The 126,186-nt window shown below is 48.4% G+C and overlaps 3 protein-coding genes and 1 long non-coding RNA gene across 8 annotated transcripts in view; 2 read left to right on the plus strand and 2 right to left on the minus strand.

Moving 5' to 3' along the window:
- Exosc2 (exosome component 2) overlaps positions 1 to 7,289 on the plus strand; it is a 10,297-nt gene extending 3,008 nt beyond the window's left edge. Inside the window, exons 3-9 of one of the 3 annotated variants that reach the window (NM_001108952.1) lie at positions 478 to 523; positions 649 to 738; positions 1,721 to 1,786; positions 2,523 to 2,591; positions 4,196 to 4,372; positions 5,387 to 5,515; positions 6,632 to 7,270. In NM_001108952.1, the coding sequence (NP_001102422.1) occupies positions 478 to 523; positions 649 to 738; positions 1,721 to 1,786; positions 2,523 to 2,591; positions 4,196 to 4,372; positions 5,387 to 5,515; positions 6,632 to 6,712 (658 nt within the window). In that variant the 3' untranslated portion in view covers positions 6,713 to 7,270. Of the gene's footprint in view, positions 1 to 477; positions 524 to 648; positions 739 to 1,720; positions 1,787 to 2,522; positions 2,592 to 4,195; positions 4,373 to 5,386; positions 6,232 to 6,631 lie in introns of those variants that run through there. The other 2 variants (XM_039105586.2, XM_063284261.1) reach the window with 2 other exon arrangements.
- A 6,638-nt stretch (positions 7,290 to 13,927) lies between these two features.
- Abl1 (ABL proto-oncogene 1, non-receptor tyrosine kinase) lies at positions 13,928 to 117,184 on the plus strand. Of its 2 annotated transcripts, none has more exons than NM_001100850.1 (11): positions 13,928 to 15,321; positions 91,799 to 91,972; positions 92,388 to 92,683; positions 98,331 to 98,603; positions 104,168 to 104,252; positions 104,527 to 104,704; positions 106,178 to 106,362; positions 108,761 to 108,913; positions 110,447 to 110,536; positions 111,032 to 111,196; positions 114,020 to 117,184. In NM_001100850.1, exons 1-11 carry the CDS (start codon positions 15,186 to 15,188, stop codon positions 115,714 to 115,716), a joined length of 3,432 nt encoding a protein of 1,143 aa, NP_001094320.1. In that variant the 5' UTR covers positions 13,928 to 15,185; the 3' UTR covers positions 115,717 to 117,184. The 2 variants fall into 2 exon arrangements, with proteins under 2 accessions (NP_001094320.1, XP_006233980.1); XM_006233918.5 differs by lacking the exon at positions 13,928 to 15,321 and adding an exon at positions 78,105 to 78,288 and having other exon boundaries at positions 114,020 to 117,178.
- LOC134486069 (uncharacterized) lies at positions 73,706 to 78,122 on the minus strand. Its single transcript, XR_010064749.1, has 2 exons — positions 77,885 to 78,122; positions 73,706 to 76,714 (listed from the first exon to the last, which is right to left on the minus strand). It is a non-coding gene; the product is annotated as an uncharacterized LOC134486069 (long non-coding RNA).
- A 4,735-nt stretch (positions 117,185 to 121,919) lies between the features above and the next one.
- Positions 121,920 to 124,243, minus strand: Qrfp (pyroglutamylated RFamide peptide). 2 transcript variants are annotated; one of them, XM_063284298.1, is made up of 2 exons: positions 124,005 to 124,243; positions 121,920 to 122,537 (listed from the first exon to the last, which is right to left on the minus strand). In XM_063284298.1, exons 1-2 carry the CDS (start codon positions 124,089 to 124,091, stop codon positions 122,163 to 122,165), a joined length of 462 nt encoding a protein of 153 aa, XP_063140368.1. In that variant the 5' UTR covers positions 124,092 to 124,243; the 3' UTR covers positions 121,920 to 122,162. The 2 variants fall into 2 exon arrangements, with proteins under 2 accessions (XP_063140368.1, NP_937843.1); NM_198200.1 differs by lacking the exon at positions 124,005 to 124,243 and having other exon boundaries at positions 122,163 to 122,537.
- Between the last annotated feature and the right edge of the window lie 1,943 nt (positions 124,244 to 126,186).

Below are 126,186 nucleotides of genomic sequence, written 5' to 3' on the forward strand. Positions count from 1 at the left end.
AATCCCCAGCCCCCGAATTTGATATTTTTACAAGTGTTCATGAGCCTTTTGTGTGGCTAATCTGTATCGGATAGCTTGGTGACTCCACCTCCCAAGCGCTGGGATTATGGGTAATTCCCCACCATGCCTACCTCTCACCATTAAAACTCGTTGAGCTCGCTGTAATTGAGGGAGCTATGAGCAGAAAAGAGACATAGTCTGATGCCTGGACCTTAACAAAGAGCATTTCACCCAGGGTGAGGGTCCAGCCAAGTGCCTGAGCAGGCAAGCAGTGTGGAGATGTAACAGCTTGCAATGAGCAATTGCCTTAGGGATAGCTAATGGAATATACGTGGAGAGATTCTGAAGTTCCAGGTCTGAACAGTAATTACACACATTTACCAAAAATGATGAAGTCCCTCTGTTTGTTCAGCGTCAGACACTGCTTGTTCTGGTCAGCCAGCTGGCTACTGAGTAAGCTTCTGTTTTCTCTTGCAGATACAATGGAGAAGTCGGAGACATTGTGGTGGGGAGGATTACTGAGGTAAAGTCAACGTTCCCAAAGTGAAGGAGACTCAGGGAGGAGCCTTCATTCTGTGAAAGTGTGAAGAAGGGACCCTTTGTTTCTGGGGTGACTGAGATGCTACCCTATGTTTATTTCCCTCCCAGGTCCAACAGAAGAGGTGGAAGGTGGAGACCAACTCCAGGCTGGACTCCGTCCTGCTCCTCTCATCCATGAACCTACCTGGGGGAGAGCTGGTGAGTGTTCGCCTGCCCTGGACCTGTTCCTGTGAGCTGTGGTGCCTTTGCTCCACCTGAGAAGTCGCCTCTACACGAGGTCATTACTGTTTTGTCATGGAGTCTGCTATTTTGATGAACACGGGTTTTTCTCCTGGCCCTGTGCTCTCAACACGGGCAGCAGCTAGTGTTCATCAGTGTTCAGCTAGGGTTCAGTGAGTCCAGAAGCACCCACCGGGCAGGCTCCCAGGAGGGAGCTGGGAGGAGGCTCCTGCATCTTAGATCTTAGTGCTGATTTCTTTTTTTGGTGCTCCAGCCTTGCAGAGGGAAGGTGTCCCTCGAAGGGTTCGCCTTAGCAGGCTTGCTTTTTTTTTTTTTTTTTTTGGAGTGTGGGGGTTGGTGGGGTTGAGCCAGGGTCTGGAACTCTCACTATGAAATGAAGACCAGGCTGGCCTGGAATTCAGAGATGTCTGCTTGCCTTGACCTCCCAAATGCTGGAATTAAAGGTGTGTGCCACCATGCCACTATGCCCTGCTTGTCCTTAGTTTTCAGTGACTTGAATGGCACTTGGTCATTGCAGGGAGTGACAGCCTTTTGCCCATGCCATGGTTCAGCCTGTCATATATGTTGGAGAGGCTCCCTGAGCTGGGTCCCACGGAGAGTGCCAGATTAAAGGATGGACAGCTGAGTCCCTCAGGGACCTTATGGATGGGTGGAGGCTAGGAGATAAGGGACCTGTAGGGCAGCAGGAGAACGAGGAAACACAGAGGACAGTTGTTCCTAGTGGGCCTTGGAGTGAGGTTGGGGACTCTGAGGTGAAGGGAGATATGAGAGACAGCCTGGTGCGGTGGGTAAGTGGGGAGACAGGCTCAGTCAGGTGCACAGGGTCTGACAACTTGGAGGAGGGTCCCAGTGAGGAGAGCCACTGTCCTTCCCCTCGCTCCCAGCAGCAGTTCTGGCTGAGAGGGGCTGTGTCATGTGCTTGTGCTTCTGTGTGTTTCAGAGGAGAAGGTCGGCGGAGGATGAGCTGGCCATGAGAGGCTTCTTACAAGAAGGCGACCTCATCAGTGTATCCTGCACCTTCCTTCTGTCCTACAGGGCTAGGAGTGTGCTTGCACTCTTGTCTGACTGGGGAACAGCCTTGCAGGGACTGAGTCGGGGGTAACATGCTCGGGGCTCTGCTGCCGCTGTGTTCGTTCTCCTTCGCTCAGAACGATGCCTTGGGTTTTGTAACTTGTGATTCATGGTGAAGACCCAGTGATCGTTCCTTTCTTTTTAAAAAGGGTAGCCCAGGCTGGCTTAGAACTCACTGTGTACCCCAGGCTAGCCTCAAATTTCCTGAGTTCTGAGATCCAAGTATAGACTATCATTCCTGCCTGTGTCCAAATTGAGGGAATTTGGATGCAATTAAGAAAATTTAGACCCACATTTTCTTTCTTTATTTAAAAAAATATTTGATCATATTTGTGTGTGATCACTGTGTGGAGGTCAGAGGACAACGTATAGGGACTGGTTCTCTTCTCTTACCGTGTGATCTGAGGGACAGAACTCACCTAGTCAGGCTTGATGACAGCTATCTACTCAGCCACCTCACCACATCTAAATGATGTGAACATACAGCGATGCAAAGATTGTTTGTATCAAGATACTCTTGCCAACCAGGGGGAAGCTGAGGTCATAGTGTTGTCCTTTATAGAGGCCCATAAAAGATGGCCAGAGTGACCTGCTGGTGGGGGGGGGGCTGCAGGCAGGTGGCACAGGTGTGGGTTTCCAAGGCTACCGTTGTTCCTTCATCACATGAGTAGGCGGAAGTCCAGGCTGTGTTCTCCGATGGAGCTGTTTCTCTGCACACGAGGAGCCTGAAGTACGGAAAGGTAAGTTGGGCTTTGAGGCTTCAAGTTCAGTCTGAATCCTGTGGCTCCCTGGCATGCTGGCCTAATGACCTGGTATTAGCTGGGTGTGGTGCCATGGGCCTGTAATCCCAGCGCCCTGGAGGCTCAAGTAGGTGAATTAAAACTGGAAGCCAGTGTGGATTACACAGAGAGACTACCTTCCTGCACAACACAGAACCCAGTTATTTAGGACTAGTGGCCTGCTGGGCTAGGAGACTTGTGCTGCCAGTAGAAGGGCAGGGTGATTGGTATCCTAAATTCCTCTCCTTCTGAGGAGCCTGTTCTGGCAGAGCCCCACTGCTGCTTGGGGCTCTGAGACTGTTCTTTCTGGGAGATGCTCAGCCCAGCATTGAGAGACTGGATACATGTCCGAAGAAACCACGTCTATAGTGCAGTCAACATAGGGCCAGCGAGATGGATTTCCCATCTGAGCCTCTAGATGAATTTTGCCTGCTTCCGTGAGGTTCCATTATTGAGGTTTATTTTAAAGATAGCTTGCTTCCGAGGACACATTTGTTTCTTGACTCATCGTTTTCTGAGAAGAATAGAAAAGCAGTGTCCTTTAATGAAGTGGCAGCTGTCACCATGTTCCTGAACATGTTCCTAAACATGTATGTACTTGACGTAGGTAGGAGGTGGTGTGTGTGCTGACCTTCAGCCTGGTGCTGTAGACACTTTCTTATTGTATGTGGACTTAAACTGACCTGTCAAGACCTGGCAGGGTTTTGCCAATCCAGTGGACCACATTTTGTGGGTGGCATGGGAAATTGAAGTTAAGATCTACACTAGAGTCATGGAGTGAAACTGCTATATGGCCAATGGGAAACTCCTCATCGCCTCTAGTTTCTGTAACGGCCAGCACACCTACCTGCTCTGGATAGAAGGCAAAGGGAAGTGAGGAGTATTGACAGCTGCCTTTTAATTAAAAGAAGCTGCCTGGCAATGGTGGTACAGGCCTTTAATCCCAGTGCTCAGGAGGCGGAGGCAGGAGGATTTCTGAGTTCAGCCAGCCTGGTCTACAGAGTGAGTTCTAGGACAGTCAGGGCTACACAGAGAAACCCTGCCTTGGAAAACAATAGATAGATGACAGACAGACAGACATGTGCCAGAGGACATCTTGCAGGAGGTGGCCATCCCTCACCATGTGAGTTCTGGGTATGAACTCGGCTTGGCAGGCTTGGCAGCATGCGCCTTTACCACCATCTTACTAACCTGATTGCCTCCTTCCCTGGGATGAGTAAATAGCTATGGGCCAGAAATGTTTTCTGCAAAGTGCATGCCGTCCGTGCACTGGGTGACTGCAGCGCCCATAGGAAGGACAGTGGTGGGGCACGCCAGGTTGTGTATTATGGAGCCTGTTTGCATTCATCTCACTGTTTCTTGCTAGCTCAGCCGGCTGGGTATTACTGAGTCTCTTGCCCCAGCCTCTCAGAAGCTGTGCTCCCCCTACCTGGTTCCTGATCCGTTTCTTTTGTTGTTGTTTTGGGACGGGGTTTCATGTAGCCCAGGCTGGCCTTAACCTCCCAAGTGCTGGAGTTATATGCATGAGTCACTCTGCCTGCCTGTCTGATGGTCTGTCTCTTTAGCTAGGTCAGGGGGCTTTAGTCCAGGTCTCTCCTGCCCTGGTGAAAAGACAGAAGACCCATTTCCATGACTTGCCATGCGGTGCCTCAGTGATTCTGGGTAACAATGGTTTCATCTGGATCTACCCGACACCCGAGCACAAGGACGAGGAGGCAGGGGGCTTCATTGCCAACCTGGAGGTGAGCGGACATCCTTTGGGCATTTAGCAAGTCAATAGTCTTGTGCCACCTAGGATGCTTTCTAAGAAGTGCAGTGTTAGGCGAGTCTGTCATCGTAGAGCATTATGAGTGAACTCACAAAGGTGTTGCAGCATCTCAGCAGTGGTGACTTTGGAGGACACCTGTCTGCCTGAGCTGCAGATGCCTGCAGTGTGGCTTGTGGTTTGCTCACTGTCTAGTACGCTGCCTGCAGAAACTGCTGTGCTTTGAAAGGTCTGAGCTAGAGGGTATTCATGAACACCTGAGTCTCCTCTTCCCTAAAGAGACAGACTTGGTGGCTTTGAACTTGAGCTTTGCTGGTGAATGTCGCAAAGTTTCAGGGTAACGACCACTGCAGAAGTAACAGGGGACTGTGGGGATGGCTTAGTTGGTAAAGCACTTACATTGTGAGCTGAGGACTTGATTCAAACTCTAGAAACCAGGTGACAACGTCAGGTGTACTGGTGTACATGTAATCCCAGTGCTGGGGAGGTGGGGTGGGAGGACCCCTGAGGCTTGCTGATAAGACCCTGTTTCAGAGGAGGTGGATGGCTTTCTTGGGATGGTACTCGAGGTTGGCCCCTGACTTCCACGTGCATTTGAATTCATGAGCATAAGTATACATGAAGTTGTACATACACACATTTAAAAAGTAAACAATTGGGGCTGGAGAGATGGCTCAGTGGTTAAGAGCACCGACTGTTTTTCCCGAGGTCCTGAGTTCAAATCCCAGCAACCACATGGTGGCTCACAACCATCTGTAATGAGATCTGATGCCCTCTTCTGGTGTGTCTGAAGACAGCTACAGTGTACTCATATATAATAAAAAAATAAAATATTAAAAAAAAAGTAAACAATTCCACAGTTGGTTGTTTGGGGGACATGGGGTTCCGTGGTGGAAATGTGACTTCTCTCTTCTGTGGCTCCTGGGACTGTTTGCCTATTTGGATCCTGTTTATATTGTTTTTTTTCCTTTCTCTTTGTGTCCCTGTATAGCCGGTATCCCTTAGTGATCGAGAGGTGATCTCCCGGCTCCGGAACTGTATAGTCTTGCTGGTAACTCAGAGAATGATGCTGTACGACACCAGCATCCTGTACTGCTACGAGGCCTCCCTTGCACATCAGGTACTCCACCCAGACTCCTCCCTGCATGTGAGCCGCTTCTGTGTTTCTTCAGTGTTCCACTTTCCTTCCCATACCCAGTGGCTGGAACTGACCTGGAGACGACCTTAACGAGTCTTGCCACCTTCCTGAGATATTTCCAGTATTTTCAGTGTCTAGTCTCATTCCAGGAATTTAATTTATCATAGGATGCCAGATAGGATATTTTTTAAAAACATAATAGCTTTCTACTCTTATCATCCCTGTCCCAAAATTCAGCCATCTTCTTCTTCTTGATTTTTTTTTTTTTAAGTTCACAGAAGGATTTTTCTTAAAAAAAAAAAAAATTATGTGGGGGCTGGAGAGATGGCTCAGCAGTTAAGAGCACCCGACTGCTCTTCCAGAGGTCATGAGTTCAATTCCCAGCAACCACATGGTGGCTCACAACCATCTGTAAAGAGATCCGATGCCCTCTTCTGGTGTATCTGAAGACAGCTACAGTGTACTTATATATAATAAATAAATAAATCTTGGGCTGGAGAGATGGCTCAGCGGTTAAGAGCACCCGACTGCTCTTCCAGAGGTCCTGAGTTCAATTCCCAGCAACCACATGGTGGCTCACAACCATCTGTAAGGAGACCCGATGCCCTCTTCTGGTGTGTCTGAAGACAGCTACAGTGTACTTATATATAATAAATGAATAAATAAAAAAAAAATAAATAAATCTTAAAAAAAAATTATGTTTTACCTTCATGTGTGGATGGATGTCTGTGCACAGTGTATATGCCTGGTGCCTGTGGAAGCCAGAAGAGAGCATCAGATCCCCTGGAACTGAAGTTACTAGCAGTTGTGAGCTGCCATGGGGGTCCTGGGAATTGAACTCAGTGTCCTTTGGAAGAACAATCAGTGCTCTTGATCTCTAAGCCACCTTCCAGCCCTCAGGTGTCATCCGTTGTCAGCTCTCCCAGAGCACCTTGCTGGCTGGTTTTCTAAGCTAGGTCTGGAGCTGGGCCCAGCACTTGCTCGGTCTTTGATGGAGTGCAGAATGCAGAAGGTGTGTGCTAGCCAGGCTTCATCCTTCATTCCAGCTGACTTGATGGATGTTTCTGAATGAACACATTGCTTTCTGTTTTTCTTCAGATCAAAGATATCTTAAAACCAGAAGTAATGGAGGAGATCATGCTAGAAACACGCCAGAGGCTTTTGGAGCAGGAGGGATGAGGACGAGAGCTGAAGGATGGGACTGTGCACCTCTCTGGACCAGTTTTGGGAATGAAAAGTCTGCCATGTGGTCCCCAGGGAGGATCTGACAAATAGTTACTCACCTGCAGCGGTCTACAGAGCCAGCCCTGTCCACTCCTGTTCTGAGACAGAGCTGGGGGAAGTAAATGATGTGTTTGGGCGCTTGGGTCCCAGTACAAGGGGGAGTTTTAGGTCTTTCAGAGCACAGTGTCCCAACCTGATGACTTACCTTGGACTAACTTGGAGAGTTTGTCATCCAATCACACCACACAATGGCCCCATGAAACTGTCCTGGTGAAAAATATGGTAGGTGGGGATCTATCTCAGGGGTGGATCACTTCCTAACATGTGCAAGTCCCCAGGTTCAATTTCCGGCACTACCCCAACCCAGAACACAGAAAACCAAGACAAAAAGGCCTGCAGCGCCAGCGCGGATGGAGTCTCTCCACTTCCACTGCCTTCCTTAACGCACAAGTGTGCGGCTGGAGAAGGTGGTAGAGTAGGGCCAGGAGCAAATGGATCTGAGAATAAAGGGAGCCTGCAGCCTCTGTTGGAATCTGAGTCCCACCGTGTGTTCCTTCTGCTGGCAGGTTTGAGGGGTCAGATCCTCTCTGCCTGGGCCTCCTTCCCAAGGGAGCTGTTACTTCTCTTCCTTCAGCATGTCCACTGGCAGGAGCTGTTCTGAGACATCCTGAGGAGCGCCTGAGCTCCTGCCTGTGAGAGTGTGTACCGTCACTGATAACAGGGAATGAGTATTCTGGGCCAGTAGTAGTTTTGGTGCTCTGACAAAGAAACAGAAAAACAATTGGAAAAAGCCAAGGTGTGGGTTGGAGAGATGACTCAGTGGTTAAAAGCACTGACTGCTCTTCTAGAGGACCTGAGTTCAAACCCCAGCTCACAACCATCTGTAATGGGATCTAATGCCCTCTTCTGGTGTGTCTGAAGACAACAGTGTACTTATATATAATAAATCTTTTTTTTAAAAAAGCCAAGTTGCTTCCATGTATAATTGGCATGGTGTATTAACTTTTTAGTAATAATTTAAAAGAGACAGGATACCAATCCTTGGCATAGAGTGCCAGTTTCTATGCTTTGTGTCCTTCTGACGGTTTAAAAATGGCTTGGCTGGCATGGTGGCAGGGGCCTGTGATTCCACTTGAAGGCAGAAGCAGGAGTCGATGCCAAGCTGGGTTACACAGAGCATCTCACTAAACATTACCAAAAATGGTGTCCTGATTTATGCTTACGCTTTTTCAGTTAACATTACTGTTTTTTTTTTTTCTTTCACGCTTATTTATCTGCATTGGTGTGTGTGTGGAAGTCAGGACCACTTGGAGGAGTCAGTTCTCGCCTGCCATATGGGTCCCAGGGGCTTCAGGCTTGTCAGTAATCACTCTTGCCTATTAAGCCATTTATTTAGCTGGCCCAAAACATTTGCTTTTCCCAGGGATAGGGATGGAACCTAGGGTTTTGGTTATACTATTAGACAAGGGTCTCACTGAGCAATGGCCCGGTTAGTGAACATTTTAGAAGTTTGTTTGGGGGTTGGGGATTTAGCTCAGCAGTAGAGCGCTTGCCTAGCAAGCACAAGGCCCTGGGTTCAGTCCCCAGCTCCGAAAAAAAGAAAAAAAAAGTTTGTTTGGACTCTGGGTATGGTGGGTCTCGAGTTCAAGTCCAATCTAGTTTACATGGCCAAGGTTACATAGAGATGCTGTCTCAAAAGTCTGAAACAGCTAGGCAGTGGTAACACCTTTAATCTCAGCACTTAGGAGGTAGAAGTTTGAGTCCAGTGTGATCTACAGAGCAGGTTTCAAGACAGCCAGGGCTACACAGAAACCTTATTTCAAAAAACCAAAGATAAGTAAAACCCACAAACGAAAAATCATTTCATATATGTATATGGTATATTTTGATCACGTCCATCCTCCACTTTTCCAGGCCAAACTCCTGGACCTCCAATAAATCCCCCTTCTAACCTCATTTCTTTCTATCTTTATTTTATTTTATTTCTTTTTCTTGGAGATGGGCTATATCTGTGTAGCTCTGGCTGTCTTGAAACTGTGTTAACCAAGCTAGCCTCAAACTCACAAGAGATTTACCTTTCTCCTGCCTCTCAGTGCTAGAATTAAAATTTGCCTGGCTGTTTTTTTGTTTTTGTTTTTACAATTTTCAATCAGCTACGGAGTCTATAGTTAGTGCTGCCCCCATGCCCAGGGTTCGGTCCGTCATGGTGGCAGGAGCTTGAAGTAGCTGGTCACATTGTAGTCAGGAAACTGGAATGCTTGTGCTTGGCTTTCTCTTATATACTCAGCCCAAAGTCTAGCCAGTGAAATGATGCTGCCCAGTTAGGGTGGTTCTTCCCACCTCAACCCAGCTTGACAGTACAAGTCTGGAGATCTGTTTCCAGGGTGATTCCAAACCCTAACACGTTTACAATCCAGATTATCGTACCAGTCTGTAGACAGCTTTGTGCATGTGTGTTTGAGACAGGGTCATGGATGACAACTTTTAATTTTATCCTATGTTTGAGGGAGCTATAGATAACTGAATTCCCTAAATCTGTGCTGCAACTTCAGGTGGGCTTGCCTGTCTCAAATCTCACAAGTTTCCAGGTTGTCCACCTCTTAAGGGGCTGGGAATGGGGGCCCGAGTGCCACTCAAGCTCCTTGGTCCTCACCAGTTTCTCACAAGTTCCTGGCAAGGCACTGAAGTTGGCTTCAGGGCAGCTCTGCAGAGAGAGAGAGAGAGAGAGAGAGAGAGAGAGAGAGAGATCCAAAAGCATCGTCCCTCCATCTATGCTTTCATAGCCCACCAGAGGGCACCGTTGGTAAGTGAAAGAGTAAGTTACAGCTGAGCTATATTAAAGGCAAAGATAGATTGAATTGAACCCCTTGTAATGGAAGTTATATGAGCTGTACAAAGATGCATCGAACATTGTTTTACAGCCAGGCTGTGGTGACATATGCTTTTAATTCTGGCACTTGGTAGGCAGAGACAGATGGATCTCGGTGAGTTCCAGGACAGCCAGGGTTGTTACACAGAGAAACCCTGTCTCAAAGAAACCAAACCAAACCAACCAACCAACCAACCAACCAACCAACCAACCAACCAACAACCATTGGTTTAACATTCTATCAGATACTTGCTGTGCTCTGCCTTCTGCAGTTTGAACCCTTAAAGGTTTTCCAGTATTAAGTGTATTTTGCTTGTTTTTCATCCTGCCTCCTGGCAGTCAGCTGGGTCAAGATGGCTGACTATCTCCTTCCCAGCCAGCAGTCATTAGAAACTCATTGAAGTGGATGACAAACACAAGCTTCCTACTTTTTAAAAATTATTTATTTTATGTATGTGAGTACACTTACTGTCTTCATATATACCAGAAGAGGGCATCACATCCCATTACAGATGTTTGTGAGCCACCATGTGGTTGCTGGGAATTGAACTCAGGACCTGTGGAAGAACAGACCGTGCCCTTAACCCCTGAGCCAACTCTCCAGCCCAAGTGTCATACTTTCTATGAGAAGTGCATGGCCACAGAAGTAGCTGATGCTCTGGGTGAGGAGTGGAGGGTTTTGTGGCCAGAATTAGTGGTGAGAGCAACAGACGAGGTTTTGCCATGAAGCAAGATGTCTAGACCCACAGCGCACCTGCTGTAGAGTGAGGGGCGCTCCTGTTAGAGACCAGAGAGAGCTGGAGAGGAGAAGTGCAAGTCTGCTTGTGGATGCCAATCGGAGTGTTTTCAACTCGTGTTTGTAAGAAAAAAAGAAATGAGGAATATTCATGGGCTGGGTCAAAAGAACTAGCAGAATCTGAAAGCTCTTTAGTCTCAAAAGAACAAGACTCCCACCGTCGTTAGGAAGCCCGTGAAGAAGGAACAGCTTGGAACCAGAGCACCCAAGACTCAGTGTCCAATCCTTCACTACCCTGCAGCATAAGCAACCTGCACTGGCCTGAGGAAACAGTCCACTAAGGAACATGAGGACTTCAGCTGCAGAATATGCTAAACTTTTGGCCAAGAGGATGAAGGAGACCAAAGAAAAAAATCCCAGGAGCAGATTTCCAGATGTAAGCTGTCTTCACTGAAAGCTTCTGAAGTCAGCCCAAACTAAGCCTTTACGAGGGACAGATAAGCTGATGGTGGTGGCATGCACCTTTGATCCCATCCCCAGGGAGGCAGGCATGTGGATCTCTGTGAGTTCCAGGCCAGCCTGGTCTACAGAGTAAGTTCCAGGATGGCCAGGGCTACACAGAGAAACCCTGTCTCAAACAAACAAGAAGAACAAGTGATCAAAACAAGTAGTACATCTCTTGAAGAAAATTGCAAATGGGGCTTGGAGCTCATCTGAAAGAAAAGTGGGGGCAAACATATGAGATATGGCTACCGCACAACCCTGCAGTGAGGACAGAGAGGCAGATCTGAGACTGGGGAAACCAAGGGCAAATTCCAGCTCAAGACTATCAGACAGTGAGTAGCGATGTCCCTTGCTTTTAGGTGAGGAGACCAATTTAGAGGAAAAAAATGACACGAGTCCCAGGCAACTGAATGAAGCTTTAAGGGGGTGCCAGGTGTGAATACAGGTTGAAGGCTGTGGACCCAGGAGTGGAGCTTGCTGCGTTGAGACTGATCGCATTTCTAAAGGTGTATGGGTGTTTTGTCTGCTTGTATGTCTGTACCACGAGGTGTGTCAGGTCCCCTCCAAGTCCAGGAAAGACATCAGATCTCTTGGAATTGGAGTTACATGGGGTTGTAAACTGCCACGTGGGTGCTGGTAATTAAAACCTGGGTCCTCTCGGAGAGCAGCCAGTGCATTTAACAGCTGAGCATCTGTGCAGCGCCCAAACTGATCTTTGGGTCACTGCTGGTTTTGCCAACTGACTGCCTGTGCTTTTGTATTCCCCGAGAGTAAGAAGCAGTGTTCAGTGCTGTGTGCCAGCAGCAGGCATGGGTGCTTAGGAAATGGCTGCTCATTGGCAGGACTAGTGGTGTAGCTGCTTTGATAGGTACTGGCCTATCACTCTTGAGGCTCTAGGTTCTATCCCTAGCACGGTTTAAGCCAGGTTTAGTAAAACATACCTGTAACCCTGACCCTTGTGAGATGGTTGCAAGAGATTAAGGGCACCCAAACCTGACTTATGTTAGTTCAAGAACTATTTATTGAAGAGCTGCAGTTCGGGGTGCTGAAGGGATGGTTCAATTAAGAACACTTACTACTTTTGCAGACATTCTGGGTTTGGTGTCCAGCTCATATACATGTCTGATCGGGTCTTCTGATGCCCCTTAGTGTCTGTTAGCAACAGACATGATAGTGATGCACATAAGCTCAGTCAAGCACACATACATGCATGCAAATAAAAAAAAGCTTTTTAAAAAGTTGCAGTTCGATTGTTCACTTAGAGTTTAATCAGAGGATGAAGAATGTGGGTAAGGAAAGGAAATGGTTAAAGCAGGGACAGGAATTAAAAAATAGACTCTTCAGGGGCTGGAGAGATGGCTCAGTGGTTAAGAGCACTGACTGCTCTTCCAGAGGTCCTGAGTTCAATTCCCAGCAACCACATGGTGGTTCACAACCATCTGTAATGGGATCTGATGCTCTCTTCTGGTGTGTCTGAAGACAGCTGCAATGTACTTATATATAGTAAATAGATCTTTAAAAAAATAGACTCTTCAAATAAAAAAGCACGGATAAATAATCAGAGGGGAACAGGGGCACCCATTTGAAGACTGGTGGTACAAGTTAAGAGAAAGCTGGACAGCCAAACTGCAATTCAAATAACATGACAACCAGATTATTCTGTGAGTGAATTTAAGTTCCAGTTCTGAATCTGGGCACAAATTTTCAGTTGCTTCACAGTATTTCAAGTGACTTTTTGTTTCTGTTTTCTTTGTTTGTTTGTTTTGTTTTGTTTCAATACAGGATCTCTCTGTGTTGCCCAGGCTGTCCTGGAACTCACTCTGTAGACCAGGCTGGCCTTGAACTCCATCTGCCTCTGCCTCCCAAGTGCTGGCATTAAAGGCGTGGGCCACTATCACCCAGCCAGGTGACTGTTCTTTAATAATCGGAATGCCATTTTCTTTCTTTGTTTAACAGTTATTTGGAACTGAATGCTTCAGTAGAAAAGCCATGTTTTTGAGCAAGTAGTAGCGACTCTTAAATGACACTTCAACCATAGCTATGAATGCTTTTCCATCTGTGCTATGGGAACAGCACTGCATACGATAAAGCGATAAAGCATTTTATGTAAAAGTGCAGGCAGTGTGAGTGCTGTGATGAGTGGGTCCCTTTAGAAATGGGTCCCGGTAATAGGGACAATGAAGACTAGGAGACCAGAGGATGAACTTTCACAGGTGTGGGATAGTTTCTCAGACTTTTGAGGTCTAATAACCTCGACAAATTTCGCCTAACTTCGACTTTTAGGAGGACATGTGTCTCACCTGTGAAAGGATTCATACTAGTGCAAGCATACACGAAAGCAGGATCTCGCCTGGCATACTCTGAACTGACGCTGTTTCTTCAACCTCCTATCCCAAAGGATGCTTGCTTTCTCAATACTTCTTCCCAGGTTCCCATATTTGGGCCTTTCCCAAGTGATGAGGATGCAACGCACCGGTCATCTTAATTTCTAGGAGCCAAAGTTTCTCCCCAGCGAGGCTCAAAGAAGGAATCTAACTCCGGTTCTGGAAAACTCCAATCCGTAGTTTTCCCCTATCTCTGAATCTCCTGCGATCTTACTAAAGCGGTGAAGAAGTGCGCTGACCGGAGTCCACCGGCTTCCAGGAGGCGGGGCCGGCTCTCTGTAGCTATGGGAGCTGGAGGCTTGGGCCTCCGAGAGCAGCCTATGGGCGCCGGGACTACAAGTCCCAGTATTCCTCCTGGCAGCACCGCTCGCAGCTAGCTGTGGGCTCTCGCGCTCACTGGCCAATTGGACGGTGGTGAGGGACACACTGGTTATCGAAGACCAATGATAAAGCAGGTGGGGCGGGCGCTTCCTCATCGCTCACCTTGAGCTCTGAAAAGCTACCTTTAAAAGGTCGTGAGGAGCCGGGCTGTCGCAGGCAGTGAGGCTGGAAACCCGAAGGTGCGGCAGCGTGTAGGAGAGCGGCACCGGTGGCCTATTGGACTTCGCTCGGGAGATTCCGGCGTCGCTGGGGGCGGGACCGGGGGCGGGGCCTGGCCTCGTTGTGGCGCGGCTCGTAATCCATCATGGCGGCCTCGGGGGTTGGTGTCTATCCCTGAGAGGCGCCGGAGCTGGAACCGGGTGTCGGGTCCTGCGGCTGAGGAACCCTTCCGCGGCACACACCACCACTGGCTGGAGAAGCCGGGTTCTTCGGCAGAGCGGGGCATGCGACTGCTCGGCGGCGGCTGCAGAGTCTGGGGCCGGGGGAGGGGTCTCTAGGGTAGAGACCCCTCCGCTCGGGGCAGCTGAGGCGCGGGGCCTCCTCCCCTGTGACTGACTCCTGGTTCGGGACCGCGGGAGTCCATCGTCCCTCATAGCCCTGCTCTGGCTCTGGAACACCAGAGTGGTCTCAGTTTCTCCCTACCTGGGACACCCTGTTTCCTGAGAAGAAGCGTCGCCCCAGAGTAAGCCGCCCGCGCCCTGTCTGGGGAAGTCTCTTTCTCACCCCCAGGTCGCTCTTCTCTCGATTTCAACCCAAGTTTGGCCACGGAGCCCCTTATTCAAATCATCTCCTTGCTGTCAAGAGATCTCCGGGGGTCCTCCCAGATTGCATCCGCCGGGTCTCCGATGTCCTGACTTCTTCCAATGTCACCTACAGCCCCATTGGTCTCAGTGCAGCCCAAAACTTTAATGCAAAGGAAAAGTCTGGATTGGTTTCACAGGCCTTTTAAAAAGCGGACTTAAAAGTTGCTGGTCATGCATTCCTTCTCGGCAGAGTGGAGAGCAAGCTCTCGTTGAGATCTGTGTGACCCGTGTCATTTTCCGGAGACCAGGGCAGGGAAGTGAGGGCGGCAGGAAATTTGTTACAAGATGGAGAGACAAAGATAGGGGATTGGTTGACTTCCAAAGGAAAGATTGCAGAGAATATAAAAGAAGCTCAATGTTTCCATCGCGCTAGGGAGTTGAAATGACTTTCGGTACTGCTGGCACTTTTTTGACTTCTCTGTGATTATTTTTATCTATAGTTTTACTCTTGCAAAGAAAGGGTTCCTCAGCCTGCAACATAGACTTAGATTCAAGAAACTTTGGGTAGCATTGTGGTTACATGACTTCAAACTAATTACCTTGGAAAAGAATTCCGGATTCCTGTTTACATGTGTGAACCTCAAAACCAGCTTCCTTTGCTCCTGGAAGTTGTCTGTCTGTGATTGACCCAAGTTACTGACCCAGGTCGGTGGTGTGAACTTCTGGGTATATACTGTTGCCTGCTAACCCCCACGGACCATTCTGGAAGATCTTGAACCCTCTTCTGGAAAGGGGCGCCTGTCATTGCTTTATGGGGCAGCAGCCTGGAAAAGTACTTGGGGACCAAAGAAGGCCTAGTTTGCCCGCCCTACATTTTATCAAAGGGGCAGGGAAGAGGGACTCATCGAGACATGGGGGCCCACACTGCAATGTCTTTGTGGAACATGGTGAGTGCTTTCCAGGTTTCAGATCATTGTTTTTCCTTAAGCATCAAAGAAGTTTCTGTAACAAAACTTGTGTCAGTTCCTTGTATAAGAAAATTGTGGGTTCATTCAGTCTGCTTGAGTTGCTGGCTCTTGCCTGAGTCCACTTCTGGTTCACTGTAGACACAGGACAAGCCCTCTAACTGTTTTGGGTGGGGGGCAGCATTTCGTGGGGGAGGGGTTGATTTAAGTGACTCTGCAGCATCCACAGCTTCCTGTCTGCTCCCACTTTAGGCTGGGATTCTACAGCCTGTGCACGGATGTCTTTTATGGCTTTGTCTATGGAACGCTTGGATCATATCTTCAAAGCGGTTTGTGCACACAAAGGTTAAGGGCAGAACCTAGTCGACATGCTGTCTTTTGACCTTCTCAATAATGAGCTGCACTTGAAACTCTTTGGAGCTAAGTGGGAAAAGTGGAGTGTGGGGAAAAAAAAGCAGTGTGCCTCCTGAACCGATACCCGCTGCGTTGCTTTCTCTAAGGTACAGCCCCATCCTTGCCGATGGCGCTCATCACCTCTTCTCCTTCTCTAGTTGTCTTTGCTGTTTCTTATGAACCTATTTGGTTCATAATGCCGACAGCACTAGTTGTGTTGTTGACTAACAGTTAAAGGCTGGTTAGACTAATGTAGCAGACACCAGCCAGGAGCCAGTTAGCTTGGGTCCTGGTTGTACTGATGTTTCTCAAACTTAATATTTAAATAGCAGTTGAGCACAGTAACCATACATAAGCAAATAGAGCTTATGCAAGGGTCTTGTCTGCTTTCAAATTCAGTCATAAGTATTTAACATCAAGTGGTTGCTATAAACTGTGGCTGCTTTTGGGTGAGCTTATATTTGATAATTGAGGTTTTCTTTTTGTAAGGTTTATTTTGTTTTATATGTATGCGTGTTTTGCGTGTGTGTGTGTGTGTGTGTGTGTGTGTGTGTGTGTGTGGTGGCACGCACATGTCTGGTACTCATGAAGTCAGAAGAGGGTGTTGGATCCCTGGAACTGGAGTTACAAATAGTCAGAAGCCCCTTGTGTGGATGCTGGGTTGACCCTGGGTCCTCTGTAAGAACAACATATGTTCTTTTTTTTTTTTTTTTTTAAAGATTTATTATTTATTATATATGAGTACACTGTAGCTGTCTTCAGATACACCAGAAGAGGGCATCGGATCTCTTTACAGATGGTTGTGAGCCACCATGTGGTTGCTGGGAATTGAACTCATGACCTCTGGAAGAGCAGTCGGGTGCTCCTTTTTTTTTTTTTTTTTTTTTAAGATTTTTTTATTTATTATATATGAGTACACTGTAGCTGTCTTCAGACACACCAGAGGAGGGCATCGGATCCCATTACAGATGGTTGTGAGCCACCATGTGGTTGCTGGGATTTGAACTCAGGACCTCTGGAAGAGCAGCCAGTGCTCTTAACCGCTGAGCCATCTCTCCAGCCCACAACATATGTTCTTAACTACACAACTCTCTCTCCAGTACCTCATTTTGTTGATGATGCTAGTTTTTCCTTTTATCTATTTATTTTCTTTAACTTGTTAATTATTAAGACTTTTTTATGTGTATGTATTTTGTCTGCATGTAGGTCTGTGCACCACATGTGTGCAAGCACCTGCAGAGGCCAGAAGAGGGCCCTGGAAACCCTGAGTTACAGGTGGTTGTTAGCTGCCATGTGGGTCGCTGGGAATCAAACCCTGGTCCTTTAGATGAGCATGAGCAACCAGTGCCCTCAATCAATAAGCCGTCTCTCTACCTCCTTTTCTTTTCTTTTAGTTATTTTTAATTATGTGTATGTGCAGGTATGTGCACGTGAGTGCAGGTGCCTATGGAGGCCAGAGACATCAGCTCCTCCCTGAGGCTGCAAGTGCTCTTTCTTGACCTCTGAGCCCTCTCTCTAGTGGGCACCTTGGTTTTTTCCTCCACTTCAAGTCAGTTCTTTTTAGCATTGTGTGAGGTGACAACAGTGTCAATTTGTTAAGCCCCTTCAGATTCACAATTGAGAACATTGTTCTCTGCTGAATCTGATGTAACTTTAGATAGTGAAAGTCTGTGGAGTTCTGGCTAAACTTAAATACAGCTAGCTACCAGTGACCTAGGGAAGTCACAGCTAGGAATCCTGGCCTAGGTGTCTCTGATACTGTTCAGGGCTGAAGAGGAGAAACAGGGTCTTGTGTAGCTTAGGCAGCCCTCTAACTTATTGTGTAGCAGAGACTGGCCCTGAACTGTCTGATCCTCTTGTCTCCCTCCCAAGTGTTGAAATTGTAGGTACTTCCAACATGCCTTTGTCCTTTTGTGTATGTGTATAAAAGATAAACTACTGTTATTGTTGTCGGGGGAATGTGTGTCTGGTGTGTGTGTGTGTGTGTGTGTGTGTGTGTGTCTGGTGTAGGTAGGTCAGAGGACAGACGACTATGGGAGTCTGTTGTCCCCTCTACCTGTGCTTGGGTTCCAGGAACACTAGGTTTGTTAGATTTGTAATCTGAATGGTGACCGAAAGAGGTACTTCCTTGCCGACACTTTTTGTGGAACCGCTTAAGTCTTGTTTTAAGATCAGTCATTTTCCTTAGACTCTGAGGGTTTTTTATCTCAAAGACTGGATTTTAGTTCCAAACTGCTCTTCATCTTCCATAGACTGTTTTTTTTCTAGAGTTTATTTATGTCCCAGGCCTAACACATGGTGTTGGGCCAGATGGGAGTTAGAAACCAAGGATAATGTGTGGTAATGGGTTTTGTTGGTGGTAAGCGATGTGGTTGTAATGGCAGCAGTGATTGTGATGATGAGGAATTGTGTTTATGATGATGGTGGTGGTGGTGGTCATGCTGATGGTGGTAGTTGGTAATGAATTTTCAAGGGGTAGGGAAGCAGATGGTAACATTTGCCAGGATCATTCAGGGTGAAAAGGGTTTACTCATATGTAAGAGAGGGAAGAAATGGAATGTTTTTTGTTTTTTGGTTTTTTTTTTTTTTTTTTTTTGTGTGTTCCATACATTCTTTTAACATTTTAATGGCTTGCCTAAGAAAATTCACTGTTAGGATTATTGAAACTACTCAGAAGTAAACTTTTCCTCAGTGTTTCCCTCAGAAAAGTAAACTTTTCTTCTACAAATGTTGTTGAGCACACATAGGCTAGGTAGTATTTTAATGAGAGAATTGAATGAAGCTCTCGCCCTCCTAGAACTTTTGTTTTAGAGACAGAGGCGGACCATCCGGAACTCTAGCTCAGGAGATACAGATAGACTACATTGTAGCTCAGGAGATAACGATAGCTACATTGTAGCTGGTGCTGAGAGAAAGTAACAGTGATGTGTGATATGCTTGGGCTTTTTTTTTTTTTAATCTTCTCAGGGTCTGGAGAGATGGCTCAGTAGCTAGGAGAGCTTATTGTTCTTCCAGAGGATGAGAATTCAGTTCCCAGCACCCACACTGTGGCGCGCGTGCGCGCGCACACACACACACACACACACACACACACACACACACACACACACACTTTAAAAAAAACAATCTTGGGACTGAGGACTGAGGAGATAGCTAAATCAGTAAAGTTTGCCTTGCACGCAGTGAGGACCTAAGTTTGATGCCTAATACCATGTAAAAAGCCAGGTGGCATCACTTGTTTGTAATCCCAGCCTTGGAGGCAGAAACAAGAGGATCTCAGGAGCTTGCTGGCCAGAAGTCTCTCCTAATCTGTGAACCCCAAGTCCTACTTAGAGACCTTGTCTCAAAAAATAAGATGGAGGCTGGGAGGAGGTGGCGCACACCTTTAACCCCAGCACTCAGGGGGCAGAGGCGGGTGGCTCTCCACACATCTAGAGTGAGCTCTAGGACACCCAGGGCTACACAGAGAAACCCTGTCTCAAACAACAAAGACGGTGGCACTGAAAAGTGACACCCAAGGTTGTCCTCCAGCCTCTACATGCCATGTGCCCTCCTGCACATGTGCCGCCCCCCAACATAGACATATAATTTTCCTTAAAATGGTTTTCTTTCATTTTTCTTTCTTTCTTTTTTTTTTTTTTTTTTGGTTCTTTTTTTCGGAGCTGGGGACCGAACCCAGGGCCTTGCGCTTCCTAGGTAAGCGCTCTACCACTGAGCTAAATCCCCAGCCCCTCATTTTTCTTTCTTAATTAATAATTTATTAATGCTTAGTGCCTGAGGAGGTCAGAAGAGGGCATTGGAAGTGGAATTATGAACAGTTATGAAGCACTGTGTGGTGCTGGGAGTCAGACGTGGCCCTCTGTGGGAACAAGTGCTCAGCCCCTGAGCTCTTTCTCCAGACTTCACGTCTTGTTTAATAAGAACCCCATTACATGGACTGAACAAGCCACGTCTGCTCATGAGGCGTTGGAGTGATTTTTCGGGAAGATTGTTTCTTCTTTTTCTCTGGATCCTGGGATTTCATACAACTAGCAACAATCTGTGGTGTTTTTTTTTTTTTCCAGTGAGTATACTTCTGTTTCTTTCTTTTTTAATTTATTATGGCAAAATACTCATAAAAAGAACCAATTTAATTGTACAGTTGAGCGAAATTACCTATTCACAACACTGCCATTACTATTATGCATTCTAGAGCTTTTTTTTTTTTTCTATCTTGAATATGGAACCACATACTCATTAAAGAATACCAGGGCCGGGAAAGATGCTCAGAGCATTTGGATTTGATTCCCAGCACCCACACTGTGGCCCCACATTGTGACTCACAGCCATCCGTAGCTCCAGTTCCTGGGTCCAGTGCCTTTGTATAGTCTCTCAGAGCGCCAGGCATGCGGTACAGACAGACACGCAGGAAGGACAGCACACACAGAAGGATTCCCATCCCCTCCTCTGTCGCTGTCCTTCTGTCTTCCTGAATTTGCCCATTTCATGGATCTCATAAAAGGTAGTGGTAAAACCCATACTTCTGTGCCTGGCGCGTTCCAGTTCGTCTAGGGTGGTCAAGGTCATCCCTGCCATGACAAGGATCAGGCTTTCCTTTAAACATTTGGTAATATTTCAAGGCACAAATGAATGAATATACTGTATTTTTAGTTCATGTAACTTGTACACAACTGTTGTTGTAAAAATATAAAATATAAAAAAAGGTATCATTTTCTTTTATCCTCACTAGATCCGGCACCTCAGTGCCCCAAGATATCTGCTAGATATCTCGGAAACACATCCCAACTCCGAGGCGGCCCAGTGTCTCCTGCCGCCACACACTTTCCTACACTCAAACCGTCACATAAAAGAACACACAACACAAAAATCTTTGACCCAATTGGTAAGATATAATTGCCCACCTAAACATACAAAGCCCAGTACCATCCATCCCTTAACAACATTAATAACAACCTGTAAACACGCAGAGCGGAATCTTAACGTCACCTGCCATGGCTTCTCTCCCTCTCTCTCCCGGCTCTCTTCCTTTCTGTCCCAGTCTCTTCCTCTTCCTTCAACCTTCTGCCCATTCTTCCTCTCATCCAATGACAGGCCGCCTTCTATCCTGTACCTGCCCCTCACTTGTATTTTACAAATTCAATGGGGAGAAAGTTCTGGTGAAGTCACCTGAGTCCTGAGCATGTAACTAGGCTGCAGTCCTTGGGACAGTGGAATTAGCATCAAAATACAGATAACTCCAGGGCAAACCACAACACACGACTTTTAAAATTAGGTTATACTGTGGATAAAGAGGCTGTGACTATTGGAGTCTATGGAGTCACTACCTCTGAAATGCTGAGCCCACTGTGCGGCCTCTCCTGCTAGCACCTTCCTACTGCTTGGAGAAACCTCAGCCTCCTGTAGAGGCTTAGAGCATCCTGGAGTACTCCCCTTGTAATGCCCCCTTGTCACCTTCGCTCTGTCCTGTTGTGTTCTGTTTATTTGTTTTTGAGACAGGAGCCCAGACCTTGGACTTCTGATCCTTTTGCCTCCATTTCCCTGATGCTGGGATTACAGATGTTCACCATCATGCCTGGTTTATGCTGTGCTGGGGATGGAACCCAGGCTTCATGAATGCTAGGCGAACACTGCCACATGATCCACATTCCTAGTCTTTCTTGGGATCCTCATAATGTCTGTAGTGTATTCCTGATATTGAGAAGATGTGTGTTCATCCTGTCTCTTTCCCCTTCCCCTCCCTTCTAGTCTGTTCCTTCCTTCACCTTTACTAATCTTAAAAAGAGACAAACCAACACTTTCCCCCCATGTAGTCAAGATTTATTTTGAGATCTAAAAACATTAAGGCTAATTAAAGCAAAACTACTATTATTGCCTTAAAGGGCAAACAAACAAACAAACCAACCAACCACTTTTCCTCTTTATATGAGTGCTTTGCCCGCATGTATGTCGGTGTACCATATGTGTGCAGTGCCTTTGGAGGCCAAAAGAGGGTGTCCGAGCCTCTGAGGCTGTCACATGGGTGCTTGGACCGAACTGGAGTCCTCGGAAAGAGCAGCCGGGACCTGAAGCTGCTGAGCCACCTCTGCAGGGTCTGGCTGCGGTCTCTGAAACAATGCGTTCGTTAGCATACAAAGGGTGTGTTTATGATGCTCTCCCCGTTCACCAGCATCTGCTGCTCCCTGACACATCATCTTTATTTTAATGTAGTCTTATTTAGTGATTTTTTATTTTTTTTATTTTTTGGGGGAGTCTGCATGAAAAACAGTGTTTACCAAAAGGTCACAAGGAGATTTTGACACTTTACCTTATTTTTTACAGTTTGCCTAGAATGAGTTTTGATCTTTATTGGTGAAGGGTTTTGGGTGGGTTTTTTTTTGTTTTTGTTTTTGTTTTTCTCCTTACGTGTTGACCTCACACTTTCATTGGAAAGAGCCTTACCAGGGCTTGAGGGGTGGCTCAGTGGGCACAGCAGTTTGTGCTCAATTGTGAGGACACGAATCCATATACTCATCTGGCCTGTAAGTGCCAGATAGGAGTGGAAGCCCACCCGTGACCCCGGCACTCGGGAGGCAGAGATAGGGCAGGCATCCCTGGGCCATGGCTAGCCAGACCAGCTGAGACCTGGAGTTCAGAGTTCAAGGGAGAGACCCTGCCTCAGTGCCTATAGCAGAGAGAGCCAAAGACACCTGGTGCCAATGTCTGACCTCTACAGGCACACTGCACACGCATACACATGCAGAGAGCGTCCTTGCCTTGTGAGTCTGGTATCTGTGTTTGTAGGGCCGTCTGGGAACTCTGTGTTTTGTTACTTCACTACAGAGTTTGTCCCTTTATGCCATCTACAGTACCTGTGTATCCCCACAGCTTTAAAACAAATCTTGGTGTCTGATAGAATGAGGCATCCAGCCTTGTTCTACAGCGTTGGCTTGGCTTCCTCTTTTTTCTTTCCATACACATTTTAGAATCAGAGCTTTTCTCTGAGGATTGCATTGCGTGTATTCATTACTTTGATCCCGGGTAGACACAGACACACAGACTGGAGGAGGCCGCCCATGTGGAAAGCTCAGCGCCCTGCATGCTGTTAGCTCTCAGCTGCTCCTTCAATGCCCACCTTTCCCTGACCCTGGGCTTTAAAGCATCCCAGTTTTCTTTGCACTCAATCCTTGGTCTTGCTGATAAAATTCCCATTCCTACAGTTTCATGTGTCAAGAAATCTGACCTGCCTGCCTGCCTGCCTTTCTTTCGTTCTTTTTTTTGGCAGATTAGGTGTTGAGTACAAGTGGAGTGACAGTTTACTTTGTGTTGAGCAGGGGACACAGGCATCAGCTAGTGATGGCTCTTTGTGACCAGCCTGGGAACTCCCATCGGTCCCCTGCTTGGGAAAGGAGTTATTGCCTCCGCCTTGTGGGCTGTGTCCCTGAGGTAGGGTCATTGATAAGCAGAGCACACTCCCGCTTGGTTCAGCAGTGCCTTTATCTTGGTCTTTTGGTGACCACTGAGTGCTAGTGGCTTAGTCAGACAGCTCCCAGGTTTGCCCTGATTGGTAGCTCCTCTGACCTTGAAGAACTCTTTCCTGATCTTCCTGCCTCAACTGCCCAGTGCTGGCCTTGCTGCTCACAGCATGCTCTTTAAGGATGAGTGAGGACTTTTGAGAATGTCTGTAACAGTGAAATGAGAGGGATTGTTATTTAATGAAAGACTTTGTATTGTAATGTTTTGTGGTGTTTGGTTTTGGTTGGACTTTGGGTATTCTAACTCTCTGGTGATTAGTTATGTGATGTGAAACAAATATATCCTATTTATGCTCCTCCTCTTCCTCTTCCTCCTCTTCCTCTTCCTCCTCCTCTTCTTCTTCTTCTTTTTAAAGATTTATTTATTTATTGCATGAGTACACTGAGCTGTCTTCAGACACACCGGAAGAGGGCATCAGATCCCATCACAGATGGTTGTGAGCCACCATGTGGTTGCTGGGACTTGAACACGGGACCTCTGGAAGAGCAGTCAGTGCTCTTAACCTCTGAGCTATCTCTCCAGCCCTATGCTCTTCTGATGTCTAATTTCATGTGCTTACCAAAATTTATAACTGTAAGATCATGATTTGTAATTAAAAAGATTATATTGTTTTACAAGATTTATGGCAGTTTGAAATTTTATTTTAAAACTAAATTGAAGTGTTTTGAATAGTTTTTGACTGTTTTTGAATAGTTTATTTTATGAGGTACAGAATACAGTACAAATGTTTATTCTGAGGTGCTTGTTTCTACCTCTATCACCAGCCTTTTGTCCCACTTCTCTGCAAAACTATCTCTGTAGTTCTCTTTAAAAATGTCGTTTATTGTATGTGTGCACACATTGGCCTCTACTGTAGCACACGTGTGGAGATGAGAGAACAGCCTATGAGAGTTGGCCCTCTTCTCTCTGTTATTTGGGTTCCAAGTCCAGGTAGCAAGCACAGTTACCCCTGAGCCCACCTTCCTTATTTATTTATATTTAAACTTTTCGTTCATTTTTATTTTATGTGTGGGGTGTTTTGCTTGTATCCTTGTGCACTACGTGTGTGCAGTACTGATGGAGGCCAGCAGAGGGCATCAGATTCCCTGGAACTGGAGTTACATTGTGTGGGTGCTGGTTCCTGAAAGAGCAGTCAGTGCTTTAACTGCTCAGCTCTCTCTTCATTCAGCTCCTGTTTTCCTTTTTTTTTTTTTTTTTTTTTTTTTTTTGGTTCTTTTTTTCGGAGCTGGGGATCAAACCCAGGGCCTTGCGCTTCCTAGGCAAGCGCTCTACCACTGAGCTAAATCCCCAACCCCTGTTTTCCTTTTTCTAATGGCTTCTTGTATCCCATCACCTGGAAGTGACCTCTTTTCTGCACACCATGCTGCAAGTATAACCTTACATGTAATGTTTTACAGCTGTGCACTGCATCTGTGGGAGACAGTGCGGGAAGGGGGCTTGCCGGACTAAGGAGCAGTGCCTTTATGTCTATAGCAGTGGGTGGCTACTGATGCCCAGGTAGATACTAATGTCGAATGCTTGCTGTACTGCTAGATACTGTCCTCAGATTTTCATCCATGAAAGTTCTTGTTTAGACTCCAGCACCACGGGGACAGGGAGGTGGAAGTAGGGGCCAGAGTCTGTTGCCAAAGCTTGGCACTAGGCTGCTGTCAGGCTGTGTACTTTAAGTCATTGTGCAGGAGATAGTGTCTGATGTGCATTTAGCCAGCAGCTCCCTCTCTGTGCACCTTACAGGCCTCTGCATGGCAGATGTTTGAGCAGGAGCCTGTGCTTCTGGTTGTCTTTGCCTCTCTGCTGTCTCACATTCCTTACTCCAAGGAGTTCCCCATGTCTAGGTCCAGGGTACCCTGGATGGACCCTCAACCCTGGCTGTCTGTGAGGATCCTCTCGGAGCTAGGAAGACTTGCCTTTAGATTCTATGCCAGGGGCTGGCTTAGTTTGGACAGAGACTCAAGTTTCTCCCAATTTGTGTTTTAAAGCGAAGAGACTCTAGTGTCAAAGCTTCTTGAACAGGGAAAGGCTGTTGCAGTGAGAGGTGCTCTGGCAAAGGCCTGCAAGCCTTCTCTTGTTTCTGAACACTCCAGGGGAATCTGGCTTAGCCAGCAGGGGAATCCCTTCACCCTGGGAATGGCTCTGGCTAGAGTGAGCCTGCATCCTACATTGATCAAGTCTGTCTGAAAGCAAGGTCTTTTATTTCTTTTTTTTTTTTTTTTTTTTTGGTTCTTTTTTTTTTTTCGGAGCTGGGGACCGAACCCAGGGCCTTGCGCTTCCTAGGTAAGCGCTCTACCACTGAGCTAAATCCCCAGCCCCAGGTCTTTTATTTCTTTGTGTTGAGGTTAGCCAGCCTCAGATGGAACGGGAACCCTGGGGAGGGTAAGGAAGGGTGGATGGGCAGTGCCCAGTTGCTGAGTCCACTCCTTCTGGACTCGGTACACGGCTTCTGAAGCCATTGACTTTAGTTCACCTGACTGCTCACCAGGTTCCAGAAAGGCAGCACATGCTGGCTAATCAGCTTCTTCTCACAAGTGATCAAATGATGCAGATAGACTAGCAATGTACACGGATTGCTATTTATAAAAAAATCAATGTCCTTCATATGTATAAACACATAAGCATAAATATACTCATAATATTATTTACATTTATACTGGTCTCATTCTCACTTGTTTTCATGCCTCAGTCACACATTTCTGTTTTGGAAAGGTGACAAGTTCTATTTCATGTAGCTACGCTTAGCTGTCTCTACCCCACTGTCCTAGCTATACCCCAGCCTGTAGAGTTGTCCTTTTGTTAAAGGTTATATGTTACTGACTCTGCCTTTTTAAATTAGTTTTCTTTATTTTTGAGACTTTCATACAAGTATATTGTGAAACATTAAATCCCTGACCACATTTCTCTGGCCTCTAAGATCGTTCTGTAATGTGTTACTGGTATAAATATTCTGTTTCTCAAAACCATTAGCGTGAAAGTCACCAGACCCAACATGCTCACCATTTGTCCCTCCCTCCCCCTCTCTCTCTCTCTCTCTCTCTCTCTCTCTCTCTCTCTCTCTTTCTTTCTCACCATATGTCTTAGTTTTCTTTCTATTGTAGTGAAAAACACCATGACTGAAAGCAGCTTGTAGAGGAAAAAATTATTTTATTATTTTATTTTTTTAAATCTTACAGATTGTAGTTCATCATGCAGGGAAGTCAGGCTGGAACTTGGAGGCAGGAGCTGATGCAGAGGCCATGGAGGGGTGCTGCTTGCTTCCCATGGCTTGCTCAGCCTGCTTTCTTATGGAACCCAGAACCAACCTAGGGATGTGGTCTATGGTAATCTGTGCCCTTCCACATTGAATCATCAATTAAGAAAATGTGCTGCAGGCCTTCCCACAGGTCACACTTGGGGGGCACTTTCTTAATTAGGTTCTCTCTTCCACAATGTCTCTGGCCTGTGTCACGTTCACAAAAAACTAGACAGAACACCACGTCTCTGGCTGGTCTGGAACTCTGTGTAAACCAGACTGGCCTCAAACTCAGAGATCTGAGTGCTCAGTGCTGGGGTTAAATTCGTGCACTACTTGAAGTGTACCTTTACCCACTGAGCATCTCACCAGCCCTAATTTTTGTATATATGTACATCCATCTGTCTATCTATCTGTCCATCTATCTATCTATCAATCATCTATTGATCATCTATCGATCTATCATCTATCGATCATCTATTGATCTATCATCTATCTATCATCTATCTATCATCTATACATCATTCTTTGAAAGTACAATAATATAATACAATATTTAATTGTGTTTAAATATTTAAAATACAATAACATTTTATTCTATTTTGAGACAGGGTTTCTCTGTGTAGCCTTGGCTGTCCTAAAATTAATTCACCAGTAGACAGTGAATTGGCTGTTCGGAGTCTGTAGATGGCCCAAGAAAATGTGTCTGTGGACCGACACCATTTCAGTTCTCCATAGCTAAAGTCCTAATCAGTGGGCTTGTACAGAATTCAGGGTGTCTGCACCCCAGGAGCTGCTCTGTCACTTGGCAGGTGCTGCTGTGTCTCCCTCCCTGCCATGGGGAAGCTAGATCGTGAAGTCTGGCATCCTCTAAACTCCTGCTGGCCACCTAGGAGCAGAGTGACTGACTGCAGACTCTAGGGACATGAGTCAGTGAGTGGGGCACATCTGTGCTGCATTTCTTTGCCAGGTGGAAGGGAACAAGGCAAGGTGGGGTCTGTGGCTCTATCCACATGGAGTGCGGAGGAAGAGAGAAGCTGTAACATTGGTGAGCCTGAGACCAGATTGTGTGCTTGTGGTGACTCAGGGTTGTTTATAACCCTGCAGGTTATGGATGGGCCCGAGGTAACATGGCAGTTGCTCCTCCTGGAAACTTGACAGAGATAGCTTTGCCATGTAGACCCTGCTGGGGAGGGCATGAGCCATAGAACCCTTCTTCTGTCTTGGCATGAAGTTAGGGATTCTGGAGATTTCCCCCAGGATGTCCTCATGGGGTCTGTGGGCCTGGCTAGCTGGCAGAGGCCGGCGTATCCTCTGACGAGAGAGCGGCTTTGCTTTCCCTCCAGGAGTGCGCTGCTTCTTTAGGATAGCGCTATCTCGTCTGTAGCTCTTGTTTACCACATTTCATTGTCTTCTGGCTTTTTCTCAGTCTCCAAAGGTCTTAATATGAGCCTGTGTGGAAGTTGAATTTGTGAAGCCCACATTGGGCTCTGATGCATTGTGGGTAGCTTTGCTCCAGGTGATTTCTGGGTTCTATGAGCTTGTGTGGCTGTCAGCCCAACTCAAAATTGCACAGTGAAGCAAACCTTTAATTTACTGGGTCAGAAGAATTCAACAACAAATTAAGTGTCTGCTCCAACATGGGCCTTTTTTTTCTGTGTTGAAAGGGGTGGGTAATTCACCTGGTATCTTCTGGAAATCCATTGATTTAAATGCATTTCAAGGGGCTAGCGATACAGCTTGCATAGTAGAGTGAGTATTTTCCTACCTTGAAGCTTTTGGTTCAGTCCTCAGCACCCCATAAATTGGGCACTCCTGTAACCAGAAATTCAAGGTCATCTTTGGTTATATAGCCAAGTTCAGAGGCAGCATGGGACGTGAGACCCCAGCTGTTTTATTTTTAAGCTATTTTTAGGAATCAGGAGAAATCCCTGCCCTGTGCTGCTTTGGAGGTATTCTCTGTTTCCTTGCTCTCTGCCTATATCAAAGTTACAAAACCTCACTAGTGTCTGAGGCTTGTGTCCTCACTAACGTGATAAACAGGACAGGTGATTTCTCTGAGACTCACTGGGGAGCAGTTTAGACACCACAGCTCCTGAGTTGGTGTTTGATTATATGGACGAGACTGGCCAGATACCTTTGGAGAAGTCTCTTAGCTCCCAAGTTCTCATTCGTTCATTGCTCGCTCTAATGCGGTAGGGGTGATGGGGAATAAAGCACATACGCTTTCTGTGTGCGCTGGGAATGATGGAGTGGTGGCTCCATGGTTAAGAGCATTTGCTGGTCTTGCAGAGGACCTGGCTGTAGTCTCCAGAGCCCACATAGCAGCTCACAGCCACCAGGAACTGAAGTTACAGGAGATCTAACTCCCTCTTTTGGCCTTCAAGGGCACCAGGCACACATGTGATGCAAAAACATTCATATAGGCAAAGTACACAAACAGAACCTTTGTGGGGTGCGGTTGGTGCTAAGCCGTAAGTGAAATCTTGAGTTTTGACCGAGATCCCCAGTGCGTGCAGAGAGAAGCAGGCTTGTTTGGATGAGCCTTTCTCACTGCAGCATAGCCCTGGCTGTTTGTGGATTATGCAAACTCTTTATTATTCCTAAGGAATCTAAACCCTGTTTTTGGTGGGGGTTGGGGTGGGGAGAATGTAAGTTTTCCTAGTTAACATTTTTTTCCTTTCAAAAAAGCATACTTTTAAAAGCAACAATCAAGAAAATTGTGTTTTTGATGAATAAGCCGTGTCTTGAGTGCTAACACATTTGTGGCCCTGTGTAATAATCACTCTGCTGGGTTCCATGGGTTCTCATAGTTCTGGGCCTTGGAGACAGCTCCAGGTAATTGGCTTGCTCTGCAAGTGTGAGGACCTGAGTTTAGACTCCGGACTTTGCTGGTAACCCCAGTGCTACAGGGTGGGGGTGGAGACAAGAGGAAGGCTGTGGTCTGCTGACTGCCAGCCCAGTTCAGTGAGTGTCACTGTCTAAAGGGAATAAGGCAGAGTGTGATAGAACAAGACACTTAATGTTCTCCACATGTACACAGAAGTGTGCACACCTGTAGGTGTGTGCACACCCTCACATTCAAATTTTGTTACCTTTTAAGGCTGGCTTTTGAGTTTGTCGCATGTAACAACAGTTTTCTCCTTTTAGGTACTGAGTAAGATTCTGTTGTAGAAATGTTTTTTCTTTTATCTATTGTGGGCAGTGGGTTAGGTTAGTTGCTGGGACCCTAATGGCTATAAATATAACCATTGTAAACCTTTTTTTTTTTTTTTAAAGATTTATTTATTTATTTTGTATACAAGTACACTGTAGCTGTTTTCAGACACACCAGAAGAGGGCATCGGATCCCATTACAGATGGTTGTGAGCCACCATGTGGTTGCTGGGATTTGAACTCAGGACCTCTGGAAGAGCAGTCGGTGCTCTTAACCACTGAGCCATCTCTCCAGCCCCATTGTAAACCTTTTATGTGAAAGGAAGACACTTCACGCCTTCTCTCTCCAAGTTAGCCCTGGCTGTCCTGGAGCTCCCTCTGTGGACTCTACCTCTCCAGTGCTGGGCTCACAGCTGCACTCCTTCTTGTAATGTTTCTTTAAGAGCTTTTTTGAGTTGATAGACTTAGGTCCTAAGATAAGACCTGAGGGACATACAGCCCTTCAGTGAGTGACAAAAAAGCCCACATTATCACAGGAACTACATTGACGAGAGGAGGTAGAGTTAGAGGACTTAGCAGGCCAGAGTGGATAGAGGGACACAGCACTGGTGAGTCCTTCCAGATGAGTCACTTGGCTCACAGTGGTTAGGAAGTGGGTGTTGTTGTGGTAAATACTCCAACCCAAATGTGCCCGTGCAATGAAAACACAACTCAGTTAATATGAATTCAAGCTGCGCTCCTAGACTGGGCAGATGCACCACTGCACTACCCTTCCCCAGCTAGGAGATCCCTTAGAACTCGTGGTTTCTCCAGGCCACGTGCTTCAGTTCCATCTCCTTCCACCTGACTTCCTCCATGGTTCCCTTCTCTCGCCTCCTTCCTTCTTCCTCAAACTCTTCAGCTCCACCTTCTTTCCCCTGCCCAATCACCAGCTGTAGCCTTTATTTGGTTCCGATGAAGTCACCTGAATATGTGATTCACTTCTCCTCCTAGGCAGCCCTTCTTGGGGAATCAGAATTAGCAAAATACAGACGCGATCCACAGCAGGTGTGGCCACTTGGGTTCTAGCACTTGGGAGGTGGAGCAGGAGAAACAGAAAATTAAGGTCTTCCTCGGATACACTGTTTCAGACAGCCCTGGGCTGTTTGAACAGTGTCTCCAAATAAAACAACAACAACGCCGACACGACTAAGACTGCAACGACAGCAACAACTCAACAAAATAGTCTTTTGTGCCATTTGTATGGGATTTCTATCTGGGTAAATAAGTGGGCATCCGTTCTTAAAACTGGCCCTTTGGGGTCAGGGCATGAGTCATTTAAGAGTTAGCTCTGAGCAGTGATGGGTACACCTTAATCCCAGCACTCAGGAGGCAGAGGCAGGCAGATCTCTGAGTTAGTTCAATGCCAGCCTGCTCTACAGAGCTAGTTCCAGGCCAGCCAGGGCTACACAGAGAAACCCTGTCTTGAAAAACAAAACAAAAAGAGTTAATTTTGCCTATCTTGGTAAGATGTCACAAGACATGGGTCAGGCTCCAGGTGGTCAGTGTCTGATTGTTGAGTGTGAGAATTGCCACATGTGTTTTGGTCTTTTTTTTCTTTTTCTTTCTTTCTTTCTTTTTTTTTTTTTTTGGAGCCGGGGACCGAACCCAGGGCCTTGCATTTGCTAGGCAAGCGCTCTACCACTGAGCTAAATCCCCAACCCCGTGTTTTGGTCTTTTTTGTCTTTGCTTTAACCACACGGACTCTCTCTTTCTACCAGACTGTCTTTTTAGTGCAGTGTCCTGGGCACCAGCATGGAGGCCCAGGTATGGGACAACCTTAGCTTTTGCTACTGCAGTCAGACCGGTGTGCACAATGGCTGATTAATATTTAATTTCTTTACAAGAAACAACTTGGGGGGTTGGCGGTGGAGAGATGGCTCAGTGGCTAAGAGCACTGACTGTCCTTTCAAAGGTCCTGAGTTCAACAACCATCTATGACTGGGATTTGATGTCCTCTTCTGGACATAGGCATATACTTAGGCAGAATACTACATAGATAATAAATAAATTAAAACAAACAAACTTGGGGTGCTGGAGAGATGCTAAATGGTTAAGAGCACTGGCTGCTCTTACAGAGGACCCAGGCTGAGCTCCCAGCACCCACATGGCAGCTCATAATTATCTGAAATTCTAATTCTAGGGAATCCAGCACCTCTTCTTACTTCCATGGACCCCTGTACACATGGTGCACAGACACGCATTTGGGCACCCAAATATTCACATAGATAAATATTTAAAAAAAAGAACAACTTGTAAGTCCAGTAGATGCTGACTGAATTCTGAACATAACAAAGTATTTTTTAGGAAGCAAGCCTCTGGGAAAAAGGCGCTTTTTCACAACTAAGAGTGGGTTTGTAAATGAAGATGGACAGACACTGGTCTCCTGCCTCTGCTGCTGTGCTATTTGCTGTGTGTGCTGTTTCCTCCCTTCTCTTCCTCCTTGGCAGACCTGGTCAGCAGTGAGGCCACCTGCGGTGCTGAGAGCCGCTTCTCGGACTGCCTGCCCGTGTCTGGGCATGGTCAGTGGCCCTTTCTCAGGCGAGGCTAGCCCTTATCAGTCTTCCCACCCACTGCTGCCGCTAGTCCCACCGCCAGCTGTGAAGACAGTTTTATATCCAGCTTTCGATCTGCATCTCACTCCGCCGTTCTCTCTTCACCCTGGGGACTGTCTGGCATGCTCTACACAATCTAATGGTGTGCTGCCAAAGTGGAGAACTTAGGGCTGTTGGGGGAGCTTTTGTTACTTGTGGGATTAACTTTGGATGTCTACAGCAAACGTTGGTGCCCACGGGTCCAGCCTGCTTTTGGACTCTGCCTCAGTACTGACCAGGTTCTAGCATAACAGAACATATCTGTGTGCACTTCAACTCAGCTGCAGGAGGGTTTGGGTGTCTTGAGTTTAGGGTGGGGAGATGTTTTAAAAGAAAATGAAACAGCTCCTTGCTTTCTTCTCATGGCTCTGGAATTTGGGCAGAGGGGACTTTCCCTGTGGCTGGCTGTCTACTACCAGGAGGCCGTGCTGTGGAGAGAAGTTCGCACTCTGGTTCTGTAGCATCCTCTGTATCAACTTTGAGGAGGCCATTTGATCCCTACTAGAAGAAAACTGAGGGAGCTGGAGAGATGGCTCAGCACTTGGGTTCAATCCCCAACACCCACATGACAGCTTACGACCATCAGTAACTAGTCTCAGGGAATCTAACACCCTTGTCTGGCCTCCTCAGGCACTATACAAAAGCTATATGCAGATAGAACATTCACACACATAAAAATAGATTGTTAGGAAGAGGAAGACAAAGAAGAAAATTCAGTCTTGTTGGCTGATGTCAGGACTGACAGAGAGCAAACTGTTCTAAGATGGGCCCAGAGCTTAGCCCCATCAGCCTGGAAAACACCTAGAGAAGGCTGTTCAAAGCCCAGGGTTTCATAACAGGAGGTTATGGAAGGTTGGATGGAGGGGAGGAGGTTGATGGAAGTTTGTGGAGAAGTTGAGAAGTAGCGACCTCAAAGGGAAGACTCATCTCTCTTGGGAGTTTTACTTCAGTCTCTTGGCTATGAGAAGGGGCTGACTGATGCCTTTCCTTAAGTGGGCATTGTAAATATACGTGTGAGTGGTAACTTATGGAGTCTGTATACTGAGCTAGACAGTACAGGGTGCTTACAGGTTCCTTATCTGTTAGTGCTGCCAGGGGAGCGAAGAAAGGGCCTGAAATAGGGCTGGTGACTCCAGCGACAGTTCCGTCCACTGAGTAGGGAGGCTAGGGAAGGGTAGATCTCATTTATCATCGCAGAGATGCCTGAGGAGTTGCCGTCCAAAGTATCTCTAGGCCACATGTTTGTGTGCAGTGACCCCCAGGACAGTAGCGCTTACTATAGCAGTTGATGACACACACAGAGCTAGACATTCTCTAAGCCATGTCAGCAGGGACAGGAAGGGCTGCCCACTACTTAACTAGGGATACCAGACAGCTTGTCCCAGTGGCAGAGCCAGAATTGGATTGGAACCTGTGCTTTCTTGTCACAGACAGGTTCATATTCCTTCCTCAGATCACAAGCTACTTGAAGTTTGTCATTGTCTTTTCCCAGGATCAAGCTGCTTTTGGGATGTCACTTTTGTTGTAGGGTTTAATCTCGTGGCAGGCCTCCCTACAAAGTACTGGACTGCTCCCTGGTTCTGTATGCCTGTGACGGAAGCTGCATTCACCTTGATGCTTACCCTCATCAGAGGCTGAGTTGTGGATTCTCCTTATCTCTTCACTCAGGCCCTTGGCTGAGGTGTACAGGGCATTGGAAATGAACTGGCCCTGATCTTTTCCACTGTCAGTGTTACTGAGCCTGCTGCAGAGCCCCAGCGGACCAGGAGGCACCTGCTCTGCTCAGGGACTGGACAGAGCATCCTGAGCTTGCTGCTGCCCTGCTTTTTGCAGGAGGGCACTTCCTGTGCACACCTGGAGGTCTGTTTTCTTTTCCTCTTTTTGTACCTATTCACAGCTTTTGATGGACCAGTCAAATTGAGATCATTGTCATTGGGCTGGAAAGCCCGTTCTCTTCTCCTCAAATTCAGGACGTGGTTTGTCAGTCCTTTCTCCTCAGAGCCTCCCCAGCCTGTTCTCCTGTCCTTGGGAAGGAAGGTCTTGATTTAGAGGTACTGTTAGAATGAAATAGAAAATAAAACCATCTCAACTAAAATCACTGTGTGTGTGTGTGTGTGTGTGTGTGTGTGTGTGTGTGTGTGTGTGTGTTTGAGAGAGACAGACAGACAGACAGACACAGACAGAGAGAATGTGTACGTATATATCAATATGTATGTATGGAGGTCAGAGGAGAGAGCCTGCAGGAATAGGACTGTCTTAGTTAGGGTTTTACTGCTGTGAACAGACACCTTGACCAAGGCAACTCTTATAAGGACAACATTTAATTGGGCTGGCTCACAGGTTCAGAGATTCATTTTCATCAAGGCAGGAACATGGCAGCATCCAGGCTTGCATGGTGCAGTAGGAGCTGAGAGTTCTACGTCTTCATCTGAAGGCTGCTAGTGGAACACTGGCTTCCAGACAGCTAGGACTAGGGTCTTAAAGCCCACAGGCACAATGACACACCTACTCCAATAAGGTCACACCTCATAATAGTGCCTGGGCCACTATATAGAGTCACTCCCTGGGCCAAGCTTGTACAAACCCTCACAAGGACCATATGTGTTATCAGGCTTGGTGGTAAGTGCCTTTAACATGGCCAGCCAGTCCATTCTTGAACTCAGGATTCTCCCGCTCAGCCTTCAGAGTGCTGGGACTATAAATTTAGGCCACCCTATTCAAGTTCAGGGTGATTCTTGTATTTTCAGTATGATGAACCATGGCATTTTTTCTGAACTTGAAAGTTTTCCAAGATGCTCTGAGGGTAGCTCTGTATTTAGGAGCTGTGCTTTTGGGGGGCTTGCTCCCTTGTTTTGAGGAGGAGGCCCATGACTTCTAGCTCAGCAGCTTCTCAGTAGGCTTTGATATGGACACACATACCTTGGAGTTATGCTCCAGTCAACACTGGGGCAGCCTAGGGCCCGCTGCTGCTGTTCAACCCTTCCGTGTAGACTGCTCTAAGGAGCTGGGATCACAGTTTGCAACTCCAGGAGTGTGTGGCAGAGCTGTGTGGCTGGCTCTCCTGAGTAGCACTCGTAGTGAGACAGCCATTTGCCATCTTTCTCTCAGAACCTTCTCTGTGATCGTGTTGTTTGTTATTTTGGTTTTTGGTTTTTTGTTTGTTTGTTTGTTTTTTACTATGTAGCCCTGGCTGTCCTGGAACTTGGTGTGTAGAACATGCTGGCCTTGTACTCAAAGAGATCCATCTGCGTCTGCCTCCTCAGTGCCTGGATTTAAACTATGATTAACTTATTTTCTGGGTATGAGTGTTTTGCCTGCAAGTGTATGTGTGCATCTGTATATACCTGGTTCCTGCAGAGGCCAGAAGAGGGTGTTGATCTCCTGCAAGAACAGCAAGGGCTCTTTTTTTTTTTTTTTAAAGATTTATTTTATTTATATGAGTAAGTACACTGTTGCTGTCTTCAGACACACCAGATCCCATTACAGATGGTTGTGAGCCACCATGTGGTTGCTGGAATTGAATTCAGGACCTTTGGAAGAGCAGTCAGTGCTCTCAACCACTGAGCCATCTCCCCAGCCCACAGCAAGGGCTCTTAACAGCTGGGTCATCTTTCCAACCCGCCACCATCTACTTTTGGACATTTCTACTTTTAAACCGTAAGTTTGTGGGTGTGTATTAAAAGGATCTGTTTTTACAGGTTTTTGATCTGTTTTACTAACTATTCCTCTGATATCTGTGGTAACAGTGACAGATTGGGAATTACTTCTTAATAGAAGGAGGAACTGAAGGTCATTCTGGTGGCACAGAGTTACCACTGGACGTGACAGAGTATTTCTGGACTGTTCCTTGAACTCCTCACTCTGTACTCTCCTTTTTATGTCACAGGATTAATAATTTAATACATGTTCTGGTGGGTTCTCCTAGTCTACCAGGTTTCCCAACCTTGACCTTAGTCGTCCTGATTGCTAAGTGCCTGTGCAGCTTGGTAGAGGAGCTCCTGTCATCAGAACTGGGCAAAGAACCAGTTTCGAGGGGACAACAAAGCCAAAAGCTGGGGAAATCCAGCAATTTTGGGGTGGAGACAAGTGGGTGCAGGTCGCTGCCCGCCCACGGCTAGTTTCCCAGGCCTCTGGAAGCTTGCGCTTGTGAGGGCCTGGGCAGTGATGTGCGTTGGTGCATGGGGAAGAATGTGGCCATTGCATTCCCCGACACATACCAAGAACACTTGCTACCCCTCTCCACAGCAGTTCACAGCTATGCTGACCGATGTCAGCTTGTGAGGGCAGCATGGGAAGCGCCCCATTGTGGGCCTTGGTTGAGAAGGACACTCACAGATAGCTTCAGAGAGAAGAATGCCAAGCATGCAGTGCCTTTGGCCAGGATAGCTATGGCAGGCAGCAGTGGGCCATGGAGGTGGACATCCAGGTCCCTAGGGTGTGACTCCTTGAAAGAGTGTGCCCTGTGGAGCGAAGTGCAGCACCGCAGGCTCCCAGGCTTTCCTTTCCCAGATGAGAGTTTCCACTACATCTGCGCAGCACATTCTGGTGCTAGTGTGCCTGTGATGGCTTAGGATCTAGGAAAGGGTGGTAGCCAGTGCTCAGGGCTTCCAGCCGCCGCCTCTGGCCTTCATGCCTATGCCTGTGTGCAAGTGAGTCCTGTAGAGGAAACCCCACAGCTCAGGCTGCCCGCAGGGTGTCATGGCTGCTCCCCTGCTACCCTCTTGAGTCAGCTCTTTCCTCTGCAGCCACCTGATCTCTGTAGATGTTATCGATGTCCTCTTCTCCAGGTTTCTTCCTGTCAGTGCTGATCTGAGTCATGAGTGGAGTTCCAGTCCCTCTGCAGCCCTGGCTGTCCTGTTTGCTGCAACCATTCTTCCCTGGTAGCATAGCCTTGTGTCTGCCTTCTGCTCTGTCCCAGACATCACAGCAGTCCTGCTGTCACTGATTCAAGTGACACTTTTCCCAAAAGACCGATGTTGCTGCAGTCACAGGCCACAGCATCCTTCAGGTGTGGAGTGTGGCACTGTACTCTTGTCTTCTTCCTTTGCGGCGCTGGCATGTGATTTCAGTCTGACTGTGCTCAGCTCTAGGCTTTTCATTCTGGAAGAGCTGCAGGTTGCATGAGTCCTCAAACCAGCCACAGTTCAGCTCTCCAAGATCCAGTAACGTGCACGGACGTGTGTCCACTTTCTCAGTTGAGCATCACTTCTGAGCAGGAATTACCACCTGCTTTGGCCAGGCAGTGGTGATGCACACCTATAATCCCAGCACTAGAAGGCAGAGGCGGTGGATCTCTGAGTTTAAGGACGGTCTGGTCTACAGAGCGAGTTCTAGTACAGCCATGGCTACTCAGGGCTTGTTTTGTTTTGTCTCAAAAACAAAAACAACAGCAGCAAAAATTGCCACTTGCTTTGGAGCAGAGATAGTTTTTATATAGAAGAAAACATTAAAACACACTTCTAACAGATTAAATTCAGTCACCAAAATGTATACTAAGGAGATCTGTCTAGAACAAATGATTTGGCTGAATTAACTAGTAGCTGGCAAGACCCCATCTTTTAAAAGGGGGAAAAACAAGTAAACTTAAAAAAACTTCAAAATATTCAAAATAATTTTATTTTCTTGTTGAATTATCAACAAGGGGATTTGAGACAAGCTTTCACTGAAGCTCAGGCTGCCCCCTATTGGGCTCAAATGATCCTCTTGCCTCAAACTCCGAGTGTGGGGATTATGAACACACAACAACCACATCCTCTTCCCTGTCATCTTCCTTTTTCCATGAAGTTGTTCATTTGGCAAAATACCAGTTATTTCACAGGTTCTCCAACGGCCAGGTGAATCCTCCCCTCCTTGCCCATCAAAAGTCAGCATCAGTCTTTTGGAAAAAGTGTCACTTGGACCAGTGACATTTTTCTGGTAGTGCTGGGGATGGAACCAAGGTTTTGTACATTCAAATTAACAGTGTGTTACTACTAAGTGACCTGTATCCTGACCGCTCAGAATGCTCCTCTTCACTTGATTTTCTCCCTGACAGCCAGCTCTGCTCTTCTCCCAAGCTTGTCTTCTAACACAGGAGAGTGTACCTTGGACACCCATCAATAGAAATGTCTGGTTCCTACAAGCAGGAGAGCTTAGAGGGCCCTCCTCAAAGCTGTAGCTTCCTTGTCCTTATTTATGTGTGTGCTTGCTTGTCTGTGTCTGTGCCATGTGTGGGCAGTGCTCACGAAGCCAGAGGAATGCATCGGATCCTCTGGACCTGGAGTTGCAGATGCTGTGAGTGCCTGACGTGGAGCTGGGAACTGAACCCAGTCCTCCCATCACACTTTTAACCACTGGGCATCTTTCCACTCCCAGCCCCCCACCCCTTCCCCTTTGACTTTTGATGGGCAGGGAGGGGAGGGGTCACTTAGTTGTTGGAGAATCTGTGAGATAATTGGTATTTTGTTAAATGAACAACTTCATGGAAAGCAAGGAGCAGACTGCCCTGTCAGTAGTACAGAGCTTATTAGGAGAGTTTGCTTGGTGAGAGACCCTCCCCACAGCCCAGACAGGGATAACCCATTGTGTGTTCTGTCTCATCAAGCTCCTACCATAGTCTCATCCAGAGGCCCTTGGAACCCTCGAATCAGCCAAGCCACAGTGGTCAGGAAGGGTGTTGGATCTAGCTAGAGGAACAGTAGTAAGTTAGGTGCTGGCCAGGATGGTCAGATGTGGAGGATTGAGGAGTCTCTGTGCTTCATTCTGAAAATGTGGATTAGCATGCTTGTGTTGGAAGCTATACCCGAGCCTGTCTCCAGAGTCCTTTTGAGAATTAAATTAAAACCTCAGGAGAAGCTCATGCGGAACAAGAGCATTGAACAAATGAAGTCTGTGAGGGTTGGTGCTGTCACCCTCAGCCCTGCCTGTACAGCAGTTGATGGGATGTGGCTTTATGGGAGTGGCTTGGAAAGGTGTTGCCAGTGCTCATGGAGCCTGCCTACTCGAGGTAGAGAGGCCTGGGGACATAGATGTGTAGATAAGGTCTGTGAAGCACAGTTCATTGAGATGGGGATGTGTATAGCAGAGAGGCCAGGGTCAGCAGCAGATATAAAGAGACAGACAGTGCTTAGTGTGTGGCCAGATCAGTAAGCTGGAGCATGATGGGGAATTACAAAGTTCATAAAGACCAAAGGCCAACTAGAGTAGGTTGCTCCGTGAGCCGCCCAACCAGTTGTTGTTTAACTTTTATAGCATGTAACTTCCTTCCTTGTGAAAGCACAGTAGACATTCAGTTTGGAAACCTGAACTGTCCCCGGTCTTTACTTACTGCATTTCCTTTCAAGGTTTTAGGGTTATTGAGATACAGTCTCAAACACACACACACACACACACACACACACACACACACACCCATGCTGCTCTATATAGTTGACAGATGCAGACAGCATGAAATTGCTATACATTCTGGACACAGGACAGTCCTATTAGTCACCCTAAAAATTCCTTTGTATGGCCTTCTGTGCCTCCCTTTCTCCGCCGATCTGTTCCTGTAGCTCTGCCTTCCCCAGAATGGGAAATCACGTGGCTTTTGAGCCTTGCATATTTAACTCAGCAGAATGAGCCCTGTTCTGGTTGAGCTGTGTGTCTCAGGGTGAGCGTGGCAGGGTGTGAGCACCCTGGGGTGGGTATGACCCTGTGCAAGCTGTACTTACAGGTGCATGGGTATAGCACAGGCATCCACCTACAGCTGCAGGGTGGTGCTCCAGGGTCTCAGCTCAAGGATAGACCAGCAGCTTTTGCTGCTCCATTCCTAACAGTTGTGCCTCTTTATTTCTTTAACCCTGGATCATTAAGACAAATAATGTGTGCCAGGCAGTGGTAGCACACCCTTTAACTCCAGCACCTGGGAGGCAGTGGCAAGTGGACCTCTCTGAGTTTGAGGCCAGCCTGGCATACAAGGAGAGTTCCGGGACAGCTAGGGGTACACAGAGAAACCCTGTCAATTTTTTTTTCTTTTTGCATTTTTATAGACGGGAAGGGCAGACGCCCAGGCTTCCAGACCTTGAAACATTAACCCCTCTCCCCCACTCTTCCTCTGCTACAGTTCCATGCTGCACCCCTTTGGGCAGTTCACTGGCTTTGTAGCCCAAGCTGACACAGGGCATGAGGAGCACAGGGTGAGTCTTCCAGATGGGGATACATATCTCTCTAATTGGAACCTGAAATTTTGGTTATTAAAGCAGGAGTCCTTGGCATTGAGATAGTTCAGCTGGTTGAGGCACTTACCACTAAGCCTGACAACCTGAATCCTACACTCATTAAAAACAACAAAACAAAACACTCGTTCAAGAGGTTACCTGTTGCCAGGTTTTCTATAAGACATGGCCAGGTGACATTTCTGCACCATGCTAGGGTCATACCAGACCTCCCACTTGCTTACGCAGGTACCTGCTGCTGTGCTACACCCCAACTGCGACTGCAGATTGTGCCAGGCTGTGCACCTAGCTTTGTCATCTTTTCAAGTATGACACAGCCTCTTAACTGTGGAGCATGCACTAAAACCATTCACCACATGGTGGCATTTTCTTAAAATACAAAATTAGATGTTAGCATTGGACGTTAGGAATAGAGCTGATTAGGAGCAGCTTGTTTTCCGTACGCTTAAAGTGCAAGCTTTTGGGTTTTGTTTGCTTTGTTTTCTTGGCTCAGTGAGCTACTGAGCTGTCAGAATATAGACATACTTGTTCTTTCAGGCAGCTAACACACTCGGGTGCACTAACTGGTGCTGGGCTTCTCAGCACTAACTCCCAGTGTCTACACGCAGAAGTCTGCTTAACAGGAAGACAAATGTGTCCAGAAAGGAAACACGGAGTGCTTCTTCAGAACCTGGTGTGTGGGGAGAGCAGAGAACACACTAGTCATCCTAGGCAACGGGTGTGTATTTGGACTGTTGTCTGTTACCTGCACACATCTGTGATCCCAGAGTCATCCTAGTTCCCTGCTGTCACCCAGCACCTCACATGTCATCATCACACTCCAGCTTCTGCAGAGTTGACGCCCTCACCACCCTGCCGCCCCTCCTCCCAGATGTCTGCTTGGGATCCCTCTGTGCTAACTGTGAGCAGTGCTCATCTCTCCACCTTCAGATCCCAGCTTTGCTCGACTCTCTGGGTGGTGGCGGCCACTTCCTGCCTGTTTAGTTTAAGGCTCATAAGCTGGGCACCTGTCTCAGTCCCCCATCTTGACCCAGAATCCTGCTCGTCCTTTCATGCCACAGGCCGGGTGGGAGGCCAGGGCATGGAAATCCCTGGAGGAACCACCAACTTATTTAGAACTATTTCAGATCCCTTGTGTTTTGCAAACTTGTCATTTCCTCTTTGAAATTTTAAAAGAAAAGGTCCATGATAAGTAAGAAAGAAACATTATCTAGCAGACAATTATGATTGGGACTTAACTAGCTTGCTGGGAAGCATGCTGTTGTAAACCAAGGTCCCATCTTAGGATCTCTCCTTGTTCACCAGACAGCCCCACTGTCCTGAGGGGATCACAGCTGCCAGGGAAAGGATGGCCATCTGCAGTTGCAGTGACCCAGCAGAGATGTGTGGACAGCTTTAAGATGACTAAATGGTAGTTATGGCAACAGTGGTCAACACAGGGAGGAAGGAGGAGATCCTGGAAATGGAGCTGCTGCATTTCAGAGTAGTCATTCATGATGGCAGAACTGTGTGCTGTGAAAACTTCATCCATCTCTGCCTCCCTGCTGCCCTGTCTCCGCCAGCTCCTGATTCAGAGCTGCTGATGTGTAGGTGATGAGGTACCAACCCCACCTCTAAAACCAGCCTGTGAGCCTAGAGTTGAAGGCAAGACACGAGTCCCCAGCCACAAAATGTAAGGGGCCTGAGCCTGTTTACCCAGCAATGCTAGCCCCCTATGGAGGAAGGAGTGTATACATTTATATGGAGAAAAAGTGAAAAGAACATTTCAGGGATTGTGGGATGGAGCAGTTACTCTCACATTTGAATCCCAGAACCCACATGGTAGAGGAAGAGATTTGGCTTCCATGTGTACTGTGGTACACATATATGTGCACACACACACATAAGAGTTATAAATGTCGGGTTGGGGATTTAGCTCAGTGGGAGAGCGCTTGCCTAGGAAGCGCAAGGCCCTGGGTTCGGTCCCCATCCCCGAAAAAAAGAAAAAAGAAAAAAAAAAGAGTTATAAATGTCTGGACTAGCAGACAAAGTAGCGGTCCCATTGTAGCATCTTCCAACGGCAGTAGTTGGATTTGTGGGTAACACTCCTTGAGCACCTACACGAAACAAAGCATAGATGCTGTGTGCATAGTCTCTTATGTGCAGCATGATTCTGAGTTTTAAAAAATCATACTCAGAGCTGGGGGCGGTGGTTCATGCCTTAATCTGAGTACTCAGATGGCAGAGGCAGGTGGATTTCTGTGAGTTCCAGACTAGCCTGGAGAGTTCCAAGACAGCCAGGGCTACATAAAGAGACCTCACTCAAAAAACAAACAAGATTCATACTGTAAACCAGGTGTGGTAGTGCATCGCAGCACTCAGACAGACAGGAGAATGGAGAGTGTCACGCCAGCCTGGATGGCTCTCTTCTGGAGACTAGGATTGGTTAGAAAACCCTCGAATGACAGATCTTAAACACATGTGGAATGATGAATTTCAATCTTTCTTCCCATGTAAATAGACATAGAGTTGGGTATGTGCTCTGTGGTCTGACCTGCCCAGTGTGGGCTCTCCATTGTACTTCAACTGCTTTCAACTTCTCAAGGAGGGAGGGCGGGAGGGAGGGAGGAAGTAAGTGCCTATGCTGCTCTTGGGCAGTTCTAGGCCAATGCCAGGCTGACTGCACAGAGATTTCAGTGGGGAGTCAGAGATTACTACCTAGTGTTCATTAACCTGCAGTTGCACTTAGATGAACCATTCACACTGGATTCAAGTGAGAGCTTTTGTTTTGAGAGTTGTTTGTTTGTTTGTTTGTTTGTTTGTTTGTTTTTGGTAGAGTTTCACTCTGTAGACCAGGCTGGCCTCAAACTCAGAGATTTGCCTCCCTCTGCCTCCTGAGTGCTGGGATTAAAGGCATGTGCCACTATATCTAGCTTTGAAGATAACATCTTACTATAATGAATACTGAGAGGCAGATTCAAATTCCTACTTGAAAATATGCCTTTTATATAGCCAGCTGAGTCATTTTCTCTGAGTGCGTTCTCAGAATGTGTTATTTTGACACATTTGGAGACTAGAGAATTCCCTGAGGCGTTCCCTCAGCCCTCTAAATCTGTGCTGCCTTTGTCTTCTCAAAGGAGGCTTCTGGCCAGGAGAAGAAAGAGGAGGGGCAGGGTAGCATGGTGCAGGGACTTAGGTGTGACCTGTGTGGGGATTTAATGTGTGGTCCATCAGAACTGGCTGCTCCTACACATTTACATGTGGATGTTTACATGTTTGTGTACCTGAAGATAGCATGTGACTTAATCCTTAATGTATACAGTGGTATTTTCTCTTGTACTTCATTTTAGACAATTCTGGCTCTAACCACTAGTGGATTTCATGACCAAGGAGCAATCTTGATGGGACTGACTGACAGTGCCAGAGCGCAGGCTGCACAGTGGGTCCATCAATCTTAAAGCCAAGCCTTCCTTCAGCCTGATGGACCCATCAGCTGCTGCTCTACCACACAGCTTCATACCTAGGAGATGCAAGTGCATAGACGGACCCATGGGCTACCAGAGGTGGCTCCTGAGAGATGCTGGGCTGGACTCCAGAGAAGGGTGGAACCTTTCCTGAGGATGTCAGGAGGGGGGACGTTGGACTTGTCAAGACCATTTATCTTTATTCTTACTCTATCATTTCATTGCCAGGTGGTACACGACTTTAAGGCCCAGCACTTGGGAAGCAGGGGGTGGGGGGTCGCAGCGGCTCTGTGTTCAAGGCCAGCCTGGTCTACAGAATGAATTCCAAGGCAGCCAGTGCTAATGTAAACAAACAGATAGATAAACAAATAAAATTTTATTTATTACTGTGTATGTGTGTGCATGCCATGAATGTGTGTGTACTCGGTTTGTGCTGGTGTCCATGGAGGCCAAAATAGGTCGTTTGATCCCCTGGAGTTACAGGCAATTGGGAGTTGCTTGATGGGGGTTTTGGGAACCAACTCAAGGTCCATTTGCTTGAGAACACAGCAAATGTTCTCAATTGCTAAATCATCTCTCTGGTTCTTTACTTTATTACTTTAAATGAAAATTGAGAAGCCTATAAAGTTTCATTCATTCATATATGTATATGGGTGTGCCTACATTGATGAATTGATGCCTGAATTGATGTGTACCATGTACATTCAAGAGCCCACTAAGGCCAGATGAGGGCCTCAGATCTCCTGGAACTGGAGTTACTGGTGGTTGTGAGCTGTCATGTGGGTGCTGGGACACAAATCCACAGTGAGGAACAATATTTGTTTTGAACTGTGCTAAGAAGAGTGCTGGCCCCTGTAGGCAAATCCCTGGATTCCATCCCAGCACAAATCCCCAAAAAGACAAACTCCAAATTAACCTAAGATACTATTTAATATGTAGTCTGTGTTCTGAATTCTTTGGGTACGCAAAGTACACTTTGCGTTCAGGCCACTAAAGGGTGCCTGGCTGCTGGACTGTGGATTGGAGACTGAACTGAAAAGTGACCCCAGTAACTATAAGCTTTAAGGGTTGTAAATTAGTGAATTAGTTGTGTGGGTGTCGTTTGCTTGTTATGCCTCCTTATAACGATCCCAGGGAGCAAATGGTAGAAGGCTGTGTACTGTGTGGGACCCTGCTCACACTGCCTGTGGGCAGCCTCCTTTCCTTTCCGTCCACACCGAGGTGTTCAATAGCAGCAAGGGGAACCAAAAGGCAGAGCTCTGGAATAGTACATTCCATTTGAATAGACTGCTGGGTAGAACAGAAAGTTCTTCAAACTGAGAACCATAAGGATATCTTTATTTTTAGATTATTATTTTTAGTTTATGTATATGAATGTCTTGCCCACATGTATATATGTACACCATGTGTATGCAAAGCCTCAAGAGGGTATTGGGTCTGCTGAGACTTGAGTTATAGGCAGTTATGAACCTCTGAATGGATGCTGGGAACCAACTCAGGTCCTCTGCAAGAGCAGCCAGTGCTCTTAACCACTGAGCTGTTCTCCAGCCCCATAAGGATGTCTTCTAAGGAGAGAATTCAAAATGATCCCTGCATGCCTCTGTGTGTGTGTGTGTGTGTGTGTGTGTGTGTGTGTGTTAAGGTCTTTTGTCCTTGTGTAGCCCTGGCTGCTCTGGAACGCAATATGTAGACCAGGCTATCCTTAAATATACAGAGATCCTCCTGCATCTGCCTCCCAAATAGTAAGATTAAAGGCATATGCCACTATACCTGGCGTGTGTGTATGTGTATACTCGTGTGTGTGTGTGTGTGTGTGTGTGTGTGTGTGTGTGTGTGTGTGTGTGTTTGTTTGTTTTAAGAGAATATATGCAGAGAGAGAAAATTCAGTCTGGCAAGATGGCTCAATGTGTAAAGGTACTTGACCTGAATTCAATCCGGGAACCCCATGGTGGAAGAAGAGAACTGGCTCCCACAACTTTTCCTCTGACTTTTTATTTTAAGATTTATTTATTATATATAAGTACACTGTAGCTGTCTGTAGACACACCAGAAGAGGGCATCGGATCCCATTACAGATGGTTGTGAACCACCATGTGGTTGCTGAGATTTGAACTCAGGACCTCTGGAAGAGCATCTCTCCAGCCCTGACTTTTTTTAAAGGCGTGCAGTAAAATTAAGTCCTGTTCTCTAAGTTTTGTCTGTGTTTTTCAGAGCCATTTTAACTTAAACTCTACATTATTTCAATTTTCTCTAAAGTCAGGATGGATTGTATAATGAAAAGAATGTAAATGGTTTCATTTATGAGTGTAGGAAATTAGGCAGGGGTGGGCCTGCTTAGTATCTAGGTTGGAGAAAGCCGTGGTCTGGTCAGCATGTGGAATGATGGACTACAAATTTAACGTGACCCCTAGAGTCAGGTCCAGTGAGGTGTGACGTCTTCTGTACTTCCAGGTTCGTGTGCTGTCTGAGACATGGTAACTTAGTAGAGTTCTAGATTTATATCCACCTCCTAGCTGTGCAAAGAGAATTAACAGCAGAAAAATGGGACATTTCTGCTACGGTGTGCACCTCAGAACTGTCCTGAGAGAGCAGTCCAAAGTTAGCTACCCCTTGTGCTTAATAGTCTCTCATCAATTCTGTGTCTGTATTTCCTGCCTTCATCCAGCTCCCTATTAAAAATGGTGTCCAACTGTGTCTCGAGGGCTGTCAGATCTTCTGAATAGGCCCTTTCCTGTCTGTGTTTCTCTGGAACTATAGTCTGTTGTGGCTAGTGACACTGTTTTGATTTTTCCTTTTGTCTCTGTCCCTTTCCTTTCATGTGTTCACGCAGGGAGAAGGTAGACACTTGAACGTGAATGCTCCTTTCTCAGCACACGCTGTATGAGAGGCTGAGTGTTCAAACCCTGTGCTTAGTCATCTCTTCTGCCCTGTAACCTTCCACATGACTGGTTGAATGCGAAGTTGGCAGTGACCTTCTCTCAAGACGTCCGTGAGGAAGTAAATACAAAGTCTAACTGTCTTCCTTCCTCCTGGCCCACTCCGGTCTCTCTCAGTCATCAGTCTGTTGCCCCTCGGACCCATTCTCCTTCAGTGTGCTTTGATGTCCCGGCATCAGCTGTAAACACAGCTTCTGCAGCCAGCCTGCGTCAGGCTTTGCCAGCACAGGTGCTCACAGGCCCCTCCCAGCTCATGGTGGGAGACGGGATCTTTTCTCGTTCCCAGTGTGAGCCCAGGAGGACCACTGAGCTGCCTCACAGCCAGTACAGTACTGCACCCAGTCTCACTCTCCAACACATCCTTTCCCCAGGCTAGTTCAGCCTCTGCCCGCAGCAGCCTGCTGTGTTCCTGAAGAGGTCTGGATCTGAGCTGTAGGTGGAAGGAGGCTCTGGCAACGTCGTGGTGATTTCCTCCTGCATGCCCTCTGCTGAGGTGGCAGGTGATTTCCCTATTTATGCTTTTGCCTTCCACATCCTGTCCCATAGGCCCTTCTTCCTTCTCTGCCTCTTGGGTACCTACAGGTGTGTAATGTATGGAGGTGAGTGCTGTCGTAGGCAGGCTGAGGCCATGGGAAGATTTGTTTGTTTGTTTGTTTGTTTGTTTGTTTTGACCTACATGCCATAACCATGCAGGTCCCCTTGGGGAAGTGCCAGGTTTCCCCAGGGCCAGAGGGGATGAAGGGAATCTTCCTTGCGGACTGTGTGGGGAATGAAAGGTGGATGAAGGAGACCACTTAGGGTTGGCTGGTGTGGCTGGTGTGGCTAACTCTGGTGTCCTTGAGGCATTGGCTGTTCTTCCTTGTGTAGCACCTTCCATGGGTGCTGTAGGGCAGGAAAATACTGATGCGTATATGTGAGTTACATAAGGAATTGGGTGTGAACATGGGCTCTGGATTTCAGGCTGTTCAACCTGGGGACTGATGGATGCCAGGATGACAAATGTAAAACGGAAGAGAGCCACACACTGTTAGCTGAAGCCAGGGCTTTTAGCTGCCAGCCTTGTACACGGAGACTTAAGGCTGGAATTGTTGCTGTGGTTTCTGTCTCTTGTTTGAACCCTGATATCATCTCATCCCTTGAATTTGCAGAAGTGTTGACACTTGGGGTTGACTCTTGGCTTTCTTTTCTTTTTGAGCTCTGATGGCAGGAAGGGTCTGGACCTGTCTTCTGTCGTTTCTTCCTCTGCCTTGTGCTGTAAACGTACTTGTCAACTTGTTCCAGGGGAATTCTGAAGTAATTTTGCCAAGCCAAACAGTATATGCTAAAAAATACTGTGTTTCAAAATTAGTCTTTAGCTTGGAAAGGTTGTTCTACAATTAAGTAGGAAAACTAACTCAGACCAGTGTGGACGGAAGTAAAGAGAAGATTAGTCAGAATCCAAAGACTGTCCTCCATGAAGAACTCCTGCTCTGACATTGTCCTGCATAGGCCATCCCAGCTTTCCTTCCAGGGCTGTTCTGTTCTGTCTAAAATCACATTACTACTTACTTGTGTGTGTGCATGTGCTTCAGTGCCCATCAAGGTGGAGGTGCGAGGCCAGTTGTGGGGCTCTTCTCTCCTCCTTCAACCTTGCGGGTCTGGGGACTGAACGTAGGTACTCAGGCTTGGCGATAAGGTCAGTTACCTGCTAAGCCATCTCGCCTCTCTCCCTGGCTGTCCTAGTTGGACAACTTGGGAAAAAATAGTATCTGAACAGGAACTCAAACAGGGCAGGCACCTGGAGGCAGGAGCTAATGCAGAGGCGTGGAGGGGTCCTGCTTGCTCAGCCTGCTTTCTTATAGCACTTAGGACCACCAGCCCATGGGTGATCCCACACACATGGGCCTGACCCTCCATCATCAATCACTAAGAAAATGTCCCGCAGACTTGCCTGATCTTGTGGAGGCATTTCTTCAATTGAGGCTCCCTTTTCTCCAGTGACACTGGGATGCTAGCTTGTGGTAATACTAGCTAGTACACTGGGCTTCGGGTCCGGGTTTTTTGTTGTTGTTTTTTTTTGTTTGTTTGTTTGTTTTGTTTTGTTTTGTTTTTGTTTTTGTTATTTTTTTTCCCTGTGGAGAATACTGCTAAAGTCTGTCTTTTCCTTTCTCTTTTATCCTGCTGTGTCACAGTGCAGTGCTAGACTGCTGTTCTGTTCTTGGAGCCAGACTCTTTTTTTTTTTTTTTTTTTGGTTCTTTTTTTCGGAGCTGGGGACCGAACCCAGGGCCTTGTGCTTCCTAGGTAAGCGCTCTACCACTGAGCTAAATCCCCAGCCCCTTGGAGCCAGACTCTTGATAAGACAGCAACATTACTGGTTTTCTTTGTCCAGCTCAGTTCTTGGTTTTCTTAGCATCATGCATTTCAGTTCTCTGTGCATGTCTGTGCTTGGTGGGGGCTCTTGATGAACCAGAACTTGCCCTGTGCTTCTCCTCTCCTAGTAGCTGGCCTGTGACTTGAGTCAAGGAAGAATGCAGCAGACAGTGATTTTTTGTTTTCTGCCGCATTCCTAGAAGCAGCCAAGCCCTGTCAGGGTCCCAAAGGCAGGAAGGGCCTTGGTCTTCTTTTTGGGTCAAAGTGCTTGCACTGCGTGGAACAGGGTCCGATATCCAGACAGGCTGTCTCCCGTCTTGACGTCTACTCCTGAGCACCTGCTGGAGAAGACCTTGCAAGGGACTCTGTCTGGGACTCCCAGGAATTCTTCAGGTGTCTGGCCCATGATCAGCCTTCTAAGGTTTCATGAACGTGTAAGCTGTCTGCTTCCTGTGCGGTTCGCAGTCATCCCATTCTCCTGGGCTTTGGGAAGGTTACACATTTTGCATGCACATCTATCTATCTTTGGAGATATTATGGCTCCTTAGAATTCAGTCCCCCAAATGTGGTACATCTACACAATGCAGTACTACACAGTACTCCAGTCAAAAACAGTGACTTCATGAAATTCATAGGCAGATGGATTGAACTAGAAAATACCATCCTGAGTGAGGTAACCCAGTCACAGAAAGACACACATGGTGTGCACTCACTGATAAGTGGATATTAGCCCAAAAGTTCGAATTACCCAAGATACAATCCATAGACCACATGAAGCTCAAGAAGAAGGAAGACCAAAAGTGGATGCTTCAGTCCTTCTTAAAAGGGGGAACAAAAATATTCATAGGAGAGGATATGGAGGCAAAGTTTGGAGCAGAGAATGAAGGAACGGCCATTCAGAGCCTGCCCCACATGTGGCCCATATATATACAGCCACCAAAACTAGATAAGATTGATGAAGCTAAGAAGTGCATGCTGACAGGAACCGAATATAGATGTCTCCTGAGAGGCACAGCCAGAGCACATCAAATACAGAGGCAAATGCTAGCAGCAAACCACTGAACTGAGAACGGGACTTCCGTTGGAGGAATCAGAGAAAGGACTGAAAGAGCTGAAGGGGCTTGCAACCCCATATGAACAACAATGCCAACCAACCAGAGCTTCCAGGGACAAAACCACTACCCAAAGATTATTCATGGACTGACCCATGGCTCCAACTGCGTATGTAGCAGAGGATGGCCTTGCTGGGCACCAGTGGAAGGAAAAGCCCTTGGTCCTGCCAAGGTTGGACACCCTCCCCCCCAGTGTAGGGGAATGTTGGGGGGTGGGAGGAAAGGGGTGGGTGGGGAGGGGAACACCCTTATAGAAGAGGGGAGAGGAATGGGATAGGAGGCTTATCCAGAAGAGTAGGAAAGGCCAGAGATTAGGACTAAACATGAACCTGTAGAATATCAAAAATGGAACAGATTCTACAAATATCTATAGAGAAAAGACAGAGCAGACCTAGAGAGCCCAGCCAGTAACTGCTGGGTTTTGTACAGTGAGAACAGAAGACCCAGTACAGACTAGACACAGAACATTCAAGAAACAACACTTAACCTAGACTTGTAGAACCATAAAACCACCCTTTAAGATTGAGGGTGAGCCAGGCGTAGTGGCACAGGTCTTTAATTACAGTACCAGGGAGGCAGAGGTAGGTTGATTTCTGTAGCTCGAGGCCAGCCTGGTCTACATTATGAGTTCCAGGAGAGCCAAAAATATACATGGTGAGACCCTGTCTCAAACATACAAGACGTCAGTTCTATAAAAACAAAAAGAACTTACTGCCAGGAACTCATCATCAAAGAACATTTTCACTGGTTCATCTCAAGAGAAGTGAACCCAAGAAGGAAGGGCTAACATTGAAGGAGACTGCCTGTGGACTTGTTAGTTTGTCTGAAGGTCACACCTAATCATGCTTTCTTCTGTCAGAAAGCAGGAAGCATTTATACTAGGATAAATGCTGCTCTGTTAGACACAGTCCCTGGGCTGAGTCTCAGTCTCTGGGGCTTGTCTTTGCTAATGGGTCCTGACTTCTTTGTTTGCAAATCAAGGTAGCACTGGACTTTGTGCCCTTCAGCAAGCCACAGGGTAGTCTGAGGCTGCAGCTGTTGCCAGGGAAGGTCTCTCCAGTTCCATGCATCAGCTCTTCCTTTTCTATCAGTGTCTTCCTGATGGTTCTGCAACTCCCAGACCTCCAGTTCTGTCTTAGTCTCCATAGCATACCCGAGGCCGGTACCAGAAGCTTCCTGATCTCGCCTCCTTGACATAGGAAGAGTGTGCTGCACTGGGGGTAGGATCTAAGACACACTTTGAATAATGGTTACCTTCTCTTTCCACTGTGGTACACTCAGCAGAAGTGATGAAGTCACGAGAGTTGCCAGACAGAGCTGCTAAGGCATAGAGAAGGTAGGAACTCTCCTGATGGCATCAGGTTGTAAAGTGGCAGGCTGTTCTGGACTCCAGTCAGATACTCTGTTCCCTGGTAGTCCCTTGCTTCCTCCTAGAAACAGCTTTATCAGCTGCCAAGCCAGGCAGGGTGCAGGGGCAGAGGGGCAGAGGGGCAGAGGGGCAGAGGCAGATGGATTTCTGTGAGCTTGAGGCCAGCCTGGTCTACATAAAGAGTACTAGGACAGTTAAGGCTTTGAAAAGGGGCCCTGTCTCAAAAATCAAACACCTCCCCCCCAAAAAAACAAAACAAAACAAAATCAGGAACTGAAGAGATGGCTCAGTGGTTAAGAAGAGCACTGACTGCTTCCGAGAGGACTCAGGTTCAATTCCTAGCACCCACATGGCAGCTCACAACTGTCTGTAATTCCAGGATCTCACACCCTCCCACAGACAAACATGCAGGCAAACACCAGTGCATATAAATAAATAATTTTAAAAAATAATTAAGAAATGCTGCCTAAGTGAACTAGACTGGTGGGGGGAGGGCGGCAATGGGGGGAGGGTCGGGAGGGGAACACCCATAAGGAAGGGGAGGGGGGAGGGGGATGTTTGCCCGGATACCGGGAAAGGGAATAACACTCGAAATGTATATAAGAAATACTCAAGTTGGGGCTGGGGATTTAGCTCAGTGGTAGAGCGCTTACCTAGGAAGCACAAGGCCCTGGGTTCGGTCCTCAGCTCCGAAAAAAAAGAACCCCCCCAAAAAAAAATAAATAAATAAATACAATTTAAAAAAAAAAAAAAAAAGAAATACTCAAGTTAATAAAAAAAAAAAAAAAAAGAAATGCTGCCTAAGCTCTGCCAGTCTGAAGGACATAGGGTGAGTTTGTGTTTTAATATTCCTGTCAATGCAGATGAATTTCTTTTATTTTGTATGTGTGGATGTTTTGCCTGCATACGTATCTGTACCACGTGCACACAGTGTGCAGTAGTTTGAAGGAGGGCATTGGATTTCCTGGGACTACAGTTACAGTTGTAAGCTGACACACGCATGGTAAGAACCCAGGTCCTCTGAAAAAGCAGCAGGTGTTCTTCCCCACTGAACCATCTTTCTGGTTCTGGATGTTTCTCTAAGGTTTCCCCCATAGATGTATTTGCTTCCCAGATTCTCCAGTTACTTAGCATGTTATTTCTTTTTCTTCCGCATGACCATGGGCAGCCTGGGCCTGACTCTTCTGGTCCTGCCAGACTGGAATTTCCCGTTGTGAGTGTTCTTCATGTCTCTGGTACCTTCTGATGCTCAGGACTGTTTAGAACTTTCAGGCTATGTTCTAGATAGCAACAACTGGGGTCTGCAGGCTGCATGCAGACAGCTCATTTTGACTTGGACTTTACTGTTAGTTTGGTTTGCTTCCTACAGAAACACAAAGCTGCAGGCGAATGCAGCTGCAGCCTAAGCCTGTCATCTCCAGGTGACTGAGGGTGACAGCACACTGCCACCCCACTGCTTTAAGTGCTGCAGATGGCAAGGCCTGACCTGGGTGGTATTTTCTTAAGCTGTAAGTTCACATCCGTAAAGTGCAGGGTAGATCTGTCCTACAGAGGAGTGTCACTTTATGATCCAGCTCAGTGAATTGGCTCATGTTTCCTTTCTTTTGCTCACAAGCTTAGGAAGATCTCCTTTCCTTCTCAAAAGCCCAATTTAAAACACCTTAGGCTATAGGAATGTGTATGTCCTGGCCTGTTCAGCCTTTCTCTAAAGGCCAGATTTCACCAAGACTCACTAGACTTGATTGCTAGCTGTGTTTACAGCCCCATCAGTAGTGCTGGCTTATTCATGGGCAAAGACTTTAACCAGGGGTTGCTGTTGGCTGGGCCATAGGACTTCAGCAAGTGTCACCCCGGCATAAGCTGTGTCTTAAGCTCTTGTTGTCAAGTTAAGGAAAATGATCAAAATTATCAAACACAAATTATCAAACCTTATCACACAGGCTCTGCAATCCTTGAGGCGTGTGCTAACTTTCAGACAGGAAGAGGCATTCCATTTAGAATCCCCCTGGAGCCTACAAGGAACACTTTGTCCCCTGGCTTCTGTGACAGCACCATTACTTAACCCGATCAGCACTGCTGTTCATGGCTCTCTCAAGCATTATCGTGAGAAGTGACTTCACCTCACCCTTTGCTGCTCTTGGCCCCTTCCTGTTCCTTCAGCACAGTCTTTATGAGAAGAACGGGAGCTTGGAGTAGGCTGGCCTGGGGAGTTTCTCACATGGTGTTGTGTGAGCATCCTGCCCATTCTTTCTTTTACAGCCTAGGAAGGAGTCATTCCCTGGCAGACGCAGTGGGTGAGCTTAGAGGTCTTCTCAGATGCACTGGCCCTCCAAACAGCCGCTTTCACTTGTTGTTTAAACAAGTGCTGTTCCTGGAAGTGGTTTCAGAATAGTCTGTCCTTGTAGCTCACTGCTCCTTTGCTCTTATTTTTGAAAGTGTTTTCTTAATGATAACCATAAGAGCCCAAGCACCACAGCACACTAGGAGACTCTGCTCGCCCAGCCTCCACCTGCTGACTTGGTTCAGTCAAGAGTGTTGATATTTAGATGTCTTTATTTTATAAGACCAAAGAGATTCTTTGGTTGCCTGGCACCCCCACCTCCCACCATCGAGGAGCTCTGAGGTCTGAAAGTCACCTTGGACAGTGAGAGAGAATGAGCTTTTGTTACTTTGTAAATATGAAAAATCCAACAAGAGCCGGAATAGGCTACCTAAGTTGTTAACATGTTTTAAAGTAACGTATAGAATTCCATAACATATAATAAATGCCATGATATTAAAATTTTAAAGAGCGGGTGCAAATGCAAGATGAGATTTGTCTATACTCCTACACGTCTGAAAGCAATTTCCTTTATTTTTTTTTTCTTTTTTCTTTTTTTTCGGGGCTGGGGACCGAATCTAGGGCCTTGCGCTTGCTAGGCAAGTGCTCTACCACTGAGCTAAATCCCCAACCCCAATTTCCTTTATTTAAAGCTTTTTTTGTTTTGTTTTTATTTTTGAAACCTTTTAAACCACCTTAGCTGTCCAGGAACTTGCTTTGTAGACCAGGCTGACCTTGAACTCAGAGATTCCTCTGCCTCTGGAGTGCTGGGGTTAAAGGTGTGCAATACCACTGACTACTTAAGACTCTTAAAAATAATGGGAAATATAAAGGTTTTTTTTTTTTTTACCACACATGCGATTTATTAAGAACCTTTTATGTAACATGTAATTTTCATTCCCTCGTAGGAGCTTTTCTTTTTTTTTTTTTTTTTTTTTTTTTGGTTCTTTTTTTTGGAGCTGGGGACCAAACCCAGGGCCTTGCGCTTCCTAGGTAGGAGCTTTTCTTGTCTTTGAAGCCCTCATTGCAGTTTACAGCCAGTGTGATGCAGTCTCCTCCAGGACCGTGTGAGCCCCTCTGATGGGGGACCATGCCTGTGCCCTGCTTCGCCACTTGTCAATACTCATTCCAAACTGGGTCCATAGTCAACAGCGGGACATAGGGGCGTGTAGCCCAAAGCAAGAACTAGTGCTACACACACAGCACACTTGCTGCACCACATACCACTCGGAATGCTTTCTTTGCATAGTAGATCATGTGTGTTACGAGTATCCGGTGTATTAGGTGGCGACTGTGGACAGAGCACCCAACACATAGCTGCATCACATCGTGTTCACGTCTTTGTCGCAAGGCCTTTGTGGCCTGCATGTGCCAGTTGTCCCAGGCATTTCCAAACAGGAGTCTTTGCCCCCAAAACACAGTGCACGTGTACCTGCTGCCCTGTGTCTGTAGACTCTGCCTCCGTGCTCATCGTCTCTTTCTCTACTTTAATTTCTCCTGCAGGCCAGAAGGACACAGACTCACCGTGATGGCAGGTGGTTAACTTGCCTTTTTTGGAGGCAGGGTCTCTCTACATAGTCCTGGCTGTCCTAGAACTGTCTATAGGCGGGTTGGCCTCAAACTCACTGAGACCTGCCTGCATCTGGCTCCCAGGTGCTGGGGCTAAAGGCGTGCACCAACACCCCTGACCCGCACGTGTTAACTTTTCATTCTTTTTTTTTTTTTTTTTTTCTTTTTTTCGGAGCTGGGGACCGAACCCAGGGCCTTGCGGTTGCTAGGCAAGTGCTCTACTACTGAGCTAAATCCCCAACCCCTAACTTTTCATTCTTATCTTGAAGCACAGCCTTGGGATGAAACTTTTGAAGCAAACTTTGAAATGTGTTCCTTCTTTACTGGAAAATGTTAAAGGCAGAAGTCTTTCTCTGTGACCTGCCTCAGGTGTTGTTAAGGTGTCGTGTGTCTCCTGCCCTCCTGCATGTCTAGATGTTGGAGACATTTCTTTCTTTTTTTTTTTTTAAATGTATTTATTATATATAAGTACTCTGTAGCTGTCTTCAGACACACCAGAAGAGGACCTCAGATCTCATTACAGATGGTTGTGAGCCACCATGTGGTTGCTGGGAATTGAACTCAGGACCTCTGGAAGCACAGTCAGTGCTCTTAACCACTGAGCCATCTCCCCAGCCCCAAGACATTTCTTTCTGTGTGTTTTGGAGGCATTCTAGCCCATGGCTCTGCATAAAAGGAAATGTCCACTTCTCAGACAAAGGCTGGACGTTTCTAACAAGGCGCCCTGAGCTGGAGTTTAATTGGGATTTAGGAAAGTGTGTTTTTTAGTTAAAAACAAAACAAAACTTCTTTTTCTTTTTTTAACATTTACTTATTTAGTGGGGGGCAAGGGAGGAGCATGTATGGAGATCAGAGGACAACTTGAGGGAATGAGTTCTCTTCTTCCACCATATGGGTTCTGGAGCTTGAACTCAGGTCATAGGGCTTGGCGACTAGTGCCCTCACCTGTTGAGCCATCTTGCCAGCCCCAAGAGCTGTATTTCTTACTGCTGTCACTGTCAGTGTAATCTCTAACACGTGCATGTGAAGTTCATTTTAAATTGGTGAGCAGATGACCCAGATATGTAGGAGAGGGAGAGATGAGTGACAAGAAGCAGGAACCTTGTACCCAGTTAAAAGCAAATATTTACTACAAGTCTACTGACAGAGTCGCCTCATGACTGTGCAGAGGAGGCATACTCCACATGAGCTCAAGGGTGCTTCTCCTCACCTTTGGAATTTTACAACACAATATCATTTGTGGTACCTGCATGCAATGAGACACTTGTGCCTTTAGTGTTCCCTTCTGACCTTCCTGTTGTACTTCAGGCCACTTTCCACAAGAATAGTGCTTCTTTAAGAATGGGAACGGGAGTTGGGGATTTAGCTCAGCGGTAGAGCGCTTGCCTAGCAAGCACAAGGCCCTGGGTTCGGTTCCCAGCTCTGGAAAAAAAAAAAAAAAGAAAAGAAAAAAAAAAGATGAAGAATGGGAACAGGGTGCTAGAGAGATGACCCAATAGTTTAGAGTACAGACTGCTCTTCCAGAGGTCCTGAGTTCAATTTCCAGCACCCACATGGTGGCTCACAACTGTAATGAGATTTTATGCACTCTTCTGGTGTGTCTGAAGACAGCCACAGTGTACTTATACATAATAAATAAATAAACCTTTTTAAAAAAAGGAATGGGAAAGGGTCGGAGAAGTGGGAAAGGAGGGAGGTGTCTAACAGGGAGAGAAGTGGGGTAAATACAAAAGAAGGGACAGTAAAATTACCGGATGCCTGGAAAAGTCATAAAGAGTCATACTGTTAGCTATTTACCTAAAACTCTGTAATACATGTAAGTCTGTGCATTAACATACACATATTGTTTAAATGAAGTTTTCCCATCTGGGCTGGCAATGCTGGCCCCAGAACCAAAGTCCACCTAACAAAAACCCCAACTCCAGGCATGAGAAGTCCTCTATTGAAGCCCTCTTTCGTTGGTCCGGGCTGTCCAAGAGTTTCCCCTAATATTATAGACTATTGCTGTTGTCCTTTGTTGCCCCCACCCCCAAAGGTGGAAGGTAAGTCCTTATTGCTAAAGACACCAGGCACTTCGAATTAAGAGCCCAGGGGCCCTGAGCTGGAACTGATCTAAATAAATCCTTCCTTGCTGAGAACTAGCGTTCAAGGTACTGAAAGGCACTGCACAAGCTTCCAAAGGAGGGAGGCAGACAGCAGTCCTACCCAGCCATGATGCCTGTGAGCCACAACAGTGACTGGCCATGGCTTGATGACCCTAAGGATGCAGGGTGTGGTACACATACCTTGGCAGTAACCAGGAGCCCTCTGATGGACTTAAGTTGTGTTATCCAAGAAGGGAGTCGTGCTTGGTACTAGAAACCTAGCCAACCACTCAGGGCTAGTGAAGCCTTGGACCTTGGAGGAGAACCTGAAACTGCTGCGTTACTAAACCAGCATAATTCCAAACTACACCCTAAACATTTGTCCTCAGAAGAACTCACAGTGCAGCCCTCACACACTGACAAGAAAGCTTTCTTCGCAGCAGATAGCGAGACTATTACAGAAAACCACAACCAGTCAAAATGCAGAGTTGTGAAGCCAAATAAGTACCAATGGATACATCTACGACACCTAAGGCCCAGGGGCACTGCAGAAGAGGGGAGGGAAGAGTCTAAGAGCCAGAGCATGGGGGTTTGCTGTGAAGCTGTTGTCTAGAAATGGCAGAAGCTACACTTACAGTCTCACCAACATACTGCCTAACACAGGAGCTGAACGAGCCCGACAGTAGACATGCCCAAGTGAACAGGAGGAGTGCAGAGGCAGAGAGACAAGGCCTCAGCCCCACACAAACAACTGCAGCAGCCATAGTGTGGAGAGTAGAGAACAGCCTTCCCCAGGGAAGCACACCAAGAGCTTATCCAGTGCCAAATGGTCGGTCAGCCAAGTGGTTAGCCAATGCCAAATGGTCAGTAAGCCCTGAAAACACAGACAGGACAGACAGACATTGTACTGATTAGGGAGCCCATGAATTTGAAAATGAGCAAGGAGGGTGTTGGAAAGGGCTTGAAAGGAGGAAAGAGAAGAGGAAATATTGTAATTATATTCTTAGTAATAAAAATTTTAAAAGCAGTAGGAGGGTTTTCCATCCCCATTAGATTAAAAATTTAATGAAATGAAAAAAACAAACAGGTTAAAATGCATAGCCACCTCCATGGTGTGTATGAATTCAGAATAGCTGCCCTATTGCTCTTTTCCAGCACCCAGTAGAACATGCTGAGAGCTAGGGAGTCATTCAGCTGTGGGCGTGAGGTGCGGGGGCCTCGCTGAAGGAAGCTAATGCTGGAGCTGTATTTGGTGAGCTTAGGGCAGCAGTCCCAGTGGCTCTGGGCCGGTGAGGGGTGTAGAGGCACTGTGTCGTGGGGAAGGCACAGCTTGCTCCCATGTTGCCTTTCTTCCCTCTCAGTGGGTCTGCTGTGACAGTCTCTTAATTTCCTTCAGTCTCTGAATACCTGAGTTTCTCCTTTATCCCTGGAGGATAGGCGTGGTGTCTGTACGATCTCTTGATGCTATGTGGCCTTTGTGGTTTTAGAGGAAAACTGTCGATCAATTTGCTTTCCCAGTAAGCCAGATGCCAACATCTCCCTGGTGTTGACATGTTCTTCTTAGCTTCTAAAAGTTTGACAGGGCTCGGGATACAACTCAGCTGGTAGAGTGCTTGTCTAGTGGGAGCCCTGGGTTCAGTGTGCAACGCCGTTAAGTCCACTTTGTGTGTTGTGCTGGGTTCTTTTCTTTGGGATGATTTCATTTGGGGTTTCCTACAACATACATGAGACAACAAGAGCCCATTTTCTGTTCATGATGTAAAAGTGAGTTTCATGTGGACCGCATGCTGTTCTGATGAAATGGGTCTGTGTTCTGTGGATTTGCATAGCCATTTTGTCTCCTTTCCTTAGGAACTAGAAAATTCTGTCTTGCCATGGATCACATCAGACCTTCCTTTTTTTGATTACTTACTTATTTTTATTTTATGTACATTGGTGTTTTGCCTGTATCTAAGTCTATGTGAGGGTGACAGATTACCTGGAACTGGAGCTACAGGCACTTGTGAGCTACCCTGTGGGTGCTGGGAATTGAACCAGGACCTCTGGAAGAGGAGCTGGTGCTCTTAACTGCTGAGCCACCTCTCCAGCCCCGCCCCATCCTCTTTCTCGAGGCATTTGTTTTGTTTTGTTTTGTTGTTCTGTGTACTGGGGATCAAAGACAGGGTTTTACTCATACTAGGAAAGTGCGCTCTCAGTGAGCTACAACCCTAGCCCAGGCCTCATTCCTGAAGAGTATCTTGTCTAAGGCAGTGTTCTAGAACTGAGTCTTCTGCCTTACTGCCATGTTCTCTCTCTCTGCTAGATCATTCTATGGTTGCCTTCAGTGTTTGCTCGTAAGTGATCATGGCGGTGTCTATCTGCAGTCTCAGCTTTCCAGAAGGCTGACACAGGAGGATCGTGGCTTTGAAACTGGCCTGGGCAACGCCAAAACTCTATCATAAAAAAAATAAAAACTCAACAAAGGCCTTGGGTGCTTGATTTTCCTGTGTGGCTTGCTTTGGTTCTTCTTGTGTTCATTTAGTGGTTTGCCTCCAGTTTCTATATGTCATTAAATTTAGACGATTTGCGTCCGTTGTTTTTCTGCTTTCTTGCAACTCTAGCTCTCCATGTTGGCCACTTGGTATCATCTAGATCTTACTCTGAGTTAGTTGTTTTTCTTTTTAGTCTTTCTTCGCTTGTGTATTGGTTTTCTATCTGTGACTCCTTTTGAGAAGTGGGCAGAGACTCACTGTGTAGGCCAAGGCTGGTCTTGCACACATACTCAGTCCTTTGCCTCCCCCATGCTGGGATGGCAGTTGTGAGCCGCCATGCCATTGGCTGCTCCTGCTCATCTATCTCTCTTGGTATTCCACTCCTCATCCCTCTCTCATCAGCTGTTAGGCACATTTAGTGAATTTTTCACTTCTTGTATTTCATGGTTTTCAGTTCTGGAATTTCCATTGAGTCTTTGTGTTGTCTCTGTCCCCCTGCTGGGGTTTCTGACCTCAATAAGACTTTCACTCACTCATTGGAACGTGTTTCCTCTTGTCACCCATGTAACAGCTGTGAGAGCTGCTGCAAACCAGGTAGGACCTTGTTTGGGTTACACTGTGACTTGGTTTCCCCAATGCCTTGTACAACCAGCATTTCTGATTGCATTCAGGGTGGTCTGAAGTTCCGTTGTGGGAATTCTGTATTCTTTCAGTCTTCTCAAGAGACATAGTAGGGCTGCAGCTCCTCACATCCCTCTCTTCCAGGGTTATATCACTCATGTTAAGATTCAGTTCCTGGCTTCCCTTTTCTGACTCATTGAGCCAGGGATACTGAGCTTTCTCACTGGAGCTATGCTGGCAAAGCCACAGACAGAGCAGGGAAAGGCAGTAATTTGGAAACACAATGATAAGTAAAATTATTATAAAGACAACTTTGTAAAAATATGGAACATTTTGTGAACACAAGTCCTCAAAATGCCAGAAAGCTATTAAGTCTCATTGATGATAAAGAGGAAAGGAATTCATTGTCTGAGGGGGTAACTTGGTCATTTTACAGTCAGGAGATTCAATGCTTTTTTCTTTTGTATATCGTGTGTGTGTGTGTGTGTGTGTGTGTGTGTGTGTGTGTGTGTGTGTGCCTGTGTGTGCGTGTGTGCACATGTGCCTGTGCTAGCTGCACATGTATGTGCTCCTGGAGGCTGGAGTGGGATATCAGGTGTCTTTCTCTATCATCTTTACTATTTCTTTGAGACAGGGCCTCCTCTGACCTAGGAGCTCAGCTGATGACAGGCAAGCACCTCCAGGCCCTCCTCTCTGTCCCATCTAATTCGAGGGTGTAGGTGTGTGCAGCCACACCCAGCTTTTTAATGTGAGTGCTGGGACCTGTACTGGGGTACTCATGCTTGTATGGCAAGTCCTGTTATCCTCCAAGCCATCTCTCTAGGCCATACTTACTGGTTCTTCTGAAAGATTTATCTGGTTTTTGCAGGAGTAAAGCTATTGATGTTTAACATGTTTAATATGGCCAGCAACTTAGGACACAATTCATCATTGCTCCTTCTTAGTAGTTGAATAGTTTTTTTAGAATAGATAAACCACATTTGTTGTAGACATGCTCATATTTCTTCATTTAATTGTATTTATTATCAACTAATTAAAGTTTAGTAGCTTCTGTGGTGGCAGATACCTATAGTTCCATCAAATGGGAGGTGAACACAGAAAGATCAGGACTTCAAGGTCATCTTTGCTGAATGCTGAGTCCCAGACACCCTGGGCTGAGACTGGGTCTTCAAAATAAATAAATTAATAAGTAAAAATTTCTAGGCACAAGAAAAAAACAAGAATTGTTCACCTTTCCCCATCCATGGACATTAGGCAGGTTTTCCGGGATGAAATATGTGAAGCTGTAACGTGGCTTAGAGGGAGGCCTTTAAAGGACATATAACGAGCAGTGTCATCTCTTCATCAGAATCACAAAGGGTCAGATTCAGTAGTGTGCATGTTTGTGTGTGGAAAGACATTTGCCGTAGGTCTGGGAGGCTCAGCAGTTAGGAATGCTTTCTGCTCTTGCAGAGGATCCAGGTTCAGTCCCTGGCATACAGAGCTGACAGTCTTAAGCAGCTGTCACTGTGAGTGCAGCTCTGGGGGATCCAGCACCTCTTCTGGCTTTCACATGCCTCCCCCCATTCCTCTCCCTCTGTCTGTCTGTCCTGAAAAGTGAGAAATTTATAGTAAGGATTTGGAATTATAGAGGTTGTCAAGGCCCCTGCTCTGCACAGGAGAGCCAGTGAGGTGGTTGCGGGCTGAAGGTTGCCAGCTTTTGGCCCAGGTAGAACTGCTCTCGAAGTGAGGCTAGAGGAAAGGTGAAGCACAGGTGCCTTGCAGGCAGAACAGAAGGAAGAATTGGCAACTCCAATGTGGGTCAGACTCTGGGGCCTTTAGTTGATTGATTGGAGAAAGATCCATCACATTAGGGAGGGTGATCTCTCCACCAGTGTAAATGCCAAACTCCCATTAAAGCTTCCTCATAGACACATCTGAATGAATAATTCTTTTTTAAAAGTCATTTTTATCTTTGTGTGTGTAAAAACGTTTTAAAAGATTTATTTATTTATTTAATGTATGTGTGTACACTGTTGCTATCTTCAGACACACCAGAAGAGGGCATCATATCTCATTACAGATGGTTGTGAGCCACCATGTGGTTGCTGGGACTTGAACTCAGGTCCTCTTGAAGAACAGTCAGTGCTCTTAACTGCTGAGCCATCTCTCCAGCCCCTAAAAGCATTTTTTTAAAGTGATAATCTTTTCTCTCTCCTGGCTAGCTCCTAAATAAATGCACAGAGACTAAGATTATTTGATAGGCTTTATGGCACAGCAGCTGAGTAGTTACTAATTTATTCTGTTCCTTTAAGCTGATCTGGCTACCTCTTAGCCCAAATCCCGGAGATACTTGCATTTTAGTATTGGTCTGGCTCTCTCTGCTCCAGGTATGTTCCCATGGTGTCTCCTGAACCCTTTCTTGTGATGAATCCTCTCCCTCTCGCCAGCCCTCCCCACTTCCAATCTAGAATCAGAAGTCCAGCCTTATTCTCTTTCCTCTCAGCCATTGGCTGATCAGCTTTTATTGACAAGTCAGAGAATAAATGCTGAACAATGTTTACACAACATTCACGCAGGAGATAATTATAAGCATTACAATGCCATGTCTGGATTGCAACGAGATCTGGGAGCAGAGAAATCAGCATTTGAATAACATAAGGATAATCTTTACATAGTGTACAGCAACATTATGTCTGTGTGTGTGTGTGTGTGTGTGCGCGCGCGCGCTCTCGTATATGCTTGCAGGTCCCCTCAAAGAGCAGAAGAGGGTGTCAGATCCCCAGGAGCTGGAATTATAGGTGGTTGAACTTAGGTGTTGAAAACTGAACCCAGGACCTCTACAAGAGCAGCAGGCACTCCTGACCACTGAGTCCTATTACTAGCCACTCTACCAGGCTCCGTAATTCTTTAACAAAGCATCTGGACATCCTGGGGCAGCCTTGTCTAGGTGCCACAGGATCTTGTTAAGAGACTACCTAAAGGGAGAAGAGAAGGGTTTACTCTGGCTCATCAGAGGACACTGCCATCTGGGAAGGTATGGTGTCAGAAGCTGTTGCTTAATCATTGTGGCAGTCAGGAGGCCGAATAAGCCCCACCCTCTTGCTGCTGCAGTCACTCTGCTCCCTACAGATTTCATCACTGCTGGGAATTGGCTGAGGACGAGTGTGAGAGTCCACTTCCTGCTCACCATCCTTTCGATTGCTGATGTACTTACTGTTTTAGATTATAGCAGACCTGTAGTTGACTGTGTCAGTCTTCCATATTACTACCAAAGCCGCTTTGTCTATTTCAGTCTTCAGGTTTGCACCTTAAGTTTAGGCTCATTCATTTCTATAGAAACCTGCTGGGTCTTTGTTGAGATAGGATTGACTCTGTAACCCCAGCCGACATCTGGAGTTGTCTCATCCCAGCATGCAGTTCTCTAAACTCCCAGGAGTTTAGAACTTCTCATTTCTTTTTGTAGTATTTTATAGTCTTTGTTATGAAGGTCTCACACAGCTGTTTCCAGATTCATCTTTAAAGATTTGCTTTTCATCTGCTCACACATATAACCCCCCTCCACATGTACACACACACACACACACACACACGCACACACACACACACACACACATACACCCTCCACGTGTCCAGCCATATTGGCCTCTGCTTTTCCTTGAACCTCCCCCAGTTGTCCTTCCTGTGCAGAGCCTCTGAACATAGTTCTCTTTGCCAGGACAGCACTTGTCCCATACGTCCCTCTTTCTTTTACCTGCGGTAATCTTCAGAGATGGCTTTCCTGGTCACCATATCTGGAACTGCAGCCCTCTTGTGTGTTTAGCTCTGCAGACTCACAGCCTTTCCCTAGTTTGTTGTGTCTCTTCTCAACCTGAATGTTCTCTCGGGGAGGGGGTGTTTGGAGGGAATTTTCTCATGCCTGTCACCACTGTGACCCTAGATCAGCAGTTCTCAACCTTTCTAATGCTGCCTTTAACACCTCATGCTGTGGTGACCCTCCCCCCAATAAAATTATTTTCATTTGTACTCCATACCTGTAATTTTGCTACTGTTATGAATCAAAATAGAAATATCTATGTTTTCTGATGGTCTTAGGCGACCCTTATGAAAGAGTCATTTGACCTTCCAAGGGATTGAGACCACAGCTTGAGAACCCCAGTCCTAGAGCCAAGGTAAACAACCCCAGTCTTAGAGCAAGGTGAACACCAGCTCTCGGTAGATTCCCCAGAAAATGTTTGCAGAGTACTCAGTGTTTATTTCCTGATGACTTAATGATGCATATTGTATTGTGTGTATCTTTGTGCGTGTATGCAAGTGCATGTGTGTATGCCACAGCACATGTGTTGTGATCTGAGGACAACTGTGGGAGTTGCTGTGGGGTCCTTGCTGGGCAAGAGCCTTATCCACAAGCCATCTTTCTGGCCCCCTGGTGACATTTTAATTACTTGTCTTTCTGATACAATTTTTCCACAGTGATGTGTTCTCCATGTATCCTATGGTTTGGTGTCCAGGAATGCTGACAACCACCAAGATAGAGGTGGCCACCTCTCCTGGGGAGCAGCAGACATTGAAACCACATTGGAAAAGGGAGTTAATGGGCAGAATCTTGACAGTTTCAGAGAAGAAATGAATGAACATGAGGGCCTCACAGTTGTTCCCTTTTGACAAGTACCCACCCACACACTTCTCGGGGGTTTCATGCACCCCACTGGAAAGTTAATCTAGAATTTAACTTAATGATGATACTTTTGATATTTAAACAGTGCTGTGTGTGTGTGTGTGTGTGTGTGTGTCTGTGTGTGTGTGTGTGTGTGTGTGTGTACATGCACAGGTAAGTTTGTAAAGTAAATGCACAGAAGAGTTGATGGGTCAGAGGGCAAATATGTTTGCAATTTTGGCTTTTATGGAATATTGCCAAATTCCCCCATGAGGCTCTTGGGAACAGGAAATGAGAAAGACAAACAGTGTGCCATGCAGGGCTGCCAGCATCCCACAAGTGATCTGGAACCATGGGACAAAGGATGGTTTCGTCCCCTAAACGGTGGACCTAGTGTCTTCTGTCCTCAAGAGAACTATATAGCCCCCCAACTCCTGCCCCTCACCTGCAGCTCTGTGATACTGCTTTTCCTGAGGGAAGCTCATGTACCCTGTAAGTGATGAGCTGTGTGACCTTTAGGTCAGGTTGGATAGGTGAGCCCTGAGCAGGGAGCTGGCTCCACAGAAGCAGACAGAACCAGGCCCTGCTACCCTGCACTTCTTCCCTGCCTGCCTTTACCCACTCTGAAGAGGGTGAGAAAATGGAAGAGAAGACCAAACAATACTAAAAATTGTTATTATTAAAATCTCGTGTGCGTGTGTGAGTGTGTGTGTGTGTGCGCGCGTGAGTGTGTGTGTGTGCGCGCGTGTGTGTGTCTGTGCGTGTGTGTATGTGCGCGTGTGTGTCTGTCTGTGTGTGCGTGTGTGTGTCTGTGCGTGAGTGTGTGTGCGCGCGTGAGTGTGTGTCTGTGCGTGTGTGCACGTGTGTGTGCGTGTGTGTCTGTGTGTATGTGTGTGTATGTGCGCGTGTGTGTGTGTGCGTGTGTGTGTCTGTGCGTGAGTGTGTGTGCGCGCGTGAGTGTGTGTCTGTGCGTGTGTGTGCGTGTGTGTGTCTGTGTGTATGTGTGTGTGTGCGCGCGCGCGCGTGTGTGTGTCTGTGCGTGTGTGTGTCTGTGCATGTGTGTATGTGCGCGCGTGTGTGCGTGCGTGTGTGTGCGCGCGCGTGTGCGTGCGTGTGTGTGTGCGCGCGTGTGTGTGTCTGTGCGTGTGTGTATGTGCGCGCGCGTGTGTGTGTCTGTGCGTGTGCGTGTGTGCGCGCGCGTGTGTGTGTGCGTGTGTGTGTGCGCGTGTGTGTCTGCGTGTGTGTGTGCGTGTGTGTGTGTCTGTGCGTGTGTGTGTCTGTGCGTGTGTGTATGTGCGCGTGTGTGTGTCTGTTTGTGTGTGTGTGTCTGTGCGCGTGTGTGTGCGCGCGTGTGTGTGTATGTGCGCGCGTGTGTGTGTGTGTGCGTGTGTGTGAGATGGGGTTCCATACCACAGTGCTTGTGTGGAGATCAGAGGACAACTTTTGGATGTCAATTTCCGTCTTCCACCCCTACATGAGTTCTGGGGAGTGACCTCAGGTCCAGACTTGCACAACTGTTGTTTCCCAGTGAGCGTCTCATGGGTGTCTCACCAGGACTGAAAATTCCTATTTGCCTGATTCTTAAAATTCCTTTGTTTATTATAAGCCTATGATTCATGAGATACTGATTGTTAATTGATCCTAAAAGCTAATTGGACAAAGCTGCCTCAGCATTTTAGGAACATGATGTTTATTTTCTAGAACTTTTCCTACAGCAGGTCTAAATGCTGTAAATATTTGACCCATCCAATTCTATATAATACTTGGTTTCCACAAGGATTCAACTGGTGGGCCCACGGTGTATGTGAGCACTGCTCTCTGTCTCTGAAGACCCAGCATAGGAAGCTGCTATGCCACTGAGAATGCTTCCTGACTGGGAGGCGTGGTCTCCGTCTTATGCTTCCTGACTGGGAGGCGTGGTCTCCGTCTTATGCTTCCTGACTGGGAGGCGTGGTCTCTGTCTTATGCTTCCTGACTGGGAGGCGTGGTCTCTGTCTTATGCTTCCTGACTGGGAGGCATGTTCTTGGTCCCAGCTGTACCAGGCACTGGCTTCCCCTGTGCCTCTCCTGGGATCAGCCTGAATACCATGGCCTCATCTGTATATATGGCATTCCCCTCCCCCACTCCCTAGCAGAAACCCGTTGTGTATGTGCTGGCTGGAGGTGTCAGGAGGGTGGGGCTGTGACAGCTCTGTGATCTCATTAGGGCTCTTCCTCCATTGCTCTCCCTGAACTTGGAGCTCACTCATCAGTCCACTAGGTAATCATGTCTCCATCTGCCCAGTGCGTGCTGCCACATCTGGCTTTGTATGAGGTGTTATATGCACCTAAGTTCTCCTGATGTGTAGCAGGTGCTGTACTGACTGTCATGCTCTAGGGCTTTGTCCAGGTAGTAGCATAGCACCAGCACCTCACTGCTTGCTGTTGGAGCTTACCCCATTACTGAGGGACACTTTTGATTACTCATTTGCTACCTGATGGGCATTGGGACCTTGGTGACTGGGGCTACTGTGAACATTCTCACACAGTTCATGTGTGGATATACTCTCCTCCCTCTTCAATTGATGCTTAGCTCATAGTGTTTTATCCCAGCTTTAGGTTGTTTTGTTTTGAGACGTGGTCTCTTTATGAAGCCCTATCTGTCTTGGAATTCTGTATGTCGAGCAGAGGTCAGAGAACCATCGGTGTCTTCCTCCAGTGCTCTCCACCTTAATTTTTGAGACAGAGTCTCTCCCTGAACCTGGAGCTCATCTGTCTGTCCATCTCCCCAGGAAAAACTCCTTTTCTTTTTTTCTTTTTTTTTTTTTTTTTTGGAGCTGGGGACCGAACCCAGGGCCTTGTGCTTCCTAGACAAGCGCTCTACCGCTGAGCTAAATCCCCAACCCCGAAAAACTCCTTTTCAAAGGAACTGTGTGTCCATTGCCCTGCCTTGCGTTTGCTAGTGCTTTGTTTGTGGCTGTAGCCCCTGGAGTGAGGTGAGGTGGAAGCTCGCTGCAGTGGACATGGGGAACTCACTGACTGTGTATAGCGGGAGCTCACTGTGCTTCTGTCCCCTAGAAGCAGACCAGGCTGGCCTTGAACCTGCCTGCTTCCCTCCTGCTTTGATTAAGGGTGTGTGCCACCATTGCCTGGCCTGAGCATCTTTTTTGGTGCTTATCACCCATTTGTTTTGGTTCTTGGTGACACGCCAATGACTCTTTTGCCCATTTTAAACCAGTTTGAACATGCTCTAACTGGGCAGGAAGGGTTCGTTGCATTTTGGGATGTAGTTATGTATCAGATTCATGGTAGGATACATGGATTTGCATTCCTCAAACTGATACAATTTCTCCCCTATGTTCTCTGGAGAGATATTTTAAGTTTGGACTCATGAGAATTTAGGCCCTGGAGTCCCACCATCCACACTGCACGCTAGAGAAAGCTGGTGGTGTTTTTAGAGGTCTGAGACCCGAGGGCAGTGTGAGATACAAATGTCTTGAATTGGGAACATGGAGAGCAGAAGATCCTGTCCTGTTCAAGCAGTCAGACCCAGGGAAGGTAAACATCACCCTCCTTTTTCTGCCTTTTGTGAGGCCCTCTGCTGATAGGATAAGGGCCGTCCCTTCACTCAAAGGCTCATCCCATCTAACCCTGTCCTCACAGATGCACCAGCAATAATGCTTCATCACTCCTCTGGAGACACAAAACCCACTGCTGCCACACTTAGGGAATCACACTTAGTGGAGATCACTTGGAGACCCTGTGAGGTGCCATGCACCTTCTGTGCTAGCTGGTAGGAAAGGGACCTTTGGGAAGCAAGCCCAGTTTTGTCTTCTCTGTTCAGGGGGCACAGGAACCCAGATGTGGCCCTTTCCTGGCGCTAAGCACACTGTTCCTTGAGTAGTCTCTTCAGGTCAACTGCTGCCCTTCCTTCCGTGTTCATAACGTGGTTGTGAATCATCGATGTGCTCCACCTGCCACTTTAAGGAGAAAGAGCAGGCTTGTCTAAGTACTGTCCTTGCTTTTCTGAGTGGAGGGAAGACTTAGCCCCATCTATTCTTGTGTCTAAAACATTGCCAGCCAAACGGTCAGTGCAGATCCTTTTAAGACTCGAACATAAGCTACATTCCTCAGGTCCCAAGCTTTTGCTTGCTTGGGTGCAGTACTAGGCTGCCAGACCAAGGGAGGGCACCATGGGCTGATAACTTGGGTAAACATGGCGCTTCTACCTCCTCCTCCCAGCTGAGTTTACACTATGCAGAGAGTTGGACAGCTTGTTTTCTTTCCCTTGGAGCCCTCTCTCTGCACTCCTCTCCAGCTTCCTTCTTCCCCACCCCCAAAAGTAACGTGATCTCCTAGGCCGCTGTGCAGATTCCTTTAGTCTTAGGGAAAGAGAGGAAAGACATTAACTGTTAGCTTCCCAGTTCCAAGTTAACCAAACCCCAGTAGCAAAGCACAGTGCTGCTGGCCTTGAAGCAAAAGGATGATAGGGTAACAGAGTCCATTTGGGCTTGTAAGTTCCCCCGTGAAACTTCTTATTTCACAGATGTTAGCTCTAAGGATGTAGGGCTTTAATAGTTTCATATATATATATTTTTTTATTTTATTTATTTTTTATTTTTTTGGTGGAGATAGGGGCTACCAGCTGATGCTGACCTAGAATCCATGATCTTTTTGCTTCAGTCTTCTGAATGTTAGCATTTAAAGGGTTGTGCTAACATTGGCTATGGAGACTTAAATCTTTATTCAATATTCAGGTGAGAAGAAAACAAAATAGTATTTCAAATAATCACAAATTATTTGACCCTCACTGCAGAATGAACCCAAGGACAGGAAAACAGACATTTGTGCAAGCATGAAAAATAACTACAGTTGAAATTGGGCCTTAGAATAGAACAAGAGTGCTCTTGGGCTCTGTGTTATTTGTGTTTAATAAGATTCCTATTTACAAGCAAACCTTAAGATGCCCATGTGAGTGGATGTAAGGACTTGGAGCCTGGATCCTCATCAGCGAAGCTGAGACCTGTTCACTGAAACAGTTTTAGTTTTTCAGCCCAATGTCTTCTTGATTACCTCACACCCTGATGGCCGTGTGTGTGTGTGTGTGTGTGTGTGTGTGTGTGTGTGTGTGTACGTGTGTGTACGTGTGTGTACGTGTGTGTGCATGTGTGCGAGCGCCTTGCATTGAGGTCCCAGGCCAACACTGAGTGTTTTCTCCAGTCACTCTCAGTTTTTTAAGGCAGGGCCTCTCACTGAGCCTGTAGCTCTTAGTTGGATAAGAGGCTGTTAAGCAGACCCCAGGGGTCTTCCTGTCTCTACCTCCACAGTACCAGGGTTACAGACCTCCCACTAGGCTTAGCTTTTAGGTGGGTGCTGGAGATCCAACCCCAGGTCCTGTACATGCATGACAGACACTACTGACTAACCCATCTCCTCACCATCACATTCTTGTTAATTATGGGGTCTAGTGGATGTTATCTGTGAAGAAAACTTAAGAAAGGGCTTTAGGGTTTGGGTTCCATCCCTGGTTTTGCTACCAAAGTGCAGGTGACTTGATGCAAGTTGTTTAGCCTCAAGCACCGCTGCGACACCTGTAAGATGCACAGAGCTGTCTATGAGAAGGGACTGTTTCTCCATCCCTCTTCCTGCCCCACTGAAATGACAGGAAGGTTTTGCTGCTTTGAGCCTACTTTACTGTGGAGCCCAGCTAGACCTCAGACTGATGGCAGTCTTTCTGACCTCAGACTCCTGAGTCCTAGGACTGTCCTAGGCTCATGTGAGCATGAGCCACACATAGAAATATAGTTTTTAAACTGAAGATGTGTAAGGATAAAGGGAGCCTGAAGGAAGATGGAAGTGAGTAACAAATGCAGCGTGTGCTGGGGAATGGGAGGCAGCCCAGAGCGGCAGCCTGACCTCTGAGAGCCCTGTACACTGGTGGGGAACTGAGGAACGCTCAGGATTGGAGAGGGTAACCTGCAAAGGTGTTGAGACTTCTCACAGGGCCCCCAGCCCTGCACGCTACTCCACCTCAGTCACATGAGATGGCGTGTTTCCCATAATGCTGTGGGCTCAGGAGCCTGCTAAGCAGGCTGGATTCAGGTAAGCCTGTGGCTAGTCATAGTGGTATAGTTAAGAATGGGGTTTGTTGTTGAAAGTCCGCACAGTGGTGAGATGCCCAGCCTCTTCCAGGGCCTGCTGGGCAAGGCCTTAGCAGACAACAGATTGAAAAAGTGGAATGGCTCCAGAAAAGTGCCCCCAGATCCCAGCAGTGGGGGCTGCTCAGCTCTTTCCCTCAAAGTGTGGTACCCCCTTCCAGATCCAGGACTTAAGTCTAAGTCCTTGTAGATAATGAATGAACACCCAAGTTTCACTGAAAATTCTGAGAATTCTCTAAATGATTAGAAAAAGTGAAATAGATGCACAAAACCCAGGAGCTCAGTGGGAATAGAGACATGCAAGAGGGGCTCGAAAGGACATGTCTTCTGGTCCCTAGGGACAGCACAGCATCAAACAGCATGTGCTACCGACAGCAGAAGTTGTTGTTGTTTTTGTTGTAAATCGTTGTTCTGTTGTTCGTGTAACAGAGTCTTAAGTGGCCCGGGTAAGCCTTGAACTCACTATGTAGCTGAGATAGCCCTGAAGTCCTAAGCATCAATATTTTACTAATAAAAACATTGCCTGGGCAGTGCTGCCTTTAATCCCAGCACTTGGGAGGCAGAGGCAGGTGGCCCTCTGTGAGTTTAAGGCCAGTCTGGTTCACACAGTGAACTCCAGGACAGCTAAGGCTATAGAGAGGCCCTGTGTCAAAAAACAAACAATTGGGGTTGGGGATTTGGCTCAGTGGCAGAGCGCTTGCCTAGGAAGCGCAAGGCCCTGGGTTCGGTCCCCAGCTCCGAAAAAAAGAACCAAAAAAAAAAAAAAAACAAAAACAAAAAACAAAAAACAAAAAAAAACCAATTATAACTCCAATTTAAAATTTTACCAAAGATTTGAAAATCAAATTTACCTTAAAATGTAAAACATAAAGACATGTACAAGAAATCCAAGGAAGACAATAATGAGGTTAAAAGCCCCTTCCAGGGTGAGAGTGTCCAAGTGGCAAGAAGTTCAGAAAGAGAATTAAGTAATAATAATAACAACAATAAACAGAAGTTAGAAGACAATTATAAGAAAAAATTTGGGGCTGGTGACATGGCCCAGCGGTTAAAGGTACTTGCCACACTAGCTTGGGGCCTGAGTTCAATTCCCAGAATATATAGAAAGATAGAAAGGCAGAGGTGAGTCTGCAACCTCCACAAGCATGCGGTGGCACACATACTCTCCTAACACTGATCGTATTTCTTTAAAGGGAAATCTTCAGAGCTTAGAGAAGTGCTTTCCTAAACTCATGATGTCACTCTGATCTAGATAGCTCTTGGGTACCCAAGTACTGTTTATGAAAGAGATCTACTATCTACTCCAAGACACATCATTGTGAAGTTTATGAATGCCAAAGGGGAAAGAAAATTCTATTCTAAAAGTGTTCTAAGAGAAAAGCAAGCTATTTTATGAAGGCTCAGACGTCAGAATAGGATTGCATTTCTAAATGGCGATCTTGTAGACTTAGAAAACAATGGAGAAATATCTTCAAAATTAGGGAAATTATTCCCCACCCTTCTTTTGTCTGCTCTCTAAGTGCTGGGATTAAGATGAATGCCACTATTACCACTTTGTGGGAAATTCCAATTAGCTGAGGATTCTATACCCAGCTAGACTGTCACAATTGTATTCAGGTCTGCTTTAGACCTTTGTGTAATGCTGCTCTACTGAGTTAGTAAGTGATGTGACTTAGTGAGCCCAGAGCAGCAAAGTGTTAAGATTAGACACCCAAAGGAGGCATTTCTGTGACCAGACCAGAGTACGCTGCAGGACTAGTTTTAGTCTTTGTGTCTCTGTCACTCCCTTCTCACCTCTCTTTTCTCCCTCCCTCTCCCCTTCCTCTCTTTCTTCCCTCCTTTCTCAGTAGGTTTTCAGAGTATACCCTGACTGGCCTAAATCCCCTATGTGACCAGGCTGGCCTTGAACTCAGAGATCCACCTGCCTCTGATGCTGGAGTGCTGAAATCAAAGATGGGTGCCACCATGCGTAGGTTTAATTTTAATCTTAAGACTATTAAAAGAACCTTCATGCTGCTTGATTTTTTTAGCAGAGTGTATATATTACGTTGATTAAAAGTAAAAAGTGATTAACATGGATGCACTATTATTCATCAAACTAAGTTTTGTTTTGTTTTGTTTTTTTTCGGAGTTGGGGACCAAACCCAGGGCCTTGCGCTTGCTAGGCAAGCACTCTACCGCTAAGCTAAATCCCCAACCCAGGTTTTTTTTTGACCAAATAGGTTTATACCCTTTACTTATAAAATATAGTAAAGTCATGTATATATATAGTATATGAGATTTTTGTTTTGTTTTCTAAGACAGGGTCTCCTTAGCCTAAGTTGTTCTCTTGATCTTTTGCCTCCACCTTCCAAATTATGAAGTTTTCTAGAAAGAGAATTTGCTTTGGGTCCTCACTGAGAATCACAGTCTAGACATCCCAAGAGGATGGACCAGACAAGGAGCATTATGATATGCAGGGCAGCCTGCAGTGTGCATGTACACGGTGTGTTGAGTCTGGAAGAGGCTGGTGAAGATGAGGGTGGAGGGCTGGTTACGTCTAAGTCTCAGTCTCCCAAACGTCAGCTGTAGATGTCAGGTAGGCTCTATGACATTTGAACCCGAGCAACCCCGACTCTACTCTCCTTCCAGAGCGTCCTAGTTAGGGCTTTACTACTATGAACAGACACATGACTAAGGCAGCTCTTAGAAGGAAGGACATTAATTGGGGCTGCCTGTTCAGAGGTTCAGGCCATTATCAAGGCAGGAGCATGGCAGCGCCCAGGCAGTCATGGTGCAGGAAAAGCTGAGAGTTCTACATCTTCATCTGAAGGTTGGTGAGAGAAGACTGGCTTCCAGGCAGCTAGGATGAGGGTCTTAAAGCCCACACACACAGTGACACACTTCCTCCAACAAGGCCACACTTCCAAATAGTGCCATTCCCTAGGCCAAGCAAGTACAAACCACCACAGAGCTAATTCATGTTGTGCTGTCTCCAGTCATTTTTTTAAAAGATTTATTATTTTTTTTTATATATGAGCACACTGTCACTGTCTCCAGACACACCAGAATAGGGCATCGGATCCCATTACAGATGGTTGTGAGCCACTATGGTTGCTGGGAATTGAACTCCAGGACCTCTGAAAGAACAGACAGTACTCTTAACCACTGAGCTGTCTCTCCAGTCCCATCTCCAGTCATTCTTGATGCAAAGTATTCATTTGTGTCTCAACATACACCCAGTACTCATGCAGGAGTGCTGTCCTTAACTAGTGCAGAGTTCTCTGGAAAATGCTATAGCAGCCACTATGCACCTTCTGTATTAAGGCCTCCATATGTTATTTCCACTGTGGAGACCACTCTTAGGACACTCCCACTACCTCACGGATGAGGAAATCGGGGCTCTGAATGAGGCTGTCTGCTCAACCCACAAGTACCTGCTGAGACCTCAGAAGGGGAAGGTTAGGGACCTAGAGCATGCAGGGCACAGGCAGGACAGTCCTGGAGGGTCCCCCAGCATTCCCACCAGAGTGTACCTTCCAGGTAGCAGTTGGAGGACAGCCCTTCTTGGGTTTGCAGCCCACCAGCTTCAAGCAGGTCTCCAACATGGCCTAAGCTTATCCAAGCTCTACAGCTTGGCCTTGTCAGTTGCCTGACTGGAGTCACTGGACCTTAGTGATCCATGACTGCAGACAAACAGTTATGACTGAAAGGTTCCAAGAGTTACCAGGGACATGCGTCCTTGTAGGGCAGTGAAGTGGTGTAGCTATTGTGATCAGCTCCACACAGACAGATGGTCCAAGCTAGAGAAACTGGCCAACAGTGAGAGGCTGTGGGCTGTATTGGCTCAACTTGTGAAACAGACCATCCCTGTTCCTTCAGCACAACCAGCTGTGCTGAAAAGATGCAAGGTTCAGCTGTGGAGGGCCCAGGCCGCCCCTCTAGCCAGACTCACCTACCTTCCTCCACTCCCACTCCCACTCCAGTCCCTCTACCACATTCCTGCCTCCTCTTGACCCACTGCTATGGTGGGTGCCTGCCCCATTTTAAAAAAGAGATTGAACCCCAAATTTAAAATAAATCCAATCTAAAATTTTAGAGTCCCTCTTTTATTACTTCTACTGTGATGTATTTCTTAAATCTACAAGTTGTTTTCAGATGAGTTCCAAATTCATGGAGTTTGTCTGTCCATCTGCCCGCCCGCTGGCTTGCCCGCCCATCCATCCATCCATCCATCCATCCATCCATCCATCCATCCATCCATCCATCCAGGTCTGTCCCATTCCTGATAGGATCCAGTAGCAGCCTTTCCTTCCTTCTTCCAAAATGGCCCCTGGTTGGGTCCTCTGGGGCTTTAGCAGTTTAGCCCACACATTCTGAATCAGTAGGCTGCAACACAGACAGGGTTCTACTGTGCTCAGACATGGAAGCTTAGGTGCCAAGTTCTTTTTTTTTTTAATATTTATTTATTATGTATACAGCAATCTGCCTGCATGTATGCAGATATGTGCTTGTACACAGCACTCCCCCTATCTTGCAAGAGTTCAAAAGCTATAGCTGGATAGAAGTTCAGTCAGTTTGTGTTTGTGTGCAACTTGGCAATGGCTACCATGAGCGCTGCTGCTTGAGTGTGTTGCCTGGCCTATTGAATAGTTTTTTATCTTAATTGTAACGAATCTAGACAATTTAGAAGCATTACTCACCTTGAGAGAGGATTTCAGAGGATAAGGTCATTGCCATAAAAGTAGAATATTAGTAGTAGTCATTAGCTTTTAAAAACAGGCTTACATCCCAGCATGAAGTCCAGCACACGTGAATGTCTGACTTGTATTAAAGAGTATTCAAGGATGTGGTTAGAATTTCAGAATGCCCTTTAATGTGTAGTTCTTGGCATTAAGCTGCCAATCTGAATATAACCCTGTGATCTGATATGCTCTATGACCGACTTTATTATAACCTGATCCAAGACCCTTGGACTTTCCAAGTGGTAGCAGAACAGGCAGGCCCTGCATCGTGGGAAGTGGCGGCACCTCTCTCAGTGTTACTTTTGGCATCACGTAGAGGTTGGCGGGATCAAGACAACACTAGTCAGCATGTGGGAGCTCGCAGAAAATGGTCTTCCAGGATCAGGAAAGTATCCAGTTGGGACCGTGGTCTCTTGGTCACTCTGGTCCTTTTCTCCAGAAGATTGAGTGGCATGAGTTCTGGGTACTTGTGAGGCCTAGTCTGGCACCTGTATTAGCAGCAAAGTAGGTCCACTTGGCTTCAGCACAAATACATGTTAGTGTTGATTAGCACAAAAAGTGTGTGACATCCTGGCTGAGAGGCCTGTCCCAGACACAGACGTGGCACTCTTGATTACACCTGCTGTTTTAGGTAGACCTAAGTGGAGACCTGCTCCTTCGCTGTGCAGATGCTCCAGACATCCTAGTAATCAGTATTGTAGGGTAGCCCAGCTGGGAACCAGGGTCCCGCCCTGTCCCCTATCCTTGCCTGTTTTTTTGGGGTGGGGGTTATTTTTAAAGGGTTTCACTGTATAGCCCTGGCTGTCCTGGAACACTATAGACCAGGCCGGTCTCCAACTCAAAGACCCACCTGCCTCTGCCTCCCAAGTGCTGGGATCAAAGGCGTGCTCCGCCATTGCCCAGCTTTTCTTTCTTTTGGAACCAAAGTCCTTTAACCAAATTTTTCTCTGAAACAGGTCATAACTTTTGCCATGTGATCATGGCTCTAGCTACCCAGTGCTGTCCGCTTAGTAGCCAAGAGGCCAAACTTTGGAACCAGGCAGATCCTAGTTGAGCACATGTCTTCTGGTTTCCACCATGTGACCTTCTAGACTGTCTATTTTCACATGAAGAACCAGGGTCAGGATCTGACTTTCCTCACAGGGTTACAGTGCACAGGTCCCATGGGTGGCAAGGCACATGGAATACTTCTCATAGAGAACCATCCCAGTACAGGTCATCTCTTCAAGTGCAAAGATTGGACCAGACTTGGTTATATGGCTTATCTCATAAGTTTATTTTCCCTTTGTCATTAGAACATGGGTGAGTTTTTATTAGATTGGCTGTAGTTGGGGTCCTTGTTTCCCACCAACTTAGTGCCAGTAGCCCACTGCTATGACCATTGCTTAATTAAAATCTTGTTGGTAACCTCTGGTAAGCCAGCGTTTAGGAAAAGGCAAAAACACCGTGAAATGAATTCAAACGCTGATTACCCGTGGCACTGAAAACAGAGGGAAAGTTCTCCTGAAAATGAGGTCAGGAAGGGCCGCCTCTTCAGCCCACAATGAACATGCACTGTAGAGACAGTTCCCTAAACTAAAACTCACATCTCCAGGTCTAAACGGATGGTTGGAGCAGCGTCCGGTATTAGTGGGGTCCAGCCCTGACTGTTCACATACCTCAGACACCCACTTTAGGTTTAATCACAGTTGCTCCCCAAATATAAGCGAGATCAGTCTTGGTAAGTGGAGAGGAATTTGCATTTCCACCGACCTTCCTGGACACGCGGCAACAAGGGCTGCGCCACCCTGGGAGGGCGTGGAGCCTGCCTTCTGCCTGGAAGGGGTTAAGGGGCGGGCGGGGCGGAGCGCAGGGCCCTTTGTTACGGGCCTAGGCGGGAGGCGGGACAAGGGCCGGGGCGCGGGCCGTGCTGGGAGCGCGTAGAGCGCGGCCTGGCGGGGCTGGGGGCCCAGGCGGTGGGGCCTTCGCCGTGGCCGCGGGACCATGTTGGAGATCTGCTTGAAGTTGGTGGGCTGCAAATCCAAGAAGGGGCTCTCTTCGTCCTCCAGCTGCTACCTAGAAGGTAAATCCCGGCCTGGGCGTGGGGACCAACCAGGAGTGGCCTGCCCACCCGCTTTCTGTGCATTCTAGGTTCCTAGTCTTCTCCCTCTGAGGCCTCCGCGGGTGCTGGTGGCTTCTTCTGACTTCCAGAGAGAGTGAGAGAGCCGCGGCTCTGGCGCTGGCAAGGTCCCAGCGCATGGTGTGGCTCCTGCCCAGAAAGTTTGAAAAAGCCAGCGCTACAGGCCTTTAGGTCCTCGTGAGCCCACGTTGTGGCGTTTCCACTGCCAACTGGGAATTGTGTCACAAAGGTGGACCTCCACCAAGTGCCGCGTACAAAGGGATCCCGCTCTACCATTTATGGGTACAGAATTTCGTGTGAACTTTCCACCCCCACCCCCACTTTTCTGCAGACCACGAAGAGGTCTTGGGAATTCTCTCTTTTCAGAAGGGAAAGAGAATGGTTTTGCTTGTATTTCCAGGAGTTTCGAGCATCTAGTTTGGTGGTTGGTCAGGGAGCCCCTCATGTTTTGTTCTTTGCTTAAACTTAGAATCCGGAACCTGTTGCTTTTACCTGCTTTACCCTGTTCCTCTAATTCCATGCCTCCTTCCTGTTGTCTTTAGTGTTTAAGTCTAAAAGGATGACAAGAGAGAAGGCTGAGGGGACGGTACTGGGGACTGGGCCTGGCAGGCCTGTTAGAGTATGGTTGACTCTCGTAGGCACTGCTGCTTTCTTCAGAAGGGCAGAGCTCACAGATGTGCGACGCCCTGGCTTTTCTGCCTCTTCCACGTAAGAGTCAAGATAGGGCTAGAAATGTAAAGTTTACTTCAGAACAGCTTGGACTTCTCCTGTTTTGAATTGTAAAGAATTGAAGACTTTTCAATACCTAACCTGCTTCCCCACCCCTCCTCCCTCCCAACTCTTCACTCAAAGGCCTACAGCCCCTCCCAACCCATGTCTACTTAAGTGCCCAGCACAGGTGGTACATGTTCTCCCTCTGCTACAAGCTGTGCATTTGACTCCAGGGACTGGATTCCTCAGAGGAGCTTGGTGTGGATGGCTGAGCTCAGGGCCTAACATCAGAGGGAGGAAGATGGTTTATTTGTCCCCAGAATTGGCATCTGAGGGGCCAGAGTCATCCTCAGTTACTGTGTTGCTTATTTTTTCCAAGTTGCTCCACATTCTACGCACATCTCTCCTCCCCATCTGTATCCAGTTAGTCAGAGGCACTATCTCCATTTTGAGGCCGCTGGAGGCGGAGATGAATGGACTTTTGTAACTGCAAAGTTAGGTCACATCACAGCTTTGCTTAGGTCTCAGCTTGTTCCTGGGGGTAAAGTAGAGTTTAGTGACTATCTGGTTGGTTTAATTCTTGTTTTAGGAGGAAAAAAAATCCATTTTTATTCCAACATACTTTAAATTGAATTCTAGCATTGCCAAGTTCCAAAGAAGTGTTGTTCTCACTTTGGTTTTGTAAGGCCTTGTCCAGGAAGGTGTCTCTCCAGGAGCTCTTTCTGCTCACTTAGTGAGCAGAAGTTCAAAAAGGTAGAAGGAATTCTTGTTTTGTAGCTGACGGAATCAAGCCAGCCTCAGTGTAATTATGTCTTGAAGACAGAAGTGCTGTCTGTCTCTGGGGAAGAGAGCTGTTGCCAGAATCTGGGGAAGTAATCTGGGCTTTTCATTTTTTGCTTACATCCTAAATCAATCAATCAGTTCATTGACACCCACTCGGGGACCTAGGCCTCCCAGGCCAGGGAGAGAATTGAATATGGTGAATTTTCCATTATTACCAAATGTACACTCCCTGCTCCTTGGGCAGAGAAGGCATGGGCAGCAAGACAGCAGTAGCAGTTAGAGGGCTATCGTGGGCCACGCATTGTCTGCACTCCACATGACCTCACTTCCTGACTTCCTGTGGTGGTTCTGGCTATCTCATCTTGTAGATAAGAAAATGAGGCACCAAAAAGTTAGGTGATGTCTCTGAGATGACAGAATTAGCAAGTGGTGGTCCCAGGATTTGAACTTATACCATCTGGGAATCGCTGTGAAAGAAGGAAGGAAGGAAGGGAGGAAGGGAGGGAGAGAGGGAAAACAAAGTCAGTCGGTAAGTTAGTCTTTTGGGCATTGGAAGCCAGGGCCTTGAACTACACCCATAGGCCCCTGCCAACTTTTGAATTTCAAGACAGGGACTTGCCAAGTTGTCCAGTCAGGTTGTGGACTCAGTCTGTAGCAGAGACAGGCTTTGCACTTGGCATCCTCTTGCCTCAGCCTGCTGAGCACCTAGGCTGGCCCAGAAAGCCCACTCTTAGCCTCTCTGTGCTAATAACGGATCACTTGTCTCCTGTGGGAAATACTGTGGATCATTCAATGCTGTCTTCAGACGAGCTCAGCTAGGGCCTAAGCTAGACCAGTCTTCCCTTTCTGCATCTGTTATTAGGAAAACATCTACTTTCATAAAGCAACAGGACCATTAACAATTTTAAGCAAGCATAAGAATACTTGTAAGGAAATTCTGAAAGAATATTTAATGGAAATTAATTGGCTCTCCTATTCTCTTCCTAGAGGCAATTATTATTTTTTGGTTTGGTTTTCTAAGAGAACTGTGCCCCTCTAGAAGTAGCTTATATTTCTAAGAACCCTTTGTGATGCGGGAATTTCGCTCTTCTGAAGTCTCTGTCCAGAATGACTATCAGCTTTAGTCTTTGGTCCACCTTGAACCCCAGTGTTGTCAGTGTTCCTTCTCTGTGAACTTGGGTCTCCAGGTCTACTCACCGCCTTGCCTGTATCCATCCGCTAGTACAGGGATGCGTATGGACTCTGTGAGCTCTGTGCGGTCTGCAGAGTGAACTCACGTTGACCTTTCTCATTTATTTGAAGAGCCCGCTGAAGCTTCTCAGCTTGAGACTGTGCAGCCAGCACCTCCTGCAGTGCCAGCCGCATGGCTCTGCTTTTAGAACTGGGCTCTGAGTCCTCTCCTGAGCTCACCACTTTTGTTCCCTTGTTCAGGAACAAGAGGATCCCAAGCTCTTTCTGTTACCTAGCAGGTCAATCTTGGTCATTTTGGGTTATGTTAATATCATTGAGCTTTTTCAATGTGACAGTTTGTGACCCCAGACATCCTCACTTATTTCTCAGACTAGCCCTGTTGATTTCCCAAGGGAAGACCATCAGAGCACTTTGGTGACAGCACTTTAGAAGTTGGCTTTAAAAGATTCCCCCTTCCCCAACCCCATCCTACCCTGACTTGCTTGGCTTTCTTTTCTTTTGTTCAAGTCAGGAGACTTCCTCATTCTAGCCTGTGGGTTGCTTTAAGGACCCATGAGAATCCCAGTTGACCACTTGAAAAACAGCTGAGGCAAAAACGTGCATTTCCACTGAACTGTTGGGGGTTGCTCCTTGGCGCCCTCAGACATTGTTAGGCTTTCCCTTCCAAGTCCTGGCAGCATCAGACCTCCCCTCCCACCCCTGGGTCCCTGAAGTAGACAGTTGTGGAGCCAGGCACCCCCAGGAGCCAGCCATCCTCTCAGATGATTTAGCTGGGGTGCTCTCTGAGCAGCTGACATAAAATGAGGCTCACAGTAGTCTCTACCTCATTGTTGAGAGACATGTAAATTGTTCAATCCAGCGCCTGTCACTGAGCAAGAGCCAGTAACTGTAAGCTGTTGTTATTGTAAACAGATCTTTAGCAATTAAAAAAAAAATGGAGACTTTACCCATTTCTTTAATGGCTGAAGTAATGATAGAATTGAGTAGACTCACCCATAATTTTTCTTGTTAATAAATTATTTCAAAATTTAAAAATAGATACGCAAGAAAATTAATGCTTTGTCTTCTTAGATTTTAGAATTTAATTATCTTATCATTTTTTTATCTGCGTGTCTGTGCATCATATGTGATGCCTGGCGCTGTGTGGAGGTCAGAAGAGGGCTTCTGATCTTCTGGAATTGAAGTTGCAGATGGCTTGAGCCACTGTGGACGTCGGGAATGCCTCTAGAAGAGCACCTAGTACTCTTAGACACTGAGCCATCTCTTCAGTATCCTCCTTCTTCGAGGATCCTTGATCCTCTCCTTAGTCCATCCCATGGTGAATATTTTAATGGTACAAGAAGCATTCCCGGGGTTGGGGATTTAGCTCAGTGGTAGAGCGCTTGCCTAGGAAGCGCAAGGCCCTGGGTTCGGTCCCCAGCTCCGGGAAAAAAAAAAAAAAAAAAGAACCAAAAGAAGCATTCCCATTGATTTTTGGTCAGTATCTTTCTTTTCTGCCAAGGAAGAAATATTTCCACAGCCCTGGGCATTTACAAACTAAAATCCTGTGCTGCTCAGAGCTTTTAAAAATTGTGTCATTGTGGAGGTTGGAGAGATAAGTCAGCAGTTAAGAGCACTGACTGCTCTTCCAGAGGGTGCAGGTTTAATTCCCAGCACCCACATGGCAGCTTCTGACTATCTGTGGCTCCAGGTCCCTCACACAGATATCTGTTTGGACAAAAAACACCAGTGTAAGTAGAAAGAACTGAGTCTGGAATTGAGCTGGTATTGTTGCTGATTTGAGGTGGGTGTGGGAAAACAGGAATAGATCGGTTTAAAAATGCGTCACTAAGCCAGGTCAGTGTTTGTGCTTGCAACCCTAGCATGGGGTGGGGCCGACGCATTAGGTCATGAGAGGGTCTTTATACATACATGTGTACACACATTCATAGTCAGCACACACAAACACTCAGCACTTATGAGCAGAGGAAGATGGTTCCCTCCCTATGAGTTTGAGGCCAGCCTGATCTACAAAATGAGTTCTAGGACAACCAGGGCTATTTAGCTAGACCCTGTCTCAAAACCAAAAAACTATCTCCCTCGCAAACCCACCATGTCCATATGTATGTAGACACACACATGTACACACACAAGCACAAACATCATGCAAAACTAGAACTAAAGATCAAATGAGACACAAATGGCTTTCCTTCATAATCATAATTCATAGAACAATTCATAAATTATATTCTTAATTTTCTGTATTTATCTCTTTTGAAGTTGTCTTCCAGTCTCAGCCTCTCAGTGTTGAAATTATAGGTATAAGTCAGCGAGAATACTGTCCCCCAGCCCCACCCCCGGAGATCTTACATCATCAAAAGCAGATAGTTAGGAACCCCCTTGCATGTATCACCCACCTTTAACAGTGGTCAAGCTGTGTGATCCTCTTTCCTTGCATGGTGAAGCTGTAGTTGCAGAAGTAACAGAAGGGTCACTTGCCTTTTTTTTTCTGTGTCTGTATATAATATGTGTGTGATGTGTGGGAATGCGGATAGACATTGCACATATCTGCATGTGTGGACATCAGAGGACAGTTTTGGCTGTCAGTCCTGGACTTCTACCTGGTTTGAGACAGGGTCTTTTTGTTGTTACTGTTGGTCTGTGTGCAGCTGACAAAAGCTTCCAAGGAAACAAACTCGGTTCCTAATGCCCATGTTGCAGTCACTTTCCCCACAGAGTTCTCTTCCCCAGCCAGCCCTTTCCTTTTGAGAATATAACTTTGTCCGCAAACGAGAACTGTTCCTCAGACACTCAAGTCCCTTTTCCTATCACATACTGCTAAGTGCTGGTGGGTAAGTGGAGAGGGCAGGAAAGGAAGAGGAGGAGAAAGAAAAGGAGAAAAAAGAGACTTCTCCCAGGAGACAGGGAGACAAAGACAACAAAGTCAGGGGAGAAGAAGGAAAATAGAGGCGGGGAAACTGGGTGTGTGCAGACACATAGGGAGGTCAGCCAGCAGGAGGGACAGACAAGACACTGGGACAGGTACAGTGTGATGGGTGAACGTGCTGGGTGAGGGTGGGGACAAGGATGACTGGAGAGCTGGAGAGCCTCACCTAGTAGGTGAGGTCACCTCCCTGGGGTTATGTGGTCTCTCATCATGGGTCATTAGCTAGTGCTCACCAGGGAGTAACTGGACTTGAACCTCCCGTCTGAGTCTATAGCGCTCCAATGTTTACTCCAGCCCCTTACGATGTAGCACATTTTACACAGTCATCTTAAAATTGACTTTGAGGGGGGTTGGGGATTTAGCTCAGTGGTAGAGCGCTTGCCTAGGAAGCGCAAGGCCCTGGGTTCGATCCTCAGCTCCGGGGAAAAAAAAAGAACCAGAAAAAAAAAATTGACTTTGAGGGGTTGGGGATTTAGCTCAGTGGTAGAGCGCTTGCCTAGCAAGCGTAAGGCCCTGGGTTCGGTCCCCAGCTCCGAGAAAAGGAAAAAAGAAAAAAAAATTGACTTTGACTCTGGGTGCAGGTAGAATCAGACGTGACTTTTTGGAGCCTGAGTCCTGCCTGTGTGTGTGCATGCATGTGTGTCTTTGTCAGTGTTTCTCAGTGATCCAGATTAGCAATAAAAATGCTAATGGCAGTGAGACCTTATGAAAGAGTTGGCTACCATTGAGTGGTCCAGTTCAGCCAGGTCCCAGGGAACCCAGAAGACAAAAGACAAAGAACCTCAGGATGAGCATGGAGTCTGTCCCTAGCTCTCAGTCCATTCATTGTCCACAGCCTGAGACAGTAAAAACCCTGTGTTGTCATCAGGCTCACTATGGATACTTGGGGTCTGCAGCCAGTGCAGGGACTTCTGGGATGGTCCATCGAGACACCCAGGGCTGCACCGCTGTCTCCCTGTTTGATTTGAAAGCACAGAGAGATAGGGTTTTGTGTCCTGCCCTGTTTTAAGATCTTGAGCATAGCTTACATTTTGTTGAAAACAGTCCCTTGTGTCCCCGGGCTGTGTTAGAGGGTTTCTGGACAGACAGGCTGCTTTGCCCTACATTTTTGCTGGCTTTCTTTGAGTTAACTGATTGTTTCAGTGCACTTTTTCATTTCTGACCTAAAATTACTTTGCTCCCTGCTAACAAGCATGGAGGGTTCTGTGTCTAAGCTTCCCAGCAGTGCGTTGTGTTGGGCTGCACTGACCCCTCCTGAGTCTAGTTGGCTGAAACTGTTGGTGTCCTGGAGACAGGCTTGGGAAGGAGCATCTTTGATACAAAGTGTGCTGAGATTTTAATCTAGTTTGTCTATGTCAGAACCCAAGCCAGGGAATGCGGGAGGGTCCTTATCATCTGATAGCTGGTGGCAGAGTCAATACCAAGTGCTCAAGTGTGGGTCCAGAGGGAGCCATAATAATGCAGGGGCGCAGAGGTAGGAGGGAGGTCCAGCGACAGATAGGAAAGGCAGGAGGATGTTTCAGGCTGGGAAGAGCCTGCCACTGGATTTGGTGAGATCAGTCAGGAGCAGTCAGGTGACACAGCAGGGGCTGGGGAAGTAGGACTTCAAGGGGTGGGAAGGTGGAAGAGCACAGCCCCACCTGGAGCCCTCGGACCTTGCCACCCGCTTCAGGAGGGGCCTGAAGTGTCCTACCATGGGTAGGGCTGGTAGTGTCACTCTCTGAGGCCTGTGTAGATTTAAGAGCAGTGTCCAAAAAGCTCCCCACAGCTACGTACCCTGCAAGGCACAAGATGATCTGAGCATTGCCTGGGTAACACTGCTAATAAAGGGTGGCTGGCCAGTAACAGGTAGCAAGTAGTCCGACTGGTGTTTCAGAAGGACATGGCAGGCAGTGTGGGGTGGGGGATGGATGGATACTGTGCTGACATGGGCCTGAGTGACAGGTGCTCTGAGAGGTTTTAGAAGATGGTCTCTATTTTAGATTCTTTAGAAGGCTGTCAGGTGACTGAATGGATGAAGTGCTTGCTGGGCAAGTCCTGTGACCTGGGTTCCACCTCAGAACCCACATAAAGGTCAAAGGAGTAAACCCACTGCAAAGAGCTGTCCTTTGACTCCCACATGCAGACACACATCCCAAATCATAATACTCATAAACACTAAAATTCAAAAATATTTAGTCATTTCCACCAATAGTATTATAGATTATTTAAACAATAGATTAATTTTTAAAAATGGTTTGTTTTCATTTTTATTTCTATGTGTGCCACATGTGTGCAGGTTCCCACACAGAGTGTTGAATCTCCTGAAGTTGTAGTTACAGGCAGTTGTGACCCCTGCCCGCCCCTGCTATGTGGGTGCTGGTGACCTAACTCCAGTCCTGTGCAAGAGCAACCAGTGTTCTTAACCACTCAGCCCTATCGCCAGCCCCAACAAGGATCCGTAAAGGATGATACAAGAGGCCTTCCTATTTTTTTTATTTTTGGGAACAAGGGTTGTATCTTCAAAAAGGTTAGTATTTGGGTTGTTTGGCAGGATCAGAAGTTCAGAGGTTCAGGGAGAATTCTCTTGTTTTAATTGTCTAGGTAAGTATATTGTAATAGATTGCAAGGCCTTGGGATGACTTTAAAAAAAGAGGATGTTTTTAAAAAAAGAGGTTTCCCTAGAATCCTATTTCCTAGTACCTATAATATCAGAAGAAGAAAGGAATACATGATCATTTAAAGAGAAAGTTGCACAGTATGTGTTCTCTCTACACCGGCCCCAGGAGGCTCTTCATGTTACTGTTTTGGTCCCTGGGTATCACTGGGACACCTCAGCAGCCCTGTGCAGGAATTGTTACTCTGAAGGTCATGGGAGCCGGGGGGTGGGGGGTGGGGGGTGGTCCATGACCTTGCCAGGGTCACCTTGCAAAGAAATCATCTTTGCTTCACTAGTCTCTGGCCGGAACACAGGAAGCACAAGACGGTAGCCATCTCCAGCAGAAGTCAGTTCCACACATTACAGCTGCAGAGGGGCTCACACTGTCACTGCCTCAGTGATGGTGTTACTTGGCCTTTCTTAGCAAAGGTGTTCATAAAGAAGCATGTTTTTATGGAGATCAGGGTGTCAGACTGGCCTTGGACCATCCCCTTCTTTGCTGAGCACTGCCTCTGTCTCTGGTCTCCTCTCCCTGAGGAGACCCCATCTGTAGAGACAGCCCCTCTTGGGCTTTCACTTTTATATCTATCCAGCTTTCATAGCTGCTTCTCAAACCAGGACTGGCACGAGGCCACCGATGGCTCTGGTGTTCTTACCTCTCCACTCCAGTTCCTCTATACCCCATGACTCTGTGTTTCAAGGTGCTGGGAAAATTGGGTTCTGGGTGTGAGGGTAATACAAAGGCTGTATTTAGTTAAGAGTGGCTTTGCGGGGCTGGGGATTTAGCTCAGTGGTAGAGCCCTTGCCTAGGAAACGCAAGGGCCTGGGTTTGGTCCCCAGCTCCGAAAAAAAGAACCAAAAAAAAAAAAAAAAAAAAAAAAAAAAGAGTGGCTTTGCTTTTTCAATAATCTGAACTGTGGGCGAGGGTCTGAGCTACAAGAGGGATGGAATGGCTTTCAGCAAGTTCACATTGTGGGAAATAAGACTTTTCCTCCAGGCTTACATTATGAGGAACGCATGAGGCAGTTACAGACTGACGTGAGAATATTCTGAGCATGACCTCATCAGCCGGAACAGAGAGGAGCTAAAACATGAAGCCCTCTCTCCTTTTCGAAGGGTCTGTTTTACAGATCTGCGCATTGCGTGGATTCCTCTAACCAGAGGAAATCTCAAAGGGGCCACCAAGGAAATAAAGTTACATTGGCAGGAATGAGTGCAGGAAATGGGACTGTGTGCTCAGGAGCATACCCTTTTCTGACCCTTTCTCAAAGGAAGTGTCTCCCAGGGCCCAAGGTGAGGGCCAGGGGGAGTGCTGTGCAGCTGGCTGCCCCACACTCCAAGAGGACCTGGGGACCGGTGCCAACAGGAAGGCTGGAGCTTCCTGGGGATGTTTTTCCTGGAGGCTGATTTTCCCATCTCCCTGAGACAAGAAAGTCTCCTGCACCTGGGTCTCAGGGCAGCCGCTGGCTCCCCTCACCCCTCACAGTGGTCTAGCCCAGATATGCTACATCCAAGGATCTTCTATAAAGTTTTCATCAGTGACTCACAACCTTGAAGAGGGATTTCTTTTTATTTTAATAAAAAGGATCTTTAACTTAAAGACCCAAACAGTTTCCCTAGAGTACTGTCCAGACAAGCCAATCATGCACAGTTTCATGGCATGGTTCCACTTGAACTTGCCAACGGAGCCCGGGTTTCCTAGCGGTTTGGAGGCAGTTCTCAGATGGCACCAATTCATGGTGCTGCAATAGGCTGATTAGCAGCTCTTGCTGAGTGTCACTGATGGGCGGCAACCTCCTTACTAACAGCAAGAGAACAAAATGGTCTTAAAGGGGACAACGGGCACATTTAAAAATCCAAATTAAATATATTTAAAATGTCATTCAAAAGGACACAACAGAAAGTGTTTGTGGTAGAGAAGAGAATTAATCAGTGGTGTGCGTTGAAAATTGTCTGAGAATGCAGTCAAAGACTTGCTGAGGGAATAGGAGGAGGGGAGCTTGTCGAGGCATCTTTGTGAGTAAAGCTTTCAGGCTTGGTGGTGGTGATGCTGTGGTTTCCTGACATTGGACTGGCAGAAAGTTAATGTCTTGAGCAACAAAGATTTGAGTACATTCTGCAGCTTTGGCCTGGTGAGCTGTGATCATTTTTACAGTTGACGAGTATGGCTGACTATGAAATGAAGAAAGTAACTTGGCAGTGATGCACTGTGAGTCAGTTTTGACATCAGCCTGGACTGGGAATTGGCTGGAAGGTTTTGTTGCTGAACTGAGGCTGCACTCGATGTCTCCATCCAGAGGCATGCATGAGCAATACTTCCCTTTGGGCTTTGGCTGTTAACTGGAGGAACAGGATTGGGGGATGGGGTAGGGGCGGGTGAGAGGGCTTGGAGGCTATCCTGTTGGATCCAGGCAGCTGCAGGACAGTTTTCTAACAAAGGCTTCACCCCTACCTACATTGTCAGCTTCTATCCCAGCCTTGGGGACAGGCCTGCTTCCCTCCTCACCTCTGGGCAGAATGTGTCCTGCTTACTCCAGGTGTTTTTCCAGGCCACTTCCCCTGGTTATGTAACTCTGATCAAATCCAGATGCAGCAGAATGTTTGATAGAAGAGGTCAAATGGCGTTTGAGAAGAAAAGCACTTCTGTACGCGTGACACAGCCTTCATTTCCTGTATGGGCCCAGCCTTCCAACGCGCTACACTCTGGCTCCGGGTTGGGGCATGCGGGGAAACACATAAGTGCTCTTTTAGGACAGTGGGAGGAGCCTCTTCCCAGAGCTACTCATTTTAAATTGTCTGTTATGTAAGCACCCTGACTCCTACTTACATGCCGTTCTAGTGCTGGGATTGGGGGCTGATTATAAAAAGAACCTGGTCACATTAACACATGAGCTATAACAGAGGAGAGCGGGGAAAGCTGACAGTCTTGTGACCCCCTGCACTAAGTCAGCTCACATCTTGGTGTAGTTTCTTCTGGTACTCTTTGCTTTTTATAAAATTGGGATATTGGGGTTGGGGATTTAGCTCAGTGGTAGAGCGCTTGCCTAGGAAGCGCAAGGCCCTGGGTTCAGTCCCCAGCTCCGGGGGAAAAAAAAAAAGAAAAAAAAATTGGGATATTACTATATATGCCAGGGTATAATTTAAAGTTTTAATGAATGTGTTATAAACATATTCCCAAGCCATTAGAGAGTTTTTCAATGAAAGTATTTTGTTTATTTGTGATACTGAGAATCAAACCCAAGGCCTCACATTCCAGGCTGGTGTCCTGCCCCTGAGCCCTGTCTAAAACATCCCAATTGGACTTTGAAGTGTCCCGTTTTATGGATGGGACACAGCTTGTTTTAAGTTGATCAGTGTGTGTTTTGGACCTTCCTGCTCTTTTGTCTTTTACATTGGTGAGCACTGGTCATTGTTTGTATGTCTTGGGATAAATTGCTAAAGATGTTGAAAGATCGTGAGACTGAGGTGATTTGCCCTGGACCCTGCAGTGCACATGGCTGCAGGAGGCACTGTAGAGGGCTGCCTGCCGTCATGACATCTCACCCACCACATGCCTGCCACTGTTCAGAAGGGCCCACTGGTTTGAAGGATTGCCGCTCTTCAGTCCTAGCGAGGCATCACACTTTCCATGTATAATGATGGTTTTTAGTTCCCCACGAGTTGTTTGTTTGTTGGTCTTGTTCATCCTTTAGACATGTCTGCTTTCCCTCCCTCTCTTCCTCGTCTCACTGTGTACCACTTACCTAGCCTAGAACACACTCCATGGCCCAGGATGGCCTCAAACTCACTTTGTGACTCTGATTGTTTGTATATACTTGGTCTAGGGAGTGGCACTACTAGAAGGTTTGACCCTGTTAGAGTAGGTGTGCCACTGTGGGTGTGGGCTTAAGACCCTCATCCTAGCTGTCTGGAAGTCAGTATTCTGCTAGCAGCCTTCAGATGAAGACGTAGAACTCTCAGCTCCTCCTGCACCATGCCTGCCTGGATGCTGCCATGTTCCTGCCTTGATGAAAATGAATCTCTGAACCTGTGAGCCAGCCCAATTAAATGTTGTCCTTATGAGAGTTGCCTTGGTCATGGTGTCTGTCCACAACAGTAAAACCCTAACTAAGACAAAGTTGGTAGCAGGGACTGGGGTATTGCTGTGATAGACCTGACCATGCTTTTGTTTGGAAGAATGTGGATTTTGGGACTTTGAATTTGGAAAGCCATGGAATGCTTTAAGTGGGGCTTAATGAGCCATCCTGGTAGGAATATGGAGGACACTGGTGCTCAGGGTTCTTTGAACTGTGTACGCCCAAGAGGTTTCAGTGGAGAAGAGCTTTAATATGTGGCCGAGAGACTTCAGCGGGAACTTGCTCTCACACTAGCATAGAGAGTGCTGGGATGGCAACTGTTGTAGGCGGTGGCAGATTATAGAGATGGGTTATGTCTGTTTCTGAGAAGGCTCATATTGGGTGATGAGTTTGATCACATTTATTTGGGGGGATATGTCTGTATGTGCATATGCCGTGATGGGTATGGAGGTCAGAAAGCAGCTTCCTGGAGTCAGCTCTCTCCAACGAACCAGTGGGTTCTGGGGATCAAACTCAGCTTGTCAGACTTGACAGCTATTGCTTTTACCTGCTGAGCCATCTTGCCTGCCTGCATGAGTGACTGAATGAATGAGTGAGTGAATGAATTTACAGGCTTAAACTACTGGGGACCAGGAATGCCTTAGTTTCTTTTCTATTGCGGTGGCAGAACGCCATGAGCAAGGCAACTCATAAAGTGTTTAATTTGGGGCTCATGGTTCTAGAGGGTGAGAGTTCATGGCAGTCATGGTGGGGAGTGTGGCACAGGCAGGCCATTGCCAGAGCAGGAGCTGAGCTCATGTCCTGACCTGGAAACAGGAGGCAGAGCTGACTGAGAATGGCATGGATGTTGGGAACCTCAAATGAAGTCATACCTCATAATCCTCCCCAAACAGTTCCATTTCTGAGGACCAGACCGAGCATTCAGATATTCAAGCATATGGGGCCCATTCTCATGTAAACCACCATAAGGAACTATCAAGGAGATGAAAACGTTTAGTGCTTTGCAGAGTACTTGACAAAGACAACTAAATATTTTATTATGTAGAACATCTAGATGTTAAACAGTGAATTCAGCTCAGCTCTCCCAAGTTCTCTTCCAGGTTCATTTGCCTCTTCCTTGTCTTACAGAAGCCCTGCAGAGGCCAGTGGCCTCTGACTTTGAGCCCCAGGGTCTCAGCGAAGCAGCTCGATGGAACTCCAAGGAAAACCTTCTTGCTGGGCCCAGCGAAAATGACCCCAACCTTTTTGTGGCACTCTATGATTTTGTGGCCAGTGGAGACAACACTCTCAGCATCACTAAAGGTAAAGGAAAGATGGCAGGCAAGGGTGGAGGGTGTGGCTGGAGTGGCCTGCCCTTTGCTCCCTGAGAGGGCAGCTTTACAGTCTGAGAGCAGAAATGCCTGCGAAGAGCCTCGCACCCACCCGTGGGAGGCTCCAGGGCAACACACTTCCTGTATTCCTACAGAAGATGCCTGAACCCCTCGCTGGAAACATGGGGGTTTTCTACTGTTTTTAATTCCCCAAGCAAAAGCCTTTTTTCCTTAAAACATTTTCTTGTAATGGGAATGAAACTCTTGAGTAAACTTGTATGACCTTAGATGCCAAGGCAGCGTTGTCCCTTGTGTGCTCCTGACCAACCAGAAAATAAGATGTGCTGGAGAAAGGTTAGCAAGAAGAAAGCCGGTCCTAATGATGTCTGTTTATTCTTTCCTCTAAGGCGAGAAGCTCCGGGTCTTAGGTTATAATCACAATGGGGAGTGGTGTGAAGCCCAAACGAAAAATGGCCAAGGATGGGTCCCAAGCAACTACATCACCCCTGTCAACAGCCTGGAGAAGCACTCCTGGTATCACGGGCCCGTGTCTCGAAACGCTGCAGAGTACCTGCTGAGCAGTGGGATCAACGGCAGCTTCTTAGTTCGGGAGAGCGAGAGCAGCCCGGGCCAGAGGTCCATCTCGCTGCGGTATGAAGGGAGGGTGTACCACTACAGGATCAACACTGCCTCTGATGGCAAGGTGGGTAACACCCCGACTGGGACCAGCAGTGAACTGACGGGCTGTGGGAGGCACAGAGGGGAGCGGGTGGTAGCCCAGGGCGCTGAGTTATTCAGCAAGGCTCCATCAGGGTGCCTCATGCCTGTAGTCCCAGCAGGAGGCCTAGACGAAAGGATCAGGAATTCAGAACTCTCCTTGGCTGCATAGTGAGTCCAAGGGCAGCCTGAACTGCATGAAGACCCTGTTCCAAACAAACCAGGCAATGTCGTCGGAGTCCTCCAAGTAGACAGCAGACGCTTCCATTAGTTTCACAAATATATGAGCTGTGTTCTTATTTAAACCACCACAGCCTCTGAACCAGGGTTGGTGGGGGCGGTGGGTTGGGGGTGATCGGCTCCATGTGACACTTGCCTAGCATGACCATGTGTTCTCGTGCAGAACTGCAGTTAATGCAGATACATTTTACACACACACACACACACACACACACACACACACACACTCTTTTTTGTTTGATTTTGAGAGAGGATCTTGCTATGTATGTAATGCTGGCTTTCCTGGAACTTACTATGTAGCCCAGGCTGGCCTTAAACTTGTGGCAACACTCCTGCCTCTGCCTCGTGAGTGCTGGAATGACAAGTGTGCCCTGCCACACACAGCCTGCTTCTCATTTCTATGTAATGTATGTGCATGATTTCAAATGATAAACTCATTACAATGAAAACTAATTCTGTCTCCTAGCTCAGTCTGCTCACTGTTCCAGCTCCTTTCAGACTTACCCAGTGTATCATTTTATGCAGCAAAGACACTTAATGCCTGCACACTCACACACCTGGCCATTCCCCATGGGACAGGGTGTTTTGGAGAATTTCGCAGTGGCGCATGAAGACCTGCCTCTGTCAGGGTCCTGTGGTGGCTTACACCTAAAAGCCCAATTCTTGGGGTGGTGAGGCAGGAAGATTGCTGAGTTTGAATACAGCGAGGAGACATAGTGAGCCACAGTGTAAAGACAGCAACAAAACCAAAACCAGTCTGTGACCTGCTACATTGTTTCTCTGCACTGGTGTAAGCGTTGGCAAGATAAAGGCTGAACTAAGCAAAGGTGACAGACATGCCCTTTAAAGCCACCATCTGCAGCACTTACTCCATCCCTCTCACAGAGGCCCATGAGAGCTCATTCTCCCTCACCAGGGTTAGAGCATCTCAGCAGACCACACACCACCTTTGTTACGGGACTGGATTCCTACCCATGTGCCATTCTTGCTCCACTTATTAAGTCTGTCTTTCTCCTGCTTAGAGAAGTCTGTGGGGCGCACTTTCAGGTGTGTGGAGTCTATGGGTCCCCTGATTGTTTGCTTTAGGGTGAGACTTGGAGAATCTTTTCAGCATTTCCCCAGCGGCTCGAATTCATTTGTATCGAGTGGGCATCTTTACAGTCCCCTCCTAGAACTTGCTCTGCCCACCAGGCTGGCCTGCCCCTGCCTCCAGAGCACAGGGATGAAAGTCATGTGCCACCATGCCCATCCATGTGCCTCTCTGATTTCTTTCCTCCTGCCTGTCTCTAGGAGCATCTGTAGTGTAGCACTGTGGTTTCAGTGATGTTTTAACTCCTTTCCCCAATGCTGACCAGATGCCCAACTGAAGCGACTCACGGAAGGAAAGGTCTGTGTATTTTGGCTAGTCCTGGTGGGGCTGGCGTATCCGTAGGTGCTGCTGTTGCTCATATCCCAGAGAACGGAGAAGCAGAAAACAGGAATGCACTGACTTTCTCTATTCCCTGTTGTTCAGTCTGGGACACCAGTCACTGGGACGTGCTGCCCACATTGACTGGGCATGGTCTTCCCCCACAGTCCATGCTGGAGACTGTCACAGAAACACCCATGCTGTGCTTCACAGGGAACTGCCCTACGTGTTTGCTAACACAGGCAGGCTAGCCACTAGGTGTTTATGCTAGAGACTGGACTCCAGGGTGGTGGCCCTTTGAAAGAGCCCTCAGGCTACAGAGTGCCTCTTCCCTGAAGGTGGGTTTCTAGAGCTGTCTGCTTGCTCCCACTTGCTCTCTTTTTACATAGCCAGCTGGGCTGCTTCAGGATAACCACTGAGGTCCGCACTGAGCAAAGCATTGCTGTCTCGTCCCCAGAGTCCTTTAGTCACCAACCTCAGAACAGCGCAGTCAGGTAGCTCTAAGGCAGCTCTGTAGCTTGCGCTTGGGCTGAGTACTGGGGAAGTGTTGAGGTCCCACTGTGTAAAGGCTGCTGTGTGTCTCTGTGGAGAGGCCTTTCCCATGACCAGCAGCTCAGCTGACAGCTTGCTCCCTGCCCCTCCCTAGACGAGGTTCTTCCTCTGCTGTCCAGGCACCCAGAGACCGTGGAGACTTCTCAGCCCTCTGTAGAGAGTACATCCAAGGAAACTGTATTGGATGGAATCGTGTCCCTGGAGTGAGAGACATGCATCAGGATTGGGAGGTGCCTCAGCTCTGGGTGGGATAGTGGGGCTCAACACTGAAGAATGCGCCCCACATAGCTTTGCTTTGATGCAATCCTCTGATTACTAAGGAGAACATTTAAGAATGGTAGAACGCACAGACCGGGACTGATGATGCTTATATTTTATTTCAAAATCAGCTAAGCCCCAGCCAACAAGCAGGTACAGAAGATTCTTCTGTGGGGCCAATGGATCTCTGTTTCTGTCCCCTGACTTGTTTCCCTCTCTGAGGTGCTCTGTGCTTTTCCGAAGCAACCTTAGACAGGGCTGCCTTCCAGGCGACAGCCTCTCTTGCCTTTTGTTGCTACTCTCCTGCAGGAATGTTCTGCAGCTACAGCTAAGCATTCCCTCCATCCCTCCCAGCTTCTGTTGTTTCATGGTTAGAAGCCGCAGCTGGAGTCCACAGGAATGGGGCCCAGGCAGAAAGATGGGTTGGCTCCCGGGCCTCCAGGTTATCTGGGCTTTGCCTTCCCCTGGAGCGGAACAGTGCTGTAGCCATTCTTGGGGAAAGAGTTGCGACAGGGTGGGAACTAAAGGGCTTTTTGCCTCCAAGAGAGCATGTGAGCAGCTCTGAAGACCCAGGTTCAATTCTAGAGCACAGCTGGCATGTGCCTATGGCGTGGCACCAAGGAGAGTCAGTATAGGGTTTCTCGATGGACAGGAAGAGGCAGAGCCCTGGCTGGGCACGCTGTGTGTTTGGGGAACAAGCACAGCACAGAACACGTTACGTATGGTACTAACTTCACCTGCTCCTCTGAGCACACCGTGGACTTCAGTGTTCGTCCCGATTATCACTGAATGAAGTTCTAATCAGAAGCGATGGCAGTCAGAAGGCAGCCACCAAAGTGGACAGTGTGACTGTAGGAACACGGCTGGGGTGGAGCAACGTGGCACCCGAGGGCAGCTGGCTGTAATATTAATGTTTAATGAATGAGGGTATGTAAATTTTAGGTTGGAACATAAACTCAGTCACAGCTCTTTGGGGAGTGGCAGAGACTGGGAGCTGTCCCCCTGAACCCTACAGAGGACACTGTCTGACCAGCACTGAGGGAGGGCTGTGGGCAGCATGGTGTGGGTACCAGGCTTACGGCGGGCTGCTGTGTGCTCTCTTACCCTCTTCCTTCACCAGCTCATGCCCCAGTCTGACTCACTGTGGCTCCAGAGCGGTTCACACAGGCTCTGAGATGAGAGAGAGAGAGAGAGAGAGAGAGAGAGAGAGAGAGAGAGAGAGAGAGGAAGGGAGGGAGAGGGAGGGAGGGAGGGAGGGGGAGAGAGAGAGAGAGAGAGAGAGAGAGAGAGAGAAAGAGAAAAAGAGAAAAAGAGAGAGAGAGACCTCCTCAGCCTGGAGTGTCCTGTTGCTCAGACGCAGCTTCTCACAGAGAGACCACAGTTGTCACACAAGAAGTGAGGTACATGTCTAGGTTGTCTTTGAACTTTTATTTTAGTAGAATTATAGATTCTTCTAAAGTATATTCTCTGGACAAGCGGAGAAGGGAGCTACCTACCCCCTGTGGTTATCTCCTTTCAAATGTTTTAATGATCTAATATTAATACTGTAAGCTATAGAAAATAATTTGGTCTGTATTTTATTGCCACAGTGAAATAACCTGAAGCAGCTAATTCACAGAAACGGTTTTATTTAGCTCTTGGTGTGGAAAGCTGAAAATTGAAGCAATGTGGTACAGGCCCGTGGCCCAAGAACAGTGGATTAGTGGAGTAGTCAGCTGAGGGCAAGAACAGGCTTCTCTTTGGAGGGAGGGGGAAGAGCCAGGCTGGTTCCTTTGTAACCCCCTCTTGCACTCTGGAGCAGGAGAGCTCTGGGCTCTCAGGAAGGCCTTACCCGCCCTCCTGAGACCACACCATTTATTTAAAGCTTCCCCACCACAGCACATTGCTATCTGATGACCATGCATACAGACTATGATGACTGGTGCCCAGCGTAACCAACAACCAAAGATCTTATGTCTGCTATGTATGTCTCGGGCTTCCTCCCACCCACCCCCATGTCTGTCGGTCTGTCTGTCTCTGTCCCCCCCCTTCAGATGTCACTATTGTAGCCACAGTTTGACCCTTTTCTTTCTATGCCTGTCTCACCAAGTATTAGCACTGTCTGAGTACAGCCCCGCCACAGCCCCTCCTGTGAATGCGCTACTGGGGCAAATCAGGTGCTCAGTGCTTGCTGTGCCCGGAGCCCAGCTGTCCCTGTGGCTGTGCATGGAGCAGTTCTTTCCTACAACACAGCAGCAGCAGCTGCACTCCCACTGAGTGCTTTCTGCCACTGCTGTCCCCTCTGCTGTGTCTGCAGAGTGATCCCTGGAAGCAGGAGGCCCCCAGTGCTGTGGCTCTCAGAGAAGCCTGAAGTACTCCTATCTCAGTCTTCCTGTGTCCCATCTCGGAAAAGGCTTTGCTGGCTTCTGACCTGCAAGGCGCTGACAGAAACATGGCTGGGTGTGGAACCACGCTGTCCTCCACCCTGGTGGTGGCTTCAGATTGAACACTGAGGGAAAACATTTGAATTGGAGGGTAGGGACTAGAAAGGTGTCTCTTCAGGGTTAAGAGCACTGGCTGCTGCTCTTCCAGAGGCTCCCAGTTCTCTTTTCAGCATTCACATGGTGGCTCACTACTACTCTCTGAAACTCTACTTCTAGGGAGTCTGAAGTCTTATCCTGGCCTCGGAGAGCACCAGGCATGCTCATGATGCACATACATAACACATACATACATACATACATACATACATACATACATACATACATACATGGGATTTCCCATGCTCATAAAACAAAAATAATAAAAATTAAAAGTAGGGGCTGGAGAGATGGCTCAGCAGTTAAGAGCATTGACTTTCAGCTCTCCCAGAGGTCCTGAGTTCAATCCACATGGGTGGTTCACAACCATCTGGGATCTGATGCCCTCTTCTGGTGTGTCTGACAGCTACAGTGTACTCATATACATGAAGTAAACAAATCTTTAAAGAAATTAAAAGTAATAGATTGATGTTAGAGGGGAGAATGCTGGGTGGGGTTTCAGCGAGGCAGGTACATGTGCCCTCGGGCTTTCGGGCATCTGTGTGGGTGAGTTCTATCCCTGCTAGAAGCTGCTGCTGCAGGTGACGCTAAGCGGTCTGCAGAGCCTTCCCTAGGGTTCTGCTCTGTGAGTGAGGACTGTCCCCTGTCTTCCTCAGCTCTACGTCTCCTCGGAGAGCCGCTTCAACACTCTGGCCGAGTTAGTTCACCATCATTCCACTGTGGCTGACGGGCTCATCACCACACTGCACTACCCAGCTCCCAAGCGCAACAAGCCCACCATCTACGGCGTGTCCCCCAACTATGACAAGTGGGAAATGGAGCGCACAGACATCACCATGAAGCACAAGCTGGGCGGAGGCCAGTACGGGGAGGTGTACGAGGGCGTCTGGAAGAAGTACAGCCTCACTGTGGCCGTGAAGACCCTGAAGGTGAGTTGGGGCATGGTTGAAGGGCGAGGATGGGCGTCTGCTGTGACTGGGCAGTGCCCCTGGCCTCCTTGGCTTGGCCTCTCTGAGGCTGAGCGCCTCTATCTGTGACTGCAGATGGTGAGCACTGCCCAGTGCTGAGGGTCGGGAAGGGCTCGTTATTAGAGGACAGTGCTCCTCAAAGCCTGCTTTCTGCTCTCGTCAGTGACATGGAGGCTATGTCCTTAATGAGAGTTCAGAGAAAGTACACAGGCTGGGTTCAAGGAGAATCATGAGTCCCATGTGGATTTCTGGGGGCTGCTAGAAAAGGCCAGTGAGGTGTCCTGGCGTGCTCTTCTCACATGGCAGGCTTCTGCTTGTCATTGGGCTGTGGCCTTCCTGGAATCACAGGGCCACACACCTCTCCACCGTTGAGCCACGTGTCCTGTTTGCGTGTGGTTTTGTTCTTCCCTGAATCTGCATAATCCGAGCTTGTCCCTGTGGTGAGAGTGTCCCCTAGTGTTGAACTGCATTCTTGCTTGTGCATGTTTTGGACAGACTCTGATGATCACCTGTGAGTGGCTGCTGCCCATTGCTGGAAGCACAGGTCTGACTGTATATTCCTGTCTCAGCTCAGCCAGTCACTACATCTGACAGCCCAGGCTCCACCAATGAGAGACCGGGAAATAGAAACTGGGACTTTGGTTGCCATGGTAACTGTTTAGAGCAAGACTGCCCTCCTTAATTACAGAGTGAATCTTGCTGGTTAGCATTTCCCTTCCTTTGGCCCTGTGGCAGACCAGCACTGAGGGAAGAGATGGGGCAAAGGTGGGATTGCCTGGGGTACTCTTGGGCATTTTCCAAATTCAACTTTTTAAAAGGTAATAATAGGAGTTCTTCACATTTGTGTGCCAAACAGGCCCAGTCCTGGGTGCCCATGTCAGATAGACATGGACAAACCCCCAATAATGGCCACCCAGCGGGTCAGTGTGAGCTCTGCTGTGCAGAGAGGATAGAGGAATGTGAACCCCTGCCGTGACGGGGGGCAGAGGCCAGGAGAGGCCCCGGCCTCCAAGCCCTAGCTGAGGGCACTTAGGCAAACCTGACACCATTAGTTTTGCAGGGGCATAGAGGAGAGTATCGATGGCCCGTGTTCAGTGCACCAGGCCACAGTGCCACGCACTGGCTTGGAGGACAAGGCGGTGCTGACATGGATTTACAAACAGCCAGAGGGAAACACAGGGTGTCTAAGACTCAGCAAGGAAGGAAGATTGTTTGAAACCTCTTGAGAGAGGTCGGCCAGGTGACTCAGTAGGTAAAGGGACTGGGCTGAGCCTCACACTGAGGGCTCCCCTGAACCTACATGGTAAGGAGAGAACCGAGTCCCGCCACACATGTGCTGTGGCACATGCTCTCCACACACCACAAACAGGGCATTAAGGAAGACGGAGGTTACACAGCTGGGAGGCCCCATGGATGGGCAGTGCTCAGCTCTGCATAGCAGAGGGTATCCAGAGGAGGGTCTGTCCTGATATTTTCTGTTAAGACTTCAGCAGGTTCCCAGGCACCTCATTCATGTATGCACCATGGTTGGTAAGGAGTAATAGGTTCTGTTGGGAGGGTACCTGCCAGTAATCCTTCATGGCGCCTGACCTCACTGGAGGTTGTCTTAACTCAGGACTCACACGTGCAACTTGCTAAATGCTCTGTCCCTACTCTGCCCAGCCCTGCGGGAGTGAGGCTCTGCCATTAGTTACCCATTTCTCAGAGGAGAGGAGTAAAGGATTTTGGCTCTTTACCTCCTCGGCAGACGTCGAGAGCTACACAATTACAGTAATGGCCAGAGTCCTGAGTTAGTGCAGCCTACAGAGCTGAGTGTGTGACCTACTAGTCCGTACAGCAGCAGCTCCTCAGCTCATGCAAGTACTAACACATCACCGCTAAGGCTGTGGAAGCTGGAGCCCTGAACCAGAACTCGAAGCCAGGCACCCAACTCCCAGGCCCAACTCTTTCACCATCTCCCTCCCTCAGAGTCTTATTCCTCAGACCCCATGAAAAATACAGGTGGGCCTCAGTTCTGCTCCATAGGAGACCTTCCTCCACATCCTCTGAGGCAGTGTTTTCAGCCTTCCTAATGCTGCAACCCTTAACACGGTGCCTTATGACCCCACACAGTTATTTCATTGCTACTTCAGAACTGTAATTTTGCCGCTGTTATGAATTGTAAATACCTGATCTGTGACTCCTAAGGGATGGTAGCCGCAGGTTAGGAAAGGCTGCTCCTGGACTTCCCTTGCTGGTTTTGGCTGTGAAACTCCTCAGGAGAGCCCTGCTGGCCTTCAGTAGTCTCACAGAGCATTGCCTCCTCCCATGCTTAACCAGCAGGGTGCAAGGCCCGCCTGTGTAAGGCACTGCCTCCACAATGCCCATGAGAAGACAGGGCTCATTAGAAATCCAGTCCTCCTTCCAAACGAGCGGTGTGCTTGTTCCCTCCACTGCAGTTAGTGTGTCCCTGATGTCTGCTGGCCAGTCACTGAAACAAGTCTGGAGGCTAGGATGTGGCCCAGCTCAGAGTGCCTGTCTGTCTGCACAGAGCCTTGGGCACTGTCTACAGCTGTAATCTCAGCTCTTGGGAGGTGGGGGAAGGGGGAGTGGGAGTTTGAGGCCATCATGTGAGCTCTTGCCTCTAAGGAGAGACAGAAGAAAAGAAAGATTCATAGAAGAGTGGGGATGAGGGTTGCAGGTCATTAAGTTGCCAGGGTCTCACACAGCCAGCAGCAAAGCCAGGTCAGCATAACCAACAAGCCATCCTCTTAGACACACATACATACACACACACACACACACACACACACACACACACACACACACACCCATAGCACTGTCTCAGAGTTCCTCGGCCTCCCACAAGAGTGGTGCCATGCAGGCCCTGTGAAGAGATCAGTTGACCCCTCTTTTCCCCGACAAGCATAAGCACAAGCAATGAAGAGAAAAAGGAAAATCCCCCAAGCATTTCTTTCACCCACGCCTTCATGTTCTATTTGACCATGTAGAAGGAAAATGTCTTCAAAAGGACAGGGTGAATTAAAAAAAAGAACAGGGACCTCACAAATTGGGATGAGGAGTTTGTTCTTGTTTTTAAAGATTGTCTTATATATTAACGAGCCCTGTATAGAAGAGGGCATCAGATCCCATTTCAGATGGTTGTGAGCCACCATGTGGTTGCTGGGAATTGAACTCAGGGCCTCTGGAAGAGCAGCCAGTGCTCCTAACTGCTGAGCCATCTCTCCAGCTCCCTGGTATTTTATCTTTTAAATTTCAATATTTAAAAACATTAGGTTACCGTTTAAATGATTTGTTGAATCATGTCTAATTCCAGCAGGGGGAGACAAACTCACGCTGATTTTTCTGAAAGGAAAAAAGACAAGAAATGATTACCCCATACATGAGAGAGAGAGAGAGAGAGAGAGAGAGAGAGAGAGAGAGAGAGAGAGAAAGAGAGAAGGGTTGGGGATTTAGCTCAGTGGTAGAGCGCTTGCCTAGGAAGCGCAAGGCCCTGGGTTCAGTCCCCAGCTCCGAAAAAAAAGAACCAAAAAAAAAAAAAAGAAAGAAAAAGAAAGAGAGAGAGAGACAGGCAGGCAGGCAGAGACAGACAGAGAGACAGACACACGGGGTGGGGACAGACAGGAATGATTGCACAGGGTGTGAGTATGTATGTGAGAGACAGTAGGGATCTGTAGTCACAGCAGGAAGGAGCTTTTGGGTAACTCTGCCTTGAGATCATGGGTCTCTAGATAAGGGTAGGAAAGCAAAGGAGATTTCTGAGGTGATGAGCCTGTGTGCTTTACTGTGTTGGTGCATTGCTTTAGAACAGAAAGGTTTGAGTGTTAGAGAATACCACTGAAGAGGAACTTTGCCAAAACCAGTTGGATTGTGCAGCATTGACCTCCTGGTTCTGGCAGCCATCCATAGTGTATCACCACAGTGCCGCACACCAGACTGGTTGCCTGCAGCTTCAGAACAGAAGAGACTTGAGGAGCCCAGCAGCCAGTGGCTGGGTGGCATGGGATGAATGCCCTCTGCACTGCTGGGCATTGACAGCCAGCTGTGGTAGCATTAGAGCAGCCTGTGTTGTTAAAGAGTAGACAGCATCTCCATAGTCTTCTAGAACCCGTGTTTGGTAATAACGAGCCATCACACTGGCTCTGACTTGCTTCTCATTGTGGCTGACCAAAGCCAGAAAGCATCAAGAAAAGGTTGGTCTGTCCTCTGGAGTGTCACTTCCCTTTCCACGGCAGGAACTGGAACAGCCACAGTGCCAACTGTGTAGACAGCTCTGCACTTAGCACAGGACAGTGTAGACACTTCCACACTTAGTCTGAGGTCTGGTGAAGCTGTCTACCCAGAGAGCTGATTTTCATGACACCTCTTCCATGCCACACAGGCAGACTCCCTGCAGACACTGCATGTGGCCTACTGTCCTCCTTACCTCCAGAGCCTTGTTCTTGCAACTAGGGATACCCTACCACTCACTGTTGCTGCTTCCTGTTTATGGTAGCTGATTCAAAGGAACAGTGGCTTAGGTTCAAGGAGGCTGAGTAGCATAGACCACAGCCCTTCAGACTCAGCCTGGAAAGGTGGAAACAGTGGTGGTCTGCCCATCTCTGGTCCTGTATTGTGTGACCTACACAGATGATTCTGAGTCATCAGAGAGCTGCTGGTAAAACTGATTTAGAATCTGGGTGATTGACCCCCTAGTCAGTGATGATTGCTTCATTAGGTGCTCATGACACTGCATACCTGAGTAGCTCAGGGTCTGTCTGCTATTTCTGCATTCTGGAAAGTGGCTCTCTCAAGCCAGCTCCATTTCAGATTCTTCACAGTGTTCCCTCTTTAATGTTAAGGGTGTTAGATCAGGAAGTAAACAGTACTTGTAGAAATAGTTCTGTAGTGTTTGCACATCTCTCCAAGACTCCACAGAAGATCCAGGCAGCAATATCAGGCCACTCTGGCCCCATTGACTCTCTGGGCCAGACGGAATACCCGACAGGAACACCTTAAGGGAGAAAAGATCCAACTTGGCTCATGGTGTCAAAGGATTTCAGTTCATCACTGCAGAAAGCCTGGCAGGGTAGTTTGGTCCATGGTGGCAGGAGTGTGTGGCAAAGCTGTTCCCATGATTGTAGCCCAGGAAGAGGAGAGCTGCTCTAGAACCAGAGCCTGGGTCTGAGCTGTAGAAGCCTGCCTATAATGAGAACTCCCAGGCAAGCCCCACCCCCTTGAAAGGTTCCACAGCCTCCCACAACTGCCCCACAGCCGGGGGCAGCTGTTCACAACATGAGCCCTTGGTGACATTTCATATATGATCCATAATGCCCCGGGTAAGAATTTGCCCCACAGGAGTCTTCATATCACCAGGACAAGACCCCATGGGCCTTTCAAGGCCAGCATAGCCAGTGTTCATCGGAAGCAGTGGCTGGGGCTGAGTGCAGGTCGCCACTGCTCTTTGCCTTAGCCGTTGAAGCTGTCTTCCCTCTTAGACACTTCCTTCTAAACAGATGTCATGCATCTGAGCTTCCCTTCTGCAGGAGGACACCATGGAGGTGGAGGAGTTCCTGAAGGAAGCCGCAGTGATGAAGGAGATCAAGCACCCTAACCTGGTGCAGCTGCTAGGTAACCAAGCGCAGACGCAGGAGACGGCCGCAAGCCGCTGCTGTGATGTCGGGCTGAATGGGCACCACTTCCTCATGAAAGACGACTGAATGTTTGGGGCAGGTGGGGAGGTCAGAAGAAGCTTTTTCTGGTCAGTTCTCTCCTTCCACCTTCACGTGGCTTCTGGGGTCTGAGCCCTCCTACCAGGCCAGGAGCCCTTTCTTCAGTGCCAGACTTTCCTAGGGCTCCTTCCCCTGGCTCAGAGCCACATGCTGAAGCCTGTGTCTGTTGTCAGGGGTGTGTACCCGGGAACCTCCGTTCTACATCATCACCGAGTTCATGACCTATGGGAACCTGCTGGACTACCTGAGGGAATGTAACCGGCAGGAGGTGAGCGCTGTGGTGCTGCTCTACATGGCCACACAGATCTCATCAGCCATGGAGTACCTGGAGAAGAAGAACTTCATCCACAGGTAGGGCTAGGCAAAGCAGCCTCAGCCAGCCTCACCCCTGCCTCAGAGCACCCAGCTGCGGGTCTTAGGGCTCAGCTTCCAGCCCTGGTCCTAGCAGCTCACTGGCCCTCGGAACGAAGGCGACACCAATTCTGGTGTAAGCAGTGCTTGCAGCTGGCGGGACTAAGTGCTTCAGGCCCAGGCCGGGCCAGTGGAGCAGCTAATCCCCAGGGAAGAGTGTTTCATTTCTGAGCCATTGTGGATTTAGTGGAATATGAAATGAAATTCGTAGAAGACCTTCTTCCTGGTAATTTTGGCTCCCTCTGAAACCAGGCATTCCTGAGGCCAGCGCTCGGTCACTCATGACCTCTCTCTGCCTCGGCTTAGCTTCATTGTGTGGCTTTTCCTCCTCCCGTTGTGTTTCCTTGTCCACCAGCTGTCACTGGGCTTTGGGATGGCTCCATGGCTGGAGAATTATATACATGCAAGCCCGTTGCTGTTTTTAAAACCCAGAGTGTTTTGACCTTCAAGTGTACCACAATTATCTGGGTTTGCATGCTTTGCTGGTGGAAGTGGCTTCCTAGCAGAGTGACAACCTGTGCAGGAGGGAGCCTGAGGGAGCCTGATGGGCTTGGCCCAACTCCGTCATGCAAGATGTTCTCCACGCCACTGTGGTGACCTTTCCTACCCAATTAACTCAAGTGTGAAACCTCGACATGAGATTTCATGGCCAGGAATAAGTAGCATGTGTGAAATGCTGGCAGCCCCTCGGAAGACAGATCTTTTTCTGCTCCACGAGAGCCCAATCCAAATGCTCCTGTCGCTCAGCAAAGTGTAGCCTCTGATGCTGCAAATTGAGATTTCCTGACTTCTGGCTCGCCTTGCATGGCCAGCCCCGTTCCCCTTCCATTCACACACTAAAATGCCTTCCCAAAATCCTATTAGGCACAACGCTGTGTGTTTCATTTCTCTCCCGCTGCTGGTGATCAATCTGTAGCATGCAGTCATTGCCCGAGCTCCCTCATCCTCTCATTCCTCCGTTCCCATTTGCCTCAGGATTTCATGGTTAACATCCATGAACCAGAGATTAGACCCTTCCTCTCTTGGAGATTCAGGAGGTGATTATACAGGAGAGTTTCTCAAACACACTGGAGTCTGCATCAGGAAGCAAGAGGAAAGTAGGGATACCACAGCTGCCCAAGGCACGCTTGGTTACCGTCTTCGTGTCATGGATGAGGTAGCCAAGTTCCAAGGTAATTAACAGGCTCCAGGTCGTGGGGCAGAACTGCCCCATTTCCACTGTGTCTGCCCTGCCCGTGCTACACAGCCTGACTAGTATTTGCTGAGGAATGGTCGCTCCACGGCAGGGCATTCGGAAGCTTCTGGGGGCCACACTGAATCTTCCTTGTCAGCATCATGCCTGTCAGTAGTAGGGAGCGACACAGGAAGGGTGTCAGCCAGGAGCACCCGCAGATGACCCTTTTCTTTTCTCAGAGACCTTGCTGCCCGGAACTGCCTGGTAGGGGAAAACCACTTGGTGAAGGTGGCTGATTTTGGCCTAAGCAGGTTGATGACAGGGGACACCTACACAGCCCATGCTGGAGCCAAGTTCCCCATCAAGTGGACTGCACCCGAGAGCCTGGCCTATAACAAGTTCTCCATCAAGTCGGACGTCTGGGGTAAGGGCCAGATCCTGGCCAGTCCTGGCCAGGGGACTCCCCTTCTACTTCCTTCACTCTTTACTGCCACACCTCCATCTCTCCTCCATCACCACAGTCTTTCTGGTTTGTTTCTGGCTTATTTTAAACTCCTGTTTGTTCTTTTCTTTAACAAATAAAGCAAAAGCCACTTCTAGAATGATCCAGAATAGCACCACCTTCAGGTCTTCATTCCATATTGCTGCTTGGATTTGATGATGCCAGAGCCCACCCTGGGGCGGCATCCAGAATCATATTCTCTGCAGAAAGCTGGTCACTTTGGCTTGGGCTGTAAACAGGGCACTTCATGTGGAAGTGTCACCTGTTGTTTATTTTCATTTTTAAAGAGCTTCTTTTTGGGGGTTGGGGATTTAGCTCAGTGGTAGAGCCCTTGCCTAGCAAGCGCAGGGCCCTGGGTTCAGTCCTCAGCTCCAAAAAAAAAAAAGAACTTTTTTTTCTGAGATAGGATCTCTCTATACAACTGCAACTGTCCTGGAACTCAATCTGTAGGCAGAAATCCACCTGCCTCCGCCTCTGCCTCTGCCTCCCAAGTGCTAGGATTAAAGGTGTGCTCCACCACTGCCCAGCTTTAAGAACTTTTCATGCCAAGAGTAATCAAAGAAGGTGGAGTTGAGTAGTGAGCCCTGTGCCCCGCCTACTCCCTTTCCTCTTGTTATTTTAAAGCAAACTCCAGACATGATTTTGCACACACACATTTCAGTATTTGCCTCACTTGGGAACCAGACATGCCTCTCTCAATGCATTGATGTGTCCTGTGTGTCTTTATCCTGGGTCTGCCATCACTGATTGTATTTCCCTGCTGGTCATTTATTGATAAACTCTGTCCCTTTTCTTTAGACTGTCTAGATTCTAGACTGTGTTCACTGTGTCTCTGTGCTGTGATCTGGGTCAGGTCTGGTTAGCTGCTGACATTTGAGTTGACTTTTCTTTCATTCAGTACGTTAGCAGAGGCTGATGGGTTGTTTGTTTGTTTGAGGTTTTTTTTTTTTTTTTTTTGTTTTCTTTTGTTTCGGAGCTGGGGACCGAACCCAGGGCCTTGCGCTTGCTAGGCAAGCGCTCTACCACTGAGCTAAATCCCCAACCCCTGAGGCTGATGGTTTTAGGTTGGTTGATCTATGCTTGAGTTTTCTCCCTCTGGTACAGTGATTCTCAACCTGTGGGTCATGACCCTTTTGACAACCTATTTCCAAAAATATTTGCATTATAATCTATAACAATAACAAAATTGTAATTATGAAGTAGCAATGAAAATAATTCGATGCTTGGGGTCACCACACCATGAGGAACCGTATTAAGGGTCCCAGCATCAGGAAGGCTGAGACACCGCTGCACTGGAGGGATACGGTGTAGCAGCAATTGATGGTCAGTGGTATTCTCAACAGGCTGTAGCCATGGAGTATAAAAGGAAAAGCCTCTGTGTCCTTGGTTGTCCAGTGGTAGACTTCGTATAGGAGTGGTGGGTTCAGAAACTGCCTTTCATGTCTCCCACTTTTCCAAGTGCCCTGTGCTGGTGGCAGTTGATTTGCTAGTGTTTTGTGGTGTCACTCTGAGTTCTTTGTTGACACATTCCTGTGTTCCAGTATACTGTGCTTCTTCTCCTCATCTCTGGCCGTCTCCTTCCTTGTCCTTTGACAGTACCCTGTAGTCTTCCACAATATCTGTGCTCCAGGGAACAAGATAGTCCGGGCTTCTTCCCTGTCTTAGGTCTCAATCACCTGTTTTTCTAAGGAATCCTGGTTCTTAGTGGGAAGAAGGATGCCACGACTTTGACAGTTCACAAGATTTTTACAAACTGTTGCAGCTGGAAGGGACCTTGGAAGTAATCTCACCTTCAAACAACCCACGGCCCGACAGGCATGTGGCTACAGTCACAGAGCTATGCTCAGAACATGGCAGCTGACTTAGAGCCCTATGCTGCCTACCCGAGGGGGACCCTGTGCCCCAGGAGGCTCACCTTCCCCTCTCTCCCTTGCATGCTTTAGAGTAGCTTGAGTAAACAGCTTTGCTCTGTCCTACCTCTCCTAGGCTATTACCATGGAGAGCCTGGTAACTGTCAATGCTGGGACTGCTCTGCAGGTCTCTCTGCTGCACAGCGTGGAAAATGCCTGTATGTCCTGTGTGTGTTGGGGGCGGGGTGTGTGTTTGGGTGTTTTGGTATGTATGTGTGTGATATGTCTGTTTGGTTGTGTGCATGCTATGGCACACATGTGACTGTCAGAGCACAACTCTGTGGACAACTTCTCTCCTTCCACCTTTATGCCGGGTTTCAGGATTGAAAGGTCATTAGCTTTGTGCAGATGCTACCTCACTGGCCAATGCTCACACACCCTGATAGTCTTCCTCTCCCTCTTTCTTTCAGCATTTGGAGTATTGCTCTGGGAAATTGCTACCTATGGCATGTCACCTTACCCGGGAATTGACCTGTCTCAGGTTTATGAGCTGCTGGAAAAAGACTACCGCATGGAGCGCCCGGAAGGCTGCCCAGAGAAAGTCTACGAACTCATGCGAGCATGTGAGCCTCCCCAACCCATTCAGCACTACTCTGAGGAAATTGCACAAAGCCATTCCAGTGGGCCCTGGCACTCTGTCCCTGTGTTCCCAAGCCATCCATGCAGTGTGACTTTGAGTCTTCCGTGCGCTTATTCCCAGATGTAGTACCTCTGGGTTGGTTTTGTCTCCCTCTGGGACAGCTAGTTTTGGTTTTTGTTTGGTTTTTGTTTTGGATCAGGGTCTTGAACTATGTAGCCCTGACTACACAGTGACTCTCCTGCTTGAACCACACAAGCTCGAGGACTACAGGTATGAGTCACCATGCCCAGGTCGCTTTAAGTTCTTTAAGCATAGAGAGGGTTAGATGTCAACCTGGGTATTATTAGTACAGATCCCTAGGTCCTGCTTCCAAATACCTGGCTACAAATCGCTCCAGATGATAGAACTCTGGTGTTTGTATTGTGCGAGTGTATGAGCGCATCTGTGTGGTGTGCATGTGTGCACATGGCTGTATCATGTGTTCATGTGATCATTCCCTCACCTTTTTTTCCTAGCATATAGTGCTGCTGTCTGTATACTTAGATCTTCCTCACCATGTTCCCTACCTTCATTAATGCTGCTGTCTAGCATTTCAGTTAACAGTTTGAAGCATCCACTCATATTTTACACACTTGTTTGCTTTAATTATATTTTTATTATTTATTTTGTTTGTTTGTTTATGGGGCATGCATTCTACAGTGTACAGTTTTGAAGAGCTGATTCTCTTTTTCTACTGTGTGGATCCCAGTGGTCAAACTTAGCATCAGTCTTGGCAGAGTGTGCCATTTTGTGGCCCTGTGTTTGCTGCTGCGTATAAGGCAGACACACACGATTAGCCTCGTCTCTACATGTAGCACGATATTCCTAAAAGCTGGGCCGTAGGTCCAAAGAATCTGTGCTGTGATAACAAACCAGTGATGTTGCAGACGGTTGTGAGTCCCATGGGTACTGGGAACTGAACCTGGGTCCTGTGCAAGAGCAGCAAGGCTCTGAGCTGCTGAGCCACCTCTCCAAGCCCTAGTCCTTTTAGTCTCGTTGTCATGCTATTGGTGATACAGGCTGTGGTCTCAGTGCAAGGTAAGCTGAGGCAGGAGTATTGCTTGTCAAACAGCCCAGACAGTAATGAGGTCTAATCTCAAAGAAGCAAGAGAGATGCTCGTCTGTGCTAATGGGGACGGTAGACACTGATAGCATCAGTAAGGATGGTGACCGAGGCAGGCTGTTGCCTTGTTAACTCCCTGTCTATCACTGGGGTTTGGAGAAATGTTTATAGATGTGGTTTTTATTATCGGTGTCTCTGGGATTTTGCAAACAGTATTACTGCCTGTATATGATGTCTTCTTAATTCTTAGTGTCTGTCAGAGGACACAGGAGTTTTTGCCATTAGCCTGTCCCAGCCTCAGCCATCAGCAGGCTTGGAATGCCTCTTTCATGTCCAGACTGCTCCTTGGGTGTGGCTAGTTCTGGTTTGTTAGCGATGCTCTCCGGCTGCTCTGACGTGGCCTTCTCTGTCCAGGTTGGCAGTGGAACCCCTCTGATCGGCCCTCCTTTGCTGAAATCCATCAAGCCTTTGAAACCATGTTCCAGGAGTCCAGCATCTCAGACGGTAACATGCCTCCCAGGGGCCTGCAGTGGGTTGAGGGTTGGGTTGAGGCTGGACAAGCCTTCACTTCAGACCTGGTACCAGACAGCACTCTTCAGAGGCTTTGGTGGTGGCTCTGTGTCTGTCAGGTGCAGGCATGCAGAGTTCTAGAACATGCCAAGAGCTGTTTCTTCTGCTTTGTGTTCCTTTTCTCTAACTGCATAAATCTTAAGAAAAAGAGAATCCCAGGAACTGGAGAGCTAGCATGGTGGCTAAGAGGACTTGGGGTCAGTTCTCAGCACCCAGATGATGGTAACCCACGACACTAGTCACAGAGGATCCATTACCAGCTTCTGGCCTCTGCACCCATGTGGTACACAGACATACCTGCAGGCAAAATGCCATACACATAAAAAAAGTAACTTTAAAATAAATTAGAAAAAGAGCAAAGAAAAAAGAATCCCTTGCAATCTGGCATCTTTGCTGATGACTACTGGGTTATGTTTATGTGGTCCTTAGAGGTGGAGAAGGAGCTGGGGAAACGAGGCATGAGAGGAGCCGCCGGGAGCACCCTGCAGGCCCCAGAGCTGCCCACCAAGACCAGAACCTGCAGGAAAACCGCTGAGCAGAAAGATGCACCTGACGCCCTGGAACTGCTCCACACGAAGGGCCTGGGCGAAAGCGGTACGTCCGCCCTTCCCATCCCTCACCCCTCAAACCAGGCAGGCAAGCAGAAGCCGTCAGTGGGCCTGGCACAGAGGGCATCAGTCCCTCCTCAGTGGTCCAGCCCAGGGAAGAAGATTTGCCTCTTGCCCAGGGGAGCCTTTCAGCAGTTGCTTAGACAAGCTGAAAACTGGGACTCCTGCCAAGAAAGCACATCCACCTTTGCTGTGCTCTTCACAGCCCTGTGGGCATCTTCCAGGGCAGTCACAGCACTAAACAACATGGAGCCCACGGAGCAGTCCGGGCTCAGTCAGCACTGAGTTCCGTGTGGTCTCTAGAAAGGCTGTCTCCGTGAACTGTCTGCAGGCTCAGTTAGGGCACTGGAGCTGGGGAGATCTACAGGGATAGTATGACAAGTGTCTGCAGCTTCTTGCATGCCGGCTGTGCCCTGAGTAAGTGCCAGGACAACAGCATCCGCCTCTCCTGCAGACCCACTAAAGTCAGTTGACCTGGGGGCTGCTCGCCCGTCCCTGAACTCAAAGGGCCCCGAGGGCTCCCATCATGGGCTGATGGGCCGTCGGCCTGGTTGTGTGGGACCAGGCAGGATAAAGTTTGATTCTGCTAGGAATTCATGGGAGGCATTGCTCAGCAGACTCCACAGTTCTGTTGTTTAAACAGTTGTAATTCTAAACCTATACTCCTGCTGATGGTCAAACCTACAGAGCATAAAAGGGCTCTAGGGACTGTCTCAGTCAGGGTCACGATTGCTGCCGGGAAGCGCTATGACTGCAGGATGCAGGAGGAAAGCGGTGGTTCCTTAGCATATGCTTCCACACTACAAGTCATCATCCACTCCAGTAGGACAGGAACTCAGTCAGGGCAGGAACTGGAGCAGGAGCTGATGCAGAGGCCATGGAGGGTGCTGCTTATTGCCTTGCTCCCTGTGGCTTCCTCAGCCTGCTTTCTTATAGAGCCTGTGATCACCATCCTGGGGATGGCCCCACTCACAATGGGCTGGGCCCACCCCATCAGTCACTAATTAAAAAAATGTTCCAGGGTTGGGGATTTAGCTCAGCGGTAGAGCGCTTGCCTAGCGAGCGCAAGGCCCTGGGTTCGGTCCCCAGCTCCGGAAAAAAAAAAAATGTTCCACAGGCTTGTCCATAGCCCAGTCTTATGGAAGGGTGTTCTCATTTGAGGCTCTCTGCTCAGGTGACTGTCACTGTGTCATAAAGCTATCCAGACACAGGTGCTAAAGGAGTGTGTTTGGAAGTTTGCATGCGAGACGAGGGCGTGGCTCAGTGGGAAGTGCTGAGTAGTAGTCAGAGTCACATGTGGAAACACGTCCGAAACTCCCGGTACTCCTCAGAGACAGGAGGGGGCAGCAGGAGACTCCTCAGAAATGTAAGGGCCACTTAGTGTTATACACACAGCAGTAAACGACAGACACACTACCTCAAACAACCTCGGGAGGGAGAACTGATGCCTGCGCTTATCCTCTGACCTCTACAGATATGCTGTGGCATGTGCACACACATGTGTGTCTTAAGAAAGTTTATATAAACAAGAAAGTCCAAATTGTAGAGCCACTGGATCATCTCCCTCCCCTGTGTCGCCTGTGTCAGCTGCAGCACACAAGCTGTGCTGTCTTCCCCATCGGCTGCCATGCTGTCAGGTCATTGGCAGTGGGAAAGAGAAGCTGCTGCAGGAGCATCGACTAGAAAAGGCCAGTGTGGGCTGGAGAGATGGCTCAGCGGTTAAGAGCACTGACTGCTCTTCCAGAGGTCCTGAGTTCAATTCCCAGCAACCACATGGTGGCTCACAACCATCTGTAATGAGATGCTCTCTTCTGAAGTGTCAGAAGAGAACGACAGTGTACTAACATATAAATAAAATAAATAAATTAAAAAAAAAAGAAAAGAAAAAGCCAGTGATGAGAGAGCAGTGATGAGAGAGAGAGAGAGAGAGAGAGAGAGAGAGAGAGAGAGAGAGAGAGGGAGATTGTTCCATCAGTGTCATTACTGAAGTTTTGGGTAGGTCATCTGCTGAGCCAGGAGTGCCCCAAACATTGTGCTCTGGGTGTGGCTCTGTGACCCAGTAGAGACCCAGGTCCTCTGCTTGCCTCATTCTGATGCTCATGTCTACCAGTCTTAGGACAGCTGCACAGTCTACCTCCATCCTGGAGGCTGACAGAAGGAAGCCTTGTACAGTTGGCTGCAGTGCCTGACAGCACAAAGGCTTCTTTTTTGTTTTGTTTTTCAAGACAGGGTTTCTCTGTGTAGCCCTAGCTGACCTGGAACTCTGTAGACTGGGCTGGCCCCAAACTCAGAGATCTGGCTGCCTCTGCCTCCTGAGTGTAGGGTGCAGGCACCTCTGCCCAGCCATGTCCCTCGTGTTTTAAAAATACCCATGTGAAGTTTCGTAAAGGTCATCTTGCCCTGTTGTCACAGCAGCTGATTGTCATGCCCCCGTGGGACAGCTGATGTCTTCCCCTCAGCAGGTCTGACTTGGCATTGTCATTCTGCTGACAGTGGAGGGCTCCACAGCTTTAACAGGCTTCAGGATGAGGAAGGCAGGGTCATTCCAGCCCTTGACCCTCTGGGTTCAGGGAGAGAGACTTTTACTTCTACTGACGGTGACAGGGGTCATCATGATATCGATGACAAGGCCGAGCCGTGAGGAGTGCCACAGCTGTGTCTTCCGCCCTCCAGTGGTGCTGAGCTCCGAGCTGCTCGTGCCATGAAGGCCGAGGGTGCAGACACGCCATGCGGAGCCTCCCCACAGTGGGTCGCTAGCCCTGAGGCAGCGTTTGCTGGGCACTGTTGCTCACTCTCTCCTCTGTTTCAGACGCACTGGACAGTGAACCTGCTGTATCACCACTGCTTCCTCGGAAAGAGCGTGGGCCCCCGGACGGCAGCCTAAATGAAGATGAGCGTCTCCTCCCCAAAGACAAAAAGACCAACCTGTTCAGCGCCTTGATCAAGAAGAAGAAGAAAATGGCGCCGACGCCCCCTAAGCGCAGCAGTTCCTTCCGAGAGATGGATGGCCAGTCAGAACGCAGAGGGGCTAGTGAGGATGACGGCCGGGAAATCAGCAATGGGCCACCAGCTCTCACCTCAGATGCAGTAGAGCCTACCAAGTCCCCAAAGGCCAGCAATGGGGCTGGCGTCCCCAATGGAGCCTTCCGGGAGCCAGGCAACTCGGGCTTCCGCTCTCCCCATGTGTGGAAGAAGAGCAGCACACTGACCAGCAGCCGCCTCGCTGCTGCTGAAGAGGAGAGTGGCCTCAGTTCCAGTAAGCGCTTCCTGCGCTCCTGCTCGGCCTCCTGCATGCCCCATGGGGTTAGGGACACTGAGTGGCGGTCAGTCACGCTGCCTCGGGACCTGCCGTCTGCTGGTAAGCAGTTTGACTCTTCCACCTTTGGAGGGCACAAAAGTGAAAAGCCAGCTCTGCCTCGGAAACGCACCAGTGAGAGCAGGTCTGAGCAGGTGGCCAAAAGCACAGCGACACCCCCTCCTCGGCTGGTGAAGAAGACTGAGGAGGCCGCCGAAGATGTCTTCAAAGACACGGAATCCAGCCCTGGCTCCAGCCCTCCCAGCTTGACCCCCAAACTCCTCCGTAGGCAGGTCCCTGCCTCCCCCTCCTCTGGCCCCTCTCACAAGGACGAGGCCACCAAGGGCAATGCCTCGGGCATGGGGACTCCTGCCACTGCAGAGCCAGCAGCCCCCAGCAACAAAGCGGGCCTCAGCAAGGCCTCCTCCGAGGAGCCCCGTGCAAGGAGACACAAGCACAGCTCGGAGTCCCCAGGGAGAGACAAGGGGCGGCTGTCCAAGCTCAAGCCGGCCCCGCCACCTCCGCCCTCCTCCACAGGGAAAGCAGGGAAGCCTGCACAGAGCCCCAGCCAAGATGTGGCTGGGGAGGCAGGTGGGGCCACCAAGACAAAATGCACAAGTCTGTCTGTGGATGCTGTGAACAGTGACCCCACCAAGGCTGGCCAGCCTGGAGAAGGACTGAGAAAATCTGTGCCCCCATCTGTGCCAAAGCCTCAGTCAGCTACTAAGCCACCGGGGACCCCCACCAGCCCGGTCTCCACCCCCTCCACAGCGCCAGCACCTTCACCCCTGGCTGGGGACCAGCAGCCATCTTCTGCTGCCTTCATCCCCCTCATATCAACCCGTGTGTCTCTTCGAAAGACCCGACAGCCGCCAGAGCGCATCGCCAGTGGCACCATCACCAAGGGTGTGGTTCTGGACAGTACTGAGGCCCTGTGCCTTGCCATCTCCCGGAACTCGGAGCAGATGGCCAGCCACAGTGCTGTGCTGGAGGCGGGCAAGAACCTGTACACATTCTGTGTGAGCTACGTGGACTCTATCCAGCAGATGAGGAACAAGTTTGCCTTCCGCGAGGCTATCAACAAGCTGGAGAGCAACCTCCGAGAGCTGCAGATCTGCCCTGCGACAGCCTCCAGTGGGCCAGCGGCCACACAAGACTTCAGCAAGCTGCTTAGCTCTGTGAAGGAGATCAGCGACATTGTCCGGAGGTAGCAGCAACCTGTGTGTGTCAGCGAGAGATACTGCAGCCCTCGGGGCTTTTGTGCTTATAAAGATGGGGACAGAGGACTGGGGAGTTGGTACCTCTCCCCAGGAGCTTTACAGAGCACCACACAGAGCCAGGGTGTGATGGAGTCAGCTCTTCCACCTACGCTGTGCACCTTTCCTGCCCAACCCAGGCACCTCAAGCCACTTCTCCTCACTGCCCCACTGTCCCACTGTGGACCGGCCTCCTGCTCTGAAGACTGCACCTGGCCCGCCAGGCCGCCAGGCTCCTCACTCCCCGGTGCCTCAGACCCAGCTCCCAGGTCAGCCTTGCAGGAAAACCACCTCTTCTGCTGGACTTCTTGTCACCAAGGCATGGGAGCCCTGTGCTTGCTGTCCCTAACCTTCTATGCTCACAAACTGTCCCAGAGAGCCTGTGCTCACTGTGTTTTCATGTGAAGGAAAATTGCTTTAAGGGTCTTGAGGTGCTAAAGCTAGGTGCCCGGGTGGGTGGGACTGGACACAGGCGCTGGGCAGTGCTCTGTCACCCGCTGTCAATGTCCTCAGCAGTGCGCCCTGCAGATCCTGGACAGCAAGCTTGAATTTCATGGGTGGCAGTCACTGGTTGACCAGGCACATAGCCAGGCCAAGCCTAGGGCTCCAGGGACTCCCCAAAATCTGAATTTCTGAGTACTCTTCATTTCCCTCTCCTGTTCTAAGGTCAGACCCATCCTCTCTGGTCCTTGCCTTGATGACAAGGATCCAGCCTTCTGGGGTTTTGAGCATTTCAAAGGTCTGCATAGGAAGGAACAGCCACTAGGTACAAACCACCGGGCTCTCCTGAGCCCTGACTGCTTAAAACTGCTACCCAACAACTGAGCAGGGCTTAGCCCAGAGCTCCTGGGAGCACACAGCACAGCTGGGGCTGGGTGTACTTTGTAGACTTAGCCAGGGCTGGTCTTCCTTCCCAGGCAGCCAGGACCAGAGCTGAGCACAGGCAGGGACAGGTGTGGGCAACTCCTTGACTGACCCAGAGCAGCCAGCGAAGAACGGGGCACCTACCTAGGCCTTGTACGGGGCTGGAAGACACCTCCACACTCCTGCAGCGCTGTGCTGCCCCAAGCCCACACTGCTCACCTAGACTCGGGGTTGATAGATGATTTCCTCTGGACTGTTCTCCCATGGTCCACACTGCCAGACACTACCATGCGCTGACACCATGCTCACAAGGTACTGCTCTGTAGCTGATGTCGGTGCCACTATATTTTGTATTACACTTTGGTATTACACTCTTTTTTAAATAGCCATGTGCTCTTATAAGTGATATGTAAATAGTTCACCACTGTGCCCCTCTGGCACTCCAGCAGCATTCCCCTTTTCTCTCAGTCCAGTACATTTTGTTTCTGTATATGACTGTTTTTTGAATCCAAATCTCTCTGTAGTATTTTTTAAATAAATGTTTACAGAACTATTGGCAGACTGCTTGGTCTGTGATTCATCCTTGCCACCCCTCATGTCCCAAAGGATCACAGCCCGTTTGTCCTGAGCACATAGTTGCCAGCTGCCCAGCTCTTGTCGGCCTCACAGCAGATGGTCGTGTCCTGTGTCAGGCCTGGAGGAGGAGCGGCTAAACACCTGAGATTCTTGCTGGCAGAGTGGATCCCTCCCCGGCAAGATCGCTTCTGCATCTGAGCCTACTTCCTGCCCTAGCCTTCGGCCGGCCACCCGGCACACTCACACACGTGCCTTTGGGTGCCAGATGTGAAGTCTGAGTGGGCAGAGAACGAGCCCCTCCTCCAGCAGGCTCTGGGAGGGGTGTGATTCAGTCACTGGAGCCCATGCCAGGGCCACAGGCTGTGGTACCCTGCCACTCTGACAGCTCCACACAGCCGGCTCTGCCTCCCCTGGCTGTTGTCACAAATGTTAAAGTGGTTCAGAGACACCCATCAAATCTAGACACTGGCCCTCCTGCAGGTTTTCTGTAGCCAATAGGGTCGTCCTTGAGTGGCTGCTTTGTGTAACAGGAGCAGCAGGAGGTCCCAGAGGCAGCCACCGCAGCTACCACACACAGGGTAGCTGTGTAGCCCATGTGTGACACGGACTCAAGGGTGCTCCCCGTGACCTCACGCAAATACTGTTTGCCTATATTCTCTGTTTCTTGTAAGGCCACAGGCGTGAGACCTGTCACCTTGTCCCAAGCATAAAATACTTCCTGTCTCCCAAAGAAGGTCCTGATGTTGTCATCGGAAACTTAGTTTGTTACTTCTAAGACATGGCAGTGCCCACAAAGGCAGGTGGCCTGGCCTACAGAGCAAGTGCCAGGGCCGTCGGGGCTACACAGAGAAACCCTGGCTTGAAAACAACGATAGAAAGACTGACCTCCTTCGAGCATAGCCGCTCCCTAGAATCCAATAGCTGTGGGTTTGCCCAGAGAGACACACCCTGATACGCCCATTCTGAGGGGCCAGTGAGATGGCTCAGCACCCAAAGCACCTAGTGCAAGACTGATGATCGAGTTCAATCTCCGGGGCCCACGTGGTGAAAGAGAGAACCAACCACTGCAAGTTGTCCTCCGACCTCCCACGTGTACACCGTGGTGCGTGTGCGTGCACACCTGACTACGTACACAGAGGAAGTCGGAAATGACAGCCGTGACGGTCCCGTGTCGCCGTATGGAATGCTCATAACTGCCCTGAGGTCTGGTGCTGTCCAAGCTCAAAGAGGCGAAGCCACTTAGCCAGGGCATTGGTAGACAATGCGGATAGCTACGTCCTGCCCAGTGGAAGCGCCTTCCAGGCTGGGCTCTACAATGGTAAACTGGCTGGCCTGACCACACAGTGTCTCTCTGACCGCCGTTACCCTCCACCACCCACCACCACCCCACCCCACCCCCACACAGCACGAGGGGACAGATTCTCATTGAACCTGAAACCCACCCATTGGCTAGGCTAACTGGCCAACGAGCCCCAGGAATCTACCTGTCTCCACTTCCACCACTGCCATCTACCCCACACACCCTCAGCCGGAGCCGGGATGACAGACTGGTGTCCGGCTTCTCTGTAGGTGCTGTGGGTCTGCATTTAGCTCCTCCTGGCTTACCTGGCAGGCTCTTTACAAAGCTATGGTCCTCAGCCCCCAGGAAGTCATTTCTAAGTCTGGTCTTGCACAGATAACACTAAAGTGGCCGGGGACACAAACACCCCACCCCCACCTCATCTGCCTTCACCCCTGATAACCACTTAGCCTCTTGCCTGGGACTCTGCTCCAGCTAATGTCAGTTCTGCAGTCAAGACACCTGTGGGACTCCGCTCCCCAGGGGCTTCGGGACTTAGGCCCCATGAGACCAGATCGCATCAGGGTTGGGGGCTGTGAATCTGGTGTCTCTGGTACCGGAGCACCTGTCCTGGGCCTTTCTTTTTCTTCTTCCTTAAGCATTTAATTACTATTTTAAACACAGGGAAATTGAACAGACCTTTTCACCCATCTTAGCAGCTAATAGCCCATATGTATACATACCACGGAGAAGATTTGCCTTTCTCTTTTTGTTCTTTGAGACAGGGACTCATTAGTCCAGGCTGGCCTCCATCTGGCTGTGGAACCAAAGCTGGCCTTGAACTTCTGATCCTCCAGCTGCAGCCTCCTGAGGATGAGGGATTACAGGTCTACACCACCATACCTGCCTCTTGCTTATATCTTGAATGAATACAGGGTGGCGCTACAGACAGCTCCTGGTTGAGAGCAGGAAATGCCAGGCCGGCCGGGCGAGCAGCGTGGGGCTGAGTCTACTCCGGGGTGGTTGTTTCTCAGAGCCTCCCCTTCCCCGGTTTGGAGAGAAGTGATTTTTCTCCTTCCCAAGAGGACAGCGGAGGGCCTAGACCCCGCCAGAGCGTGGGAAACTTGGGGGCAGGGGGTTAAAGACGGAGCTTAGCACCACGTAGGCGAGCTGGTTTAGCAGATCAATGCTTTAGCAGTCTGACTGTTCTGATTTTCAGGGCTATTGAGCTCCAATGTACAAGCAAACTGGAAAAAATAGCTTTGTTGGTTTTCTTCTAATGATTAAAGGTAATGACGGCAGATGCGTTCCTTTGAAGGCTTCCCCCTTCATTCCAGTCCTCTCCGATGAGGTTAATCTAATCCTGCTAAATTAAGAACCTGCCAGGCTCAGGCTCGGGGTGCAGCTCAGTGGTAGAGCGCTTGCCTAGCCTGCGCGAGGGCCCGAGCTGGAACCCCAGCACCACAAAAGAAGAAAATTCAAAACGAGCCCTACCTACCCACAGAGTGAATGGGGTTGTGCAGGCTGAGCCTCACGGGTCAGGAGAGGCACAAGGGCCCGGTCCCCAGGGTGCCCTTCAGCCCTGGCTTGTGGTCTTATCTGTCTCGGCCTGTCTACGTGTGTCTGAATGAGGCAGGGTACTGCCCCACAGAAGAAGGGTGGGCATTCCCGGCTGGCGAGGGAGCTGAGTGGAAACACAGATGATCCGTGTTCTCAGGGCTGTCTTCACAGACACTGACCCAGAGACTATGGTGGTGCCCGTGATGTCCGTACTAGGGGAGAGCAGTAGCATCCCTTCGCTGGACACAGTCCCTGTCACATCTTCCCGAGATGGTGCCTTACAGATTCTGGTGCGCTTGTCTTGTCCCTGTGGCTGCAGCCCAGGACTCATGTACAAGGCCGGGGGGAGCCCAGGGTATCTTTGGGGGAAGGCAGGGCACCGCAGTGTCAGGTGTTTGACTCTGGCCCCCCTCCTCACCTCACCTCCCGGCCCTGCTCCCCAGTCAACACGGTTCTTTTGTGGCTCTGATCTGTCAACCTTAATGAAGTGGCTTCCTGGCTGCCGAGGATTGAAAGCTGCTACAGAGGACGTAAAGTCACTAACAGAACGGAAAACACCAGAATACTGTGAGGGGCCAAGCTGGGCCTGGCCCAGTATGGTTCTAAAAGGCTAATAAAAATCCACCAATTAATTGTGACAGCTCAATGGAAAATTATTCAATTGTGAACGGGGGGCAAGCCGCTACTTGCAAGGAGGAGGGGAGATGTTGCCATAGAAACATCAATATAAGTTCTCATCTCAGCAGTCACAGCCAGCCCTGGAGTGAGCTGCTTCTGACGGCTGTGTGTGACCCGGGATGGGATGTAGGAGACTCAGCAGCCTTTGAAAGGGATGCTCTGCTTGGCCCCAGGCCTGCACACAGCCCAGACCGAGCCTGTCCCCCCTACACACACCTCCCCTCGCCTCCCCCAGGTGGAGATGTCGGGTTTTTTTTTTTTTCCCTCACACTCATTCTGAGAAACTCAGGGAACAGGGAAGTGGAGAGGAAAACAGCCTGTGCCTTCTCCTCTCCCTGCACCTTCGCCCAGCTGCCAATTAAGGGGCTGCTTGGAGAGGTGTACGGGGTACAGGCAACCTGATTTCCATCTCCCCAAAGTGAAGGCTGGAGGAACTCAAGAAAAGAAGTTTCTGGGGCCCAGAGGACCTGCAAGGAGGAGGCCAGCATCCCATTATGATGCTACACTTGTTACAACTTTTATTTCAGAAGATACACAGGGTAATTCCTAGTTTGGGTATTTGAAACTCAACCTTGCTTAGCACAAAAACAACAAAAAATCCCACCCCTTTCAGGGTTCAGTTCCCAGGAGGCCCTTAGGTTAGCTAACACTACCGTGGGCAGCCAGAGGGGATGCACCGGCCATTCAACGGGCAGCTTGGTGCCTCTGCCGGGCTTTCTTGCCAGAGGCGTCTTGTGCTAATGGGATGGAGAACACACTGACTGTTTTGGGTTTGTTTGCATCTGGGTTATTTTCTTCCTCTTCACTTCTAACTTTCAGACTCTCAGTCTATACACAGCGGAGTGTGTTGTTTCGCCGCGGCCCTTCAGATGTCAGCTACCGGCGTCCCTTTGGAGACTGTCAGAACTTTGATTTCCCGCTGTAATTTCTCAGTCCACCTACTGACAAATGAACAACAGAGCCAGAGGCCTGTTGTATCCGTGGCCCCATCACAGCCTCAATGCTCTGCCACTGGGGGATGGGGGCTGCTCCAGTCAGACCGCTGGGGAAAGACGAGGCTGAGACAGACAGCAGCTGGAGACAAGCGCTGGGAGAAAGACGCATTGTCTTATTAACCAAGACACACTGGGTCCTCCTGTGTGCAGAGTTGGGGGAGGCTTGGGGGGGTTGTTAATTTTAGGGGGTTCATTTTTTGGGGTTTTATTTATTTATTTAATGTATATTTCAGATGGTTGTGAGCCATCTCCAGCTGGGTTTTTTTTGTTTTTTGTTTTTTTTGGGTTTTTTTTGTTGTTGTTTTAACACCACCCAGGTCTTTCACTTTAGCAAAGTTGTAAATAAAAACAAACACACACCTATTCACCACCAGATTCATTGTGATATTCTCTCTCAAGGTTGGGGCCCAGACTTGAGTGGACAGTCAGGGCAGAGTCCACGCAGGCCCTCACCGGCCGAAGCGGAAGCTGAAGCCTCCCTTCCGCCGGCTGTAGCTGCTGAGCTCCTCTGCCAGAGTCCCCAGGGGGCCGCTGGCCTTCTCTGAGTCAGTGGGCAGGAACCCCGTGGCTTCACTGCCACTGTCCTGCCTCCCTAGACGGAAGCCAGTGTGCTCCCTGCGAGAGGCCTGCTGCTCCTTGGCCACCACGAGCAGGGCCTGTGGCCGTGGACTTTGAACTGAGCGGGGGGTGTGTCCCTCAGTCAGCTGGACCCAGCTCATTCTGGCTCCGATGTCACCGATGTCTGTGGGTCCCCTTCTGTCCAGCAGAGGAAAGCAGGCACTCAGAGGCAGGAGGAGGCAAAGCCAAGAGCAGAGGCACCTCATCTGAGCACAGGAAGGGGAGAGAAGAGGGGGTGAGTGGCCACCATTTGGCCACATAGGATCCCAGGCCCCAGGATCCCCAAGGTCTCCGCAGCCTTTGGAGAGAAAGCTGCTGACTGCGCTTAGCCTGATTCCCTAACAGCCAGGCCACCGGGCTCTCCTAGCCAGCGTGGGAGTTGGCGAGCTGGCTGTACCAATTAGGTTGATTCCCATTCACCTGCAGCCAGGGAGCCGCCTGCCTTGGTGGCTCAGTATTAGAATACCAGGGCTGCCAGCTGGCTTGCAGAGGTACCTGGGTGGCCCTCGGGGCTGTGTGTATTTGGGTTCAATTTTCTATTATAATTATTGACACTTGGGCCGTGGGCAGAGTGAGAAGCTGCCTGTGTATTCAACTTGATAATGAATAGGTCTAGCAGCTCTGCTGGGAAACCCCACTGTCTCCCTAATTCAGGAACAAGTTGCTCTTGGGAGAGGGGGAAATGGGTCTGGTGGCCTTTGTGTAAGTCACGCATCTACCTGGGGAGGAGCTGGAGGTAAGGCTGGGGACAACCAACACCCACTGAACTCCCTGGACAGGACAGGCTCTGGGCTAAAGATTACACACATGAATGGATGGACCTCTCTTCACAGTAAGTCTATCTGCAGCAAACTCGGCCCCACCACACACTCTGGGCTCTCACATCAGTGCGGTTTCTTCGTGTGCCAGTCCTTGGGGAATCGATTGTGTCCTGTGTGCAGCCATCCAGCCCACCAACTAGGGGGCCACCCCCCAATACCTCAGGCTCAAAGAGGCTCAGGGTTTGCCCCTAGCTTCATAAGGGAGGGAGCTGAGTTCAAGGCAGCCTTGTTACTCCGTGCCCCCAAATCTGTCCCAGAGTCCCCCCCCCACCGCTTGTTGGGACCGGTTCTCCCCCTTCACAGAGGAAGTCTGTTTTGCAATGTCCATGGGTGAGCTGGGCTGGGCTGGCTCATCCTCTGAGGAAACCCCTGAAGCTGGAATAGAGGGGAGGGGAGGACTTCTTTCCAGAAACAGCTCCCTTGAAAACATTTCAAAGAAGTGAGCTCAGCCAGAAAGCTTCAAAAACAACAACAAAAGCAGCCCTGCTTCTACCCAAATCCAGCTCACTAAGCCCCCTGGTCCCCAGGGGCTGGAGTAGCCTCCAGTCTGCTGCTGCTAAAGGGGCTGTCCTCAGGCCCGGATAGAGAGGACCCCCACGGGGGACAGACAAGCCTAGTTGCCTTCTCCCCAAGGAAGGGGAGGAACAAGGAAAGTTCTTTATCTTACGAGATTAATACTTCCTGGCTGGCAGCTAGGGTTGACTGGCTCTGGTGGAACTTGAGCTGAGGATGAAGCCGCAGGTCTCACACAAACGTGCCCTTCCCTTCCTGGTGTGGTTCCGGCTGCTTGCTGCACCTGCCTGCACCCAGCTTACCTGCAGAGCCTGTCCTCCTGTCCCCTGCTGAACTCACTGTGCTGTGGGCCGCTCTAAGAAGGGCAGGCGAGTCCCTGGGTCCCAATGTCAGGCAGAGCTGCTCAGGTCCCGAATCGGCAGGCATGGCTCTGGGGTTTCCCTGCTTTATGAAGCTCCCTAGTGTGGGGAGCCCCCACCTGCCTGGCTGCTCTGCATTCCTAGCCCTAGGATTCCTTTGGGGCTGCTGGTGTCGAAGGAAGAGACGCTGTGGACCACAGGACAAAGAGACACAATGCAAACAGGATGTGGTTTGATGAGAGTGCCCTTGGAGAGTAGCATCATCACGGTCGACTGCGGGCTCAGACCCTGGGTCTGGGTGGAGACATGGAGGCCCACTCTTGAGAACCCTGATGGTGCTGCCTTGACCTCCCTCCAGAGAGAGTGGGCTTACAGAGGCGCTTCCTCACCACCGTGGGTGCTGGAGGGTCATGGACACCCAGTCCCTTCTGTAGACAGGTAAGGTGTTCTGGTCTGTGTGATTCCTTAGGATACATGAAACTGGGCAGGAATTCTTGCTTCTCGGGGGTTCAGGGTTTAGAACTCGTGACTAAGGAGGCCCCTCTTGGCCTCCAGCTCCAGCAACATACTCTGTCCCAGTGATGGTGTACTCTGTCTCTCTCACCATGCGGCCCCATGGCTGGGCTGTACTTGATGCCTGGGTATATGTACTTTTTCAGATTTGGCTGCCCATCCGGTTGTAAAACCACAAGGACTGGTCCTTCTGAACAGCAGAGTACGATCATACCCACCTCCACAGTGGCTGTCATGGTGGCCTGAAGATAAGGCATCATTGCTAGCTAGAGGTGGTCCCTGGCAAAGGAGTAGGGCAGATGATGAGGTCATCAACTCCAGCTCCTTCCACACTGGCACCCGCAAGTAAGGATAGGGTTGTCTGTCACCACTGCCCCTCACCACAACGCCATGGCTTCTCTTCAGCTGAGTCCATGACGGGGTGCTGGTCTTATACTGGCATCACCGAGGCGAGTGTGTCTCCACAGGGGCTGTGGACACCTCATCTCCACAGTGCACTCCTTTTATCAGACTCCCTCTGGAGGATGCCCACAGGTGCTCTGGCCAAGGCATGGTCACTGCCCATTCCAGGGCCACTACTCAGTACAGTTCTTCCGGTGACTAATGACAATGTCCCCACCCACCCCACTCCCAGTTGAGACCTGGATTTAGCAGCTGCACGGTGGGGTGGGACCCTTCCCCCCGGGCCCCACGGCTGGTTCCTCAGCTCACACTGGGTCTGTCCTGCAATGCTGTGTCTCTCAGGCCAGAAGCTAGCTCAGACGTTTGCCTCAGTCAAAGGCTTGGCGCTGAGGCCTGGGCAGACTCCCAAAGAGCTCTCAGGCACACTCCCGGGTTCCTGCGTGCATCTGTCTCTCTGATCCTCGAGTCCTAGTACTGTAAGCTGCTGACCGCCATGATGTGGGACCTTGCCAGCAACTCGTGTCTGGGGCGGCGTGGAAGCGGGAGTTGAGGGCATTTATGATGTCATCCAGCAGCACAGGTTCATCGAGGTTAGAGGCAGGGCACAGCAGGAAGCAGTGCTACAGGAGGGAGCGTGGGGGTTGGGAAGTTCAGAAGGTTCCAAGGCTCCAGCGGGAACAGGGCTTCAGCCGTCCATCCAAGCTCCCCTAACAGCCTGGCTTCTGGACCCATCCTTATTTCTCATGGTATGAGGGAGGGCTGGGACTGGATGTGAACCGGTATATTCACGACAGCCAGTCTGGGCTGTGCCCTTGCAGGCTCCTGGCTTCATCCGAATGATCCATCCCAGAATAGGACCCAGCCTGGAACTCCATGTGGCCATGATCTCAGGCAGCCCTGAAATTGATGATGTGTCAACACCAGTCATGTCATGAAGGACACGCTACATCCTGAGGATGGCAAGACCAGCAGGGTGCCCTCCCCACAAACGTTCACCACTACTCGGGCCTCTCCGGTCTCCACACCAAACCCTCTTCCCTCAGTATATGCCCCTTGATAGCTCTAGAAAGCTCTGTGAGATTGGGTTGGTAAGACCCATCCAGCTGGCTCTTGGAGCCATAGCCAGAATGGTTCAGCTGAGGGAAACATCATGGCGGTGGCCCCCACATAGGTGGGTGTGCTCTCACAGAGTCAATTGGACACAATCACCTTGGATATCTGAGGGCCTGGCTCAGGAGTTCTGTCCC

Source organism: Rattus norvegicus, chromosome 3 (assembly GCF_036323735.1).
Source record: "Rattus norvegicus strain BN/NHsdMcwi chromosome 3, GRCr8, whole genome shotgun sequence".
In the NCBI taxonomy this organism is placed as follows: Eukaryota; Metazoa; Chordata; class Mammalia; order Rodentia; family Muridae; genus Rattus; species Rattus norvegicus.

Coding starts and splice junctions, on each gene's coding strand:
- Qrfp (XM_063284298.1), bottom strand. CDS start 124,091: ATGCCTGCCGATTCGGGACCTGAGCAGCTCTGCCTGACATTGGGACCC. Junction 122,538..124,004: donor TTAGAGCGGCCCACAGCACA/GTGAGTTCAGCA, acceptor TCCTGTGCTCAG/ATGAGGTGCCTCTGCTCTTG.
- Abl1 (NM_001100850.1), top strand. CDS start 15,186: ATGGGGCAGCAGCCTGGAAAAGTACTTGGGGACCAAAGAAGGCCTAGT. Junction 91,973..92,387: donor CACTCTCAGCATCACTAAAG/GTAAAGGAAAGA, acceptor CTTTCCTCTAAG/GCGAGAAGCTCCGGGTCTTA. Junction 111,197..114,019: donor GAAGGGCCTGGGCGAAAGCG/GTACGTCCGCCC, acceptor CCTCTGTTTCAG/ACGCACTGGACAGTGAACCT.